Source organism: Oncorhynchus kisutch, linkage group LG11 (assembly GCF_002021735.2).
Source record: "Oncorhynchus kisutch isolate 150728-3 linkage group LG11, Okis_V2, whole genome shotgun sequence".
NCBI classification, from domain to species: Eukaryota; Metazoa; Chordata; class Actinopteri; order Salmoniformes; family Salmonidae; genus Oncorhynchus; species Oncorhynchus kisutch.
The window spans coordinates 20142236-20243794 of NC_034184.2; the positions used below are offsets into that span (position 1 = coordinate 20142236).

The 101559-nt window shown below is 43.7% G+C and overlaps 2 protein-coding genes across 6 annotated transcripts in view; one reads left to right on the forward strand and one right to left on the reverse strand.

Annotated features, from left to right (window-relative positions):
* The first annotated feature begins 3322 nt into the window (after positions 1–3322).
* Positions 3323–83409, forward strand: LOC109899913 (caskin-2). 4 transcript variants are annotated; one of them, XM_031835420.1, is made up of 22 exons: positions 3323–3875; positions 4358–4419; positions 5679–6268; positions 44276–44327; positions 46623–46720; positions 47120–47265; positions 48345–48440; positions 57029–57153; positions 59339–59447; positions 60766–60874; positions 61167–61261; positions 63744–63861; positions 67435–67566; positions 68986–69075; positions 69439–69596; positions 69768–69849; positions 74221–74306; positions 74584–74694; positions 74835–74936; positions 75247–75385; positions 75656–78182; positions 78259–83409. In XM_031835420.1, exons 3-22 carry the CDS (start codon positions 6175–6177, stop codon positions 78353–78355), a joined length of 4566 nt encoding a protein of 1521 aa, XP_031691280.1. In that variant the 5' UTR covers positions 3323–3875; positions 4358–4419; positions 5679–6174; the 3' UTR covers positions 78356–83409. The 4 variants fall into 4 exon arrangements, with proteins under 4 accessions (XP_031691280.1, XP_020351132.2, XP_031691282.1 ...); XM_020495543.2 differs by lacking the exon at positions 4358–4419; XM_031835422.1 differs by lacking the exons at positions 4358–4419; positions 68986–69075 and having other exon boundaries at positions 69442–69596.
* Positions 83410–87320: 3911 nt separating this feature from the next.
* Positions 87321–101559, reverse strand: part of LOC109899912 (Na(+)/H(+) exchange regulatory cofactor NHE-RF1) — a 63579-nt gene continuing 49340 nt past the window's right edge. Inside the window, exon 6 of one of the 2 annotated variants that reach the window (XM_031835423.1) lies at positions 87321–88889. In XM_031835423.1, coding sequence (XP_031691283.1) covers positions 88743–88889 — 147 coding nt within the window. In that variant the 3' untranslated portion in view covers positions 87321–88742. Of the gene's footprint in view, positions 88890–95756; positions 96637–101559 lie in introns of those variants that run through there. The other variant, XM_020495541.2, reaches the window with a different exon arrangement.

Consider the following 101559-nt stretch of genomic DNA (forward strand, 5'->3'; position numbering starts at 1 on the left):
CCTCGGTGTAACGCTCATTCCTTTGACGATAAACGCAAATTGCAATTTATTGCCCTGGCCACATCTGCAGTCCTCGTGCCTCCTTGCAGCATGCCTAAGGCACGTTCACGCAGATGAGCAGGGACCCCATGCATCTTAATTTTGGTGTTTCTCAGAGTCAGTAGAAAGACCTCTTTAGTGTCTTAAGTTTTCATAACTGTGACCTTAATTGCCTACCGTCTGTAAGCTGTTAGTGTCTTAACGACCGTTCCACAGGTGCATGTTCATTAATTGTTTATGGTTCATTGAACAAGCATAGTAAACAGTGTTTAAACCCTTTACAATGAAGATCTGTGAAGTTATTTGGATTTTTACGAATTATCTTTGAACGACAGGGTCCTGAAAAAGGGACGTTTCTTTTTTTGCTGAATTGATATAGAAAAACTCTAATACATTATCCTATTACTGTAAAAATGTATCTTATAATGACCATAACATTTACCCCAAAATTAATAGCAATGGTTAACAGTGTAGTTTCATGTTAGCACATGTTGAACCACATGATTTCACACGTGAAACATGACATTTCACAAGGGAAATCATGTAAAAACTTGTTTTTGGAACACTTCACATATGACATATCGAATCTAAAATCATGTGAAAACGTGTTTTGGAACACTTCACATGATATTTCACATGTGAAAAAAGTGTTTTTGGAACACTTTACATGTGACATTTCACATGTGGTGAACGCGTCTGCTTTTGAAGCACTGTTTTTAAATGTGCAATTCCATGTTATCGCTGTTCAGCTAAAATATTACCCCACCTGTGATTTGAACTCTCACAACTGCTAGATTTGACGTATGCTGATCTTTCTGCAGCACCACAAAGCCTTTAGCAGTCCTTTAAACATTCATTATCTATAATACATCTCTGCACTTGTGCCATCTGCCATCTCATCATTGATTTAATTGACTTATTTCAGACATTTCAGGGTTTGCTGTACAGGTGTCTAATGTTGGTGTGGCAAATTATTCTGTTTTAATGATACTCCTGAATCACTATGATAAATATAATAGTTTTTCTTGGGTGTATTTTTTAACAAAGCTGAGATTTACTTTGAAGTCTAAAGTGTAGGAATATAGGTGAAATCAGTAGCTGACAGATATGGTGGCATAGCAAGAATATTGGCACGAGGTGAACCAAGAGGTTGTGAGTTCAAACCCAAAGTAAAGACATGTTGAATAATAATTACTGTATAAACATTCACAATGTAAGTTGAAAGCACTGTGTATATAGCCTTGTTATGTATTGTGTTACATTGATTAGATTTTTTTAACTTTAGGTTATTTAGTAAATATTATATCAACTCTATTTCTCTAACTGCATTGTTGGTTAAGGGCTTGTAAGAAAGCTTTCACGGGAAGGTCTACATCTGCTGTATTTGGCACATGTGACAAATCAAATCTGATTTGATCACAACTCTTTTTTATTTGCAGTTCATCACCTGTGAAATTTCATGTGAAAATGCTAATCCACATGTGAAAGGTTTTTGATCACATGTGAAAGTCCATCATATGTGAAGTGTTCCAAAAACACATGGTTTGACATGATGTCACACGTGAAAATCCACGTCATCACATGTGAAGTTTTGTGCAAAACATGTGGAAATGTCACATGTGAAATGGTTTTCCATAAGGGGAGGGAACATGTGGAGAACTGATGATGACGGGGAGAATGAAGAGGAAATACCATTCTTCCGTGTGTCCGAAATGGCACCATATTCCCTTTTGGTGCACTACTTTCAACCAGGGGCTAAAGGAAAAAAGCTGAACATACTGTAGCTCCGGACATTTCTAGACATTTCAAGTTTCTCCTGTTTCTGTGTTGAATACACTGTGAATGGCACTGAAAGAGAAAACAATGAGTCAAGAATATAAGAGCCATTGTAACACTCCCTCCCACTCATGTTTGAGTTCGGGACACAGAACATTCTTTGAATGATACAATAACTATTGTTATTTTAAATGTTACAATTGTATAATGGTTTAATGAATCTGCTTCTGACCGTTTATTCTCTCTGTAAGAGAAATTAAACCACCAAGTAAATTATTAATTGTTTAAACAAGATTATAAAACATGTATTTTATTTTGTTACTTTTGTTTGAAAGCACACACTGCAGTATTGTCTGCAACATGTGCATTACTCATGATACCCCGTCATACCACCAAGTGTCGCTAAAACCAAACACAACCGGTCGAATTACGTTATTTGGGTTACATACACATAAACTCCTTTCCAAATCATTTCAGACTATTTGAATACAGACGCTGCTTTTGAAGATGTATATACACAGAGTATACAACACATTAAGAACACCTGCTCTTTCCATTACATAAACTGACCAGGTGAATCCAGGTGAAAGCTATGATCCCTTATTGATGATACTTGTTAAATCCATTTCAATCAGTGTAGATGAAGGGGAAGAGACAGGTTAAAGAAGGATTTTCAAGTCTTGAGACATGGATTGTGTATGTGTGCCTTTCAGAGTGTGAATGGGCAAGACAAAATATTTAAGTGCCTTTGAACCGGGTAAGGTAGTAGGTTCTAGGTGCATCGGTTTGTGTCGAGAACTGAAACGCTGAGTTTTTCACGCACAACAGTTTCCCGTGTGTATCAAGAATGGTCCACCACCCAAAGGCCATCCACCCACCTTGACACAACTGTGGAAAGCATTGGAGTCAACATAGGCCAACATCCATGTGGAACGCTTTTGACACCTTGTAGAGTCTATGCCCCGACGAATTGAGGCTGTGGGTATAATCAGTGTATATTGTAGCAAACGGAGGGAGTGGGAAGCGAACCCGCATCAGCGTGAAAGGCAAAAATCCTACACATTGCACCAATAGGGTTAACACATTTGGTGGGAAAGGTGGCTCATATAGCTAGGATCAGTACCCTGCCCCCTCCGAACCGGAAAGCATGTCCCAGTGTTTTGACTAACCTCACATCCCTCACACATACCGGGCTGTGCGCTTCGATGACCCCACGGCCACCATTCCACTTCTGACACCATTGTAGCGAACTGACGGAGCGGGAAGCGAACCCGCGTCTCAGGCATGAAAGGCAAACACCATAAGGTTAACAAATTTGGTATGAATTGTAAAGTGGCTCATAGCAAGGATCGATGCAATATGGTAAACCGACCTTGTCTTGTCTACTGGCAAACTTCATTCTGTCTCCAATAAATTATCCATATAGCCTAACTGCTGATACGGAGTCAGATCCTTTCACTCCCCTTGTGATTAAGGATAGTCTGGGAGTAAAGTAATCCTATCCTAGATCTGTGGTACAGTAGCATACGAGTCGTCTCCCTCCGAAGTTCTTCCCCAGAGTTTTAATGCGTGCGGAGGCAGAGCCAAAACGTCGAGGAGTCGCTCTTTCCACTCGAGGTCGCAGAGGGATTAGTCAAATTGAAAAGGTGTCAGATCCGCTCGAGGTCGCAGAGGGATTAGTCTAAATTGAAAAGGTGTCAGATTCGCTCGAGGTCGCAGAGGGATTAGTCTAAATTGAAAATGTGTCAGATCAGGTCTCCTAGCGTGCGCACGATTCAGTCGAACTGCCTGGCGAGGGTGACATTATTTTCTTGACCTTCAGTAAAACAAGGAGTAGGAAAAGAACTGAATGAAGTCAGAGTTTGACTTTCAACCACTTATCAGAAAGTCTTCTGGATATTGTTTCGCTAGCAGCATAACTTCTTTATACACATCTTCTGTGCGGTCTGCTCCTTGAGCCACGGCTCCAAGCACCTGACAAACGCTAGCTGAGCACTACTCTACACTCCTCCAATCCTTCAACAGGGACCGGACAACCTGTGAACACATTTACAATAATGGTAAGATGTTCTGTCTTTGACCTCTTCTTTTGTTTATTATTGAGCGGTCTTGGAAGACCACAAATCAAAATCGGACTAACCCATTTGCAAATTCGATACTACTTGTCGAAAAAACGAGCCCAAATCTAGCTAGCAGCAACGTCCGACGTTCTATTAATTTGTTATTTTCTATCTAGCTAGATCTACCGTTATTATAATAATAATAATAATTAATATCATGTTCTGTCCTATTCTGTTCATTTGGTTCTATTCTATTGTGGTTCTAGTCTATTCCTTCGAAGCGTGGCAGGGTTTTCAAACCTCTCCTCGGGGACCCCCCAGCCGTTCCATTTATTTGATATAACGTTACTGTACCAGTTTGTTTTCCTAACTACAGGGAAGCCCTCTAGCTATAGCAGCTCTGTGTTTGTTTACAAATGCTCATGTGCCTCCCTCAATGGACAGCTGCTCAGTTTGTTATGATGTTGTTATGACACCCTCAGAACTCTGTGTACGGGGCTTGATGGCAATCAAGAGGAGGGTCATGTACTAGCTGGCAGGCAAGGTAACTGAGTCTGTGACACATTGACATGCATGCCATTACTAGCCACTAGTTATCCAGAACAGAAATCGTATGGGGTAACTTCTGATTGGAATAAAAATGGATTCATGATTGCTGCCTTACATGATGCCTCCTCCCTTCACATACATGTAGCGCCTATCATTCCATATTATCATTGCTAATATGATGTGATCTGTTATTGTACTTGACCGTGTCTACTGCCTATTATTGTGTAGTCTCTACAATGACAGCATATGTGATAACTTAGCCCCACAACCTGATGGTAAACAGAAGCCCTGCTGTAGACAGAGAGACACACCAATAACAGTCCCTCCCAGCACAACCTTTCAGAAGAATGGGAGGAATTTGAATATAATTGAATAGAATGGGATAGAGTAGAATAGAAAACGTTGTCCTTCAGAAGGACATTTCTTTGCAAAGTCTTGCACAGGTGACACAAAAAAAACACATTCAGTTGGAGGTACAAAGGCGGTACAATATTTTTGTGTTTTAGCCCAACACTTTGCCTCCCAGCTCCATTGGGTGTCTTAATTGCTGTTTTGTTTTCGCCCAGAAAACTCCTATTTTAATTGGCTCTGGGTGGCTGCAGCTCTGTGTGTGATCTCAGATATGCCTCATTCACTTGCAGCTGTACAATCCAAAAACCAGACTAATGTATTTTTCTCCTAAAACATTTATCCTGGATATGTTTTGTCCCGTAAGTGCTGCTGGCTGTGTCCCCTGTGATGTAGAATCCAGGGGATGGTATTAAGATGCGGTCACTACTGCCTTTCATTGTGCGCCCCAAATGTCACCCTATTCCCTATATAGTGTACTACATTTGACCAGGGCCCGTAGGGCTTTGGTCAAAAGTAGTAGGCTTACACTATGTAGGGAATATGGGGGCATTTGGGACAGAGCCCCCAGTTTACTTCTGTCGGGAAAAGTTTGCAGCTTTTTCCCCGACAATTGGCAGAGTTCCAGACAGCTCCAAGTGAAAAAGACATTTCCTAGAAGTTGAAGGAAAGTGAAAGGAGTTAAGGAGTAGTATTCCGACATGGAATGATCCTAAGATAACATTCCATGGTGAATAGGCTTCCTGAGTGAAAGAAAAACAAACACATTAGATTGGTTTTAGAGAGCCACCCATCCGTAATTATGTTGTAGTTACAACTTGTAATAACACCCAGTGCTTTGCTAATGCTTTTATTAAATAGTAGTGAATGCCAAGCTCATGATGACATGTCTGTGTGTTCTGGTAGGTTTTACTGTTTCAGGTTGGCGGAAACAGCTGAGAACCCAACACACACCTTGCCCTAAGGACAATTCCAGGCAGACTCCATTTGATTTACATCGGGACAGACAACCAGGCCCCATACACAAACACACACTCTGGAAACCAAGCAACCAACAGAAGGCAGAGGAACACAGCCTCTAACAACCAACTACCCCACCTATCTCACCATCTCACCCAGTTGATGCCTAGCCTAACCTAGGCCCGGAGATAAAAATGTTCTCTGCTGGCTGTTCTGGTTGATTCCTATCTGACTGACACACGCAGGCATACAGACTGGCTGGTTTGGGCGTTTTGTGACGCTCTTCTGTACGTTCATCATCATTGTGTATCCGAAGGAATCAACATGCACCTGACTGGGTAAGGTTGAGGCCTCGAATGCCAAGGACCACTTAGACGCGGTATAGACAACTGACCTCGTAAGGACCCTGTGTGGTTACTGGTCACTGGTGTGGTGGTCAGTTATGGGTAAGGAACAGGACTTCCTGGTGGCAGTGAAGAGTGGAGACATCCTCCTGGCACACAAACTTCTGGCTAAGGTTAAATGCAACAAAACCAGTGAGTACCTAGACACACACACACACACATCTGCTTTCTCTTTCAATTCCTGATGCAGCCCGTGTCTGCCTGTGTTTGTGTTCAGAGAATGTGTATCTGTTGGCTTGATGCAATGTACAGCAGAAGCATTGATAGCCTGTCCCTTATCTGAGTGATATTGTTCTCTGTATCTATATCAAAAGAAAAACGTTGTATTTAAAATATAAGTATCAGGTTCAACCATCCACCACAACCAATGATCCATCTAGGGGTCGGACAATTTGAATTTAAATGTAGTCAAACCCCTAACAATATGACCTAATCTCCAAAACACAGATGCTGGTACTGTACAATATGTCTCAGGGTGTGCCTGGTCAAAAGTAGTGTACTGTATAGGGAATAGGGTGCCATTTGGGATGCACACTCACAGTGGAGCTTCGGTGTTGCTTATCTCTATAGATTCAAGTCAAACTGCTCATGAGGTTAGCCTCTCTCTCTCTCTCTCTCTCTCTCTCTCTCTTGCTGTTATGTGCCTGTGCTGTGCTTACATCGTGGCTGCTGTTCTGCTCTGTTCGGTGGCAGGCTCAGAGGAACAAGGGCCTGTCCGTAGCACATGGGGTTAGCGTTATCCCTACACATCATGACATGCTGCTAATGCCTTTCAACAGTCAAACACTCATGGGCTAAATGTTTCAATGCTCGGGAAAGGAAATTAGTGGCGTAGTTGTTGCATTCATTTTTTTATTTGTAGGGCTGGGAATTGCCATGGACCTCACAATATTATATTTTCACGATACTTAGGTGCCGATACGATATGTATTGCAATTCTTATGATTGCCATGATTCTATATGTGTTACGATTCAATCCTGGGATTTTGTTGTGATTCGATGTTCCAAATATATATATATTTTTTACCTGACGAAGATCCGTTTCAGACCGAAACGTTGTCAATAAAGCAGTAGATTGGGAGCTTTAACAGTATGTGGGCCTTCTTGTTTTATACTAGTATTCTTTATTAGTCCAGCACCTATGTTTTTAAGGATGTGCGTATGACCACAAACTTTTCCAAATATATTGCTCACCATATGTCTGCTGCACAGGGACAAGTGGGAGTCATGAGATTTCTTTGCTGTTGATCAGTCATGTTAATAAAATTGCTGAAAACAAATTGGCTACCTTTTTAAAAAGTAGATGGTGAACAAGCCATGAAGAAAAAATACTGGACTTTTGGTGTAGGCACAGCAAACTAACGCAAAAATAATATCGAGATATTGTCAAAACGATACGGTATATCATCCAAAATAATATCCCAATATGTAACTGTTTCAATTGTTCCCCCCGTCACTATTAATTTGCAGTGTGGTTTATTTCACTTTACCAACTTTCCGGATGTAATGCATTCATCAAAGTGAAATTAGCCACTTTCACTCTTGTTATATGCTTGTGTGAGTACTCTACCCTGACTGGAAAAATAGGCTACATTCTGATGCTTTGCAATGGCCCGTCTGTAATATTTTCCATTTGTAAACAAGTAGTTTAGTATCTCAGGACGATAAGACTTAACATTTGAAGGGCTCTATTTTAACAAACCTAATGCAATGGTAAATCTAAGCGCAGGCGTTAGCGCTATAGGTTCAGGGGTGTGTCAGAAATATTTTTGCTATTTTCACAACTACAATTATCGGCGTGAAAGGGCTGGGTTTTCATGAACAAACAAGTTGTGGGTGTGTTGAGGCTTGTGCCCTCACTGGCCAATCAGAATGTGCTCCATGGCTAAATATGTGGTTGCTTCAAGTTGTGTATTTCCAGTCTTTTATGTATTCCCTTGGAATCAACTCCAATTCCAATGTTAGTCCGTTTATAGTTTGTTAAATGCCTTACCGAAATGAAATAACAAAATGTAGAGCTATCCTATCTTTGCTAAATACATCAACTTGAACCCATTTTGCAGTCCACATTGTTCTAAGTAATTGCATGGCTTCAATAGCATTCACACTGATATAGGGGCTAGGCCTACTGTAAATTACATTATGGCTGACCATGTACATGCCAAACATTGCCAATAAGCAAGATTAAATTCACTATTGATAAGGCCTAAAAAGAGAACGAATAATTCAAATCAAATTCGAAACAAAAATCAACCACAACTTGTTTTAAATAGGCTACGTGTAAATACACTTACAGGCTCCATCGTTTCTCCCTGTGGGTATGTAACATTAAGACAGAGCAGACTATGGAGGGTTTTATGTACAGGACATCCAAACTTTTCACAGTAGCTGGTATCCAGTATAGATCCAATATAAAGAGAAAGGGAGAAAGTCTGTATACTGCTCCCAAATATATTTTATGATCAGATCAGATCGTATTCTCACATCTCCAGGAGTTGCATTGCATGGACACCATAGAGTTGGCACCATAAAACCAGGAAGGTGAATCATTCTAATAAGTTTGGTTGTAATAAAATGTTTCTAAATACAAAGTATACAGGCATAAAAAGCAAATTAGAATGCTCTTGTTCCACTTGCATATGGGCAGTGTGCGTCACAGCTGGATAGGCTGTGTTTCAGCTGTAAAAATTCAAGCCATAACCAACTGCTGACGCTAAAACCAGCTTTTGGTTCGTCTTAAATATCCCTATCAGCGTATATAGCTCCACAGTGATCTGGTACTGGTACTCCCTGTATATTGCTCCACAATGATCTGGTACTGGTACTCTCTGTATGTTGTTCCACAGTGATCTGGTACTGGTGCTCCCTGTATATTGCTCCACAGTGTTCTGATACTGTTACTCCCTGTAAATAGCTCCACAGTGATCTGATACTGGTATGCCTTGTATATAACTCCATTCTTGTGGATATTATTCATCTTGTGTTACTAGTTATTTTAAATATTTTTTAACTCTGCATTGTTGGGAAGGGCTCAAAAGTATGCATATCACAGAAAAGTCTACACCCATTGTGTTCGGTGCACGTGACAAATAATATTTGATTTGATTTGACGCACACACACACACACACACACACCATGTCATCACCATTGACCCTAGTGGAGGGGTTAAGGATCTGGTCAATGCTACAGTCGTTCATCACCACAGGAGAGCTGTAAGAATGACAGAATCCCAGATGCTCTGGTCTACACTGGCTGGTATAGCCCTGGCTAGGTGTCAATGAAGTTGAATAGCATGCCTATTGATTATGTGGAGCTGTAAAGGGTCTGTCTGTCTGTCTGATGGATTGGGGTTCAAACCCATTTTTAACTCTGTTAGTCAAGGTGTGAGGGCCAATCAGACATGTATGAAAAGAAAGGGAACAGGTGGTAGTAGGTCACCATAGGGCCATAGACCAGGACTGCGTCCCAAATTTCACCTTATTTCATATATATACACACACACACACACACATTTCATAATATTTCCTATATAGTGCACTACTTTTGATCTATGTCCTATTGAGAGCCCGTAGGGCTCTAGTAAAAAGTTGTGCACTAAATAGGGAATAGGTTGCCATTTTGGATGCAACCCAGTGGTCAGAGAGCTAATAGATGGGGAACTGAGGTCTGGCTTTATCCTGAGTCTGACTGACCATCTGCTGACAGGTCCTGTCTCTCTGTCCTCTCCTAGACTAGCCCAGGCTACATCCCAAATGACACCCTATTCCCTGCATAGTCCACAACTTTTGATCAGAGCTATAGAGGGCACAACATTTGACCAGGGCCCATAGGATAGTGTACTATGTAGGGGATAGGGTATCATTTGGTACGCTACCCTAGTCTGGCCGTCCACTAAGACCCGCTATTATTGACCCAAAGAAAGTCCAAAAATGCAGGCACAACATTTTTGTGGAGGTGGCCGATTCATCATGGCGATAGACATACTCACGGTGAACTATTTTATTCAGTAAGCTGATAGTGGACTATAGGAGACAGAATGGAGAGCACGTCCCCAACCACATCGACAGAGCTGTTGTGGAGCAGGAAGAGCGCTTCAAGTTCCTTGGCGTCCACATCACTAAGTACTTAACATAAAATCAAATAGTATTTGTCACATGCGCTGAATAGGTGTAGACCTTACCATGAAACGCTTACTTACAAGCCCTTAACCAACAATGCAGTTTTAAGAAAATAGTTACGAAAATATTTACTAAATAAAGTACAAAAAAAAAAGAATAATATGAACACAATAAAATATCAATAATATTTTATAAAATAAAATATCAATAATGAGGCTAAAAACAGGGGGTACTGGTCCCGAGTCAATGTGCGGGGGTACAGGTTAGTCTAGGTAATTTGTACATGTAGGTAGGGGTAAAGTATGCATAGATAATAAGATAATAAACTGAGCTGTTTTTTCTCCTAGACCAGGGTTCCCGAACTATTGGCCCGCGGGTGGTTTTATTTGGCCCACCAAGATTTCTGAGCAAATCTTTTTATAATAATATGTTTTAATACATTTAAATGTTGGACATAAAAGACTGTAAAAACACCAGGAAATCAGCTCCAAGTAATTTTAATTTAAGAAATCTATTCCCAAGTATTCCCACGCATAATAGAGAGACAAGTGGTCAAATACAAATGTAATCAAGGTTTGAAATGATAATGTTTTCATCAAACATTATATCTGTTTGGGCTTCTTGCGGTCAATTTGCAGTCTACAAATTATTTGTAATTATGTTCCGGCCCCCTGAACATCCGCTCAACGAAAAAATCTTCCCACAGATTAATCTAGTTGATGATCCCTGTCCTAGATGTTTTCACTTCACAATAACAGCACTTACAGTTGACCGGGGCAGCTCTAGCAGGGCAGAAATTTTACCAACTGACTTGTTGGAAAGGTCCTATGATGATGCCACATTGAAAGTCACTGAGCTCTTCAGTAAGGCCATTCTGATGCCAATGTTTGTCTATGGAGATTGCATGGCTGTGTGCTCGATTATATGTACCTTTCAACAACGTGTGTACGTGTGTGACTGAAATAGCCGAAAACACTAATTTGAAGGGATGTCCACATACTTTTGTGTATATAGCGTAGCTCCATTCTTGTGCATTTTATTTTATTCCTCTTGTGTTACTATTACATATTTTTTAACTCTGCATCGTTGGGAAAGGCTCGTAAGCAAGCATTTCACAGTAAAGTCTACACCAGTTGTATTCAGTGCATGTGACAAATACAATTTAATTTGATTTGAACTTACATGCCCCCAGTGACAGCTTGAATTATATGGCTGTGGGAGGTTCTTGCTCCTCATGGGTGCTGTTCGCCCGTTGCCCTAACACTCCTCCTTAAAGGAAGACTATTGTTAGTATAGCGCCTCATTATTACCATTTCTATTGTCTTCTAGATACATGCTGGTGTTCGTGCTATATAACCCTAGTAGTCTGTCACTACATCTATACAAATGACTGAAGTTTCATGCAGAACAGAGGTGAATTTTAAATCTGAAAAACTAAACTTCACAACACAGTCCTTCACCTGCACATATTAATGCAACATAACCCCACATGTTAAAGCTCACACTCCTTTACAAACCATCCTGTTCTTTTTAACATCTGCTAGTTCTCTAGCTCCCTCTATTCATCTTTACCTCCTCCCTGCTTCGCTCCCTCATTCCTCTGCTCAAATCAGGGATATCCCAGATGGCCCAGGGTGAGATTACTGGACAGAGGGGTGTGTGTGGTGTGTGTGTTCCACTAATACCACTGTTACATTTATCCTACAGTATGAAGCTATGGGTCGGCAACTAGAGTACCCTATTAGCTAACCGTAGTTATCTTATTATTAGCGAACAGTAGTCAACTTGTTATTAGCTGACAGTAGTTATCTTATTATTAGCTAACAGTAGTCAACTTGTTATTAGCTGACAGTAGTTATCTTATTATTAGCTAACAGTAGTCAACTTGTTATTAGCTGACAGTAGTTATCTTATTATTAGCTAACAGTAGTCAACTTGTTATTAGCTGACAGTAGTTATCTTCTTATTAGCTAACAGTAGTCAGCTTGTTATTAGCTGACAGTAGTTATCTTATTATTAGCTAACAGTAGTCAGCTTGTTATTAGCTGACAGTAGTTATCTTATTATTAGCTAACAGTAGTCAGCTTGTTAGCTAACTGGGCTAAAGATATAATTGAGGTTGTCGACTCATTGTCTTCATGTCAGCCAAACATGCTAGTACAGCAAATACGCATGTGCTCACACACACACACACACACACACACACACACACACACACACACACACACACACACACACACACACACACACACACACACTTTAATCCTGACCCCCTTCTTCCCGGGACAGATGGAGGAGCTTATCTGGGATTGCCGAGGAATTTAACTGAAGGGGTTAAGTGTGTGTGAATGTGTGTGTGATAACGTCACTTAATCCAGCATAACTGTTATTTTATTACCTACAGTAGCTAGCATGCAAGCAGTGGATTCATCCATTCCAATAACATTTGATTTTCAGTCTTCCCTATTTTCTCTTAACCTTCTTTAGTCTCTCTCTCTCTCTAATAAGAGTCTTACCATTAATCAGACAGTAGAGATGTATCATTCAGAAAGTATATGCCAGGAAACTCAGAGCACCTTGCCTCCAGGCAGCGTATGCACCCTTCTAGTCTATTTTCTCTCTCTCTTCATTAGGTTAGTATCTCTTTTCTCTCTCTTCAATAGGTTAGTCTCTCTTTTCTCTCTCTCTTCATTAGTTTAGTATCTCTTTTCTCTCTCTCTCTTCATTAGGTTAGTCTCTCTTTTCTCTCTCTCTTCATTAGTTTAGTATCTCTTTTCTCTCTCTCTCTTCATCAGGTTAGTCTCTCTTTTCTCTCTTCATTAGGTTAGTCTCTCTTTTCTCTCTCTTCATTAGGTTAGTCTCTCCTCTCTCTTCATTAGGTTAGTATCTCTTTTCTCTCTCTCTCTTCATTAGGTTAGTATCTCGTTTCTCTCTCTCTCTTCATTAGGTTAGTCTCTCTTTTCTCTCTCTTCATTAGGTTAGTATCTCTTTTCTCTCTCTCTCTTCATTAGGTTAGTCTCTCTTTTCTCTCTCTTCTTCTTTTTTTCTCTCTCCAGTATCTGACTAGCACTCAGTCATATTGTATGCCAAAAACTAAGTAACCAATTTCTGTAGCCCCTATCTGTACTTGCCCTAGAACTGTTTTCATGATTTGTCTGCCCGATACAGCTGGGGAAAGACAAAGACAAAACCTTGTCTGTAAGCGTGGTATACAGGGATTTTGGTATTGTTTATGCATGTATGGATGGACTAGGTTTATGTTATTGTCTGACAAAATAGCTTTGATAAGACTGATACGTGTGTGTGCGTACATCTGTGTGTGTGTTGTGTGTGTGTGTGTTGTGTGTGTGTGTGTGTGTGTGTGTGTGTGTGTGCGTGCGTGTGTGCTCCTTAGGGAATAGGGCTGTATCAGTCATTTTAATGGGAATCAGCAGGATGCTGCTTTTGTTGTTGTAGAAGAGCTGCTGCTTTGATCTGCTATGCCCTCTGATTGTTCTGTTACTCAGACTTGATGTTAGATATAGAGACGGAGGTTATTAAAGCACTGTCATCTGTTCCCACTTTTAGATGTTTTAAAAGGCTAAACGTTTAAAAGGCAAAATCTCTTGTCTTGTTCTGATAAAGGATGAGAAACACTGAGAGTCTGACTGAAGCCAAATTTATTCCCTTCACATGTACGTAACGCGAGAGTGAAATTAGCTACACAAATTGCGTTCTGCATAGTTGTGTTGAGTAACATATTGCGGGGTCGACACACTTTTGCTTATTCCCTCAGTCATTTCTAGAGGGGCCGATGGATGGTTTTATCTCTGTGGTAGGCCCAGTACAGTACACACATCATGTGCCTAGTACAGTGAAGTCAGGCATGGATGGGAATCTACTCAGGGCCCTTCTCAGCTTAGACATACTGTATAATTGGGCTACTTTACCTTAGTAAAGGAGAGGGGGCTGAGATTCAGTTTTTTCCCAAGTTCCGTTTTCTCCAGGTTTCTGTTTTTCCCCGTCTTTTTATTTTAAAAGTTCTCATTTACATTTTTTTAAACAGAAAAACCAAGAAATTGGATGTTCTAAGTCCACAACAATGCTTAAACCACATCAAAATCCAATAAAATGTTAATGGTCACATGCGCCAAATACAACAGGTACCTTACCGAGAAATGCTTGCTTACAAGCCCTGAACCAACAATGCAGTTTTAAGAAAAATAAGAGTTTAGAACATATTTACAACATAAACTAAAGTTGAAAAAAAAAGTAACACAATAAAATAACTAGTAACAAGGCTATATACAGGTGGTACCGGTACCGAGTCAATGTGCGGTGGTACAGGTTAGTCTAAGTCATTTTAGGTAATATGTACATGTAGGTAGAGTTAAAGTTAAAGTGAAAAGTAATAAATACAGTTGAAGTCGGAAGTTTACATACACCTTAACCAAATACATTTAAACTCCTTCCTGAGCAGTATGACGGCTGCGTGGTCCCATGGTGTTTATACTTGCTTACTATTGTTTGTACAGATGAACGTGGTACCTGCTGGCGTTTGGAAATTGCTCCCAAGGATGAACCAGACATGTGGAGGTCTACAATTTTTGGCTGATTTCTTTTGAATTTCCCATGATGTCATGCATAGAGACACAGAGTTTGAAGGTAGGCCTTGAAATTCATCCACAGGTTCACCTCCAATTGACTCAAATTATGTCAATTAGCCTATCAGAAGCCATGACATCATTTTCTGGAATTCTCCAAGCTGTTTAAAGGCACAGTCAACTTAGTGTATGTAAACTTCTGACCCACTGGAATTGTGATACAGTGAATTATAAGTGAAATAACCTGTCTGTAAACAATTGTTTGAAAAATTACTTGTGTCATGCACAAAGTAGATGTCCTAACCGACTTGCCAAAGCTGTAGTTTGTTAACAAGAAATGTATGGAGTGGTTGAAAAACAAGTTTTAATGACTCCATCATAGTGTATGTAAATTTCCAACTTCAACTGTAAATAAAAATAGGGAGGGGGGAGTGTCAGTGCATATTTCTCAGGTAGCCATTTTATTAACTCTTCAGCAGACTTATGGCTTGGGAGTAGGTGCTTTAAGGAGACCACTTTTTAAGTCTTTTCATCTCTCCTAGAAGGTTATTATTAGCATAATCGTAAATATAAGTGGAAAATATACATAGTTTCTTTATGAAACACCATTTTCCACCACCATGCTAGAGTTGCTAATTCTAGTCAGGTTGCAGCAGTCAATTTTTTTCAACCCTGGTCTGCAACCCGATTAGCTGAACATGATATGCAACAACCCGGACTAGCATTAGCTACTTTAGTATGGTGGTGGAAAATGATGTTTCAATTTGCCTTCTACCCATTAAATCGAGTTAAGGAGGAAGATGACTGAATGGAGAATGTTTTATGTACGAACCGGTCCACAGGGGATACAAGTGTATAGCCCGGCTGCATGTATTCCCTTTGGACGGTAAGATGAAACAACTTGAAGTCTGGACATCCTCTCGCTCGCTCTCTTCTCTGCTCTTCTTTTCTCTCTTCTCTTTCTCCAATTAATGTCATCTCTCCCGGCTCTACTGACACCTACCCATAAGCCCCCTCTCTTTCAATATACTGTAACCAGCATCTTCACCCACTGAGCACTGACAGACACTGGATGTCCATGGATGTTGAAAAGTAGTTGAAATTGGTTCAGTCCGCCCTGGCCTTAATTTCAACGTCCAAAGATGTTGTTTTTTGGTCCGGTCCGGAAGCTGCCTTGATTTCAACTTCCAGAAACGTCTGGACCGGCCTTAATTTGGCCCAAACAGACATTCATTATTGTTTTTTTGGTTATTGAGATATACAGCCGGCCGCGACCGGGAGACCCATGAGGTCTGTGCACAATTGGCCCAGAATCGTCCGGGTTATGGGAGGGTTTGGCTGGCTGGGATGTCCCTGTCCCATGGCACTCTAGCAACTCCTTGTGGTGGCTGGGCACATGCACTTCGGTTGCCAGCTGTACGGTGTTTCCTCCGACACATTAGTGTGGCTGGCTTCCGAATTAAGCGAGTAGTATGTCAAGAACCAGTGCGGCTTGGCTAGTCGTGTTTCAGACGCATGGCTCTCGACCTTCGCCTCTACCGAGTCCGTACGGGAGTTGCAGCGATGGGACAAGACTGTACCTACCAATTAGATATCACAAAAAAGGGGTAAAAAATATATATATAATATGCAAAAGAGGATATTGCATATTTATAACTTTCTGTACTTTAGGATACATCAATCCTATCAATAATTATGCATTCACTTACTGTATTTCAATAATGAAAACAAAAAATTCATATCATAGCTGACATTGTTTTTGGCAGACATATTTGAATCTTAGGAGTAGAGTTTTGGGAAAACGTGGTCACATAAAAAACAGCGGGAGATTTCACCAACATTCTGTTACCAAACTTTGCATCTGCACAGTTCTTCCAGTAAATGTGTTTTTGTAAAATTGTCACTCAATTCTTAAAAGTAGTGCTTGTGGCATAGAGTTGTATGGTTTGTTGAACTTTGAAATCAACGGTTTTGGTTTTTGCCCTAGCACTACACGGCCTATTCAAATAATCATCAAGCTTTGTTCATTTGAATCAGCTGTGTAGTGTTAAGGCAAAAACCAATACGTGCACCGCTTGGGGTCTCGAAGACAGAGTTTCGTCCCCATGCAGATGTTATAGCAAACTCTTGGTTTTAACCCAGTTTTGTCTGGTTGGTAGTGGCCCTAGTACTATGACATGAGATCTTTCTGTGAGATAAAAACCAGACAGCACTGTTTCACCAGACTTGTTTACAGATACACTTAGGAAAAACAACCCTATTACAACAGACAGACAAACTATAATAACCAGGACAAGTCCAAACAAGAGTTAGGTAGACAGGTGAACTCTCCTTGAACTCTCTCTCTCTATGTTCTCTTTGTTCTCGTTCTTTCTTGCACTATTTCTCTTTGTATCTTTTCTGGTACTGATGGAGTTATTGTGCTGGAACAAAGCATGTGCTGCTTGCCTGCAACCATACACAGAGACATGCAGAGGACAATGAGAGGACAATGTCTGTGTCCCAAATGGCCCCCTATTTCCTATATACCGTGCATTGGGAAAGTATTCAGAATCCTTCACCTTTTCCAAATGTTCTTACTTTACAGCCTTATTCTAAAATTGCTTAAAATAGTTTTTCCCCCTCATCAATCTACAAACAATACCGCATAATGACAAAGCAAAAACAGGTTTTTAGAAATGTTTGCAAATGTATAACCCCCCCCCCCCAGGAAATATCACATTTGCATAAGTATTCAGACCCTTTACTCAGTACTTTGTTAAAGCACCTTTGGCAGCGATTACAGCCTTGAGTCTTCTTGGGTATGACGCTACAAGCTAGGCACACCTGTATTTGGGGAGTTTCTCCCATTCTCCTCTGCTGATCCTCTCAAGCGCTGTCAGGTTGGATGGGGAGCGTTGCTGCACAGGTCTCTCCAGAGATGTTCGATTGGGTTCAAGTCCGTGCTCTGCTTAGGCCGCTTAAGGACATTCAGAAACTTACCCCAAAGCCACTCCTGCGTTGTCTTGGCTGTGAGCTTAGGGTCGTTGTCTTGTTAGACTGGGGCGAAGGTTTGCCTTCCAAGGTCCTGAGCGATCTGGAGCAGGTTTTCTTCAAGATTCTCTCTCCACTTTGTGCCGTTCATCTTTCCCTTGATCTTGTCTAGTCTCCTAATCCCTACCGCTGAAAAACATCCCCACAGCATGACGCTGCCACCACCATGCTTCACTGTAGGGATGGTATTGGCCAGGTGATGAGCAGTGCCTGGTTTCCTCCAGATGTGACACTTGGCATTCAGGCCAAAGAGTTCAATCTTGGTTTCATCAGACCAGAGAATCTTGTTTCTCATGATCTGAGAGTCCTTTACGTGCCTTTTGGCAAACTCCAAGCAGGCTGTCATGCGCCTTTTACTGAGGAGTGGCTTCTGTCTGGCCACTCTACCATAAAGGCCTGATTGGTGGAGTGCTGGGGAACTCTGGAGCTCTGTCAGAGTGACCATCGTGTTCTTGGTCACCTCCTTGACCGAGGCCCTTCTCGCTCGATTGCTCAGTTTGTCTGGGGGGCCAGCTCAATGAAGAGTCTTGGTGGTCCCAAACTTCTTCCATTTAAAGATAATGGAGGCCCCTGTATTCTTGGGGACCTTCGATGCTGCAGAATTGTTTTGGTATCCTTCCCCAGATCTGTGCCTCAACATAATCCTGTCTCAGAGCTCTACGGACAAGTCCTTCGACCTTATGGCTTTGTTTTTGCTCTGACATGCACTGTCAACTGTGGGACCTTATAAAGACAGATGTGTGCTTTTCCAAATCATGTCCAATCAATTGAATTTACCACAGGTGGACTCCAATCAAGTTGTAGAAACAATTCACAATTCCTGACATTTAATCCAAGTAAAAAGTCTCTGTCTTAGGCCAGTTAGGATCACCACTTTATTTAAAAAATGTGACATGTCAGAATAATGGTAGAGAATGATTTATTTCAGATTTGATTTCTTTCATCACATTCCCAGTGAGTCAGAAGTTTACATACACTCAATTAGTATTTGGTAGCATTGCCTTTAAATTGTTTAACTTGGATCAAACATTTCGGGTAGCCTTCCACCAGCTTCCCACAATAAGTTGGGTGAATTTTGGCCAATTCCTCCTGACAGAGCTGGTGTAACTGAATCAGGTTTGTAGGCCTCCTTGCTCACACACGCTTTTTCAGTTCTGCCCACAAATGTTCTATAGGATTGAGGTCAAGGCTTTGTGATGGCCACTCCAATACCTTGACTTTGTTGTCCTTAAGCCATTTTGCCACAACTTTGGAAGTATGCTTGGGGTCATTATCCATTTGGAAGACCCATTCGTGACCAAGCTTTAACTTCCTGACTGATGTCTTGAGATGTTGCTTCAATATATCCACATAATTTTCCTACCTCATGATGCCATCTATTTTGTGAAGTGCACAGTCCCTCCTGCAGCACTTCACCACCGCAACATGATGCTGCCACCCTTGTGCTTCACGGTTGGGATGGTGTTCTTCGGCTTGCAAGCATCCCCCTTTTTCCTCCAAACATAACGATGGTCATTATGGCCAAACAGTTCTATTTTTGTTTCATCAGACCAGAGGACATTTCTCCAAAAAGTACGATCTTTGGCCCCATGTGCAGTTGCAATCCATAGTCTGGCTTTTGTTATGGCGGTTTTGGAGCAGTGGCTTCTTCCTTGCTGAGCGGCCTTTCAGGTTATGTCGATATAGGACTCGTTTTACTGTGGATATAGATACCTTTGTACCTGTTTCCTCCAGCATCTTCACAAGGTCCTTTGCTGTTTTTCTGGGATTGATTTGCACTTTTCACACCAAAGTATGTTCATCGCTAAAAGACAGAATGCGTCTCCTTCCTGAGCAGTATGACGGCTGCGTGGTCCCATGGTGTTTATACTTGCATACTATTGTTTGTACAGTTGAACGTGGTACCTTCAGGCATTTGGACATTGCTCCCAAGTATGAACCAGACTTGTGGAGGTCTACAATTTTGTTTCTGAGGTCTTGGCTGATTTCTTTAGATTTCCCATGATGTCATGCATAGAGGCACTGAGTTTGAAGGTAGGCCTTGAAATACATCCACAGGTACACCTCCAATTGACTCAAATGATGTCAATTAGCCTATCAGGAGCTTCTAAAGCCATGACAATTTTCTGGAATTTTCCAAACTGTTTAAAGGCACAGTCAACTTAGTGTATGTAAACTTCTTACCCACTGGAATTGTGACAGTGAATTATAAGTGAAATAGTCTGTCTGTAAACAATTGTTGGAAAAATTACTTGTGTCATGCACAAAGTAGATGTCCTAACCGACTTACCGTAAACTATAGTTTGTTAACAAGAAGTTTGTGGAGTGGTTGAAAAACAAGTTTAATGACACCAACATGTAAAATTGTATTTCTGTTTAAAATGTTTAATAAATTAGCAAACATTTATAAAAATTGTGCTTTGTGATTATTGGGTATTATGTGTAGTTTGAGGGGATAAAAAAAAAAACATTTTAGAACTGTAATGTCAAAAATGTGGACAAACTGAAGGAGTCTGAATACTCTGAATGCACTGTTGTGCATGACTTTTGACCAGAACCCAGGGTACACTACAAGTAGTACACTATATTGGGAATAGGGTGCTATTTGGGACGAATCTAATGAAAAGGAAAGAATAATTAAATCATTATAAGATGTAGCTTGTGTACAAGAGTGTATCCTGTATCCTTATCCACACGATAATCTGCATTTGTCCTAGCATGTTCTAACATGATGATCACTGGAAAAAACACAATGTTCTCTCCTTGAACTATTCTTTTTGTTTGGATACTGGAGGTCTATGTTTCCATTAGTCCCCCTTGACCTGATTGTGACACGCAGGCTGCCAATCATGGCGATCGATCAGACTCAGAACAACCAGTCCCAGACAGACGGAGGACTCTTTCCTAATAATGACTCTAGCTAATCAATGGAGGACAATGAGGCAGAATGGCAATTAGGCCATGCAAGTTTGACAATTTACTATCTGTCTCCTCCTTGTTTATCTTCCCCTTCTCAGTTTCTCTCTTTCTCTCTCTCTCTCTCTCTCTCTCTCTCTCTCTCTCTCTCTCTCTCTCTCTCTCTCTACCACTATAATAAATATAGGCTAGTAGATAACTTCACCTATAAATCATATATTGTATTATTCATTGCAGCCTTAAATCATTGCCGATCACCTGTTTAATCTCTACAGGCCTAAGCACAGCCAGTAAAAACATCACTACTCCCTCTGGACCAATACATATTACGCTTAAAGCTGCAATATGTAACTTTTTGGGCACCCGACCAAATTAACATAGAAATAAAAGTAAGTTATAGATCCGTCATTCCCTTTGAAAGGGCCTAATGAATTTATTTCCATTGACTGATTTCCTTATTTGAACTGTAACTCAGTAAAATCTTTGAAATTGTTGTATGTTGCGTTTGTATTTTTGTTCAGTATAGTTCTGTTCGATGGCGAGTGGTGCGGTCGATTGGAGGGTCCTCCATTATTGTTTAAAATCTCCAGATTGGAAACATTTTGGCATCCCAGTAGATTACAACGACGATGGGCAGAGAGTTGTGGATAAAACGTTAACATTAAGTCGCCACCCTCAACGAGAATAGCCTATGCAGCTTCCAACACCTCAAATATGTTGATACATTTACACAGACATCACCCCGGTATAACCGGAGCAAGACTGAAATGCAAATAAACAACAAGACCTTCTCTCCTTGGCAGCTGATTTTGACCGGTCCAAATTACAATAGCGATTTGTAGGCTATGTTTTTATTTACCCCCCTTTCTCCCCAATTTCGTGGTATCCAATTGTTAGTAGTTACTATCTTGTCTCATCGCTACAACTCCCGTACGGGCTCGGGAGAGACGAAGGTCGAAAGCCATGCGTCCTCCGAAACATAACCCAACCAAGCCGCACTGCTTCTTAACACAGCGCGCATCCAACCCGGAAGCCAGCCGCACCAATGTGTCGGAAGAAACACTGTGCACCTGGCTACCTGGCTAGCGTGCACTGCGCCCGGCCAGCCACAGGAGTCGCTAGTGTGCGATGAGACAAGGATATCCCTACCGGCCAAACCCTCCCTAACCCGGACGACGATAGGCCAATTGTGGGTCGCCCCATGGACCTCCCGGTCGCGGCCGGCTGCGACAGAGCCTCGAACCCAGAGTCTCTGGTGGCACAGAGCCACTGCGCCACCTGGGAGGCCCATGTTTGTGTTTTTTACTGTCTTTGGTTTATAGCTGCGGATATTCAACCATTCTCACTTTCTCTGTGGTTGAGAATAGGGCATATCAACTAGAGGTTGACCGATTAATCGGAATGGCCGATTAATTAGGGCCTATTTCAAGTTTTCATAACAATCGGAAATCTGTATTTTTTTTACACCTTTATTTAATCTTTATTTAACTAGGCAAGTCAGTTAGGAACACATTCTAATTTTCAATAACGGCCTAGGAACGGTGGGTTAACTGCCTCGTTCAGGGGCAGAACGACAGATTTTCACCTTGTCAGCTCAGGGGATTCAATCTTGCAACCTTACAGTTAACTAGTTCATCGCAATAACGACCTGTTGCACTCACAAGGAGACTGACTGCCTGTTACGCGAATGCAGTAAACCAAGGTAAGTTGCTAGCTAGCATTAAACTTATATTATAAAAAACAATCAATCAATCATAATCACAAGTTAACTACACATGGTTGATGATATTACTAGATATTATCTAGCGTGTCCTGCGTTGCATATAATCTGACTGAGCATACAAGTATCTAAGTATCTGACTGAGCGGTGGTATGCAGAAGCAGGCGTGTAAACATTCATTCAAACAGCACTATCGGGGGTTTGCCAGCAGCTCTTCGTTGTGCGTCAAGCATTGCGCTGTTTATGACTTCAAGTCTATCAACTCCCGAGATGAGGCTGGTGGAACCGAAGTGAAATGGCTGGCTAGTTAGCGCGCGCTAATAGCGTTTCAAACATCACTCGCTCTCTCTGAGCCTTGGAGTGGTTGTTCCCCTTGCTCTGCATGGGTAACGCTGCTTCGAGGGTGGCTGTTGTCGTTGTGTTGCTGGTTCGAGCCCAGGGAGGAGCGAGGAGAGGGACGGAAGCTTTACGATTACACTGGCAATACTGAAGTTCCTATAAGAACATCCAATAGTCAAAGGTATATGAAATACAAATGGTAGAGAGAGAAATAGTCCTATAATTCCTATAATAACTACAACCTAAAACTTATTACCTGGGAATATTGAAGACTCATGTTAAAAGGAACCACCAGCTTTCATATGTTCTGAGCAAGGAACTTAAACGTTAGCTTTCTTACATGGCAAATATTGAACATTTACTTTCTTCTCCAACACTTTGTTTTTGCATTATTTAAACCAAATTGAACATGTTTCATTATTTATTTGAGGCTAAATTGATTTTATTTATGTATTATATTAAGTTAAAATAAGTGTTCATTCAGTATTGTTGTAATTGTCATTATTACAAATAAAAAATAAAAAATCACCCGATTAATCGGTATCGGCTTTTTTGGTCCTCCAATAATCGGTATCGGTTTCAACACCTCGTGAAGGCGCTCGAGCCACGTTATGATTTCGACAAATGGGTAGTACAGCAAACCAAAGCCGAAGTTTTCAATGTATTGTGTGCCCGTGTGCGTACATTTGTTATTGTGCCGTCTTAGGCTACTGAATGATCAAGAGTTTGATAAACAATTGATAAAGAACATGTTCTCAATAGAAGCTCATTGTCTCTGGGAGCAGATATTAGACTTGCGTCTATCTGATTAAAGGATCCTGCATTTTGAAATGCTCTTCTGCCTTCCAAGTGTTCTTCCCGTGGCAGGCCTCTGTTGCTTTTTGGTGTGTTTGCGCTTACAAGTCTGAACGTTGCAAACTGTTCCTCTCTGTCTCTGTGGTGTTAATAGGTCTCTGTCAGTAAAGTTCAGCTGCATCAACAGATCCTCTTCCCCCTACAAGGACTCTCTCTGTTTATACTGACACCATAACAATAACAAGCACACTCACTGGCCTGCCCCTTTTTCCATACACACACATTTTTATATTTACATTTATTCATTTATCAGATGCTCTTATCCAGTGCAACTTTCAGTAGTGAGTGTATGCATTTTCATACTGGTCCCCGTGGGAATCAAACTCACAACCCTGGCATTGCAAGCACCATGCTCTTCCAACCGAGCTACACCATGTGCAGGTAAAAGACACAAGGGCTCTGCCTCAAATGGCACCCTTTCCCTAGTGCACTGCCTTTGAGCAGAGCCGAGTCACTGGTCGAAAGTAGTGCACTTTAAAGGGAATAGGGTGCAATTTGGGATGCTGACAAAGTAGACGAGGAACTAGCTCCAGAATCTGCACCAGTTTATCGGGCATGTCTTTTCTCAGTGGCACTGACATGCCTTACTAAGGCGTTTAAGAGCCACTGCCAGAACAGTCAACAGTTGAGTGTTTTTATGGGAAATATCTGCATCCCAAATGGCACCCTATCCCTATGGATCCTGGTCAGAAGTAGTGCACTAGGTAATAGGGTGCCATTTGGGATGCTGCCTGAGCTCATGTAGCGCTGAAACAGGAGCAGTTAAATGATGATCTAGACTTGGCGAAATGGCGCTCCTGTTATAGTGTGTTACATCGATCTGTTCTGGACTAGAATGAGACAGATTGAGATAATCTTGTTAGATAAAAGAGACAAGGAAATCACAGTGGCCATGTCTGAAGTCTGGCTTGCCTACTACTTAAACTGCTTACTGTACTGTTTAGAATGTACTCGTCCTGTGTAGCTCAGTTGGTAGAGTATGGCGCTTGCAATGCCCAGGTTGTGGGTTTGATTCCCATGGGGGACCAGTAAGAAAATGTATGCACTCACTACTGAAAATGGCTTTGAATAAGATCAACTCCTCAAATGTAAATAAAATGTGCTGTTTTGTAAAAATGAACGCAGTAAGAAACAAATAACAGCATGTTAGGCTCATCCTAATCAGAATGTGTCACGCAATTACATTGATTCCCACCGTTTGTTCATTTTGGTACAGCTGTTATCAGACACATGTAGCTCTCGAAATATGATTATCTTCCTTAATAGTGTGCAGCAAATTGACTAAATGAAAAGCCAAAATGAGTATGACATCCTGGCATTTAAAGCATACTCAATTGTTTTTAATTTAACTAAATTTAAAAAAATGTTTTCTCATACCCAAAATGCCTACTATTTTGAATGCAAGTACGGGTATTCAGACACGGCCAGTAATAGAATCAATGATATTATTTCTACAGAGGAAATGCATATGTGAGCCAACTGTTGTAATCGTTTCATTCAGTTCTATTCAGTAGGAGTTCTGTTTGGCTCACAGATATATCCTACTTCTGGAATAATCTAGTTTCCAGATTCCCAGTTAACAGAGTTGATTCATGACGTAACAATTTTATCCTGCTTTGTCTGGTTCTCAGTTTTGGAGCACCTGTGTAGCACTGAAAGGGTTTTTGGGATACTAGAGGTCTATGTTATCATTGGTCCCCCTTGACCATGGTGACACTCAGGCTGCCAATCATGGCGATCGATCAGACTCAGAACAACCAGTCCCAGACAGACGGAGGACTCTATCCTAATAATGACTCTGGCTAATCAATGGAGGATAATGAGGCAGAATGGCAATTTACTATCTGTCTCCTTCTTATTCTCCTTGTTTATCTTCCCCTTCTCTATCTCTGTCTATGTCTCTCTCTCTCTGCATCTCTCTCTCTCGGCATCTCTCTCTCTCTGCATCTCTCTCTCTCGGCATCTCTCTCTCTTTGCATCTCTCTCTCTCTCTTTCTCTTTCTTTCTTTCTTTCTCTTTCTTTCTTTCTTTCTATCTTTCTTTCTTTCTTTCTCTCTCTCTCTCTCTCTCTCTCTCTCTCTCTCTCTCTCACTCTCTCTCTCTCTCTCTCTGCATCTCTCTCACTCTGCATCTCCTCCCCCCACTCTCTCTGCTCCCGTCCTTCAATATCCTTATGGAAAGAACGATGTATTGTCCCAATGGAATGTCTGCCTGTATATTGTGTTAGGCTAACTCCGATCCCTTGGTTGAGACATAGCTAGTGCTTTGGTAACTACACTATATATACACCCCTTCAAATTAGTGAATTTGGCTATTTCGCCACACCCGTTGCTGACAGGTGTATAAAATCGAGCACACAGCCATGCAATCTCCATAGGAAACATTGGGAGTAGAATGTCCTACTGAAGAGCTCAGTGACTTTCAACACATCACACACACACACACTCAGTTACTTTCAATGAAGTAGTAGGTCACACAAGCTCACAGAACGGGAACGCCGAGTGCTAAAGCACGTAGCGTGTAAAAATCATCTGTCCTCGGTTGCAACACTCACTTCCGAGTTCCAAACTGCCTCTGGAAGCAACGTTAGCACAATAACTGTTTATCGGGAGCTTGAATGAAATGTTGCCACAAAAGGTTTCCATGGCCGAACAGCCGCACACAAGCCTAAGATTACCATGTGCAATGTCAAGCGTTGGCTGGAGTTGTGTAAAATTTACCGCCATCGGACTCTGGAGCAGTGGAAATGCGTTCTCTGGAGTGATGAATCATGCTTCACCATCTGGCAGTCCAACGGACAAATCTGGGTTTGGCAGATGCCAGGAGAACGCTAGATGCCCAAATGCATAGGGCCAACTGTAACGTTCGGTGGAATAATGGTCTGGGGATGTTTTTCATGGTTCGGGCTAGGCCCCTTGTAGTTCCAGTGAAGGAAAATCTTAACGCCACAGCATACAATGACATTCTAGACAATTTGGTGCTTCCAACTTTGTGGCAACAGTTTGGGGAAGGCCCTTTCCTGTTTCAGATGGACAAAGCGAGGTCCATATAGAAATGGTTTGTCAAGATCGGTGTGGAAGAACTTGACTGGCCTGCACAGAGCCCTGACATCAACTCCATCAAACACCTTTGGGATGAATTGGAAAGCTGACTGCGAGTCGGGCATAATCGCCCAAAATCAGTGCCCGACCTCACTAATGCTCTTGTGGCTGAATGGAAGCAAGTCCTCGCAGCAATGTTCCAAAATCTATTGGAAAACCTTCCCAGAAGAGTATAGGCTGTTATAGCAGCAAAGGTGGGACCAACTCTATATTAATGCCCATGATTTTGGAATGAGATGTTCGACGAGCAAGGTGTCCACATAATTTTGGCCGTGTAGTGTATAATTGTAGGCAGTGAACTGGTACTGCAACTCTTCTGTACAAGGCTTAGGCTACAGTATAATCACATTGCCAGAGAGCCACAGGGATTTTGTGACTTCTCCAGGCTTCCAGCCAGCCCTGAGACTCAGTCTGCCCACAGTCATGCCAGCCAGCCCAGCACCACTTAGTGCTATCACCTGCCCTGGCGTTTGGCTGCCACTGCCTGGCTGTGTCCTTATATAGGCTGTATGCTACTGTATATAGGCTGTATGCTACTGTATATAGGTAAGCTACGTGTAACATTTTAGGTTAGCAACAGTGCATGCAAGGGCATAGCATATGCTAGGACAACGTTGTCCTAGCTGCTTTGCCTAGCTGCTTTGCCAGTTTCGCTTAGGCTGAAAGTGCTTCATTAATTCACTCAAAGGAGAAGGTATCCTCTTGCTACCTCATAATCCAATCACTCATGGCTGAGTTGAAGAAATTGAATCTGCAAGAGATATGAAGTTAGCCTGAAGGACGGACCATGTTGTTAGAGTGGCTCAGAACACTTAGACCCTGAGACCTTACAGGTGCTACATCATCTTTTACATGGAGTCTTTAGTAATATCTGGATCTACGTATGACTAAGAGTCTGTATCACGCTGATATTCAGCTACAGCTGCTCTTGGAGAAGGTTCTTATAGAACAGGGGTTCCCATCCTTTTTCTGCATCGCAAACTGGAGCAGATCCAGAAACAGTTTTGCGGACCGGAGAACGCCCATCAAGCTAGCTTTAGGAAGCTGCACCTGGACAGATTCCTGAGGTCTGGTTGGAGAGTGTTTCATCTTTTAGTAGGCTAATCAGTGAAGTTCGATTGATCTGTTAGTCATGTCAATATTAGGAAGGTGTTCCTAATGTTTGGTATTGTCTGTGTAGAAAGGCCTCTGTCGTTTCTGTGTCTGTGTGGTTTACTATGTGGCCAAAGAAAGCCATTCAGTCTATTTTCTCAAACCGTGTGTGTGTGTGTGTGTGTGTGTGTGTGTGTGTGTGTGTGTGTGTGTGTGTGTGTGTGTGTGTGTGTGTGTGTGTGTGTGTGTGTGTGTTGGAGCATATGTTTCTTTTGCAAAAACCTCCATAATAGAGTCTCATATGCTTAGTGTGAATGGAGACAACGTTTTACATCAAAACAAGGAATTGGAGAGAACCTACAGAGGCCATACCTAGGCCATACATCCAGGCAGCCCTTCTGTTGTGTCCTGTTATTGACCCTGACAGGGCAGCTCAGACATACCCTTAAGGCAAAGAAAATGGCAACGGTCAACTGTCTGAGGGCTGCCTGTCTACTTCAGTTGCAGAGCAACAGTTAGGTGCTTCAGTGCTAAAACACATTTCTGTAGCTAGGCTATCCAGTTTGTTCATAATGCGGGAGATCCTTTTTGATCTTTCAGCCTTACGCTGCGCCCAAATGGCACCCTATTCCCAATAGTGCACTAGTTTTGGTCAAAAGTTGTGCACTATATAGGGAATTGGGTGCCAATTGGGATGCACCCTTGGTTATTTTTTTGTCTACCCACCTGACAGAGAATGCCGTAGGTCTGAATAGAGAGATGAATGGATAAGAGAGGGATACTTCCGTTTCTTTCCAATGGGGTTTTCCACTCTCTTTCTGCTCTCTGTCAATGTGCCACGATGTTTCAAAGAGTTCTGTTTAAAGATCAAAGTACAGACATATATTTTGTCCAGTTCTGAACACATTTACACCTGTCGTTGTGTATTAAAAACCACAAGGAAGATGATGACAATGACGTATTATAGGCTAGCCTACTAGAATAGTGTAGGGACATAATATGCTCGTTAACATTTTCTGCAACATGTGTTATGACTAGGGCCAATCGTTTTTGCTGACCACGTATCCTGGCAAAGGAAAAACTCCCTAGTTGAGAAACACCCAGTCACTGTAACCCTATGTGAAATGCAAATGATTTTCTTTCAATGTGTGGTTGTAGACATGAATAGCATCTCTATGGCTAGTCTCTAGGCTACAGTACTCCTTGCAGGAGCCCCAGTGGTCTGACTGTTTGTGGTGCCCAGTGCTTTTGTGTGTGTGGGTGTTAGTAATGTGCTATGCTGTGTTTACAGCCAGGCATTTGCATGGAGAGACACTGGAAACCAGTGATCTTTCTGCTGCGCCAACATAAAGACTGGGTTATACACACATACGCACGCACGCACACACACACCAACACACACACACATACGTACACACACAGACACACACACACACATACGTACACACACATACGTACACACACACACACACACACACACACACACACACACACACACACACACACACACACACACACACACACACACACACACACACACTAGGCTTGGGCGGTATCCAGAGTATCATACCTTAAAACCGACATTGTGCTATGCCGATATTCTGTAATGCTGGGCACTGAACACAAGTGGGTGCTATTTTCGAACCCCACTGAGCCTCTGTAATTCCATAGCAAATGCTAGTTAAATGCTAGCGAGCACATTGCAAACATTTTATACAGTCTCTGGCATAAACTATTTGCAGGACAGACATCTCAGCTCATAAAGTTATACAAGAAACTCAAAAAGCTACTCAGTTTGCACAACACAATTATTAGATCCAGAAGGGGATTCTCTTCTGTTACCAAGAGAAGCTTTATTTTTGCAAGAAGCTAACCACTTAGCTAGATAACTAGCTACTAAATTAGCAAACTAAATGCACAATTGCAGAGCATTTAGCACATTTTTGACAGTTAACATAATAGTTATAAGATATCTAGCTGGCAAACATTTAGTTATGACTAACATACTGTAACTAGATCACCTGGTGTGTGCTGCACAACAGTGAGTGAGTCACAAGGCTCCAGGTCTCTCGACTATGTGTGCTTGTAATCAAACACCATGTGACTGGGGACTATCGGTAAGCTTCATAATGAAAAATAATATGACAGGTGTAATGAACAACTCAATCTGCTTTATCTCCTAACGTATTGCACAAGTTGACTGCAGGAATTTAAAAAGTAGCTACAAAAAAATAACTTTCAACGGTATTGAAAAACAATCCTGTGGCTATTTCCAAATCTCTAGGTATATATACGTTATACCGCCCAAGCCTGACACACACTCAGCCTTTTAGGTGAGGTGATTGAAGGCCAATGACGCTTGACTGAGTTACATTTCAATGTCTCATTATGTTCTACTGTTTTGGGTGCCATCTCTGTTGCCCTGTTGTAGCCAGTAAGTTATGTATTCAACAGACCTTTTTGATGTCGGATTTCTATAGATAGTATGTGGGGGCATCTCTGTGTGTGTGTGTGTGTGTCTGTCTGAACCCCCTAGTGTTAAACACACCTGCAGGCCATGGTAAAAGAGGGGTTTTGTTGGCAGGATTATGATATTGGGTGTGTGGTATGTGGGGCACTATAGGGGGAGAGACGGACAGACACACACAGTCTGTCCACATGCAGTAATTTACTGTACTGTGATGTCAGCCACAGCCCACCAACGTTTATTGAGAGGGAAGCAATTGTTTTCAGAGAATGAAGAGAGGGAGTGGATGGAGGGATGACGAGAAAGAGAGGGGTTGACAGAACACAAGATAGTCATTGATAAAGGGAGGGAATGTGTGTGTGTGAGAGAGAGAGAGAGAGAGAGAGAGAGAGAGAGAGAGAGAGAGAGAGATGAATAGAGGGAGAGAGAAGGAGATGGTGGTGGAGAGATAGAGAGAGTAGGAGGTGGTGGTGGGTGTACTATGTCGGGAATGTTAGCTCATGTTTGAACTGGAACTCTAAAGGCTCTGTTTGTCCTCTCACTGTCCTTAGGGCAGTTTAGGCCCCACTTGGCAAGCTGCCCAGTGTGTGCGTCTGTGTCTGTCAGGGTTGAGGTTCTTTCGGAATTTAATTCAATTCAAACCATACATTTGAATTGAATTTCAATTGACTACACCCCACAGGAAGCAGAATTTGAATCGAAGTAAATCAAATTTATTCAAAGCGATCCAAATCAATTCAACTGAAACATGAAACTTTTATCAAAAGGATCTGCCACTTATTAATGAATAGAATACCCATACCATTTCAAATATTAGTTTGATTTTAACTCAGTTTTTTTTATTGTCATGAGATGTTAGATTGTTCCCTTTCATACTGTAGTGTTGGATCTAATGCATACTGGGGAGAAAGAAATCTGATATTAAAACATTAAAGGAGTAGTTCACTATTTAAATAACTTGATGTTAGATGCTTCCTCACCCTAAAAGTAGTCTATGTGCCGGATGAAACTGTATTTGATGGTTCAGTTTTCTTTAAACAGCCATTACAAACTCCAGCTAACTTTAGCTGCCACTAGCTTACAATCTATTGTAGTGGGGCGTGTGAGCATGATTTTTAAAAAGTATGTCTAAATCACCAGAAATCCACTCCATTTTTTGGTTTTATGTTACTTAAAGGTGATTTGGCCATTTTAAAACAAAACATGCTCACATACCCGATCAGTTCCATAGATTATTAGCTAGCGGTGACTAAAGTTAGCTGAAGTTTGTAATGGCTGTTTTATTTTTATTTTTTTACCATGGATTACAGTTTCTCCTGCCCATAGACTACTTTAAGGGTGAGGCACCATCTAACATAATTTTGCAAAATAGTGAACTATTCGTTTATGAACTATGAATTATTATACACAACCCACAACATGTTTTTAGAATATTTCCAGATTTCAAGTTTTCATAACAATCGGTAATCATCATTTTTGGACGCCTATTATGGCCGGTTACATTGCACTCCACGAGGAGACTGCGCGGCAGGCTGACTACCTGTTATGCGAGTGCAGCAAGGAGCCAAGGTAAGTTGCTGGCTACCATTAGACTTATCTTATAAAAAACAATCAATCTTCACATAAACACTAGTTAACTACACATGGTTGATGATATTAGTAGGTTAACTAGCTTGTCCTGCTTTGCATATAATCAATGCAGTGCCTGTTAATTTATCATCTAATCATACCGTACTTCGCCAAACGGGGGATGATTTAACAAAAGCGCATTAGCGAAAAAAGCACAATCGTTGCACGAATGTACCTAACCATAAACATCAATGCCTTTCTTAAAATCAGTACACAGAAGTATATATTTTTAAACCTGCATATTTAGTTAAAGAGATTCATGTTAGCAGGCAATATTATCTAGGGAAATTGTGTCACTTCTCTTGCCTTCATTGCACGCAGAGTCAGGGTATATCCAAAGGTTTGGGCCGCCTGGCTCTTTGCGAACTAATTTGCCAGAATTGTACATGATTATGACATAACGTTGAAGGTTGTGCAATGTAACAGCAATATTTAGACTTAGGGTTGCCGCCTGTTCGATAAAATATGGAACGGTTCCATATTTCACTGAAAGAATAAAAGAATAAAATCCGTTTCCGGATTTGACCATATTAATGACCAACTGTGTCTTTCTGTGTCTTTCTGTGTTTATTATATTATAATTAAGTCTATGATTTGATAGAGCAGTCTGACTGAGTGGTGGTGGGCGGCAGCAGGCTCATAAACATTCATTGAAACAGCACTTTACTGAGTTTGCCAGCAGCTCTTAGCAATGCTTGATCACAGCGCTGTTTATGACTTCAAGCCTATCAACTCCTGAGATTAGGCTGGCAATACTAAAGTGCCTATTAGAACATCCAATAGTCAAAGGTATATGAAATACAAATAGTATAGAGAGAAATAGTCAACGCGTCATAATTCCTATAATAACTACAACCTATAAGTTCTTAACTGGGAATATTGAAGAATATTGAACCACCAGCTTTCATATGTTCTCATGTTCTGAACAAGGAACTTAAACGTTAGCTTTTTTTACATGGCACATATTGCACTTACTTTTTCTCTAACACTGTGTTTTTGCATTATTTAAACCACATTCAGTATGTTTCATTATTTATTTGAGACTAAATAGATTTATTTATGCATTATATTAAGTTAAAATAAAAGTGTTCATTGTTCATTCAGTATTGTTGTAATTGTCATTATTACAAATATATACAGTTGAAGTCGGAAGTTTACATACACTTAGGTTAGAGTCATTAAAACTCGTTTTTCAACAACTCCACAAATTTCTTATTAACAAACTATAGTTTTGGAAAGTCGATTAGGACATCTGCTTTGTGCATGACCCAAGTAATTTTTCCAACAATTGTTTACAGACAGACTATTTCACTTATACTTCACTGTATCACAATTCCAGTGTGTCAGAAGTTTACAAACACTTAAGTTGACTGTGCCTTTAAACAGCTTGGAAAATTCCAGAAAATGTGTCATGGCTTTAGAAGCTTCTGCTAGGCTAATTGACATAATTTGAGTCAATTGGAGGTGTACCTGTGGATGTATTTCAAGGCCTACCTTCAAACTCAGTGCCTCTGCTTGACATCATGGGAAAATCAAAATTAATCAGCCAAGACCTAAAAAAAACCAAATGTAGACCTTTGGTCTGGTTCATCCTTGGGAGCAATTTCCAAATGCCTGAAGGTACCACATTCATCTGTACAAACAATAGTACGCAAGTATAAACACCATGGGACCACGTAGCCGTCATACCGCTCAGGAAGGAGACGTGTTCTGTCTCCTAGAGACGAACGTACTTTGGTGTGAAATGTGCAAATCAATCCCAGAACAACAGCAAAGGACCTTGTGAAGATGCTGGAGGAAACAGGTACAAAAGTATCTATATCCACAGTAAAACGAGTCCTATATCGACATAACCTGAAAGGCCGCTCAGCAAGGAAGAAACCACTGCTCCAAAACCGCCATAAAAAAGCCAGACTACGGTTTGCAACTGCACATGGGGACAAAGATCGTACTTTTTGGAGAAATGTCCTCTGGTCCGATGAAACAAAATAGGACTGTTTGGCCATAATGACCATTGTTATGTTTGGAGGGAAAAGGGGGAGGCTTGCAAGCCGAAAAACACCATCCCAACCAAGCATGGGGGTGGCGGCATCATGTTGTGGAGGTGCACTTCACAAAATAGATGGCACCATGAGGAAGGAAACTGATGTGGATATGTTGAAGCAACATCTCAAGACATCAGTCAGGAAGTTAAAGATTGGTCGCCAATGGGTCTTCCAAATGGACATTGACTCCAAGCATACTTCCCTGACCTCAATCCTATAGAAAATGTGTGGGCAGAACTTAAAAAGCTTGTGCGAGCAAGGAGGCCTACAAGCCTGACACCAGCTCTGTCAGGAGGAATGGGCCAAAATTCGCCCAACTTATTGTGGGAAGCTTGTGGAAGGCTACCCAAAACATTTGACCCAAGTTAAACAATTTAAAGGCAATGCTACCAAATACTACTTGAGTGTATGTAAACTTCTGACCCACTGGGAATGTGATGAAAGAAATAAAAACTGAAATAAGTCATTCTCTCTACTATTATTCTGACATTTCACATTCTTAAAATAAAGTGGTGATATTAACTGACCTAAAACAGGGAATTTTTACTTGGATTAAATGCCAGGAATTGTGAAAAACTGAGTTTAAATGTATTTGGCTCAGGTGTATGTAAACTTCCGACTTCAACTGTGTATATATATATATACAGTGCCTTGCGAAAGTATTCGGCCCCCTTGAACTTTGCGACCTTTTGCCACATTTCAGGCTTCAAACATAAAGATATAAAACTGTATTTTTTTGTGAAGAATCAACAACAAGTGGGACACAATCATGAAGTGGAACGACATTTATTGGATATTTAAAACTTTTTTAACAAATCAAAAACTGAAAAATTGGGCGTGCAAAATTATTCAGCCCCCTTAAGTTAATACTTTGTAGCGCCACCTTTTGCTGCGATTACAGCTGTAAGTCGCTTGGGGTATGTCTCTATCAGTTTTGCACATCGAGAGACCGAATTTTTTTCCCATTCCTCCTTGCAAAACAGCTCGAGCTCAGTGAGGTTGGATGGAGAGCATTTGTGAACAGCAGTTTTCAGTTCTTTCCACAGATTCTCGATTGGATTCAGGTCTGGACTTTGACTTGGCCATTCTAACACCTGGATATGTTTATTTTTGAACCAGTCCATTGTAGATTTTGCTTTATGTTTTGGATCATTGTCTTGTTGGAAGACAAATCTCCGTCCCAGTCTCAGGTCTTTTGCAGACTCCATCAGGTTTTCTTCCAGAATGGTCCTGTATTTGGCTCCATCCATCTTCCCATCAATTTGAACCATCTTCCCTGTCCCTGCTGAAGAAAAGCAGGCCCAAACCATGATGCTGCCACCACCATGTTTGACAGTGGGGATGGTGTGGTCAGGGTGATGAGCTGTGTTGCTTTTTTTGGACGCCAAACATAACGTTTTGCATTGTTGCCAAAAAGTTCAATTTTGGTTTCATCTGACCAGAGCACCTTCTTCCACATGTTTGGTGTGTCTCCCAGGTGGCTTGTGGCAAACTTTAAACGACACTTTTTATGGATATCTTTAAGAAATGGCTTTCTTCTTGCCACTCTTCCATAAAGGCCAGATTTGTGCAATATACGACTGATTGTTGTCCTATGGACAGAGTCTCCCACCTCAGCTGTAGATCTCTGCAGTTCATCCAGAGTGATCATGGGCCTCTTGGCTGCATCTCTGATCAGTCTTCTCCTCGTATGAGCTGAAAGTTTAGAGGGACGGCCAGGTCTTGGTAGATTTGCAGTGGTCTGATACTCCTTCCATTTCATTATTATCGCTTGCACAGTGCTCCTTGGGATGTTTAAAGCTTGGGAAATCTTTTTGTATCCAAATCCGGCTTTAAACTTCTTCACAACAGTATCTCGGACCTGCCTGGTGTGTTCCTTGTTCTTCATGATGCTCTCTGCGCTTTTAACGGACCTCTGAGACTATCACAGTGCAGGTGCATTTATACGGAGACTTCATTACACACAGTTGAATTTTATTTATCATCATTAGTCATTTAGGTCAACATTGGATCATTCAGAGATCCTCACTGAACTTCTGGAGAGAGTTTGCTGCACTGAAATTAAAGGGGCTGAATAATTTTGCACGCCCAATTTTTCATTTTTTGATTTGTTAAAAAAGTTTGAAATATCCAATAAATGTCGTTCCACTTCATGATTGTGTCCCACTTGTTGTTGATTCTTCACAAAAAAATACAGTTTTATATCTTTATGTTTGAAGCCTGAAATGTGGCAAAAGGTCGCAAAGTTCAAGGGGGCCGAATACTTTCGCAAGGCACTGTATATATATATATATATATATATATATACATATATATATTCTTATTTTCAATGGTGGCCTAGGAACAGTGTGTTAACTGTCTTGTTCTGGGGCAGAACGACAGATTTTTACCTTGTCAGCTCCGGGATTTAATCTTGCAACCTTACAGTTAACTAGTCCAACGCTCTAACCACCTGATTACATTGCACTCCACGAGGAGCCTACCTGTTACGCGAATGCAGTAAGAAGCCAAGGTAAGTTGCTAGCTAGCATTAAACTTATCTTATAAAAAACAATCAATCAATCTTAATCACTAGTTAACAACACATGGTTGATGATATTACTAGTTTGTCTAGCGTGTCCTGCTTTTCATATAATCGATGCGGAGCATATTCGCGGAAAAACGACTGTCGTTGCTCCAACGTGTACCTAACCATAAACATCAATGCCTTTCTTTAAATTAATACACAGAAGTATATATTTTTAAACCTGCATATTTAGCTAAAAGAAATCCAGGTTAGCAGGCAATATTAACCAGGTGAAATTGTGTCAATATTAACCAGGTGAAATTGTGGCTCAGTGGTCTAGGGCACTGCATCGCTGGGTTCGATCCCAGGCTCTGTCGAGCCGGCCGCGACCGGGAGGTCCATAGGACGACGTACAATTGGCCTAGCGTCGTCCGGGTTAGGGAGGGTTTGGCCGGTAGGGATATCCTTGTCTCATCGCGCACTAGCGACTCCTGTGGCGGGACGGGCGCAGTGCACGCTAACCAGTTCGCCAGGGGCACGGTGTTTCCTCCGACACATTGGTGCGGCTGGCTTCCGGGTTGGATGTGCGCTGTGTTAAGAAGCAGTGCGGCTTGGTTGGGTTGTGTTTCGGAGGACGCATGGCTTTCGACCTTCGTCTCTCGCGAGCCCGTACGGGAGTTGTAGCGATGAGACAAGATAATAACTACTAACAATTGGATACCACGAAATTGGGGAGAAAAATCATAATCGGTCGACCTCTAAACCAATTTTCAGTTTTTTTAATTTACGGATAGTCAGGGGCACACTCCAACAGTCAGACATCATTTACAAACGATGCATGTATGTTTAATGAGTCAGCCAGATCAGAGGTGTGTGAAATGTAACAAGTGCTTTTCGATGTCAGGGAAAATGTAAGGGGTAAAAAGTACATTATTTTCTTTGGGAATGTTGTGAAGTAAAAGTAAAAGTTGTCAAAAATATAATTAGTAAAGTACAGATACCCCCCAAAAACGACTAAAGTACTTTAAAGTATTTTTATTTAAGTACTTTACACCACTGCATGTTTTAAATAAATAAGCCTTTTGTAACGGCAGATTTCTTCTTTGTCTGAAGAGGAGTAAGGATCGGACCAAGATGCAGCGTGGTAAGTGTTCATGACGATTTATTAAAAACGAACTGAACACTGAAATACAAAACAATAAACGATGTGATGAAAACGAAAACCGAAACAGTACCGTGTGGCGACAAACACTCACACAGAAACAAACACCCACCAACCGTGAAACCCGGGCTACCTAAGTATGATTCTCAATCAGAGACAACTAACGACACCTGCCTCTGATTGAGAACCATACTAGGCTGAACACAAAAACCAACATAGAAAAACAAACATAGACCGCCCACCCCAACTCACACCCTGACCATACTAAATAAAGACAAAACAAAGGAAATAAAGGTCAGAACGTGACAGTACCCCCCCCCCCCCCACCAAAGGTGAGGACTCCGGCCGCAAAACCTGAACCTATAGGGGAGGGCCTGGGTGGGCGTATGTCCGCGGTGGCGGCTCTGGCGTGGGACTTCACCATAGTTTTAGTGCGCCTCATAGCCCGCCTCCGTGGCCTCTTTAGAGCGGTGACCCTCGCCGCCGACCTTGAACTGGGGACCCACGCCACGGGTCCCGAATGGACGGGAGACTCCGGCAGCGCCAGACAGGCGGGAGACTCCGGCAGCTCCGGAGTGAAGGGCAATTCCGGCATCGCCGACTTGACAGGTGTCTCTGGCAGCTCCTGGCCGGCTGACGGCTCTGGCAGCTCCTGGCCGGCTGACGGCTCTGGCAGCACCTGGCCGGCTGACGGCTCTGGCAGCTCCTGGCTGGCTGACGACTCTGGCAGCTCCTGGCTGGCTGACGGCTCTGACAGCTCCTGGCTAACTGACGGCTCTGGCAGCTCCTGGCTGACTGACGGCGCTGGCAGCTCCTGGCTGACTGACGGCTCTGGCAGCTCCTGGCTGACTGACGGCTCTGGCAGCTCCTGGCTGACTGACGGCTCAGGACAGACGGGCGGCTCTAGCAGCTCAGGACAGATGGGAGACTCTAGCAGCTCAGGACAGACGGGAGACTCTAGCAGCTCAGGACAGACGGGAGACTCTAGCAGCTCAGGACAGACGGGAGACTCTGGCAGCGCTGGACAGGCGGGAGCACCTGTAGGCAGAAGATGGAGAAACAGCCTGGTGCGGGGGGCTGCCATCAGAGGGCTGGTGCGTGGAGGTGGCACTGGATAGACTGGACCGTGCAGGCGCACTGGAGCTCTTGAGCACCGAGCCTGCCCAACCTTACCTGGTTGAATGCTCCCGGTAGCCAGGCCAGTGCGGCGAGGTGGAATAGCCCGCACTGGGCTGTGATGGCGAACCGGGGACACCATGCGTAAGGCTGGTGCCATTTACGCCGGCCCGAGGAGACGCACTGGAGACCAGATGCGTAAAGCCGGCTTCATGGCACCTGGCTCGATGCCCACTCTAGCCCGGCCGATACGAGGAGCTGGAATGTACCGCGCCGGGCTATGCACGCACTGGGGAGACTGTGCGCTCCACCACATAACACGGTGCCTGCCTGGTCCCTCTCTCTCCGGTAAGCACAGGAAGTTGGCGCAGGTTTCCTACCTGGCTTCACCACACTCCATGTGGGACCACCCCCAAGACATTTTTGGGGCTGCCTCTCGGACTTCCAGCCTCCTCATACCAGCGCCTCTCTGCCTTCGCTGCCTCCAGCTCTGCCTTGGGACGGCGATATTCCCCTGGCTGTGCCCAGAGTCCTTTACCGTCCATAATCTCCTCCTAAGTCCAGGAGTCTTGTGTTCGCTGCTGCTGCCAGTTACCACGCCGCTTGGTCCTTTTGTGGTGGGTGTTTCTGTAACGGCAGATTTCCTCTTCGTCTGAAGAGGAGTAAGGATCAGACCAAGATGCAGCGTGGTAAGTGTTCATTTATTTATTTTCATTTTACCTTTATTTAACCAGGTAGGCTAGTTGAGAACAAGTTCTCATTTACAACTGCGACCTGGCCAAGATAAAGCATAGCAGTGTGAGCATACAACAAAAGGTTACACATGGAGTAAACAATTAACAAGTCAATAACACAGTAGAAAACGAAGGGGGGGTCTATATACAATGTGTGCAAAAGGCATGAGGAGGTAGGCAAATAATTACAATTTTGCAGATTAACACTGGAGTGATAAAAGATCAGATGAACAAGTGCAGGTAGAGATACTGGTGTGCAAAAGAGCAGAAAAGTTAATAAAATAAAACAGTATGGGGATGAGGTAGGTAAATTGGGTGGGCTATATACCGATGGACTATGTACAGCTGCAGCGATCGGTTACCTGCTCAGATAGCAGATGTTTAAAGTTGGTGAGGGAGATAAAAGTCCTAAGTATGATTCTCAATCAGAGACAACAAACGACACCTGCCTCTGATTGAGAACCATACTAGGCTGAACACAAAAACCAACATAGAAAAACAAACATAGACTGCCCACCCCAACTCACGCCCTGATCATACTAAATAAAGACAAAACAAAGGAAATAAAGGTCAGAACGTGACACCTTTTTAATTTCATTTAAATAAATTCAACATCCTTTCATTCAAATTAACTTCAAATTCTGCTTCCTGTGAGATGTGGCCAATTCAAATTCAATTATGTTTCAAAAATGTAATTGGAAATAAAGAGTATTTCGCTACTCAATTCATAATTGACCCCAACTTCTAAATTGACCCCATCCCTAATGCGTGTGTGTGTGTGTGTGTGTGTGTGTGTGTGTGTGTGTGTGTGTGTGTGTGTGTGTGCTAACGCATTGTCTTGTCTGGCCTTTAGATTTGGTCCAGTTTAAGTGTGAGTGGAACACTGCCCTACATTTGAACTATCCTGTCGCTGTAGAAGCATGAAATCATCATACATGAAAGGCTGGCTTATATGACACACCTCATTCATACTGCCGTTAAGAAAATATGATAACCTTTGGTTGGGTTTAATATTATGGGTTGTCCTATAGCAGTTGGTGAGACCGTATCCACATTTACAGAGTGAGTCATATGGAGGAGGAATTTGGTTAGTATTCAGATGGAATAGAATAGAAGTTCTCTGTTCCAATGATTGAAACCAATGCCAGTAGAGTTTTTCAGACAATCAATCTATACTTCTGTTCACTACTTCTCCCACTCTACTGGAGGACAGATTCACACTGTGATGTGTGTGTGTGCACATTCTTGTGCACGGTCCAGTGAGGGAGAGAGAGAGGCCAGTGGGCCAGGCAGAATGGTCCCTGCCGAACATAAGGCTGGGTTTGGGCTCAGTGAGGCTGGAGCTGGGGTCTGAGAGCAGGTCTAGCAGAGAAGTCAATGCCCAGAGAGAGAGAGGCTTTAGACGAGGTGGGAGAGCCTGCAAACGACCCTGGAACTGGAGCTGGGGGGTAGAAAGTAGGACTGGGTGTAGGACAGTGAAGGTGGGACTGGAATGGAGGAATACGGATAACGTGACTAAAATGATTGGCTAAAGGAAGACTGAGAGGAGAAGGCATGGGGCAAGTACTGTCGTTCACCAGACACTTGCACCCAATACCTGTAGATAAGGCTATGGGGCAAGTGGCAATGTGTTTTTGGGGTAAGTCAACTATTCGGACACTCAGCCTAGTCAAAGATCTGTATGGGCTTTAGCCAATCAGTTCCTCTGACTATTCGTATGTACAGTCACATCCCAGATTATTGGCATCCTTGATGAAGATGAGGGGAAAAGACTGTATAAATATATATATATATTTTTAAACATTATATTATTTTATACAATTTCTCAGCTAAAGAGATTTTGTTTAACAACAAAATAACAATAACAAAACAAGATAGGTGTCAATGATTGGATACCCTGTTTTCAATACTAGGGCACTCTCCTCCTACACTGAGCCTTTTTCTAAAATGTTTTATGAGATTGGAGAACACATTGGGAGGGATATTAAACCATTCCTCCAAACAGAATCTTTCCAGAACAAAACAGCCCCATAACGTCAAAGACCACTAGGCTATGCACCAATGGTCACCAACCGGTTGATCTCGATTTCTAGTCGATCACCAAACGTTTTTGTAAAAAAAAACAACGACAAAGCCTCGCTTTCCTATTTTATTCGCTTCGTGCTGTTGGTGGTAGGTGCACCTGATTCAGCAGTCATAGCACCTATAGGCCTAACGCTGGCCAATAAGATAGCTCAGATCATCCTGTTTGCACAGTTTCCTCGAGCCATAGACGGTAAAAAGAAGCCTCAAACGCACAGCAAAGGTGATACTGTGAGATTTCAATTATTTTAAAACCATGACTAGAGACTCGATGAATACAGCTGCTGTTTTTATGGATAAGTTCATGTTTCATTTGTTATTCAGCACTGTCAACACTAACACTTTTATAAGCCATATAATGCACTGTCTTCCTACTTCCACTCATGCTACAACCAGCACTGCAGCTGCAATGAATGAGCACAGTGTTCCGATAAGCTAGCGTTATTATTAGTAGCAACTGTATTTTTTTATATCGAGAAATATTTCACATTCTCTGGTCATAGAAGTAACAACTTGAATTGGTGCATGAGGCAGAAATAATGCTGTGCGACATTGGAGTTCGCCATCAGCTGAAAGACTGTGTCCCCTTTTCTCAGCGGAGGGAGGGAGAGAGGAGGGAGGGTGAGTCTGGTTAGAGGCAGCATCAACACTGCTCCCTCCCTGCCCTCAGACTGACCATCAGATGCAAGCCATTAGTCCAGGAAAAATGTAATACAAAAATATTATGCTCACTCAGCTGTGCCTCACAAGCAACAAACTCAGCAAAAAAAGAAACGTCCCCTTTTCAGGACCCTGTCTTTCAAAGATAATTCGTAAAAATTCAAATAACTTCACAGATCTTCATTGTAAAGGGTTTATACACTGTTTCCCATGCTTGTTCAATGAACCATAAACAATTAATGAACATGTATATAATATAATTTCTAAATGGTCTGAGCATAACAACATTGGTAGAGCAATTCATGCATAGCCAAGTTTCAATGTGTTGGGCCTATAGCCTACTGCACAAACCTCATTGATACAGAACTGCTTTTAATCGGTTAATGTTGCACATGCTTACTTTAGTCATGTTTAGATCTCAGCTTGCATTTTGACTCAAAAAGTGATCTTGACTCAGAAAAGGTTGGTGACCACTGCTATACACTAAGTGTACAAAATATTAAAAACACCTGCACTTTCCATGACATAGACTCACCAGTTGAAAGCTATGATCCCTTATTGATGTTACTTGTAAAATCCACTTTAATCAGTGTAGATGAAGGGGAGGAGACAGGTTAATCCTTAAGAGTCTATTGACGAACCCGTGAGTCAATCTAAGTAACATAATACAAAAATCTCCATAAAAATCCTTCAGTTTAAGCTAGAGAAATCCGTTTTTTTTGCATGGGCTCAATCCACATCTGCCTATGTGGAGCTACAGCGGTGTTTGTCAGATCATCCCGAAAATCGGTCATCGGTTTGGCCTACAAACTATTATGAAGGGGAGACTCACAAACACAATGTTGTTCTCTGTTATGCTCTACGACCCCCCACAAGTGTCACAGGACTCATCTGAAGAAATCTATATATTTCCTGAGCTTTCTTTTATCTCCTAAATATAGGACAGACACTTCAAAATCTTATTCCTTATGATAAAATGTTATACTGTATTTTTTGCAATTTATGAATGTGTTATTCAATGCATTTCTATGGGCTATAGTAGTAAATATATTTTTTGATACCTAAAGGGGTCGTAACATTCTAAATCAAATAGCTAAATGTTCCATGGTCTGACCATCTTAAAACTATTCGATATGTTAGCTTCGTAGCCGCCCCACCCCCACGCTCAACAGTTTCCCATGTGTATCAAGAATGGTCCACCACCCAAATGACATCCAACCCAATTGGACACAACTGTTGGAAGCATTGGAGTCAACATGGGCCAACATCCCTGTGGAACGTTTTCAACACCTTGCAGAGTCCAAGGCCCAACGAATTGAGGCTGTTCAGAGTGCAAAAGGGGTGTGTGACTCAATATTAGGAAGGTATTCTTAATGTTTTGTACACTCAGCATCTGCATTCTTCTTGAATGAGAAAGTTACAGACGCACAAATAGTATACCGCCAAGACATACTAACCTCTCACCATTACATTAAAATGGCATCTTTAACTTTCTCACTCATCATTATTTACGAGTCATTCAGGAGTGTTTAGAAACATGCTCTATTCTTATTTAAAAATAAAAGTGACTCCACTTTTTTGCTCATCTTTATCAAGGGCACCAATACTTTTTGATTTTACTTTATATTTGTTTGCAATTGTAGCGGATAAAAACACCAGAGAGGTGAGATCTGGAGCCAGACTAAAAGCCAAGTAAGAAGGTTGAATTGGTGTGTTTCATTCTCATAGGGAATTACTGAGATTTAATTTTTCAGCTGGCAAATTTCTGTCATAATACCATATGAAATCGAAGAGAGAGAGAGTTTGGGGAGCATCCTCCAATGATTCTGACTTGTTATTTCAGGAACGAGTGATGAAGAAAAAGCGAAAAAAGAGAAACGTGAGCAGAGACCTTTCCATGATGGAAGCTCACTAAGGCATTCTGTTGAAAAGACAAATATGTCCTTATGTTGTTTTTCCCTCCCTCCTTTTGTTTTTCAGAGTTGCTGAGTTCAACAAAGAGGCTGAACATCAACTATCAGGACTCAGATGGGTAAGACATTAGTGTGTGCATGCGTTAGGGTTGGGTGGTATCCAGATTTTCATAACTTTATACCGTTCCTGTACCATACCAGGGTATTCATTATTACCGACAGTGCACACAAGGGGCACTATTTTCTTTCTTTTTTAGCCACTTGATTCTTTTTTTTGTTAGCCACTTAGCTATTAAGTTAACAAACCAAATGTATAGCTGGAACCCTGAGCTGGGGATAAAATGACCTGCCGTATATTTCAAAATACCCCAGTATACGATATACCACCCAAGCCTAGCAAGCATTAGTCTTTGTTTACTGAGGTGCATGAGTCACTTAGATGGACTTGTGGTTTTTCCTCTCTGAACACTTTCTTTGCTCAGAGGAATGCAATCAATGTTTGTATAGCAAGACTCACTCAATAACATTTAGTTTGATTGACATGGTCATTATCGCTAATGTGACTATTGAAAGTACATACCTGGTGTGGCCTGTGGTCGGTTATTTAATCTGTATGTTGTGTCGATGTAGATTTACTCACCACCCAGTCACACCTGTACACAGACAGACCAGACTGTGTGTGGGTGTGTATTTGTTTAAGAGAGAGGGGGATGTGATATATGATAGTGGTGCTGAGGGACTGAAAGGAAGAAATGAGAGGTGAGCTAACAGTGACCAGTCACCATGAGTCAACACTCAGTCAGCAGAGGGGGGGGGGGGGGGGGGAGTGTAAAGGAGGCAATGAGAGAGATGGAAGGATGGAGAAAGAGAGAGAGATAAGCTTAGTATCAGTGAAAGTCTAAATTGATACCTTTCCTTTGTGTATTCCAGTGGTGGAAAAAGTACCCAATTGTCGTACTTGAGTTAAAGTAAAGATACCTTAACAGAAAAGGACTCAAGTAAAAGTGAAAGTTGGAGTGAGAGATACACAAGGTTGTAAAGAAATAAATCAAGGAGTGAAAACAGACAGATAAGACATAGTTGGATAGATGGATGGATGTGTATCTGACTAAATACCCGGCAGGTCAAAACAGTGCACCTTCAAGTCTGGAAATCAGCAGTCAGATACTGATACACACACTCAGGCTTCATCCTAAATGGTTCCCTATGTAGGGTCCTATTTTTCACCAGGACCCCTAGGGGAATAGGATGCCATTTGGGATGCAGCCTTACACACTCAGACCTTACATGACTGGATCCCATTCCCAACCATCGTCACAGATTCACAGGATATAGTTTTTTAAGTGGATATGAAATACTCAGAGCTTGTGTGCGTGGTCTTCTGTAGCTCAGTTGGCAGAGCATGGCACTTGCAATGCCAGAATAGTGGGGTTTGATTCCCGGGACCACCTGTACGTAAAATGTATGACTGTAAATCGCTTTGCATAAAAGCATCTTCTAATGACTTGTATTTTAGAAGGACAGCTCTGAGTGAGTGCTTTATTACTGTCCTTGATACTCCAGGTATTCAGTGAACCAGCACTGAACCCAGTCCCCTGACACACACACACATACCTATGCACAAGCACATTTCATAGTACTCTCCCATACTTGAGTTTAAATACTAAAAACCAAATACATTTTCCTCCCAGCTTATTGATACTAAATTGATAGGGATGTTGTGATTCTTGGGTGGCATCTTAAATAGCACCCTATTACCTGAATAGAGCACTACATTTGACCAGGGCCCACATAGGGAATAGGTTGCCATTTGGGACGCACATTGGTCAGAGTTTGTACCCTGTATAGATGGCTATGTTTGGACCCAGGTCCTTGGTTTAAGGTTGGAGCTGGAACAGTGGAGGTGTCTGTGTTCCATGGCTGGCAGTAATTCAACAGTCGACTGTTGTCTAGAACACCCTGCTCTCCAGGAATGAAGGGCCCAAATTTATGCATTTAATTTGTCCCTTGTGGGATATACTGCCCCCTGACACACACACACAAACAAACACACATGCACACACACACCATCCTGCCATCGTCTGCTAGTGTGTTCTGATGAAGGCTCACCTCCTGTAAAGTCATCAGGTAGATTTATAGTCTCTCTGTCCAGACTATGGCAGACTCATTTCACCCTGGAAAACCTCCACAACTACCTACGATGGGAAGGACTCCTTACACCAGGCACTGTTGGACAGTACTGGAAATGTAGAGTCTGTTTGGAGTATGGAGGCTGCACACGCTTCCAGAATATTTCTAGACAATTACTGTAGTAGTAACAACAGAGTAGATGGAACAATATTAATGCTCCATCTCTCTCTCTCTCTCTCTCTCTCTCTGTCCCCCACCTCTCTTTATCTCTCTCTCTTCCCCAGGTTTTCAGCGTTACACCATGCAGCTCTAACGGGCACCACTGAACTGCTGTCTCTACTACTGGAGGCTCAAGCCACTGTGGACATCAAAGACACCAATGGTGAGAAGTTATAAGCTCTTATAAGTGGGTATAAACACTTATGAACAGTTATTAACAGGTAATACAACAGCACAAGTCATTAAAGGGGCAATCTGGGATTCGAAAACACTCCAAAGCGGTCACTCTGCCACTTGTTTTGGCAAACAGAACAAAAGCCAGTCCTGGATTACACCTTACATTGTTTGGCTCCTTCATGAGCTTTCATGGGATTCTTGTTGGACTCCCCTCTGTCTATCTCTTTTCAACGCTATCTTTTCCTAACTAACCTTCTCTTGTTCTATTTTTACTCTTTTTATCCCTCTCTCTTCTTCCATCTCCTCTCTGCCTCCCTCCCTCCCTACCTCTCTCTCTCTCCCTCCCTACTTCTGTCTCTCTCTGTCTCTGTCTCTCTCTCTCTAGGTATGCGTCCGCTCCACTATGCAGCGTGGCAGGGTAAAGCTGACTCTGTGTTGCTGCTACTAAGAGCTGGAGCATCAGTTAACACACCGTCACAAGACGGACAGATACCTCTACACCTGTCTGCACAGTATGGACACTACCAGGTGGTGAGTACACACAATGAACACACAAACGCAGACAGACACATGCACGCACACACACACACACACACAATTGACCCTTATCAACTCAGCGACATGGTTCAATATTTGGAAGGATTGCAGACTGGTAAGAGGCCTCACCACACACACCTTCACTCAGTATCAGTGTGTATATAGTGTTTTCAGGTGTGACAGTGTGACACAGATTGTGTACGTTAGGTGTCAGGGTGAGTGAATGGAGAGGGCTCTATAGTAACTACATGACATGATCAGGTCAGCAGTGGGTTCCCTGGGTGACATATTGAGACTAATGGGAGGAAGGAGGAATATGTGTATTGGGTGTCTTTAATACACAAGTAGGGAGTCTACCTGAGAGGTGTGTTCACACACACACCAACACGCACCCACACACATACACACACACACGAAACGCACAAACATACACACAGCAGCATAACTGGTCATGGAGACTACTGAGGTATGGTATTGTATTGTATTGCATTGTGTGTGGACAAAGCAGGAACATTAACAAAGCCAGAGGTATTTCTCTGTAATGGATAGGGTCGCAAAATTACAGGAATTTTCTATAAAAGTCTTGGTTGGAGGAATCTGGATTTCCTGCTTATTCCCTCCTGATTCCGGGAATCCTCCAACCGGGATTTCAGGAAAACCAGGGAATTTACTGACCCTAGTAATGGAAGCCCTGACTACTTCTTTAGCCCTGAGCTAAGATCCTGATGCCTCTCTCTGCTTGCTGTGGTGATGAAATGTCAGAATGCTATGTTTATTTACCTCTGTCTACCTACCTCTCTCTCTCTCTCTCTCTCTCTCTCTCTCTCTCTCTCTCTCTCTCTCTCTCTCTCTCCTCTCTCTCTCTCTCTCTCTCTCTCTCTCTCTCTCTCTCTCTCTCTCTCTCTCTCTCTCTCTCTCTCTCTCCTCTCTCTCTCTCTCTCTCTCTCTCTCTCTCTCTCTCTCTCTCTCTCTCTCTCTCTCTCTCTCTCTCTCTCTCTCTCTCTCTCTCTCTCTCTCTCTCTCTCTCTCTCTCTCTCTCTCTCTCTCTCTCTCTTCCCCACTCTCTCCATCAGTCTGAGATGTTACTCCAGCACCAGTCTAATCCATGTCTGTTGAACAAAGCCAACAAGACCCCTCTGGATCTGGCCTGCGAGTTTGGCAGACTCAAGGTGAGTGTGTTTGTGTATTTTATGGTAAGCATATGTGTGTGTGGCAGAGGAGGCTGGTGGGTAGTAATGTAGGAGGACGGGCTCATTGCAATGGATGGAATGGATAGTATGGAACGGTATCAAACACACCTAACTCATGGTTTTCATGTGTTTGATAATGTTCAATTAATTTGATTCCAGCTATTACAATGAGCCCATCCTCCTACATCTCCACCCACCCGCCTCCACTAAAGGGCATATTTTCATATATGCTAGTTACAGTTTTTCTCAATCGCGTACAAGCACTTTTTGGATCTGTTGAAACGTATCTATAGCAGAACAGCAATGATCAAATGTTCAAATACATTTACAGAACTTCAGATCCTTTTCTTGCCCTTGTATCTGACTTGCATATCTTAGACCACATTTTGCAAAACATTAAATACAAATGTCACCAGTGACTACAAAATGCACTGTTAAGTGTTATGTTCACAGAATATTAACACGTTATTTTCATCAGAAGAGAAATGTGTGCAGTAGTATTCACTGTTTCCGGCAATCAGTAAATACTACTGCATGAAATTCTAAAGCATCCCATCAGTATCATACCAAGTACAATTTATTTTAATTGTATTTTTATTTCACCTTTATTTAACCAGGTAGGCTAGTTGAGAACAAGTTCTCATTTACAACTGCGACCTAGCCAAGATAGAGCAAAGCAGTGCGACACGAATAACCCAGAGTTACACATGGGATAAACAAACGTACAGTCAATAACACAATAGAAAAGTCTATATACAGCGTGTGCAAATGTAGTAAGATTAGGGAGGTAAGGCAATGAATATGCCATAGTGGCGAAATAATTACAATTTAGCAATTAAACACTGGAGTGATAGATGTGCAGAAATGAATGTGCAAGTAGAGATACTGGGGTGCAAAGGAGCAAACAAAGAATAACAATATGGGGATGAGGTAGTTGGGTGGGCTATTTACAGATGTGCTATGTACAAGTGCAATGATCGGTAAGCTGCTCTGACAGCTGATGCTTAAAGTTAGTGAGGGAGATATAAGTCTCCAGCTTCAGTGATTTTTGCAATTCGTTCCTGTCATTGGCAGCAGAGAACTGGAAGGAAAGGCGGCCAAAGTAGAAGTTGGCTTTGGGGGTGACCAGTGAAATATACCTGCTGGAGCACGTGCTTCGGGTGGGCGCTGCTATGGTGACCAGTGAGCTGAGATAAGGTGGGGCTTTACATAGCAGAGACTTGTAGATAACCTGTAGCCAGTGGGTTTGGCAACGAAAATGAAGTGAGGTCCAGCCAACGAGAGCGTACAGGTCACAGTGGTAGGTAGTATATGGGGCTTTGGTGACAAAACGGATGGCACTGTCATAGACTGCATGAGTGTTGGAGGCTATTTTCCTATTTTGTAGACATCGCCGAAGTCAAGGATCGGTAGAATAGTCAGTTTTACGAGGGTATGTTTGGCAGCATGAGTGAAGGATGCTTTGTTGCAAAATAGGAAGCCAATTCTAGATTTCATTTTGGATTGGAGATGCTTAACCTCTCTGGGATATGTGGGATGCTAGCGTGCCACCTGGCCAAAAGCCAGTGAAAATGCAGAGAGCCAAATTCAAATAAATTACTATAAAAATCAAACTTTCATGAAATCACACATGTAAGATAGCAAATTAAAGCTACACTTGTTGTGAATCCAGCCAACATGTCAGATTTCAAAAAGGCTCTTCGGCGAAAGCAAACGATGCTATTATCTGAGGATAGCACCTCCGTAAACAAAGAGAGAAAGCATATTTCAACCCTGCGACACAAAACACAGAAATAAAAATATAATTCATGCCTTACCTTTGACAAGCTTCTTTTGTTGGCACTCCAATATGTCCCATAAACATCACAAATTGTCCTTTTGTTCGATTAATTCCGTCGATATATATCCAAAATGTCCATTTATTTGGCTCGTTTGATCCAGAAAAACACCGGTTCCAACTTGAGCAACGTGACTACAAAATATCTCAAAAGTTACCTGTAAACTTTGCCAAAACATTTCAAACTACTTTTGTAATACAACTTTAGGTATTTTTTAACGTAAATAATCGATAAAATTGAAGAAGGGATGATCTGTGTTCAATACAGGAGTAAAACAAACTGTAGCATGCTTTCTGGTCATGCACCTCTATCGAACAGTACACTTCAAGTGACCCTCGTTCAAGATGGCCGTACTTCTTCATACTTCAGGTCCCTTAGAAATCTGGATTCCCATTGAAATCCCATTGAAAAGAGAGTGACCTAAAAAAAAAAAATCTGTCCTCTGGGTTTTGCTAAATAAGTTCTGTTATATTCACAGACATGATTCAAACAGTTTTAGAAACTTCAGTGTTTTCCATCCAAATCTACTAATAATATGCATATCTTATCTTCTGGGGATGAGTAGCAGGCAGTTGATTTTGGGCATGCATTTCATTCATCCGGACGTCAAAATACTGCCCCGTCACCAAGAAGTTAATGTGAGTCTGGAAGGAGAGTTTACAGTCTAACCAGACATCTAGGTATTTGTAGTTGTCCACATATTCTATGTCAATACCGTCCAGAGTAGTGATGCTAGACAAGCGGGTGCAGGCAGTGATCAGTTGAAGAGCATGTATTTAGTTTTGCTTGCATTTTAGAGCTGTTGGAGGCCACGGAAGGAGTGTTGTATGGCGTTGAAGCTTGTCTGGAGGTTAGTTAACACAGTGTCCAAAGAAGAGCCAGATGTATACAGAATGGTGTCATCTGTGTAGAGGTGGAGCAGAGAATCACCAACATCATTGATGTATACAGAGAAAAGAGTCGGCCCGAGAATTGCAGCCTGTGGCACCCCCATAGAGACTGCCAGAGGTCCGGACAACAGGCCCTCCAATTTGACACACTGAACTCTATCTGAGAAGTAGTTGATGAACCAACTAAAGCCAAGTTAACAAACAGATCACCAACCATTTCGAATCCCACCGTACCTTCGTACCTTCACCTTGAGCGTGGCTGAGGTGCACCCATGACCAGCTCGGAAAAAAGATTGCATAGCGGAGAAGGTACGGTGGGATTCGAAATGGTCAGTGATCTGTTTGTTAACTTGGCTTTTGAAGACTTTAGATAGGCAGGGTAGGATAGATATAGGTCTGTAACAGTTTGGGTCTAGAGTGTCACCCCCTTTGAAGAGGGGGATGACCGCGGCATCTTTCCAATCTTTAGGGATCTCAGACGATACGAAAGAGAGGTTGAACAGGCTAGTAATAGGGGTTGCAACAATTGCGTTGGAAAGTTTTAGAAAGAGAGGGTCCAGATTGTCTAGCCCAGCTGATTTGTAGGGATCCAGATATTGCAGCTCTTTCAGAACATCAGCTGTCTGGATTTGGGTGAAGTAGAAATGGGGGAGGCTTTGGCAAGTTGATGTGGGGGTGCAGAGCTGTTGACCGGGTTAGGGGTAGCCAGGAAAGATCTCTAGGCAATGGGGACTGTCTAAATGTTTCAGATTTTTTACAATAGTCCGGACATGCAGAGATGCAGAGAATAAAATTGGTTTCTTTTATGTAACTTTGGTTTACTTCTAAGTCATCATCTTCAACATTCCATTACAGAGCTTTGGTGTGGATTGAGGCCTATACATTCATGTCAGTTGTGTTCCTCCATTGTATTCACCTTTCCTTATTTCTGTTGTGGATAGTGTCTCCTTGTGCCAATGGAATGTCTACAAAATGATGAGCAAACCAGCCTTTGTATTGAATACATGGAATTGGATTGTGATTAATGAATCCTAAATGAACCCTGCTCACAATGTGCTTATTTTTTTATTGGAATAATATTTGATTGGATGTGTATTAAATTTGTTTAGTGAGATATGCAAAAAAGGAGAGTAATTTCCCATAATTCTGCAGCTTTGGATAGATGTACTTCCAATTTTGATCATCATGATTTGGTGACCGCTTAGAAAATGTATTGATCTACTGGGTAAAAGTAGATTTAAAAAAATAAATAAAAGGTTGCGTTAATCTTTTGGCAGGCAGTTGTATTCTTTTGATGAATCTATTATGACGGTATAATATAGTTGTGATGAATCTATTATGACGGTATAATATAGTTGTGATGCATCTATTATGACGGTATAATATAGTTTTGATGAATCTATTATGACGGTATAATATAGTTGTGATGCATCTATTATGACGGTATAATATAGTTTTGATGAATCTATTATGACGGTATAATATAGTTGTGATGCATCTATTATGACGGTATAATATAGTTGTGATGCATCTATTATGACGGTATAATATAGTTGTGATGCATCTATTATGACGGTATAATATAGTTGTGATGAATCTATTATGACGGTATAATATAGTTTTGATGAATCTATTATGACGGTATAATATAGTTGTGATGCATCTATTATGACGGTATAATATAGTTGTGATGCATCTATTATGACGGTATAATATAGTTGTGATGCATCTATTATGACGGTATAATATAGTTGTGATGAATCTATTATGACGGTATAATATAGTTTTGATGAATCTATTATGACGGTATAATATAGTTGTGATGCATCTATTATGACGGTATAATATAGTTTTGATGAATCTATTGGATTCAGGTCTGGGGAACGGGCGGGCCAGTCCATAGCATCAATGCCTTCCTCTTGCAGGAACTGCTGACACACTCCAGCCACATGAGGTCTAGCATTGTCTTGCATTAGGAGGAACCCAGGGCCAACCGCACCAGCATATGGTCTCATCTCGGTACCTAATGGCAGTCAGGCTACCTCTGGCAAGCACATGGAGGGCTGTGCGGCCCCCCAAATAAATGCCACCCCACACCATGACTGACCCACCACCAAACCTGTCATGCTGGAGGATGTTGCAGGCAGCAGAACGTTCTCCACGGCATCTCCAGACTCTGTCACGTCTGTCACATGTGCTCAGTGTGAACCTGCTTTCATCTGTGAAGAGCACAGGGCGCCAGTGGCGAATTTGCCAATCTTGGTGTTCTCTGGCAAATGCCAAACGTCCTGCACGGTGTTGGGCTGTAAGCACAACCCCCACCTGTGGACGTCGGGCCCTCATACCACCCTCATGGAGTCTGTTTCTGACCGTTTGAGCAGACACATGCACATTTGTGGCCTGCTGGAGGTCATTTTGCAGGGCTCTGGCAGTGCTCCTCCTGCTCCTTGCACAAAGGCGGAGGTAGCAGTCCTGCTGCTGGGTTGTTGCCCTCCTACGGCCTCCTCCACGTCTCCTGATGTACTGGCCTGTCTCCTGGTAGCGCCTCCATGCTCTGGACACTACGCTGACAGACACAGCAAACCTTCTTGCCACAGCTCGCATTGATGTGCCATCCTGGATGAGCTGCACTACCTGAGCCACTTATGTGGGTTGTAGACTCCGTCTCATGCTACCACTAGAGTGAAAGCACCGCCAGCATTCAAAAGTGACCAAAACATCAGCCAGGAAGCATAGGAACTGAGAAGTGGTCTGTGGTCACCACCTTCAGAACCACTCCTTTATTGGGGGTGTCTTGCTAATTTCCTATAATTTCCACCTGTTGTCTATTCCATTTGCACAACAGCATGTGAAATGTATTGTCAATCAGTGTTGCTTCCTAAGTGGACAGTTTGATTTCACAGAAGTGTGATTGACTTGGAGTTACATTGTGTTGTTTAAGTGTTCCCTTTATTTTTTGAGCAGTGTATATGCCACAATACCTCCCTGTTTAACCCACACTTAACACGCACATCCCATAGACATTACAATGATCAAATGCCAGTGTAAGTGGTGATAGTGTGTGTGTATTTGTCCATGTCTCACAGAGGGTGTGTGATGGATAGAGGGTGTGTGATGGATAGAGGGGGTAGAGGGGGTAGAGGGATAGAGGGGGTAGAGGGATAGAGGGTGTGTGATGGATAGAGGGGGTAGAGGGATAGAGGGTGTGTGATGATAGAGGGGGTAGAGGGATAGAGGGTGTGTGATGGATAGAGGGGGTAGAGGGATAGAGGGTATGTGATGGATAGAGGTGGTAGAGGGATAGAGGGTGTGTGATGGATAGAGGGGGTAGAGGGATAGAGGGTGTGTGATGGATAGAGGGGGTAGGCCAATGTCAAACATCTCACATAGCTTAGATGAATTACCAGCTAAAATGAACTAGCAGCTAAAATAAGCCTGTTTCAGCTAAAGGGAAATGGGTTTCGGTTCTGCTCCCTGGACAGGCACACACAAACGCGCATACACGCACGCACATACACACTCTCTCACACAAACACACACACACCGATGCATGCACACAGGCGTACACACACACACACACACACGAGTGAGAGAGATTTTGCAGTGCAGTATGTTTCTCTGTCACAGTTGTGATGAAATGTATAGCTGTCCCTGTTTTTTAGGTTTAGCCAAAGTTGAATTTACACACACAGGCACGCACGCACGCAAGACAGAAAGACACGTCAGTAATCTTCTGGCCCTGTGAATAGCATAACAACAGGCTTTAGGCTGTAACGCTGAGTCAGTTAAGGTCTTTATTACTGTAGTCTCTCTATCTTTTCCCCCTTTCCCTCTCCTTCTCCCCCTCTCAGTAAGCGTCTTTGTTACGGTAATAGGGGTATCTTTAGACACCCAGCGCATGGACAGTTGCTAGGCAGGTTTTATGTGCACTTAGGTGGCCCCATAAAATGTACATGTATGGAATACACAAGTGGTGTAAAGTATTTAAGTAAAAATACTTTAAAGTACTACTTAAGTCGTTTTGTGGGGGTATCTGTACTTTACTAATGATATTTTTGACAACTTTTACTTTTACTTCACAACATTCCTTAAGAAAACAATGTCCATTTTACTCCATACATCCCTGATAACCAAAAGTACTCGTTACATTTCGAATGCTTAGCAGGACAGGCAAATGGTCCAGTTCACACACTTATCAAGAGAACCTCCCTGGTCACCCCTACTGCCTCTGATCTGATGGACTCACTTAACACACGCTTCGTTTGGGAATGAAGACTGAGTGTTGGAATGTGCCCCTCGCTATCCGTAAATTTAAATAACAAGGAATTTGTGCAGTTCTTAATATAAAGAATGTGAAATTATTTATACTTTTACTTTTGATACTTAAGTATATAAACTCAGCAAAAAAAGAAACGTCCCCTCACTGTCAACTGTGTTTCTTTTTAGCAAACTTAACATGTGTAAATATTTGTATGAACATAACAAGATTCAACAACTGAGACATAAACTGAACAAGTTCCACAGACATGTGACTAACAGAAATTGAATAATGTGTCCCTGAACAAAGGGGGGGGGCAAAATCAAAAGTAACAGTCAGTATCTGGTGTGGCCACCAGCTGTACTGCAGTGCATCTCCTTCTCATGGACTGCACCAGATTTGCCAATTCTTGCTGTGAGATGCTACTCCACTCTTCCACCAAGGCACCTGCAAGTTCCCGGACATTCTGGGGGGAAGGGCCATAGCCCTCACCCTCCGATCCAACAGGAGACGGACTCTCCACCTCCAAATCCATCCCGCTCCAGAGTACAGGCCTCGGTGTAACGCTCATTCCTTCGATGATAAACGCAAATCCGACCATCACCCCTGGTGAGACAAACCCGCGACTTGTCAGTGAAGAGCACTTTTTGCCAGTCCTGTCTGGTCCAGCGACGATGGGTTTGTGCCCATAGGCAACGCTGTTGCCGGTGATGTCTGGTGAGGACCTGCCTTACAACAGGCCTACAAGCCCTCAGTCCAGCCTCTCTCAGCCTATTGCGGACAGTCTGAGCACTGATGGAGGGATTGTGCGTTCCTGGTGTAACTCCGGCAGTTGTTGTTGCCATCCTGTACCTGTCCTGCAGGTGTGATGTTTGGATGTACCGATCCTGTGCAGGTGTTGTTACACATGGTCTGCCACTGCGAGGACGATCAGCTGTCCGTCCTGTCTCCCAGTAGCGCTGTCTTAGGTGTCTCACAGTACGGACATGGCAATTTATTGCCCTGGCCAAATCTGCAGTCCTCATACCTCCTTGCAGCATGCCTAAGGCACGTTCACACAGATGAGCAGGGACACTGGGCATCTTCGTTTTGGTGTTTTTCAGAGTCAGTAGAAACGCCTGGGAAATGGTTTATGGTTCATTATAAAAGCATGGGAAACAGTGTTTAAGCCCTTTACAATGAAGATCTGTAAAGTTATTTGGATTTTTACGAATTATCTTTGAAAGACAGGGTCCTGAAAAAGAGACATTTCTTTTTTTGCTGAGTTTATTAGCAGTTATATGTACTTTGTCATATGTTATTTTATGACAATTGGGTACTTTTTCCACCACTGGAATACACAAATGAAAGGTATCCATTTAGACTTTCACTGATACTAAACTTATCTCTCTCTCTTTCTCCATCCTTCCATCTCTCTCTTTGGCTCCTTTACACTTCACCTCTTCTATAACTCTACAATCTTCTCTCTCTCTCTTTGTCTCTCTCTCTCTCCCTTTCTCTCTCTCTGTCTTTCTGTCTCGCTCCATCTCTCTTTGTCTCACTCTGTCTGTCTGTCTCTCTCCCTCATTCTCTTTCTCTCAGGTGGCTCAGTTGTTATTGAGCAGTAACATGGTGGTAGCTCTGTTGGAGGGGGAGGGTCTAGACTTTACCTCCTCCAACACACCTCTTCACCTGGCCGCTCGCAATGGACACAAAGACATCATCAGGTGAGAGGAGTAGCTGTCCTTGACCGTGTGTGTGTGTGCATGTGTGTGTTGACATTGCGTAAGTGGGATATCCACCCTCGAACCCCATAACCTCCAGGGTCTCTTACATGCTGTTAATGATTCCCTTCCTACTTAAATCACCACATTCCCAGGAGGTTATGGGGTTCCCTCCATCCGTGTTACACATTCTGCTGCTGTACAATTTTACTCCCATATTAGATATGGAGAAAAGAGAGAGAGGGGTGGGTGGCAGAGAGACAAAAAAGAAAGAGAGAGAGAGAGAGAGAAAGAAAGAGAGTCATATATATATAGAGAGAGAGACAGAAAAAAGTATTTAATAAGAATATTTCATTCATTCAGATCTAGGATGTGTTATTTTAGTGTTCCCTTTATTTTTTTGAGCAGTGTATATATGAGAGAGAGAGAAAGACATATAGAGAGAGACAGAGTAGGAGGAAATTAAATAAATAATGGCCCTGGAATCCCAGGCCAACCCAAAGGAGTCCCGCCAGGCAAAAACTGGTTGAATCAATGTTGTTTCCACGTAATTTCAACCAAAACATTGTATTTGATTTGCAAAAAGTCATCAACTTAATGGAATTTTGCTTTTATTTCTACCAACTTTTAACCTCAATCCAACGATAGGGTGAAATTGTTGGTTAATTTCACGTTAGTTGACAACTCAGCCAAACGTAAATCTCAACTTAATGTTGAACTGACATCTGTGCCCAGTGGGGTGTCTCTTTTCCACTATTGACTTGAGCTTGGTCAAAAGGTTCATGTTTGTAAAACCTGTCACTGTATTCCCTTTAGGCACTGGTCAAAAGTAGTTCATTATATAGGGACTAGGGTGCCATTTTGGATGCACACTTCTGCACCTTCTCTACTACATTTGTGAGACTTTAGTTCCTCATACAGATTCCTCCCACTTTAAGTTGTGTGGGTTGCTTATTTTTGTGAATGGAGGGATGGAAGATCTTAGAAAAGAGTCAGTTTGCAGTCTCTTTTCAGCTTCTCTTTTACTTCAGCCCAATGTGATTATTATACTGATTATTATACTCTTATAAAGATGTTGGTTAACCAGCTCTCCTCCTCTTTACTCCTTTCTTCATTCCTCCTCTTCTTCCATCTCCTCACTCCTTTTCTCCTCCACTCTTTTTCCCACTGCTTCCTACTTCTCACCTCCGCTCTTCCCTCTCCTCCTCCTCTTTCTCTCTCCTCTTCTTCTATCCTTCCTCTCTTATTTTTCCCTCCTCTCCTCTCCTGTCCTCCTCTCCTCTCCTCTCCTCCTCTACCCTCCTCTACTCCTCTCCTCTACCCTCCTCTCCTCTACCCTCTCCTCCTCTACCCTCCTCTACTCTACCCTCCTCTCCTCTACCCTCCTCTACTCCTCTCCTCTATCCTCCTCTCCTCTACCCTCCTCTACTCCTCTCCTCTACCCTCCTCTACCCTCCTCTCCTCTACCCTCTCCTCCTCTACCCTCCTCTACTCCTCTCCTCTATCCTCATCTCCTCCTCTACCCTCCTCTCCTCCTCTACCCTCTCCTCCTCTACCTCCTCTACCCTCTCCTCCTCTACCCTAATCTCCTCCTCTACTCTCCTCTCCTCTACCCTCCTCTACTCCTCTCCTCTACCCTCTCCTCCTCTACCCTCCTCTACTCCTCTCCTCTATCCTCATCTCCTCTACCCTCCTCTCCTCCTCTACCCTCTCCTCCTCTACCTCCTCTACCCTCATCTCCTCCTCTACTCTCCCCTCCTCTCCTCTACCCTCCTCTCCTCCCCCTCTTCCCTCTCCTCTTCTTCTCCTCTTTTCTCCTCTACCCTCTCCTCCCCTCCCTTATTTTCCCAATGGTGTGGGAGTCTGTGGATAATCTCTTTGACATTCCCTCCCCATGCCAGGCATTCCCAGAGGAACGCCCAGATTCCCAGTCTGTGTCCCAAATTTTCCACATAGTGCAGAGCAATGGGCCCTGGTCAAAAGTAATGCATTATGTAGAGAATAGGTTGCAATTTAGGACGTAACCCCAGATTTCCTCCACCACATCCACAACTGTCTGGATCGGATACCTTAAGCATTCCTACAGCTGGGCTCGTGTGTGTGTGTGTGTGTGCACATGTCTGTGTGTGTGCTGTTAGTAATGTATGTTGTGTGTAAAACCTCCTGTCTGTGTGTATTTCGTTTTCAGGTTGCTACTGAAGGCTGGTATAGACATCAACAGAGCCACTAAGGCTGGGACCTCTCTGCACGAGGCTGCCCTCTATGGCAAGACGGAAGTAGTGCACCTGCTGCTGGATGTAAGACTTAACCCTACCGTCTGAATCTCCTTACTGGATGCATCCCAAATGGCACCCTATTTCTTATTTAGTGCACTACTTTCAACAGGCTCTGGACAAAAAATACGAATAATAATAAGGCAGAACAGTTGAAACTAGAGCAGCAGCACAGTCAGGTGGAAGTTGAAACTGGAGCAGCAGCATGGCCAGGTAGACTGGGGACAGCAAGGAGTCATCATGTCAGGTAGTCCTGGGGCATGGTCCTAGGGCTCAGGTCAGTTGAAACTGGAACAGCAGCATGGCCAGGTGGACTGGGGACAGCAAGGAGTCATCATGTCAGGTAGTCCTGGGGCATGGTCCTAGGGCTCAGGTCCTCCGAGAGAGAGAAAGAAAGAGAGAAGGAGAGAATTAGAGAACGCACACTTAGATTCACACAGGACACCGAATAGGACAGGAGAAGTACTCCAGATATAACAAACTGACCCCAGCCCCCCGACACATAAACTACTGCAGCATAAATACTGGAGGCTGAGAAGCATAAGACTGGATGCAGTTTCTGTCTTATCCAAACATGACACAGACAAAGGAGTTAAGAAATAATGTGAGCTATTTTCAGTCATAAAACTGACGGTTGTTTATTTTTTATTTAAGTATTGATGATGGGTGTACTGTTGCTTCATGCGTTGTATGCGTGTGCTTACTGTTGCCAGACAGTAGTGCTTGTTAAGTGGGAGCAAAGGGTACTGTGTCCCAGTGTGTCCCGGTGTTGTTGCTGTGTAGTTGCTGTTCATTGACCAATAGACTGTATGTATGTATCAAGGTGACATCTAGATGGTTATCAATATTAGTTATTTCTTGTGTAGGCTACTTTCCTATTTGAAATAAAATTATATGAGAGAAAAAAAATGGCATGTTAGCTACCTCTGGCGACATGACCGTGATACCCAGTAGGAAGGCAGGCACAATACCGGCGCGTCGGTCGCCTCTATCCACTCATAGTGCAGCCCAATCAGCCACGCAACATGGTCTTGAATGGCAACAAATCTGCCCAATTAGCTGATTCTCTTTCCATACACCCACTCCTTTCGACACATCCACTCACCCATACTCCAGTCACCATAATGGGCTGCAGCTACCCATCATTTTTAGGGAGTGTGTGCATGCTGTGTCTTGGAGACTAACGATGTGTGTGTGTGTGTGTGTGTGTGTGTGTGTGTGTGTGTGTGTGTGTGTGTGTGTGTGTGTGTGTGTGTGTGTGTGTGTGTGTGTGTGTGTGTGTGTGTGTGTGTGTGTGTGTGTGTGTGTGTGTGTGTGTGTGTGTGTGTGCCCGCCCATGCAGGCTGGTATTGATGTAAACCTATGTAACACGTACAACCAGACAGCTCTGGACAACGTTAACCAGTTCACCACCACATCAGCCAGCAAGGACATCAAGATACTATTGCGAGGTGAGATAGATAGGCCTCCTCTCCTACATATTACTCTCTTGGATTTCTGGACCTACCGCTCCAGTGTATATTTCCCCAGGGTGGTGTATTGTTTCTTATGCATTCTCCAGTTCATGCTTTTAGACGTTATCCCCCTGGGAGTATTGCTTTTTTCTGATTTGGTCTATAATATGTAATTCCTCTCTCTCTCTCTCTGTCTTTTTTTCTGTCTCTCGCTGTCTCCGTCTCTCTCTATCATCTCTCTTTCTTTCTTTCTCTCTCTCTCTCTCTCTCTCTCTCTCTCTCTCTCTAGAAGCATTAGGGTCTCTCCAGGTGAGAGCGGTGAAGGACTACTGGAACCTTCACGACCCTACAGCCCTCAACCTCCGAGCAGGAGACCTCATTATGGTACACTAGCGTGCATCTGTGTTCGTGCCTAAAAGTAAACAATCACATTTGTTCCTGCCCTGGAGGCTGAGCTGCTTTCAGAACTAGATTGAATGAGGAGAACTACTGTCTTGAGGTAGCTGCATTGTGAGGGGGAAATCTGTGTACTTGTGAGTTTGTTTCTAGAGGTTTGTGGTTATGGTGTGAGGTATTTTAAAGTGTCTGATGGTAAATTTGGTGTACCCTACTGTTAAGCGTGTAAGTCTGTACATTGTGGATGTTTTGTTTGTGGAGTGAGGTGTGGAGTTTTGTGGCAATTTGGTGTACTCTTAAGTTGTCAACGGTTTGTTTGTAATTATGGTGTGAGGTATGCTGCTCTGATGGCAGAGGGTTAATTGACTACACCATGTAAGAAGTTAGAGTAGAGTTGGAGGTTGTTCTGAGGTACCTAGCAGGCAAAGACACGCTCCTGTCAGTCTGTCATTAGTTAGTGCATTCCAATGCTTGAGACATCCCCATTTGCAAGCTATGTGTGTGTGTCATTCCTTCAGTGTGCTAGCTACACTGTCTGATATTTGTTTTTGGCCCCTCTGGGCATTTGTTAAGACACGCTCAGAAAGTGTGTCTGTTTGTGTATGTGCTCGCTCAGAAAGTGTGTGTGTTTGTGTATGTGCTCGCTCAGAAAGTGTGTGTGTTTGTGTTTGTGTATGTGATCGATCAGAAAGTGTGTGTGTTTGTGTATGTGATCGATCAGAAAGTGTGTGTGTTTGTGTTTGTGTATGTGATCGATCAGAAAGTGTGTGTGTTTGTGTTTGTGTATGTGATCGATCAGAAAGTGTGTGCGTTTGTGTTTGTGTATGTGATCGATCAGAAAGTGTGTGTGTTTGTGTTTGTGTATGTGATCGATCAGAAAGTGTGTGTGTTTGTGTTTGTGTATGTGATCGATCAGAAAGTGTGTGTGTTTGTGTATGTGCTCGCTCAGAAAGTGTGTGTGTTTGTGTATGTGATCGATCAGAAAGTGTGTGTGTTTGTGTTTGTGTATGTGATCGATCAGAAAGTGTGTGTGTTTGTGTTTGTGTATGTGATCGATCAGAAAGTGTGTGTGTTTGTGTTTGTGTATGTGCTCGCTCAGAAAGTGTGTGTGTTTGTGTATGTGATCGATCAGAAAGTGTGTGTGTTTGTGTTTGTGTATGTGATCGATCAGAAAGTGTGTGTGTTTGTGTTTGTGTATGTGATCGATCAGAAAGTGTGTGTGTTTGTGTTTGTGTATGTGATCGATCAGAAAGTGTGTGTGTTTGTGTATGTGATCGATCAGAAAGTGTGTGTGTTTGTGTTTGTGTATGTGCTCGCTCAGAAAGTGTGTATTTGTGTTTGTGTATGTGATCGATCAGAAAGTGTGTGTGTTTGTGTTTGTGTATGTGATCGATCAGAAAGTGTGTGTGTTTGTGTATGTGATCGATCAGAAAGTGTGTGTGTTTGTGTTTGTGTATGTGATCGATCAGAAAGTGTGTGTGTTTGTGTTTCTGTATGTGCTCGCTCAGAAAGTGTGTGTGTTTGTGTGTGTGCTCGCTCAGAAAGTGTGTGTGTTTGTGTGTGTGCTCGCTCAGAAAGTGTGTGTGTTTGTGTGTGTGCTCGCTCAGAAAGTGTGTGTGTTTGTGTATGTGCTCGCTCAGAAAGTGTGTGTGTTTGTGTATGTGCTCGCTCAGAAAGTGTGTGTGTTTGTGTGTGTGTTCGCTCAGAAAGTGTGTGTGTTTGTGTGTGTGCTCGCTCAGAAAGTGTGTGTGTTTGTGTGTGTGCTCGCTCAGAAAGTGTGTGTGCTTGTGTATGTGCTCGCTCAGAAAGTGTGTGTGTTTGTGTATGTGCTCGCTCAGAAAGTGTGTGTGTGTGTTTGTGTGTGTGCTCGCTCAGAAAGTGTGTGTGTTTGTGTATGTGCTCGCTCAGAAAGTGTGTGTGTTTGTGTGTGTTAGCTCTTCCATTGTAGTGTTCCCTGGGGCATGTCTTCCATAGATCCACTCAGCTGGCCTGGCACACATACACAGTGAGGATGCTGTGTACTGTACCCTGTCCTGTGCCAACCCTGTCTGCCCTAGCCATCTCTAACCCTGTACACACACAAAAAAGCTTGCACACACACCCTGCCCTCATTGGAATGTTAATAAGCCCATTTACGTTACTCATATAGAGATAGATTAGGCATAGAATACTAGATATTATGCATATGTTGGGTTTCATGTGTACAGCACAAGCAGGGTTGTATTCACTTAACAAACAGAAGAAAACAGACTGAAACGGGGAGGGACTACCTGAACTTGTCAATAAGAAACTCTTGTTATCGTTCTAAAACTGTTTGCTACTGTGTGCACTAATGACTACGACCTAGACTTCAATGTAACAGCTCTCACATCAGGTGGCGCAACCATTCTGTGGGTAGAAGTTGACCAATAACCACTTATAATCACAAATAGCACAGCTATAATGCTGAATGATGAATGGTTGATTTCAGGTGTTGGAGCAGCACATGGACGGAAGGTGGAAAGGTTATATTCATGACAACCAGAGAGGAACGGACCGGATTGGATACTTCCCTCCGTCTGTAGTGGAGGTCATCAGCAGGAGAGCAGGTATACACACACACACACACACACACATAAATCACACATGCCGAAGCATATACACCAGACACTCGCGTGCCTGTATGCAGCCACAAACACATACCTTCACATTTACAGTGGCAAGAAAAAGTATGTGTACCCTTTGGAAGTATCTGGATTTCTGCATTGATTGGCCATCAAATTTGATCTGATCTTTGCCTAAGTCACAACAATACACCAACAAAATGCTTAAACTAAATTATTGTATTTTTCGTGACTATATTAAATACATCATTTAAACATTCATAGGTTGGAAAAAGTATTTGAACCCTTAGGCCTGACTCCAAAAGCTAATTGGAGTCAGCTAACCAGTCCAATCAATGACACGAGATTGGAGATGTTGGTTAGAGCTGTCTTGCCCTATAAAAAATGCTCCAAAATGTTTGTTTGCTATTCACAAGAAGCATTGTCTGATGTGAACCATGCCTTGAACAAAAGAGATCTCAGAAGACATAATATTAAGAATTGTTGACTTGCATAAAGCTGGAAAGGGTTACAAAATTATCTCTAAAAGCCTTGATGTTCATCAGTCCATGGTAAGACAAATTGTCTAGAAATTGAGAAATTTCAGCACTGTTGCTACTCTCCCTAGGAGTGGCCATCCTGCAAAGATGACTGCAAGAGCACCGTGCAGAATGCTCAGTGAGGTTAAGAAGAATCCTAGAGTGTCAGCTAAAGACTTACAGAAATCTCTGGAACATGCTAACAGCTCTGTTGACGAGTCTACAATACGTAAAACACTAAACAAGAATGGTGTTCATGGGAGGACACCACGGAAGAAGCCACTGCTGTCCATTGCTGCGACGTCTGAAGTTTGCAGAAGTGCACCTGGATGTTCTACAGCGCTACTGGAAAAATATATTGTGAACAGATGAAACTACAGTTGAGTTGTTTGGAAGGAACACACAACACTATGTGTCGGGAGAAAAAAGGCCCAGCGCACCAACATCAGAACCTCATCCAAAGTGTAAAGTATGGTGGCGAGAGCATCATGGTTTGGGGCTGCTTTGCTGCCCTCAGGGCCTGGAGAGCTTGCTATCATCGACGGCAAAATGAATTCCCAAGTTTATCAAGACATTTTGCAGGAGAATGTTAGGCTATCTGTCCACCAATTGAAGCTCAACAGAAGTTGGGTGATGCAACAGTACAACAACCCAAAATACAGAAGTAGATCAATAACAGAATGGATTCAACAGAAGAAAATATGCCTTCTGGGGTGGCCCAGACAGAGTCCTCAACCCGATTGAGATGATGTGGCATGACCTCAAAATCAAATCAAATCAAATGTATTTATATAGCCCTTCGTACATCAGCTGATATCTCAAAGTGCTGTACAGAAACCCAGCCTAAAACCCCAAACAGCAAGCAATGCAGGTGTAGAAGCACGGTGGCTAGGCAAAACTCCCTAGAAAGGCCAAAACCTAGGAAGAAACCTAGAGAGGAACCAGGCTATGTGGGGTGGCCAGTCCTCTTCTGGCTGTGCCGGGTGGAGATTATAACAGAACATGGCCAAGATGTTCAAATGTTCATAAATGACCAGTATGGTCGAATAATAATAAGGCAGAACAGTTGAAACTGGAGCAGCAGCACGGCCAGGTGGACTGGGGACAGCAAGGAGTCATCATGTCAGGTAGTCCTGAGGCATGGTCCTAGGGCTCAGGTCCTCCGAGAGAGAGAAGGAGAGAATTAGAGAACGCACACTTAGATTCACACAGGACACCGAATAGGACAGGAGAAGTACTCCAGATATAACAAACTGACCCTAACCCCCCGACACATAAACTACTGCAGCATAAATACTGGAGGCTGAGACAGGAGGGGTCAGGAGACACTGTGGCCCCATCCGAGGACACCCCCGGACAGGGCCAAACAGGAAGGATATAACCCCACCCACTTTGCCAAAGCACAGCCCCCACACCACTAGAGGGATATCTTCAACCACCAACTTACCATCCTGAGACAAGGCTGAGTATAGCCCACAAAGATCTCCGCCATGGCACAACCCAAGGGGGACTCAAGAGAGCAGTTCACACCAGACATCCCAAGAATATTGCTGAACTGAAAGTTTTGTAAAGAGGAATGGTCCAAAATGTCTCCTGACTGTTGTGCAGGTCTGATCCGCAACTACAGAAAACATTTGGTTGCTGCCAAAGGAGGGTCAACCAGTTATTACATCCAAGGGTTCACATACTTTTCCACCCTGCACTTTGAATGTTTACACTGTGTGTTCAATAAAGACCTGAAAACGTATAATTGTTTGTGTGTTATTAGTTTAAGCAGACTGTGTTTGTCTATTGTTTTGACCTAGATGAAGATCAGATCCAATTTTATGACCAATTTATGCAAAAATCCAGGTAATTCCAAAGGGTTCACATACTTTTTCTTGCCACTGTAGCTTGGTTCAACAATAGAATACCACACCAACTATACAGCTGTAAATACCCATCAGTATACCAAACAGCAGCCCTAACTGAGCTAGAGGTCCTGAAATAAACTCTCAAATTACATACACACACAGTACATACACACACACTCACGGAGGCAGACACACAAACTCACACACCGTTTAATCAGATTAGCAGGGCCAGATTGGGTAGTGTCAGCTCAGTTCTAAACCCCCGAGACTGCGTTAGGAGTGTGAGTGCACAAGTTTGTGTGTGTGTGAAGGGAAATCCCAGTTGAAAGCTCAGTTGAGTCGTTGACAGGTCCTTGCTACGAGAGCAAACGTATCAGAGGCAAAGTCAGAAATGTGCGTGTGTTCGCCTTTGAGTGTGTGTGTGTGTGTGTGGTGTGTGTGTGTGTGTGTGTGTGTGTGTGTGTGTGTGTGTGTGTGTGTGTGTGTGTGTGTGTGTGTGTGTGTGTGTGTGTGTGTGTGTGTGTGTGTGTGTGTATGCTGATATGTCAGCATCACACTGCTTTCGTGGACACACACACACTGAGAGCCTGGTAAGCCTCCCTCAGCATAAGCGCTGATATGAAAGCCCTCTCTGTGGCTCTATGGGAATGAAAGCTCCTGCTGAACCACTTTGCTACCACCATTTTGTCACATTCATTCACTAGCTATACATAAGGAGCTTGGGGATTCATACATATATTTAGCTGCCTTGGCGGTTTTATGAATCTGTAAGGATAGAATGCAGGATACATATCCTCGGTGTGTACTAGTTGCAAACACACACACCTTCTCCGTCCTTTAATTTAGCCAGTGTTATTCAAAGTCGGGGTACCCCTAGTGGTATCCAAACTTGTGGTATCCTTAGTGAGGTCGCGGGGAAATTGCTGTGCGTTCGACAAAATTATTTTATGAGACATACAATTTCTTTTTTTAAAGATCATTTGATAAATACTATTTACTTGAGTAAATGTACTTTCTGTTTTATTTTCATGTTGATAAGAGAGATGTAAAATGTCAAAATGTTGTCATTAGATTTGGGGTGTTTTAGGGTCTCCAGAAATTCTGCCGAATAAAATGGCGTCCCCACAGAAACAATTTGAATACCACCGCTTTAAGCTCTGTGGTTGTGTTTTGCTTCTGGTCTGCAGGGGGTACTCTCTCACGTCAGGTCTCGTTGCCAAGCCAACGGCAGCAGCACTTCCTGTCCAGAGCTCCTCCCACCAGTATTGGCTCTACCCCCCAGACTGATGACTCCTACACCTTGTACTACGACCACGCAGGTAAACACAAGCATGCACACACCCACACACACACGCCAGTGTTAATTCCATCAACAATAACTATGACAAAAAATGCTTTTCAACTACCAATTTTTCCTGACTAAAACTATGACAATCATGAGAAGAGATGCCCTGGAAAAATCACTAACTATTACAAATTACTTTTCATTTTAGTCACCGAAAATGTGACGAGACAATAATTACACGTGAGACTAAGGTGCATATAATTTTCATCTGTTTTGCCCAATCATTGAATGCAATCCTCTCATTGGCAGAATTGACATCTGATTTGATTGAGCTGATCTGCGCGGCTCTTCCACACAGCTCCCAGGCGTTCTCTTCAGTCACCCCTAAATCTTTTGAACTGATGCAAAGCCAGGACACTTGACTTGTAACTAACCTCAACTAGAAACAATCATGTTTACTCTCTATCTTACTATCATGTAGGCTATTTTTGCTTTGATCACTTCAGAAGCTCTACTTTTTGTTATTCATTCAGATGCGGTTTCTCGCCGTCCACAAACGCGAGTTGCGGTTGCTTTTTTCCTATGGGAAAAACAAATATTTGTTATTTGTTGGAAATCAGGAGTACAGTAATACTTCTGGCATTTCTTGAAAGAACAAATTATCCTCTTTTCAAGGAAACCAATGTTATTTACTCCCATGACAGTTATGATTGGGGAAAAAATCTGAGCTGTAAATTGGGGGAAAACATCTGAGCTGTAAATTGTTTAACCTGTAGCCAAGGCTTTGTAGTATATGGTTAATTATAGCTGGCATTGGTTACAATCTGTCACAATACCAATGTTGCCAGCTAAGGTATACAAGGAGATAGTTGGCCTAGTTGGACAAGGCTATCTGAATGTGCACATGATGGAAGTTAGACGTGGCCTAAATATTAATTATTTAATAGAAAATAATCACTGACCATGAATTTACTCAAATGGCTGTGACTAAGGGAGTGGAAGCTATTATGTGCATGTTGGAAGTTAAGTTAGAGGTTTATGTGAAATCTACATTGCCTAAAATAGGACAGAAATTACTGACTAAAACTAGACTAAAATTGTCCACAGTTTTAGTCAACTGATAATAACTAAAACTAAGGGTGAAATAGGACTAAGACTAAAATGTATTTTAATCATAAAGACTAAAACTAAATCTAAAATAGGTGACAATTATTTACAGATCTCTCGACCTCTACTACTTCTCTCCATCCACTAAGTCAATTTTGTGGAAACAAAGTGGCCTATTATTTCCATTGGGGCCCTGACAACCCCCCAATACCCCCACCCCCTACTCCATACCCACCTTAGTCCCGCTGAGAGTCACCCTGGAGTCCTCTGACCCCGCTCAACCCCATGACCCCCACTCCCCAGCACACCTCCACCAGCCCTGGCTTACAGTATGTGTTTTTGTTAGGTACCTGTACACCTGGCAGTCTCATTTCAGCCCCAGCTAGTCCAGCTAGCCCCAGTGAGGACATATGGGTCCTCAGGAACTCTCACACTGGTAAGAGTGTGTGTACCCAGCTACCCAATTACCCAGAATACCTCGTGCCCCTCTGTTTACCCACTCTGCTAGATGTACCACCCTCTCCCCCTCATAAAGTCCAAATTAATGCCTCCATCCCACCTAAAGACCCATGCTGCTGACCTGTTCCCCTCCAAGTGTCCTGTCCAAGTGTCCAGTCCCAGTGTCCATTCCCAGCTGATTCCCTGATCTTGACCCAATCGTGTACTGTACACTTCTCCACTGATCCTCTCTTTCTGTCTTCCTTTCTCTCCCTCTCTGATGAGGGGTGACAGTGCCCATGGAAGCAAACTTTGTCACAATGTTATACTCCCTCCATCTCTCTCCTCATTCTCCCTCTAGCAGGAGACAGGAACAGTGTTGGCAGTGCAGGCAGCAGTGCAGGTAGTGTGGGCAGCAGTCGTAGTGCTGGCAGCGGGCAGAGCTCCGAGAACAGTTTTGGACAGAACGGGTCACACACTCGCCAAACCGCAGCCACATTGGGTTCCTACATGGCCAAGGTGGGCACAGTGACCTGGCAATTATTTTTGAAATGTTATAGATATCACTAGCTGAAGTAAAGGTTACACTTGGTTGCAGGAAAAAAAATATAGAAAGTATATTCACCTTATTAACAGTCATATATATAAACCGCAAATAGCTGAACACAGTCTTCCTCTTTCTGTGTGTAGCTGGCTCCCTCTGCTGGTGAATCAGAACAGCAGTTTCGCTCAGTAGGACCAGTCCACAGCAAACAACCTGATGGATCTACAGGTTAGTTACACTACTGTGCCCCAGGGTTAGGGTCAATTCCATTTCAATTCCGGAAATACACTGCAATTCCAATTCTCTTGAATACTTTTCAATTAGCAACATTTGGAATTAGAATTGGAATTTGATTTACTTTCTGAATTGAAATGGAATTGACCACAACGCTACTTTACACTACTTACCCTTCTGCTCTATCCTCCTCTAATCTCTTCCCTTTCCCTTCAACTCTTTATCTATTTATACTCAGCATTTTCCCATGCCAACACCACAGACATTTCTTCTGTAATTTTCAGTTGATACAGTATATTCTGTATGCCTTTTTGTCTGTTATCTAGCTGTATTCAGTCTACGAGGTCAGACGATCCACCTTCTAGCCCAGGCCAGGCCAATAGTAGCTAGCTACAGCCACAGGGCAGTGGGGAAATGAGAAAGAAATGCAGTGCTTACCCCTCTACATCAACAATTCATAAACCAGCTTTCTACACAGCCGATAAACACAGAAACGTACCTCTCCACAAACCAATATAGACAACGGATCTCCTCACTATAAACCAATAAAATACATGAGGAGATTTCAGCTCCAGCTCACCTCACTGCAAAACATAAAAGACAGAGGTTGAGTTCCAAATGGCATTGCCCATAGGTCTCTGGTCAAAAGTAGTGCACTATAGAGGAAATAGGTTACCATTTGGGACACAGACAGAAGCTCAGCTCTCTACAGAAGCAATAAAAAGAGACACAGTGAGTCTTTGGTCTCTCATCTGTGGGTTCGGGGTAGGACAAGAGGAAAGAGAGATACAGGTATTCTGTCAGCTTACGGTGTTCTGCTGAGTAAGGCCTGAACAAACCGCTATCAGCTGCTCCTCACCTAGAAGGGAGGAGGAAGGGATGGAGAGAGACAACAACAGAAAGACTTCACCAGGACAGAGAGAGGGAGTGGTTAAGAGAGAAAGGGGAGGAGACAGACAGACAGAGAAAGTCAGTGAGAGAATAACAAAACATAGTCTGTGTGTGTGAGAGAGAGTCAGAGTAGAGGGAGACATTGGAGATGGGTTGAAAGAGAAGAAATAGAATCACAGAAGCCAGATGAGAGAGAGAGATATATAGATGTTTATGACTCAGTTTCACAGAGGCAGAGAGATGAAGTGCAAAAAGACAGGAGCTCCACCACTTTCCTTGTTCCAGAGGGGTAAGACTTAGTTCTCCTGGCTATTCCTTGTTATTATCTGCAATCTCTTCAGCTATTAATTACTCTTATTTTAGTGTGATTGTAATTTTACTGGAGACGTTTACCAGTGTTTGTTGTTTGACCTAAACAACTTGGAGAAACAGGGAAAAAAACGACTTCAAATGTAGTCTAACAGAGAGTCAGAGTGAAAAGGTTTCATCTTTATTTTCAGGCTAAATGTAGCAAGTTAGAAGATAAGGTTATTTTGGCAGGTTGACGTTTATTGGGATGAGTCTTGTCCTGGAGGCAGAACTGAGCGATATCCGCTAGATGGGCCAGCTTTTAAAGTAAAAATTGGCTATATTGTAAAGATGTATGAAAACAAAATATCGCTTTTTGCCATAATTTAAGCATTATGGTTAGCAGTGTGGTTATGGTTAGTTTTCAAATGAGATGTTGTGGCCGTGCCAGCTCGTGACAACTCTGCAGAGCTGCCTCCAAAACATTAAATGACGAAAAACGCTAACCTTCATTATTGTAGCTAAATAGATGGGGTCCATACTTCCAAACAAAGTTTGAGATGCACGTGATACAACGCTACATGTTAGCTGCCTGGCTCATTTAGCTCTATGCTGTAACAAATTCCTCATCAGCCTATCAAAGATCTTAGACTTTATATCCACCAACAAAAGGCATTTCTTAAAATAGGTCAATTTGGTCACCAGAGGGATATTTTAAACCTCCACATTCAATACTTGGTCTAGAAAGTGTAGTCCCAATATTGCCAGATGCATCCTTGACTATGTTACTAGCGTTCGACACAATTCGAAAGGCATGTTCTCGCATATATGACAAAAGTCGCACCCATTTGCTTAACACACATCCATGTGCTTTTACTGGAAAAAAATAAAGGAGGTTTTACTCAAATATCTGTCATGTACCACTAATACCATCGCTACTGGATGGCGTATTCCGCTAAGGTGATTGACTGTATCTTCGGGGTGCAGTAACATGCTAAGTAGACCGGGAACGCGCCAACGAAGGCATATTGATTTTGTCCATCCACAATAGACGTGGGTTCGAGACCCTTCGCGTCAAGCTTGATTATTAAGGAAAAAGCTGTTCACTGCTGGTCCTTGATGCTCAATTCAAATAACGCATATGTGACGATTAATTTAATAATGCATATAAAATGTTTTACATGTAAGTGTAGCCTACATAAGAAATTAAGTGGTGTTTTTATTCTAACAGTAACGTTACACTATGCTATTATATTCGGTATGTTCGGCCTTGGCAGAATACAAATGAATCATTAAGTTATTGCGAGACATTTATTCAGCTTTGATCTAAACTTTATTAAAGACCAGCATTCTGAGAAGTGACAAGAGTATCGCTCTGGTGCTCTCTGGCAGTTCTAACGTTCCACCTCTGTAGGTATCGGTCTACAAGAGGGACTCCAAGAAGCTCCTCATTAAATATATTTATAGACAAGGTTTTGGCTGCACTTCCCTTATCAACAAACTATGAAAATAAATGTAATTCTAAATTTCAAATGATAAAGCTATATCTCACCGGGGATTCAAATTGACGGCAAAAAGAATAGCATGAGCCAGTGACCGGTTATGTAATGGGAACAACTATGTAGCGTTTTATCACGTGCAACTACGTCGAGAATTTTAATTGTTAGATGCACATTTTAAAGGTTTCTAATGTTCTTAAGTATGGACCCATAGAGTTTTTTTTACTAAAGTGTGTTTTGTTTGTTTACTTCTTCACCTGGGCATTTTTTCCCCTGCTGTTCTGCGGTGAATATGTTTTTACTCCGGGTTTTTGTAGTGAGACAGTGCTGGATAATTAGGATACACATTTCTGATCAGCACTATTGTTGTGCCATTGAGCCCCACAATGCATTGCTCTTTGCAGTACTGTAATATATAATTCCAGTAGCTAACTGTGTAACATTGATGTAAGTTTACAGCAACATTTTTAGTGTGGGTATGGTCATGTCTGTGTGTGTGTGTGTAAGACTGGCACAGACAGGGTCCTATTCAGTCAGTCCTGCACTGTAGTCCTTTCATTCAAGTGTCATGTTCTGTTTTCAGAACCGGTAGATGTGATACATGAGGGGGGGGGGCTGTTCAGGCAGCATTCTTATAAACCGATAAAGGTGTGGTACACTGTACTCAGTGTGATTTCTGTGTTCCACTTCACTGCTACACTACTCAGCTTAGGCCTAGTTTCCAGATACAGTGTATACCTATGGTATTGATATGTCCATACAAGCTGTGTGTGCTGAATGTATGCCCTGTATTCTAGCTCTCCCTGTTTCCAGCTTTTTCTGTCTCTCTCTCTCTCACTGTTGCCCTCTCTCTCTGTCTCTGTTTTTGTCAGCCTTGTGAGTAGAAGCATGCGTGTGTTTTGGATGTAGGGGTTGATGAGGTGCGTACAGACACAAACACATGGGCCAAATACCTCTCACTCAGGTGCTTTCTTCACCTCTGGAGGGGGAAAGGGGGGATGGGGCCCAGACATGTTTGGAATGAAGGAGAGAGGGAAGGGAGGGAGGGAGGGAGGGAGGAGAGAGGTTGGGATCAAAACCATTGCCCCAGGTGAAAGAGAGAGCGACAGAGAAGATGCATTCTTCAGTGAGCTGCAGTAATCTGTTGACTGACCCTACAGATCTACAAGATAATACAGCTTTACCTCGGTCCTTCATTCAGCTTGCTGTTAGTGATACACCGCTGAGTGTACAAAACATTAAGAACACCTGCTTTTTCCTGGACATAGACTGACCAGGTGAATCCAGGTGAAAGCTAGGATCCCTTATTGATGTCACTTGTTAAATCCACTTCAATCAGTGCAGATGAAAGGGAGGAGGCAGTTTAAAGAAGGATTTTTAAGCCTTGAGACAATTGAGACATGGATTGTGTATGTGTGCCATTCAGACAACGTGAGGCTGTTCTGATGGCAAAAGGGGGTGTAACTCAATATTAGGAAGGCGTTCCTAATGTTTGATGTACTCAATGTATATGCCATTTTAGCAGACACTTTTATCCAAAGGGACAAAGTAATGCGTGCATAAATTTTTTACCTATGGGTGGTCCCAGGTATCAAACCCACTATCCAGGGGTTGCCATGCTCTACCAACTGATCTGGGACCTCTGTGCATTGATTTTGGAATCTTTCCCTATCTCTCTCTTTCCCAGGTGGTCCGCGTCATCAGGTCAGCGGTGGTACTCGGTCAGGGGAGCAGGGTGGCTTCATGCGTCCAGATCAGCTCCTGGAGGGCAGGGTGAGTTGAATATGGTGTGTGTGTGTGTGTGTGTGTGTGTGTGTGTCTGTGTGTGTGTACGTTCGTCTATGTGTGCATGTGTCACATGAGGCTGCTGAGAGGAGTGGTATGGAATGGTATCAAACATATGGAAACCATTTGATTTGATGAGTGCAATTACCAATACATTTATTCCGTTCCAGCCAATACTAAGAGCCCGTCCTCCCCAATTAAGGTGCCACCAACCTCATGTGGTTTGGTTGTGCATGTGTGATAACCTTCTGTTCTCTGTCTATAGGACTCTGAGGCCATCTACCAATGGCTGTGTGAGTTCCAGCTGGAGAGCTACACTGCTAACTTCCTTACAACAGGATACGATGTGCCTACTATCAGTAGGATGACCCCAGAGGTCAGACGCTGGATTGTATTACCCCATTCACACATTTTCCTCTTTTTAGGTCAACATAATTAACGAGCATGGATGAATGTGTTCTGTAGTCATTGACAGCCTAGTCGTGGGGCTTTCTAACTTGGTGTGTGTCTCTCCAGGACCTGACCGCTATCGGTGTGACCAAGCCAGGCCACCGTAAGAAGATCTCCATGGAGATAGGCAACCTAAACATCCCAGAATGGCTACCTGACTACATCCCTGTAAGAGACATTCACGTGACCTTTGCACTCTGTACACAGTTATGGCTGATAACAACAAGCCTTTGATAGACTGCACATCTCTCTCTCTATGTCATTAATAATAATTAGTTCTTTGTGTTTCATGTACACCTTTACAATCAGCAGTAACTGTGTTTTGTCGTACAACCATTGGACAGGAAGCACACCCTCTGTCCCTCTGTCTTTCTCTCTCTGTCTCACTCTCTCTCTGTCTCACTCTCTCACTCTCACTCTATTGAATAAATGCTGTTTCTTTGTTTCCTCTCCACCTCTCTCTCATTCTCTCTGTCAGTCTGAGCTGTCAGAGTGGTTGAGTGCGATTGGTCTCCCTCAGTACCAGAAAAGACTGTGTGAGAACGGTTATGACACCATCAGCATCATCAAGGATATCACATGGGAAGACTTATCAGAGATAGGAATCACTAAACTGGGTAAGGGATTTTCACACGCATGGGGACACACACTGCAGATGCACAGATGCACTGACACTAAGCAAGGTCATCTGTCTGTCAGAAAGGTGTGTGAGAGCTCTTGGACACATTCCCCCTCACCAATATAACAGCCTTGGTGTCGACAACCAATGATCAACCCTTTTAACCACTTTTTATCATCATCATTTTTCATAGTTCTTTTTCTACAATTTGTGTTGAATTTATTTTTGTCTCTCTCTCTCTCTCTCTCTCTCTCTCTCTCTCTCCCAGGTCATCAGAAGAAGCTGATGTTAGCCGTGAAGCGTTTATGCGACCTGCATCGTTCCCGTCACCATGCCAATGGCTCCGGCACGCTACGGTGTAGTAAACCCCTCGCGGCTCTGGAGCTGGTGGCTATCGAGCCCCCTGAGCCCCCTGCCGACTGCTGCCCCCCATCCCCCCACACTCCCAGGACACCCCTCCTTTCCTTTCAGGACAGCGAGCTGAGCACAGAGCTACAAAACGCCATGATGGGCAGGGCAAGAGGAGGAGGGGTGGGGATAGGGGGGTTTGGGATGTGTGTGAGAGGTGTGGTGAGGGGTGTGGTGTCGCCGATGTCGCTCAGCCAGGAGAGCATTGGAACGCGTTCCCGCGGATCTGGGAATTCTGGGAATTTTTCGGGATGTTCCCAAGAGCTTCACCAACACACTCTTGCATCGGCTGGAGTGTACAGTCGCTCGGACGAGAGCCTGGGGGGAGTGGGAGGAAGATGGTCGAGACAGGGGGGAGGAGGGAGTCCAGAGAGAGACAGGCAGAGACCCACAGAGTTGTGGTCAGACCAGCTGCACCAGCCCCCCACTAAACTACCCATCACCCCCATCACCCCTCCTCTCACCCCCAGCAAGATGCCCCGCTTCGCCTACCCAGCCGTGCCCGTGCCCAGTAAACCCAAACCCTGCCAGTCCCCTGCCCACCCCCATCGCCCCTCCTTCTCTCCCCAGGCCTCCCCCACACAGAGGACCTTCAGTTACCTCCACACCCAGGGAGGATGTCCCGATCTGGGCCAGCGTGGTCTAACCAAGCCCCATGCTGGAGCTGTCCCCCTCCCAGGAATAGGCCTCAACACAGAGGCCCTTAAGGGCCCTAAGAAACGCACCCAGAGTCTGACACACTATTCTCTGTCAGATGGAGAACCGGAAGACGACGAGTTATCGGCGCAAGAATCCGTTCCCCCGGTGACCATACCCTCGTACGCCACACTAGGACGCAAACCAGGCCGCCAATCCTCCGCCGTCCAACGCCACATCAGCCGGAGCCACACATTCGCTGTGCGCTCTCGCCGCAAAGGCCCGCCCCCACCACCACCTAAGAGGTTGAGCTCGGTGAGTGGCAGCCAGGCCAACGAATCAGGAGGAGCAGCAGTAGTGTCAGTGGAGGTGCCAGGGGTGGAGACTGAGAGTGCAGGCAGTGTGAGGAGCATTGCAGCCAGGCTACAGGGGTCCGGGCCCAGGGGCAGTCTCTCTAAGGGGGTAGAATTACCCTCCCCACGCACCTCCACCCTCGCCTCCCACAAACCTGTACCCGCTCTGGGGCTGGAAGGCCTGAGGAGGATGGGGAGCGAGCGGAGGGATAGAGATGGAGGGATAGAGAGAATCCCAGAAGAGGAGGGCGAGAGAGGGAGGAAGAGTGGTTCAGTATTGGAAAGCTCTACGTCACTTCAGAGGAGCTCCAGTGAGAACCTCCCTTTCGCGGAGGAGGGCAACCTCACCATCAAACAGCGGCCCAGGTTGGGAGCAGGTTGCCGGGCAGAGCCTGAAATCCAACCCCAGGCTTCTCTAGAAGACCCAAAGATGCAGCCCCCAAAGTCCCTGGAGATCCCAGAGTTCAACCTCAAAGAGTCGGACACGGTCAAACGGCGGCGTCAGCCCAAAGACCGGGACACACACACACTGGACGAGATCTTCACCCCCAGCGAAGATGACGCACACACACAGCCGCACACACACAGCCGGTCCAACGGCTTCCACACACACCCAAACAGAGACATAAAGAGTCAGGAGGAAGCAGGTGTGAGGTCAGAGCGCAGTTTACAGAGAGTAGGATCGACAGGGAAATGCCAGAAACCACCTCTGTCCTCCAAACCAACCAGCACTCCCCTCAAACCAGCTGGTCAACAGATACACACAACTACATCTAAACCAGGCAGTCAACAGATACACACAACTACATCTAAACCAGGCAGTCAACAGAAGACAGCACCAACGTCCAAATTAGGTAGCACACACAACCATATAACCACTCCTATACCAGCCAATCAACAAATACACACAATCAACAAAACTTCATCAAGACCAGCCAGTCAACAGACACGGGCAACTATCCATATACCAGCCAGCCCACAAAATACACGCACAACCAACTCTATACCGATCAATCCACAGAAACTAGTAACAGCAGCCAAACCAGCCAGTCCACAGAAAACAATAACATCCAAGCCAGTAAATCACCATACGCCTGCTACTGTCTCTAGACTTCCCCAGCGCAGCACATCCATAACGTCAGCCCCTACAGCCCGTTCCCCTGGTGTGACTCTCAATGTGGTCCAGAGTGTGGTTTTCACTTCCCCAGCCCAGGCAGCCCCCGTTTCATCCTACCGCACCTTAGGGCCTCCAGGCCAGGCAGGGCGAGCAGTAAAGGCCCAGGCTGGTAAGGCCTGCTCGGAGGTACTGGTTCAGAGGAGGCTGGATGAGACCAGCACGTCACTCGAGGAAGCGCTGAAAGATGTAGAGAGGAAACTGGCTCAGGACGACACTGACGGGTAAGACACAAACACATGCGACAGACACATATATACACACACACTCTGTATTAACACTCTCCTCTCTCTATTCCAGTGGCAGCGGCACAGTGAAAGCAGCAGGGAATATTCTGGATGACATCGGCAACATGTTTGGTGACCTCGCTGACCAGCTGGATGCCATGTTGGATTAAATCCTCTTCATTTCACTCAAGGCAAACTGAATAGGATCAGCTGGGTTCAATGGATTGGGTTGGATTGCCTAGATACCTAGGCTTTGACCCAAATGGCACCCTATTGACTATATAGTGCACTATTTTGGACCAGAGCCCTACATGTCCTGGTCAAAGTATTTCACTATATAGAAAATTAGCGAGCCATGCAGAACGGTGCCCTAAACTTGCTTAGACTGATCTGCATGTTTCCAACATCCACTCTCATAGGGTGGATGACAGAAAGTATGAGGGAGGGGAAAGGAAGGGTGAGGGAATGTGAAAGGGTGAGAGAAGGGATATGGGAGCCGTAGGGAGAGGGGAGCTGTAGGGTTGAGGAGAGCAGATATCTTACACAAACACTTTGTCATCAGAATTTTTTATGCAAGCGCTTACTGAGGGAGACTGGGGGAGACTGGGGGAGACACCTTACTGAGGGAGACACCTTACTGAGGGAGACACCTTACTGAGGGATACACCTTACTGAGGGATACACCTTACTGAGGGATACACCTTACTGAGGGAGACACCTTACTGAGGGATACACCTTACTGAGGGATACAGCTTACTGGGGGATACACCTTACTGAGGGAGACACCTTACTGAGGGAGACACCTTACTGAGGGAGACACCTTACTGAGGGAGACACCTTACTGAGGGAGACACATTACTGAGGGAGACACCTTACTGGGGGATACACCTTACTGAGGGATACACCTTACTGGGGGATACACCTTACTGGGGGATACACCTTACTGAGGGAGACACCTTACTGAGGGAGACACCTTACTGAGGGATACAGCTTACTGAGGGATACACCTTACTGAGGGATACACCTTACTGAGGGATACACCTTACTGAGGGAGACACCTTACTGGGGGAGACAGCTTACTGAGGGATACACCTTACTGAGGGAGACACCTTACTGAGGGAGACATCTTACTGAGGGAGACATCTTACTGAGGGATACATCTTACTGAGGGATACACCTTACTGAGGGAGACACCTTACTGGGGGATACACCTTACTGAGGGATACACCTTACTGAGGGATACACCTTACTGAGGGAGACACCTTACTGGGGGATACACCTTACTGAGGGAGACACCTTACTGGGGGATACACCTTACTGAGGGATACACCTTACTGAGGGATACACCTTACTGAGGGATACACCTTCCTGAGGGATACACCTTCCTGAGGGATACACCTTACTGAGGGATACACCTGTGGGTTGTGTTGTTGGAATAGCATCAGTGAGAGGCACACACACCAGGACTTATCTAAACTGAAGAACATAACCCTGGATCAATGGTTTTGCTAGGCAGACAGCACAATAACACAGAAAAGTGTACTGTGATTTATGACATCGAGCACAGGTTTATGACAGAGCATGTGTGGCTTTGCTAAAGCTTTGCGCTGAGCCAACCAGATTTTACCAATGGGAATAAGGGTCCATTTTTAACATGTATGTATTGTAAGTTGTATTATATTCTCGTCTTAAACTTTACCCAATGTTACGTTAAAGTGTGTCAATATTTTTAACATGAGAAATCTTTAACGTTCCTGAAAACTGAGAATTTAGTTTACTTTGCATTTGTTTTAACAAAGGGAGCACCTATTTACTTCCATGTTAAGTGTAACTATGGCATTTCAAAAGTACTTTCATTTGTTTTATCTTATGTTATTTAACATGTAATATACTATAGTTTGGTTAATTATTGTTGGAGTTGGGTAAGTATCTATAAGATGACATATCTGAATTAAATTCCATGCATATGTATTTGTTTGTGATTTACCAAAGTGGAAATCCAGTGTTAGCTCTCCAAAGGCTTCGGGGGGGGGGGTGAAGGTGTTGCAGTATGTTATATGGTTTGGTCGCAAACACAGTTCAGCGGGTGCAGCGAAATACTTACGTTTCTAGCACCTAACAATGCAGACAAATGTTAGACAATTAAAATGTAAGAAGGGGAAAAAGAAAATCAAGAATGGTGGGATGAATCTGATTAACAACCCAAATAGCAGTAATCAACTGTACAGGTGTTTATACTACTGACATGTACAGTGGCAAGAAAAAGTATGTGAACCCTTGGATTTAATAACTGGTTGACCCTCCTTTGGCAGCAAAAACCTCAACCAAATGTTTTCTGTAGTTGCGGATCAGACCTGCACAACAGTCTGGAGGAATTTTGGACCTCTTTACAAAACTGTTTCAGTTAAGCAATATTCTTAGGATGTCTGGTGTAAACCACTTTCTTGAAGTCATGCCACAGCATCTCAAATCAGGTTGACGTCAGGAGACTGACTGGGCCACTCCAGAAGGTGTATTTTCTTCTGTTGTTGATCTACTGTGTTTTGGGTTGTTGTCCTGTTGCATCATCCAACTTCTGTTGAGCTTCAGTTGGTGGACAGATAGCCTAACATTCTCCTGCAAAATGTCTTGATAAAGTTGGGAATAAATTTTTCTGCCGATGATAGCAAGCTTTCCAGGCCCTGAGGCAGCAAAGCAGCCACAAACCATGATGCTCCCATCCACCATACTTTAGGGTTGGGATGAGTTTCTTATGTTGGTGCGCTGGGCCTTTTTTCTCCCGACACATAGTGTTGTGTGTTCCTTCCAAACAACTCAACTGTAGTTTCATCTGTCCACAGAATATTTTTCCAGTAGCGCTGTAGAACATCCAGGTGCACTTCTGCAAACTTCAGACGTCGCAGCAATGGACAGCAGTGGCTTCTTCCGTGGTGTCCTCCCATGAACGCCATTCTTGTTTAGTGTTTTACGTATTGTAGACTCGTCAACAGAGCTGTTAGCATGTTCCAGAGATTTCTGTAAGTCTTTAGCTGACACTCTAGGATTCTTCTTAACCTCATTGCGCATTCTGCACTGTGCTCTTGCAATCATCTTTGCAGGATGGCCACTCCTAGGAAGAGTAGCAACACTTACTCCATTTATAGACAATTTGTCTTTCCGTGGACTGATGAACAGCAAGGCTTTTAGAGATCATTTTGTAACCCTTTCCAGCTTTATGCAAGTCAACAGTTCTTAATCTTAGGTCTTCTGAGATCTCGTTTGTTCAAGGCAAGGTTCACATCAGACAATGCTTCTTGTGAATAGCAAACTCAAAATTTGTGAGTGTTTTTTATAGGGCAAGGCAGCTCTAACCAACATCTCCAATCTTGTCTCATTGATTGGACTCAGGTTAGCTGACTCCTGACTCCAATTAGCTTTTGGAGAAGTCATTAGCCTAAGGGTTCACATACTTTTTCCAACCTACACAGTGAATGTTTAAATTATGTATTCAATATAGACAATAAAAATACAATCATTTGTGTGTTATTAGCACACTATATTTTCTATTGTTGTGACTTAGATGATCAGATCAAATTTGATGACCAATTTATTCAGAAATCCCAGTAATTCCAAAGGGTTCACATACTTGTTCTTGCCACTGTATAGGCTGTGAGGTGGGTAGTATACACACCACATGAGGTTGGTGGCACCTGAATTGGGGAGGACCGGATCGTGGTAATAGTTGAATCAGAATCAGTGGAATGGTATTAAATACTGCAAAAGCTCCATTCCAGCCATTATTAGGAGCTGTCCTCCCCTCAACAGCCTCCACTGATACTCACCTTAACATTATAACAGGCTTGGATGGCTTTCGCAGGGGTGGGCAACTCCGGGCCTGATTGGTGCCACAGTTTTGCCCCAGCTAAAACACCTTACTCCAATAATCACCTAATCATGATCTTCAATTTAGAATGCAATTTGATTAATCAGCTGTGTTTGCAAGGGATGGAGAAAATGTGTGACACCAATCAGGCCCTCGAGGACTGGAGTTGCCAATCCCTGCACAGAAGTCTACTGCATAGCCTCAGAGTACTGTACATTGAACTGGACTGTAGTAATGTAACCTACAGTAAACCCTGACCTAGTTAAAACAGCAATCAGCAGTTGAAACAATAACAAAGCACCCCTGTTTTGGTAAAAAGATGAGGGATGGGGCTTGATAAATCTAACCACTCAAATGTATAGACAGAGCTATGGATGGCAAGCACTGACCATCGATGATCCACATTATACACTGAGTATACAAAACATTAAGAACACCTGCTCTTTCCATGACATAGACTAATCAGGTGAAAGCTATGATCTCTTTATCAATGTCACTTGTTAAATCCACTTCAAGTAGTGTACATGAATGGGAGGAGCCACGTTAAAGAAGGAAAATTGAGACATGGATTGTGTAAGTGTGCCGTTGATTGAAGTGTCTTTCAACGGGGTGTGATTGTAGGTGCCAGGTGCACCGGTTTCAGTGTGTCAACAACTGCAACGCTGCTGGGTTTTTCATGCTCAACAGTTTCCCGTGTGTATCAAGAATGGTCCACCACCCAAGAGACATCCGGCCAACTTGACACAACTGTAGGAAGCATTGGTGTCGACATGGGCCAGCATCTCTGGAACGCTTGACACCTTGTAGAGACCATGCCCCAACAAATTGAGGCTGTTCTGAGGACAGGGGAGGGGGTTCCTGTTTGGTGTACTCAGTGTTGTTTTAACCATGTTTTGAGGCTATATAGTGTTTGTTTACATTTATTTTGTTTACAAACATTTGAGTAAAACAAGCTTATATTTTGGATTCTGAAGATAGTTGTTCAAAGCTCATGAGGCATTTATAAGTTATATTCCAGAATCAATGGGTACATACTGTATCATGAATTTATATCAAAATTGTATGTAGCCACAGCAGGAAAAAAAATCAAACTTTGTTTCTCCAATGCTGTTCCAGCAATTGTTATCAGAAACTGTGGGGTGGGTCTTGGCAAATGTAACTGCCACTTGAATTCTGTGGTAACCAGTGCCACCCCAAAACCAAAGACAAGGGGGCGGATTTGGGCCCATTTCAGTGATAAGAAAGACGCTTTCGAATGTATTTAATTTTCATGAATGTTTCTGAAAAAAGTGTTCTTGTTACAATGACTACATCGACTGACTTTATTTTGTATATATTTTTTAAAACTTATATTTACTTATATATGCACCTTCTCTGTCATATGTCATGTCAACAACATTGTATTATTTATATTAGCATTCATATAACAAAAGTCCATGATTATAAAATTCTATAATAGTTTTGTAGTCATATAGCTGTGATATTGTACTGTATTATGTGTATACAGTTGAAGTCGGAAGTTTACATACACCTTAGCCAAATACATTTCAACTCAGTTTTTCACAATTTCTGACATTTAATCCTAGTAAAAATTCCCTGTTTTAGGTCAGTTAGGATCACCACTATTTGGAGAATGTGAAATGTCAGAATAATAGTAGAGAGAATTATTTATTTCAGCTTTTATTTCTTTCATCATATTCCCAGTGGGTCAGAAGTTTACATACACTCAATTAGTATTTGGTAACATTGCCTTTAAATTGTTTATCTTGGGTCAAACGTGTCAGGTAGCCTTCCACAAGCTTCCCACAATAAGTTGGGTGAATTTTGGCCCATTCCTCCTGACAGAGCTGGTATAACTGAGTCAGGTTTGTAGGCCTCCTTGCTCGCACTCGCTTTTTCAGTTCTGCCCACAAATGTTCTATGTGATTGAGGTCAGGGCTTTGTGATGGCCACTCCAATACCTTGACTTTGTTGTCCTTAAACCATTTTTCCACAACTTTGGAAGTATTCTTGTGGTCATTGTCCATTTTGAACACCCATTTGCGACCAAGCTTTAACTTTCTGACTGATGTCTTGAGATGTTGCTTCAATATATCCACATCAAATACCTTCCACATGATACCATCTATTTTGTGAAGTGCACCAGTCCCTCCTGCAGCAAAGCACCCCCACAACATGATGCTGCCACCCCGTGCTTCACGGTTGGGATGGTGGTCTTCGGCTTGCGAGCCTCCCCCTATTTCCTCCAAACATAACGATGGTCATTATGGCCAAACAGTTCTATTTTTGTTTCATCAGACCAGAGGACATTTCTCCAAAAAGTACGATCTTTGTCCCCATGTGCAGTTGCAAACCGTAGTCTGGCTTTTTTATGGCGGTTTTGGAGCAGTGGCTTCTTCCTTGCTGAGTGGCCTTTCAGGTTATGTCGATATAGGACTCGTTTTACTGTGGATATAGATACTTTTGTACCTGTTTCCTCCAGCATCTTCACAAGGTTATTTGCTGTTGTTCTGCGACTGATTTGCACATTTCGCACCAAAGTACATTAATCTCTAGGAGACATAATGCGTCTCTGTTCAGGAGAACAGTATGACGGCTGCGTGGTCCCCTGGTGTTTATACTTGCATACAATTGTTTGTACAGATGACGTGGTACCTTCAGGCATTTGGAAATTGCTACAATGTTTTTCTTGGCTGATTTCTTTAGATTTCCCATGATGTCAAGCAAAGATGCAGTGAGTTTGAAGGTAGGCCTTGAAATACATCCACAGGTACACCTCCAATTGACTCAAATTATGTCAATTAGCCTATCAGAAGCTTCTAAAGCCATGACATCATTTTCTGGAATTTTCCAAGCTGTTTAAAGGCACAGTCAACTTAGTGTATGTAAACTTCTGACCCACTGGAATTGTTATACAGTGAATTATAAGTGAAATAATCTGTAAACAATTGTTGGAAAAATGACTTGTGTCATACACAAAGTAGATGTCCTAACTGACAAATTAATGCTTGTTAACAAGAAATTTGTGGAGTGGTTGAAATACGAGTTTTAATGACTCCAACCTGAGTGTATGTAAACTTCCGACTTCAACTGTAGATGGGGGGCAAAGTGACCATGCATAGATAATAAAACGCAAGTAGCAGCAGTGTAAAGTGGGGGGAGGGTCAATGCAAATAGTCCAGGTAGCCATTTGATTAGCACTGTACAGTAGGATAATATTGTATCTAGGAGGAGTTCTGACTTCAACTGTAGCTGCTTCTGCTTCATGCAGTGTTTACTACTTTCATCAGATAGGGGGGCCTACCAAATGACACCCTATTTTCTATTTAGTGCACTACTTTTGACCAGGACCCATAGGACCCTGGTCAAAAGTAGTGCACTTCATTGGAAATAGGGTGGCATTTTGTAATTGGGACACAGACATAGTTACTTTTACTCAAGCATTAAATTGCCAGTATACTCAGATCCTACAGTACAGTACCCATCAATACTGCAATTATACACTTTACAAAAATATAAAACGCAACATGTAAAGTATTGGTCCTATGTTTCATCAGCTGAATTAAAAGACACCAGAAATGTTCCATACACACTGAATTTGGTGCACACATTTGTATACATTCCTGTTACTGAGCATTTCACCTTTGCCAAGATAATCCATCCACCTGACAGGTGTGGCATATCAAGAAGCTGATTAAGCTGCATGATCATTACACAGGTGCACATTGTGCTGGGCACAATAAAATGCCACTCACAAATGTGCAGTTTTATCACACAACGCCACAGATGTCTCAAGTTGAGGGAGCGTGCAATTGGCATGCTGGCTGCAGGAATGTCCACCAGAGCTGTTGCCAGATAATTTTATGTTAATTTCTCTACCATAAGCCCCCTCCGTCATGTTCAAGAATTCGGTAGTACGACCAATCGGCCTCATAACCGCAGACCGCGTGTATGGTTTGCTGATGTCAACATTGTAAACAGAGTGCCCCATGGTGGCGGTGGGGTTATGGTATGGGAAGGCATAAGCTACAGACAACAAACACAATTGCATTTTATTGATGGCAATTTGAATGCACAGAAATACCGTGATGAGATCCTGAGGCCCATTTTTTAAGGTATCTGTGACCAACAGATGCATATCTGAATTCCCAGTCATGTGAAATCCATAGATTAGGGCATTATTTATTTATTTCCTTTGACTGATTTCCTCATTTACTGTAACTCAGTAAATCTTTGAAATCGTATGTTGCGTTTATATTTTTGTTCAGTAATTATATATAATGAGCTCTGGAATAAATTAGGAGACCACTGCAAAATTATCAGTTTCTCTGATTTTACTATTTATAGGTATGTGTTTGGGTCAAATTTACATTTTCCCAAATTCCCCCCAAAATGTCATTTAGAGCATTTATTTGCAGAAAATGACAATTGGTCAAAATAACAAAGATGAATAGTGCAAAGAAAATAGGTTCATATTCATTTTTAAACAATACAATAATGTTTTAACTTAGGAAGAGCTCACAAATCAAGATTTAATGGAATAACCCTGATTTTCAATCGCAGCTTTCATGCGTCTTGGCATGCTCTCCACCAGTCTTTCACGTTGATGTTGGGTGACTTTATGCCACTCCTGGCACAAAAAAATTCAAGCAGCTCGGCTTTGTTTGATGGCTTGTGAGTATCCATCTTCCTCTTGATCACATTCCAGAGGTTTTTAATGGGGTTCAGATCTGGAGATTGGGCTGGCCATGACAGGGTCTTGATCTGGTGGTCCTCCATCCACACCTTGATTGACCTGACTGTGTGGCACGGAGCATTGTCCTGCTGGAAAAACCAATCCTTTTGCAGTGGTCTCTTAATTTTTTCCAGAGCTGTGTGTAGGTGTGCACACACACAAATGACATTGTTTTACAGGGTAAGGAAACCAGTCTATGGACAAGGTAAGACAACAATCCATGATTAAAGTTGTCTTCGCCTGGCCACTGTCTATAAATGCTAATTTATGTAATTTGGGTGAATGATTACTCATTCTTAGGGCTGAAGCGATAAAAAAAAATGTAAAGTTACTTTCTGATTGATCTGATCTATGCTGTGTTTACCGTGAATGCAGTCTGCACTAACTCTGAAATATTGCCGTTACATTTCAATCACGCTGTACTGCTGAACTTCCGCAATACAGATTGAATAGAGCTGTACAGCTTACTGTACATAACCTTATTAACATTAACCTTAACTCGTGATAAAGTACAACAATGACACTTTACTAAAAGGAATTGCAAGAACTGTAAAGTGTTTATTATTTTAGGCTTCATTCTAATGTCAGAACATTAGCTAGTGCTCTAGAACATTGACTTGCTGATTGGTCTGTGTTGTTTGTGATGCACGCCCACCTGCTTACTCATCAGTTTACTATTTAAACAATAAAAAAAAGGGAGCATCTAAAACAGTTGTTTTCCTTTGAGATCCCACAGAGAATGCATGGTGAGACACACACACAAAAAGGGTTAAAGAAGATAGACAAAAATACATGTTTGATCCCAAATTTATAACTGTCATCCTCATCAATACAACTCAGCCCTTCTACCAGTGTACAGTGTACAAAAGCCTTCACACCCAGTAGCTCTCCAGGACCAGAGTTGATCGCTGGTCTATACTATAGCGCCTAGTGGCGCCCCGAACCAGAGTTAACTGACACAAAGTAGGAAATTACTGATACACTGTACAGTTGGCTAACATTCCATTCAACCAAGAGTCTATTCAGAAACAAACAAACTGAGGATTTCTTTCTTTAAGACATATTTCACTATGTACAAATCTAATGAAAGAAACAAACATTTTTATTTTCATGTCATTCTTTAAAACATTGAGACAATGGCAGGGGATTTTTTTTTTGAATTTTACAATAGGTGTGATAAAACTCCGGTTTGGACAGGTTGTTAACCCAGGAATGTTTAAACTTTACACTGAGATAGAATGGTTCACTTTGGATTCAAAAATCTAGAACCACATATGACCATCACATTTAGAACAGAATTGACATGACAAAATCTTCAAATAGACAGGGTAGTAAACATCACACCAAAGTAAACCAGCGGTCAGCATTAGAATGATACAATTCCTGAACAAATTCAGTAATATTTGCCAAACAGACGTGTAGACCACTTAGGTGATAAATGCTTAAACAATGGTCTTGTATTGCTAAGAATTCAACAGATCGTCTGTCGTTCATCTAGTCAGAAGTACTAAAGCATGAAAGTCTCGGGAAATAAGATTTGTGGATGACTGATTCATCTTCAAGCTCCATCAGTTCCAGCTTGCTATTGGCTATAGCTCATGATTTTATAAGGAAGCATTGCGACCACCAACCAACCAGATTGCAGATTAAAAGACTGACAACACACTTTATAGCAATGTTAATTCCTTTATCATTTTCCCTGCAGCCCATAATCTCTTATTTTGTCATCATCTTACTCTACTAGAGGTCAACTGTACATTGTTTTTCCAGCTTCTAATTACATTACAACAATTACATTGTTTCTTATTTAGGAGTGGCTTTTTTTTTTTAAGTGGAAAACCTGAAATTAACACATGATGAAAATCATGAAATCACAACCAATAACACTTTCACGTGTGTGTGTGTATGTGCGCGTTTGGAGAGAGCAAAAGGTAGACAAAAAGGAGGAAGGAAATGTGGTTTATAAGTTACTGAAGAGTTCATTCCTCTTGCGCCAGTCCATGGCAGGGACTTTCTTGGCTGAACGTTTCTGGTGAGCCCTCTCCTTGGCCTGGGCTAGAGACATGCTGAGGGATAGGCCTGCATCAGACTCCTTAGCCGGAACCACCTGGAATTGTGCCTGCACAGACAGACAGAGATTTACTCATTCAAAATCCTATTTTCCTTAACTGTAACCCTAGCTCCTAACACTAAACTTAACACTAATTCTAACCTTTACCATAAACCCCCTAGAAATAGAATTCTATCTTGTAGGGACTAACAAAATGTTCCCAGTTGGCCAAATGTTTGTTTACTATTGCTGTGGATACTTCTGGTCCCTTACAAGTATAGTTAAACACGTCCACACACACAAACACGTCCACACACACACAAACACGTCCACACACACACAAACACGTCCACACACACACAAACACGTCCACACACACACAAACACGTCCACACACACACAAACACGTCCACACAAACACACACACAACACGTCCGCACACACGTCCGCACACACGTCCACACACACGTCCACACACACGTCCACACACACACACAAACACGTCCACACACACACACAAACACGTCCACACACACACACAAACACGTCCACACACAAACACGTCCACACAAACACGTCCACACAAACAAACACGTCCACACACACACAAACACGTCCACACACACACAAACACGTCCACACACACACAAACACGTCCACACACACACAAACACGTCCACACACACAAACACGTCCACACACACAAACACGTCCACAACACACACACACGTCCACAAACACGTCCACACACATAAACACGTCCACACACACAAACACGTCCACACACAAACACGTCCACATCCACACACAAACACATCCACACACAAACATGTCCACATCCACTCACACACACACAAACACGTCAACACACACACACAAACACGTCCACACACACACAAACACAAACACGTCCACACACACACAAACACGTCCACACACACACGTCCACACACACAAACACGTCCACACACACAAACACGTCCACACACATAAACACGTCCACACACACAAACACGTCCACATCCACACACAAACACATCCACACACAAACATGTCCACATCCACTCACACACACACAAACACGTCAACACACACACACAAACACGTCCACACACACACAAACACAAACACGTCCACACACACACAAACACGTCCACACACACACGTCCACACACACAAACACGTCCACACACACAAACACGTCCACACACATAAACACGTCCACACACACAAACACGTCCACATCCACACACACACAAACACGTCCGCACACACGTCCGCACACACGTCCACACACACGTCCACACACACACGTCCACACACACAAACACGTCCACACACACAAACACGTCCACACCAACACACAAACACGTCCCAACAAACACACAAACACGTCCCACACACACACAAACACGTCCAGACACACACAAACAACGTCCACACACACAAACACGTCACACACACACACACGTCACACACACACACACACACACACAGTCCACACACACACACACACACGTTCCACACACACACGTCCACACACATAAACACGTTCCACACACATGAACACGTCCACACACCACACCGTCCACACACAAACACGTCCACATCCACACAAACACGTCCAACAACAAACACGTCCACATCCACACAAACACGTCCACATCCACACACAACACGTCCACATCCACACACAAACACGTCCACATCCACACAACAAACACGTCCACATCCACACAACACGTCCACATCCACACACAAACACGTCCACATCCACACACAAACACGTCCACGTCCACACAGCACACAAACACGTCCACACACACACAAACACGTCCACACACACACAACACGTCCACACACACACAACACGTCCACACACACACAAACACGTCCACACCCACAAACACGTCCACACACAAACACGTCCACACACGTCCACAAACACGTCCCACACACACACGTCCACACACACAAACACGTCCACACCACACAAACACGTCCACACACAAACACGTCCACACACAAACACGTCCACATCCACACACAAACACGTCAACACACAACACACAAACATGTCCACATCCACAACACACACACACAAACACGGTCAACACACACACACAAACACGTCCCACACACACACAAACACGTCCACACACACACGTCCACACACACAAACACGTCCACACAAACACGTCCACACACACACAAACACGTCCACACACACAAACACGTCCACACACACACAAACACGTCCACACACACAAACACGTCCACACACACAAACACGTCCACACACACACAAACACGTCCCACACACACACAAACACGTCCACACACACACACAAACACGTCAACCACAAACAAACAAAAACACGTCCACACACACAAACACGTCCACACACAAACACGTCCACACACACACAAACACGTCCACACACACACACACACACACACAAACCGTCCACGCACACACAAACACGTCCACGCACACACAAACCACGTCCACGCACACACAAACACGTCCACGCACACACAACACGTCCACGCACACACACGCACGTCCACGCACAAACACGTCCACGCACAAACACGTCCACACGCACAAACACGTCCACGCACAAACACGTCCACACACAAACACGTCCACACACACAAACACGTCCACACACACAAACACGTCCACACACACACACAAACACGTCCACACACACACACAAACACGTCCACACACACACACAAACACTCCACACACACACAACAAACACGTCCAACACACACACACACAAACACGTCCACACACACACAAACACGTCCACACACACACACACAACCACACGTCCACACACACCAAACACACACAAACCACACACGTCCACACACACACAAACAAGTCCACACACACACAAACGTCCACACACCACACAACGTCCACACACACACACACCACACGTCCACACACACACACACAACGTCCACACACACAAACACGTCCACACACACACACACAAACACGTCCACACACACACACAAACACGTCCACACACACACGTCCACACACACACGTCCACACACTCACGTCCACACACTAAACACGTCCACACTCAAACACGTCCACACACACACAAACACGTCCACACACACACACACAACATGTCCAAACCCACACACAAACACGTCCACACACACACACAAACACGTCCACACATCACACACACAAACACGTCACACACACACACAAACACGTCCACACACAAACAAACACGTCCACACACACACAAACACGTCCACACACACACACAAACACGTCCAACACACACACACAAACACGTCCACACACACACAAACACGTCCACACACACACAAACACGTACACACACACACACACAAACACGTCCACACACAAACACGTCCACACACACACACGTCCACACACACGTCCACACGTCCACACACACACACGTCCACACACACACACACGTCCACACAACACACACACTCCACACACACACGTCCACACACATCACACATCCACACACACACATCCACACCCACACACACACGTCCACACACACAAACACGTCCACACACACACACACAACACGTCCACACACACGTCCACACACACACACACACACACACACACACAAACACGCCACACACACACACAAACACGTCCACACACACACACACAAACACGTCCCACCACACAAACACGTCCCACAACACACACACACACAAACCACACACACACAAACACACACACACACACACAAACACACAAACACACACACAAACACGTCCACACACACACACACACACAAAACCACATCCACACACACAAAACACATCCACACACACACACAAACACACACAAACACGTCCACACACACACAAACACGTCCACACACACAAACACGTCCACACACCACACAAACAAAACCGTCCACACACACACAAACAAACACGTCCACACACACCAACAAACAAACACGTCCACACACACACAAACAAACACGTCCACACACACACACAAACAAACACGTCCACACACACACAAACAAACCACGTCCACACACACAAAAACAAACACGTCCACACACACAAACAAACAAACACGTCCACACACACAAACACGTCCACACACCAACACGTCCACACACACAAACACGTCCACACACAAACACTCCACGCACACACAAAACACGTCCACACACCACACACACACACAAACACGTCCACACACAAACACGTCCACATACAAACACGTCCACACCACACAAAACACGTCCACGCACACACAAACACGTCCACGCACACACAAACACCGTCCACACACAAACACGTCCACGCACACACAAACACGTCCACACACACACACACACACACACAAACACGTCCAACACACAAACACGTCCACACACAAACACGTCCACGCACGCACAAAACACGTCCACGCACGCACAAAACACGTCCACGCACGCACAAACACGTCCACGTCCACGCCACACGTCCACGCACACACAAACACGTCCACGCACACACCAAACACGGTCCACGCACACACACGTCCACGCACAACACGTCCACACACACGTCCACACACACAAACACGTCCACACACACACACAAACACGTCCACACACACACACAAACACGTCACACACACACAAACACGTCCCCACACACACAAACCGTCCACCACACACACACAAACACGTCACCACCACACACACCAACACGTCCACCACACACACAAACACGTCCACACACACACAAACACGTCCACACACAAACACGTCCACACACACACGTCCACACACACACGTCCACAACACACAACAGCAACAACACGTCCACACAAACACGTCCACACACACAAACACGTCCACACACACAAACACGTCCACACACACAAACACGTCCACACACACAAACACGTCCACACACAAACACGTCCACGCACACACAAACACGTCCACACACACACACACACACACACACACAAACACGTCCACACACAAACACGTCCACATACAAACACGTCCACACACACACAAACACGTCCACGCACACACAAACACGTCCACGCACACACAAACACGTCCACGCACACACAAACACGTCCACACACAAACACGTCCACGCACACACAAACACGTCCACACACACACACACACACAAACACGTCCACACACCAAACACGTCCACACACAAACACGTCCACACACACAAACACGTCCACGCACAAACACGTCCACGCACACACAAACACGTCCACGCACACACAAACACGTCCACGCACACACACACACGTCCACGCACACACACACGTCCACGCACACACACACGTCCACGCACACACACGTCCACGCACACACACGTCACAGCACACACACGTCCACGCACACACACGTCCACGCACACACACGTCCACGCACAAACACGTCCACACACACACAACACAAACACGTCCACACAACACACAAACACGTCCACACACACACGTCCACACCACACACAAACACGTCCACACACACACACAAAACACGTCCACACACACACACAAACACGTCCCACACACACAAACACGTCCACACACACAAACGTCCACATCCACCACACAAACACGTCCACATCCACACACAAAACACGTCCCACATCCACCACACAAAACACGTCCACATCCACACACAAACACGTCACGTCCACACACACAAAACACGTCCACACACACACAAACCACGTCCACACACAACAAACACGTCCACACACACACCAAACACGTCCACACACACACAAACACGTCCACACCACACACAAACACGTCCACACACAAACACGTCCACACACACACAAACACGTCCACACAAACACGTCCACACCACACAAACACGTCCACACCACACACAACACGCACACACAAACACGTCCCCACACAAACACGTCCACATCCACACCAAACACGTCCAACACCACACACCAAACAGTCCACGTCCACACACCAACACACAAACACGTCAACACACACACACAAACACGTCCACACACACACAAACACGTCCACACACACACGTCCACACCACACAAACACGTCCACACAACACGCCACACACACACAAACACGTCCACACACACAAACACGTCCACACACACACACAAACCGTCCACACACACAAACACGTCCACACACACAAACACGTCCACCACACACACAAACACGTCCACACCACACACACAAACACGTCCACACACACAACAAACACGTCAACACACAAAAAACACGTCCACACACACAACACGTCCACACAACAAACACTCACACACACCACACCACAAACACGTCCACACACACACAAACACGTCCACGCCACACACAACACGTCCACACACACACCAAACAGTCCACACACACACACAACACGTCCACACACACACCACACACGTCCACACACAACACACGTCCACACACAAACACGTCCACACACAAACACGTCCACGCACAAACACGTCCACACACACAAACACGTCCACACACACAAACACGTCCACACACACAAACCACGTCCACCACACACACCAAACACGTCCACACAACACACAACGTCCCACACACACACACAACACGTCCACACACACACACAACACGTCCACACACACACACAAACACGTCCACACCACACACAAACACGTCCACACACACACACACAACACACGTCCACACACACAAACACACACAAAACACACCACGTCCACACACCACACAAAACAGTCCACACACACACAACGTCCACACACACACAAACGTCCACACACACACACACACACGTCCACACACACACACGTCCACACAACACAACACGTCCACACACACACACACAAACACNAACAGGTTGTAACCCAGGAATGTTTAAACTTTACCACTGAGATAGAATGGTTCACTTTGGATTCAAAAATCTAGAACCAATATGACCATCACATTTAGAACAGAATTGACATGACAAAATCTTCAAATAGACAGGGTAGTAAACATCACACCAAAGTAAACCAGCGGTCAGCATTAGAATGATACAATTCCTGAACAATTCAGTAATATTTGCCAAACAGACGTGTAGACCACTTAGGTGATAAATGCTTAAAACAATGGTCTTGTATTGCTAAGAATTCAACAGATCGTCTGTCGTTCATCTAGTCAGAAGTACTAAAGCATGAAAGTCTCGGGAAATAAGATTTGTGGATGACTGATTCATCTTCAAGCCATCAGTTCCAGCTTGCTATTGGCTAAGCTCATGATTTTATAAGGAAGCATTGCGACCACAACCAACCAGATTGCAGATTAAAAGATGACAACACACTTTATAGCAATGTTAATTCCTTTATCATTTCCCTGCAGCCCATAATCTCTTATTTTGTCATCATCTCTACTCTACTAGGGTCAATGTACATTGTTTTCCAGCTTCTAATTACATTACAACAATTACATTGTTTCTTCTTTAGGAGTGGCTTTTTTTTTTAAGTGGAAAACCTGAAAATTAACACATGATGGTCATGAAATCACAACCAATAACACTTTCACGTGTGTGTGTGTATGTGCGCGTTTGGAGAGAGCAAAAGGTAGACAAAAAGGAGGAAGGAAATGTGGTTTATAAGTTACTGAAGAGTTCATTCCTCTTGCGCCAGTCCATGGCAGGGACTTTCTTGGCTGAACGTTTCTGGTGAGCCCTCTCTTGGCCTGGGCTAGAGACATGCTGAGGGATAGGCCTGCATCAGACTCCTTAGCCGGAACCACCTGGAATTGTGCCTGCACAGACAGACAGAGATTTACTCATTCAAAATCCTATTTTCCTTTAACTGTAACCCTAGCTTCTAACACTAAACTTAACACTAATTCTAACCTTTACCATAAAAACCCCTAGAAATAGAATTCTATCTTGTAGGGACTAACAAAATGTTCCCAGTTGGCCAAATGTTTGTTTACTATTGCTGTGGATACTTCTGGTCCCTTACAAGTATAGTTAAACACGTCCACACACAAAAACACGTCCACACACAACAAACACGTCCAACACACACACAAACACGTCCACACACACACAAACACGTCCACACCACACAAACACGTCCACACACACACAAACACGTCCACACAAACACACACACAAACACGTCCGCACACACGTCCGCACACACGTCCACACACACGTCCACACACACGTCCACACACACACACAAACACGTCCACCACACACACACACAAACACGTCCACACACACACACACAAAACCGTCCACACACAAACACGTCCACACAAACACGTCCACACAAACAAACACGTCACACACACACAAACACGTCCACACACACACAAACACGTCCACACACACACAAACACGTCCACACACACACAAACACGTCACCACACACACAACACGTCCACCACACAAAAAACACGTCCACACACCACACGTCCACAAACACGTCCACACACATAAACACGTCCACACACACAAAACGTCCACACACAAACACGTCCACATCCACACACAAAACATCCACACACAAACATGTCCACATCCACTCACACACAAACAACACACGTCAACACACACACACAAACACGTCCACACACACACACAAACACAAACACGTCCACACACACACACAAACACGTCCACACACACACGTCCACACACACAAACACGTCCACACACACAAACACGTCCACACACATAAACACGTCAACACACACACACGTCAACATCCATCCACACACAAACACATCCACACACAAAAATGTCCACATCCACTCACACACACACAAACACGTCAACACACACACACAAACACGTCCACACACACACAAACACAAACACGTCCACACACACACAAACACGTCCACACACCACGTCCACACACACAAACACGTCCACACACACAAAACACGTCCACACAATAAACACGTCCACACACACAAACACGTCCACATCCACACACACACAAACACGTCCGCACACACGTCCGCACACACGTCCACACACACGTCCACACACACGTCCACACACACAAACACGTCCACAAACACGTCCCCACCACGTCCAACACACAACACGTCCACACACACACAACACGTCCACACACACACAAACACGTCACCCACAACACACACAAACACGTCCACACACACACAAACACGTCCAGACACACACAAACACACGTCCACACACACACACACCAAACGCCACACAACACACACACACGTCCACCACACACACGCACACACACAGTCCAACACACACCACAACACACGTCCACACACACACGTCCACACACATACACGTCACACACACAAACACGTCACACACCACACGTCCACACACAAACACGTCCACATCCACACAAACACGTCAACACACCAAAAACGTCACATCCACAAACACGTCCACATCCACACACAAACACGTCCACATCCACACACAAACACGTCCACATCCACACACACAAACACGTCCACATCCACACACAAAACACGTCCACATCCACACACAAACACGTCCACATCCACACACAAACACGTCCACGTCCACACCACACACAAACAGTCCACACACACACAAACACGTCCACACACACACAAACACGTCCACACACACACAAACACGTCCACACACACACAAACACGTCCACGTCCACACACAAACACGTCCACACACAAACACGTCCACACACACACAAAACACGTCCACACACACACACGTCCACACAACAAACACGTCCACACACACAAACACGTCCACACACAAACACGTCCACACACAAACACGTCCACATCCACACACAAACACGTCAACACACACACACAAACATGTCCACATCCACACACACACACACAAACACGTCAACACACACACACAAAACACGTCCACACACACACAAACACGTCCACACACACACGTCCACACCACACCAAACACGTCCACACAAACACGTCCACACACACACAAACACGTCCACACACACAAACACGTCCACACACACCACAAACACGTCCACACACACAAACACGTCCCCACACACAAACACGTCCACACACACACAAACACGTCCACACACACACACAAACACGTCCACACACAACACAAACACGTCAACACACAACAAACACGTCACACACACAAACACGTCCACACACAACACGTCCACACACACACAAACACGTCCACCACACACACACACACACACAAACACGTCCACGCACACACACAAACACGTCCACGCACACACACAAACACGTCCACGCACACACAAACACGTCCACGCACACACAACACGTCCACGCACACACACGCACGTCCACGCACAAACACGTCCACGCACAAACACGTCCACGCACAAACACGTCACGCACAAACACGTCCACACACACAAACACGTCACACACACAAACACACACACACACAAACCACACGTCCACACACACAAACACGTCCACACACACACACAAACACGTCCACACACACACACAAACACGTCCCACCACACACACAACACGTGTCCACACACACACAAACACGTCCACACACACACACAAACACGTCCACACACACACAAACACGTCCACACACACACACACACACACGTCCACACACAACACACACACACACAAACACACACACGTCCACACACACAAAACAAGTCCACACACACACAAACGTCACACACACACACAAACGTCCACACACACACACACACACGTCCACACACAACACACACACGTCCACACACACAAACACGTCCACACACCACAAACACAAACACGTCCAACACACACACAAAACGTCCACACACACACGTCCACACACACACGTCCACACACACACGTCCACACACAAACACGTCCACACTCAAACACGTCCACACACACACAAACACGTCCACACACACACACACAAACATGTCCAAACACACACACAAACACGTCCACACACACACACACAAACACGTCCACACACACACACAAACACGTCCACACACACACACAAACACGTCCACACACAAAAACAAACACGTCACACACACACAAACACGTCCCCACACACACACACAAACACGTCCACACACACACACAAACACGTCCAACACACACACAAACACGTCCACACACACACAAACACGTACACACACACACACAAACACGTCCACAACAAAACACGTCCACACACACACACGTCCACACACACGTCCACACGTCCACACACACACACGTCCACACACACACACACGTCCACACACACACACACGTCCACACACACACGTCCACACACACACATCCACACACACACATCCACACCCACACACACACGTCCACACACACAAACACGTCCACCCACAACACACACACGTCCACACACACGTCCACACACACCACACACCACAACAACACACAAACACGTCCACACACACACACAAACACGTCCACACACACACACAAACACGTCCACACACACAAACACGTCACACACACACACACACAAACACACACACACACACACACACCACACACACACACACACACACAAACACACACACAAACACGTCCACACAACACACACACACAAACACATCCACACACACAAACACATCCACACACACACAAACACACACAAACACGTCCACACACACACAAACACGTCCACACACACAAACACGTCCACACACACACAAACAAACACGTCCACACACACACAAACAACACGTCACAACACACACAAACAAACACGTCCCCACACACACAAACAAACACGTCCACACACACACAACAAACACGTCCACACACACACAAACAAACACGTCCACACACACACACAACAAACACGTCCACACACACAAACAAACAAACACGTCCACACACACAAACACGTCCACACACAAAACACGTCCACACACACAAACACGTCCACACACAAACACGTCCACGCACACCACAAACACGTCCACACACACCCACACACACAAACACGTCCACACACAAACACGTCCACACACAAACACGTCCACACACACACAAACACAACACGCACATCAAACACGTCCACACACACAAACACGTCCACGCACACACAAACACGTCCACGCACACACAAACACGTCCACACACAAAACACCACGCACACACACACAAACACGTCCACACACACCACACACACACACACACAACACGTCCACACACAAACACGTCCACACACAAACACGTCCACGCACGCACAAACACGTCCACGCACGCACAAACACGTCCACGCACGCACAAAACACGTCCACGTCCACGCACACACGTCCACGCACACACAAACACGTCCACGCACACACAAACACGTCCACGCACACACACGTCCACGCACAAACACGTCCACACACACGTCCACACACACAAACACGTCCACACACACACACAAACACGTCCACACACACACACAAACACGTCCACACACACACAAACACGTCCACACACACACAAACACGTCCACACACACACACAAACACGTCCACACACACACACAAACACGTCCACACACACACAAACACGTCCACACACACACAAACACGTCCACACACAAACACGTCCACACACACACGTCCACACACACACGTCCACACACACACAAACACGTCCACACAAACACGTCCACACACACAAACACGTCCACACACACAAACACGTCCACACACA

What these genes read in the sequence shown, in the direction of transcription:
- LOC109899913 (XM_031835420.1), top strand. Translation starts at nt 6,175, where the DNA reads ATGGGTAAGGAACAGGACTTCCTGGTGGCAGTGAAGAGTGGAGACATC. An exon ending in AACTATCAGGACTCAGATGG is followed by an intron (nt 44,328 to 46,622) that starts GTAAGACATTAG and finishes TCTCTTCCCCAG; the next exon opens with GTTTTCAGCGTTACACCATG. An exon ending in GCGAGTTTGGCAGACTCAAG is followed by an intron (nt 48,441 to 57,028) that starts GTGAGTGTGTTT and finishes TCTTTCTCTCAG; the next exon opens with GTGGCTCAGTTGTTATTGAG.